The 142133-nt window shown below is 34.3% G+C and overlaps 9 protein-coding genes across 14 annotated transcripts; 6 read left to right on the plus strand and 3 right to left on the minus strand.

Annotated features, from left to right (window-relative positions):
* The first annotated feature begins 14892 nt into the window (after nt 1–14892).
* On the plus strand, nt 14893–22908 carry LOC117922150 (arogenate dehydrogenase 2, chloroplastic-like). Its single transcript, XM_034840184.1, has 2 exons — nt 14893–16142; nt 22177–22908. Exon 1 carries the CDS (start codon nt 14959–14961, stop codon nt 16117–16119), a length of 1161 nt encoding a protein of 386 aa, XP_034696075.1. The 5' UTR covers nt 14893–14958; the 3' UTR covers nt 16120–16142; nt 22177–22908.
* On the minus strand, nt 18786–22392 carry LOC117922151 (protein SRG1-like). 2 transcript variants are annotated; one of them, XM_034840185.1, is made up of 4 exons: nt 22121–22392; nt 21468–21715; nt 20419–20743; nt 18786–19262 (listed from the first exon to the last, which is right to left on the minus strand). In XM_034840185.1, exons 1-4 carry the CDS (start codon nt 22367–22369, stop codon nt 19026–19028), a joined length of 1059 nt encoding a protein of 352 aa, XP_034696076.1. In that variant the 5' UTR covers nt 22370–22392; the 3' UTR covers nt 18786–19025. The 2 variants fall into 2 exon arrangements, with proteins under 2 accessions (XP_034696076.1, XP_034696077.1); XM_034840186.1 differs by having other exon boundaries at nt 19171–19287.
* A 6308-nt stretch (nt 22909–29216) lies between the features above and the next one.
* On the plus strand, nt 29217–31647 carry LOC117922367 (calcineurin subunit B-like). 2 transcript variants are annotated; one of them, XM_034840500.1, is made up of 6 exons: nt 29217–29394; nt 29686–29764; nt 29855–29979; nt 30083–30179; nt 31217–31326; nt 31458–31647. In XM_034840500.1, exons 2-6 carry the CDS (start codon nt 29695–29697, stop codon nt 31509–31511), a joined length of 456 nt encoding a protein of 151 aa, XP_034696391.1. In that variant the 5' UTR covers nt 29217–29394; nt 29686–29694; the 3' UTR covers nt 31512–31647. The 2 variants fall into 2 exon arrangements, with proteins under 2 accessions (XP_034696391.1, XP_034696390.1); XM_034840499.1 differs by having other exon boundaries at nt 29217–29365; nt 31458–31638.
* Nucleotides 31648–39210: 7563 nt separating this feature from the next.
* Nucleotides 39211–45135, minus strand: LOC117922240 (DEAD-box ATP-dependent RNA helicase 35). The gene is made up of 4 exons (XM_034840295.1): nt 45093–45135; nt 43635–43648; nt 42658–43584; nt 39211–40530 (listed from the first exon to the last, which is right to left on the minus strand). Exons 3-4 carry the CDS (start codon nt 43554–43556, stop codon nt 39666–39668), a joined length of 1764 nt encoding a protein of 587 aa, XP_034696186.1. The 5' UTR covers nt 43557–43584; nt 43635–43648; nt 45093–45135; the 3' UTR covers nt 39211–39665.
* A 1294-nt stretch (nt 45136–46429) lies between these two features.
* LOC117921629 (triphosphate tunnel metalloenzyme 3-like) lies at nt 46430–47712 on the plus strand. The gene is made up of 2 exons (XM_034839577.1): nt 46430–47305; nt 47422–47712. The coding sequence occupies exon 1, from the start codon at nt 46568–46570 to the stop codon at nt 47168–47170; it is 603 nt and encodes a 200-aa protein (XP_034695468.1). The 5' UTR covers nt 46430–46567; the 3' UTR covers nt 47171–47305; nt 47422–47712.
* Nucleotides 47713–56218: 8506 nt separating this feature from the next.
* Nucleotides 56219–60267, minus strand: LOC117921687 (phosphopantothenoylcysteine decarboxylase subunit VHS3-like). The gene is made up of 3 exons (XM_034839641.1): nt 59889–60267; nt 57545–57603; nt 56219–56678 (listed from the first exon to the last, which is right to left on the minus strand). The coding sequence occupies exons 1-3, from the start codon at nt 60015–60017 to the stop codon at nt 56348–56350; spliced, it is 519 nt and encodes a 172-aa protein (XP_034695532.1). The 5' UTR covers nt 60018–60267; the 3' UTR covers nt 56219–56347.
* Nucleotides 60268–66868: 6601 nt separating this feature from the next.
* LOC117921952 (WD repeat-containing protein 55-like) lies at nt 66869–112185 on the plus strand. Of its 4 annotated transcripts, none has more exons than XM_034839895.1 (15): nt 66869–67266; nt 67357–67389; nt 67487–67554; nt 67702–67789; nt 67958–68030; nt 76165–76271; nt 80339–80381; nt 80516–80572; nt 83442–83518; nt 83687–83735; nt 83827–83873; nt 83989–84062; nt 84189–84244; nt 111133–111235; nt 111937–112185. In XM_034839895.1, exons 1-15 carry the CDS (start codon nt 67172–67174, stop codon nt 112005–112007), a joined length of 1041 nt encoding a protein of 346 aa, XP_034695786.1. In that variant the 5' UTR covers nt 66869–67171; the 3' UTR covers nt 112008–112185. The 4 variants fall into 4 exon arrangements, 3 of the variants coding, with proteins under 3 accessions (XP_034695786.1, XP_034695787.1, XP_034695785.1); XM_034839894.1 differs by lacking the exons at nt 111133–111235; nt 111937–112185 and adding exons at nt 85204–85306; nt 85497–85847 and having other exon boundaries at nt 66877–67266; XR_004652419.1 differs by lacking the exons at nt 111133–111235; nt 111937–112185 and adding an exon at nt 85204–85285 and having other exon boundaries at nt 84189–84314.
* Nucleotides 112186–114520: 2335 nt separating this feature from the next.
* On the plus strand, nt 114521–116860 carry LOC117921768 (putative disease resistance protein RGA4). The gene has a single exon (XM_034839727.1). The coding sequence runs from the start codon at nt 114521–114523 to the stop codon at nt 116858–116860; it is 2340 nt and encodes a 779-aa protein (XP_034695618.1).
* Nucleotides 116861–117022: 162 nt separating this feature from the next.
* LOC117921953 lies at nt 117023–118489 on the plus strand. Its single transcript, XM_034839897.1, has 2 exons — nt 117023–117355; nt 118248–118489. Exons 1-2 carry the CDS (start codon nt 117082–117084, stop codon nt 118328–118330), a joined length of 357 nt encoding a protein of 118 aa, XP_034695788.1. The 5' UTR covers nt 117023–117081; the 3' UTR covers nt 118331–118489.
* The last annotated feature ends 23644 nt before the right edge of the window (nt 118490–142133 follow it).

Consider the following 142133-nt stretch of genomic DNA (forward strand, 5'->3'; position numbering starts at 1 on the left):
AAAGTGACAGTAGGATTTTTTTAAAAATCAATTACAAGAATGCATGGTCTGATGGCTACCCATGCATTGCACAATCCCCAAAGCGTTGCATCTTTATGGAGTGAAATTCCCCTTGAACGTCATCATCAAAAGCCCATTCTTTCTCCTCCCATTCACCTCGTGCCTCCGACCCATGTGCCTCTCCGATCTCAGCCACTACACTGCTGCCACTGCACCACTTCGTGCTCTCTCTCTCGAACACTCTCTGTCTGGATTCAAGATCAGTCACAGCCTTCTTTTTCCCATCCTCAATTCTGTCCGCTAGGAAACCGGATTGCCACCATCAAATAGTTGGTTCCTTGCAACCGCTAAAGCTTGTCGGCATCACCAAGAGACCAACCAATTGGTTTGTAGGAGTAATCAATCTGTTTCCATATAATCTGACCCCAAACTCCAATCCCATGCACGTGGCTTCAATCTTTACCGCTAGCAATAATCCATTAATCTAAATTAAAACCCAGGGCTCCGACAGTTTCCTTTCTTTATGGCAGCCAGATTTGGATTAGATCTCGACTCTCCTTCGAGATTTAAGCAATTTATCAATGTATCTTTAGGCCGCTGTGGACCTCTATGCTCCCAGAAAAAAAGTCTATTCTCCCTGTCCTCCAGAATATCTCCCCTCCTGTGGATCTCACTACCTCCAGAAAATAATCTCTCTTCAATTTATATGGCCGCCTTCTCTTCTGGAATCTTCTTCTTTTCCTTTTGGAGATGTAGGTAAATATGGGAAGCATGGGTCGCTTGGAGATTCCCAAGGATACAGCTGCATGTTGTTTTGGTAAGTGTTTACATCAGTTGACTTTTCTTTCTAAAAAACAAAAAAATCCTCACAGCCCACTATATGCGTATTGTGCACTAATGATGGACTGCATGTCCACTTCTCCTGATGCATGGATTGTGTTCTCTCATGCGGAGTGCGTGTTGTGTCCAACTCTCTCAAGGATGCAGCCGTTTTGCTTATGGCAGCATGTGGATGAAGAATTAATGTGCAAATTGGAGGTGGACCAATCATGGAGGTTCAGGAATCGGGATGCCAATGTTGCTGTCAGCTTTCCTTTCCCATCTTCAATGCGCGCTGAAAATGTATCACAAATGGTGCGGCTGGTTGGTGGTCCTCTTCCCAATGGTGCAATTGCACCTTTATCCTAATCAGAATCTGTGACCGCTCCTCTCCAAAATCTGGTGCATCTCCATTCAAAAATCTGGTGCATCCCTCTTCAAAAATCTGGTGTATCTCCATTCAAAATCTGGTCATCTTTCCTCTCAACAATCTCGTGTATCCTTTCAAAAATCTGATCATCTTTCTCTTCCAAAAAAAGTCTAGCCCGCAGAACTCCTCCTCAGTTTCTCAATAATCTGCTAAAAATTCTTCCTTCCATACCTGCTCCCACCTTGCACCCGTAGGGATCCTTCAATATGTGGACTGTCCATATCTTTCACATGCGTGCTACCCACTTACCATCCTTGCATTGTGATATCTTCCTTCCTTTTTTTTTTTTTTTTACAGGATTCTTTCCAAGTCTCTTTATTTGGCCGTGATCTTCTGTCCTTGATGGCTCTAAGTCTCATGCAAAAATTAAAAATAAAATTGAAATAAGAAATGGGAGTTATGATCAAAATGGAATATAATGAAATAAAATAAAATGTCAAATCACATAGCCACAAAATCCAAGATATCAATTTATGGGATTAAAGAATGAATAAATAAGTAGGTAAATAAACAAATAAATTGATAAAAGTATAAAAATAAATATTAGACGTATGCAATTAGGAAAAATCAAGAAATTAAATTAATGCAATAGATTATAATAATTTAAATGTCAAACTCAAACCATTAAAAATCAGAAAATTCATTCATGCAATAAAAAGTCAAGCCAACACTCATCTTATCCCGAAAAATAAGTAACCGAAATCAAGATCATGCCTAAGAGAACTATGCCAAAAGAAGTGTCTAAGTGACCTATTCTGAAAGATTGTCTAAGTAACCTAGGGTGAATGTGTGTAAGCTAGAAAACATCTCGGTGGATCTAAGCGGGTCAAAGTGAATCTCGGGAGGCCTAGGGTGGTACCTAATGGGCCAAGTGCACCTAAAAGCTATCCTAAAAAAATGAAAAGCTTAAGTCTACATCAAGGCTGCCAAGGGTCACAATAAGGGGTCAGATAAATCTCTCAACTAAAGTCTCCGAGGTGACTCAGAAAAAGGTAAGTTGTACGAGTAGTAATGGGCCACCAAGGAGTTACTGTGGAGCACTGAAAACAAATTTAAAGACATGTGCTAAAGGGACAAAATTGAGGGTCTACAAATATGCCCCTCTTCGGTGTAGATCACGAGTGTAGAGAATGTGAGTAGAAATACGAGTAATGAGCAGAATGAAGTGAACTATACCGAAGAATTAAAGAAGGACCAGAGATTTTGTCCTAGCACATGAAGAGGTAAGATCAAAAGATGGGGTCTCAACGACATGGATGGGACAACTCTATGTGGGGGGAAATGACAATAAAGAGAGAAGGCATGTGACGAGTAGCACAAAGATGGAAAGAGGTGAAAAGGATGATTCAAAGTCATGGACGAGATGAATAACTCTAGATCATGGACAAGATGAACGACACTGGGTCAAAAATAGGACAAAAGACTCTGGGTCATGAGCTCAGGGCTCTAATCGGAAAGAATGACTCTAGGTCAGGATGGAAAATGACTCTGAGTCGAGAGCTCTGTGCTCTAACTAGAAAGAATGACTCTGGGTCAAAATGGAAAATGACTCTGGGTCGAGAGCTCTGTGCTCTAACTAGAAAGAATGACTCTGGGTCAAAATGGAAAATGACTCTGGGTCGAGAGCTCTAGGCTCTAAATAGGAAAGAATGACTCTGGGTCAAGACGGAAAATGACTCTGGGTCGAGAGATCTAAGCTCTAAATAGGAAAGAATGACTCTGGGCCATAATGGGAAAAAGTGACTCTGGGTCGAGAGCTCTGGGCTCTAAATAGGAAAGAACGACTCTGGGTCAAAATGGAAAATGACTCTGGGTCGAGAACTCTAGGTTCTAAAAAGAATGACTCTGGGTCAAAATGGAAAATGACTCTGGGTCGAGAGCTCTAGGCTCTAAATAGGAAAGAATGACTCTGGGTCAAGATGGAAAATGACTCTGGGTCGAGAGCTCTAGGCTCTAAATAGATAGCCGATCAGGATACTTTCCGACTCAAGGTGTCGGGTCGAGGCCACTCACAAGTGGCTAGAATGATGAAAACAAAACATCTCAGGGATGTGAATGATGTAAATGACTCCGGGTCGTGAGCTCAGGGCTCGGGGTGCTATGAATGACTCTGGGTCAAGATGAAAAATGACTCTGGGTCGATGAATAGCTCAGGGCTATGAGCTCCGGGCTCTATGACTGATCGGCTAGAAGGAGAATGCGATACGCAAACTCCAGGTCAAACCACTCATGGGCGACCAAATGATGAAAGCTCAGCTAAGAGCTGGAAAGACTCCGGGTCTATAGGAAATGATAGCTCAAGGCTAGCGGGCTCAGGGCCTAAAGGAAAAAGGATAGCTCAGGGCTATAAGACTTAGGGTCTAGAAGGAATGGATAGCTCATGGCTACGAGGCTCAGGGCCTAGAAGGGAATAATAGAGAAGACCAACTCGAAAATAGACATGAAATAAATTGGCTCAAAGCCATATACTCAAAATGTCAAGGGTCGGACTACTGAAACCAAGAAGGGAAATATGCCCCAGTATCCAGGGCGCTCACACTGCTGAAACGACTAGTAAACCAATCATCTGCTAGAATCAATGGCTCAAGAACCAATACATCATGACAAACCTCTGAAAAGTCAAAACTGAAAGAGGCCTCTGTGTCTGAAAAACTGCTCTGTCGACGAATCTCAAAAGGTAAATCTCAAAGCGTGTATATCGTGGCTCATCTAAAAGCAAATCTCAAAGTGCACAAAAATGGTGCTCATCTGGATAACCCAATCGACAAGATAACAATGATGATCGAAAACAAATCCATCTCATGAACTTCTAGCTAAAGGATCCACCCATGCTCCTCAGGTGAAATCTGATGTGATCCATCTCTATCTCAACAAATCCATATAGGGGGTCCTGATACAGTCAATCATCGAAAGCTCTGAGCTAATACTCAATCTGAAACCAAACTGGCTACTGTCCCAATCTCAAGGATACCCAAAGAAAATGGGGAAAAATGCCCCAGTATAAGATCCGATATCAAAGTCATGAGGTAAACAACCGCCACTAATCATACATCCTCATACCACTGCGTGAACAAAATCTCATCAAGGAGAGGGGAATATGCCCCAGTATGGATATCTGATGTCGAAGTCGTGAGGCAAACAACTAACAATGATCATCCATTTATGCACCGCTGTCTAAACACAATCTCATCATGGAAAGGGCAATATGCCCCAGTATGAATATCTGACATACAATAAAGAATCTGTCAAAATCAATCAAACATCTTTATGACCATAAATGAAGATAGTCATAACGCCCAATAACAGATAAGAACCTCAGAGGAAGGGGGATATATGCCCCAGTGTGGATATCTAATACACAACCAAAGGATGAATCCAACATCATCAATCAACTATCCTCAACTCAACAATAATCTGCTAAGAAGTCAGAATGAAGTATCGACCAATGCCTCAAGGGAGACACTCTAAATCTAATATCAAATGAATAGCAAAAATGATGAGGAGTGTGGTAATCTCAAGAGTAGAAACATGTCTATAATGAATCCCTGACTGAATCTTATAGGAATCTGGTAACCTCAAAATGGGGAAATATGCCCCAGTATGCCAGATCTATACACTACACTGAAAACTGCCTCCAACTCAGTAATAATCCACTAGTCTATCTCAGAAGTACTCCACGAATGGAACCACTAGGGGCTCAATGATGCTCCACTAGAACTGATATAGCCTCAACATCCCTCACTAGGGATCTCTGATCGACGAAAATACCCAGACTCAAAGAAAGTGCTCCACTAAGGGCTCATCTCAACCAAATGAAAGGGGAATATGCCCTAGTATGGATATCTGATGTGCAGTAGAATGGGAAGCCAAACAACGTCAAATATCATCCATAAAAATGAAGCAATCGTCTACATCCAACACTAGATCACCTCCAAGCATCAAAGAAGGATCTCCTAGAAGAAGAAATAGAATGATGTCTGTCTATCAACCAAATCCCAAACACCAGCCTAAGTAGAGGCTGTCAAAGATAGCATCTGATCTCATGACCTCAGGGTGGTCTTAAGACACGGGACGTAACGTAGGTCAGGGTGATAGGGTAAAAGAAATGAAGGGAAACTAGGCTCAAATACCCAATGATCAAACCCATACCCTCGTGTATAAGATGTAATGCATAGAAAAATCTCATGAGCCATGAACCTAAAGGTAACCAAAGGAAATGTCGATGGCAAAATGAGAGAAAAATGAGTAGTCAAACCATCAATGAAATATGTGAATGATGTGAAAAATGTATCAAATCAGTAATGGGTATCAACATGTAGGGAATTGATAAAAGGTGGAACAAAGATCTGGAAAGAGGTAATGGGATACAAAAGAAAGCAATGAGAAAGTGGAACGAGTGATGATCAACCCATGTTAGTACAATAAAGGAAAGTCATATCACCAATGATGGAATGGTGGGTAAGACAATGATCCGGAGACCCTAGTAGAAAGGTCACTCATCTCTCATACCTAATATATGTCAATCATGATCCAAGCAGCATAGGATCTCATAGAACTCTCACATGAACCCTCGACACTCCAAATGCGTAACAAGAGTGGCTCAAGAGTGAAAAACTCACAAAAACTCACAATGACAAATATACCCAATAAATGAACCTCAAAAGGTGACATAAACGCCCAATGGAGCAAGATACCATACACAAACATATCATTGCGCTTTTTTTTCCTCTTTTTTTTTTTTTTTTTTTTTTTTTTTGCGCATGCTCTGATCATCAATAAATCAAACTCCAATGGGAAATATATAAGAAATGAACAAACTCTCTCAAATCACTGATGAATACATGAACCCTATCCCATGAGATAACCTCTCAAACCAAAATCTCCGAATCAATGTCAAATGATGGAATGAATAGAGTGATATGACTGCCCTCTTTGCACTAAGACGTGAAGAATCATCAATCCAAGGAAGAGAATAGATAAGATGAAACAAATAATGATAGAGACAAGAAAGCGAATGAATATGTGGTGATAATAAAATAAAACAAATAGGGTGATAAGAGGATGGTAACAAAATGAGAAGATAGACCTATAAGTCTAAAGCTCATGAGACTTTCCTAGCAAAGCATGCATATACATCAAAGGGTCCCAACCCGGGTGTAGAAATGGTAATCAAGGCTATAAGAAAGAAATAAGGCTATAACATACCACGTGAGGCTCAATGGGCTAGCAATGGTTTAATATATCAATAAAGGTGATAAGGTGTAAGGCTAACTGAAATGATGGCCACCCATCCTGCGACCATGGTCTCAAATGCAATACTTCTTCAACTAATCCACATTGGTGGGGTTTGAGAACTGGTCTCTATCCAGATACGTCAATCATATTTCCTCTCTGGGGTAAACTCTCTAATGACAAGTGGTGTACTCCAAGTAAGTCCATAGGGTCTCCTGGAATAGATGAATCTCCATGACCATAACCGGGCTAATATCGTCCTCAAACATATCATCAACATAAGCGGGATGCCCCAACATAAATAAACTAAAACTCTTCTGAACTCTTAACAATGAAGATCTCAAGCATATCAAGAGAGTGAACTATCTCGGGTTAATCTGTGCCAAGCATCCAACTATCATCCAATACGTCTATCTCATGCTCGTCATGAAGAAAATCATGTCAATCAAATCTCCCATCTGAGAAAAACTAACGTCCTCTATAAGAACTCTCACCTGATAAACTTTGACTCATAATCCACTAAACTCATCATATGTACGAAGTCACCCTCAACAATGTCACTGGCTAACTGGGTGGTGGGGTGGGTGGTAATGAATCATACGACATCTCATCCTGAACTGGATGTTATCTATCTCACTGTCCATCAATCATCTAGCTCAAACCTGCTAATGCATCCTGAATAGAGTCATGGTGACTGTAAGTCAATCAACTGTATCATGCTGAGGATCCATACCTGACTGCTTTGAAACCTTGATCAATTTATCCCCAACTCTGATCTAAGAAGTCGAATTTAAACTGAAGTGAATAACCCTTCTATAAGGTACCAAGGCATGAAAAGATAAATGACATGAAGGAAACTCAGAAGAGGTGGAAACACACTAACCACAATGTAGAAAAGGTGGCCCAACCGAAACTCAAACATGCACCAATCTCTGAGCACACCAAAAGGAGACCATGGAAGGAATAACTAATCCCAATCGTGACCAAGGCAGCCCTGAAGGTCCACAGATGCACCCACGTGTAGGAATGAAATCTTAATTGGGTCTAGGTTAACTTACAAGGTTGAGGTGGCTTTATAGGATAAAATGGGTGGGTTAAAGGATCCCTAGCAGAAGCGATCGTACCCTCCGGCGGTACGCAACCCTCTACACGCCTCCAAGGAGACGGGGTGCTTCCATGCAAGGTGGTCATCACCTCCACACATGCACTTCCTCGCGTTCCCAGGGGGTTTCTTAATGGTAAAGGCTCTCCCATCTCTCAACACTCAAGGATAATCTACAGTGCACAATGAAGGATGTGGGTGCATCCGAAAAACCTAAGATCTAAAGTGAGATAGTAAACAAAGACAAACAATCATACGAACATGCAAGAGAAAGGGTTGTCATGCAACAAGCAGTCATGCGAAGCAAATAAATATCAAACAATCAAAGTCCTATCTAGCATATGTGAGAGTGAATCATGCTAAAGTGAGCAAAACAATCAAGTGATCACATCAAACAGTCATGCGAAGCAAATAAACATCTAACAAACAAAGTCCTATCCAACATATGTGAAAGTGAATCATGCTGAAGTGAGCAAAACAATCAAGTGATCATCCAAGGCAATCAAACATGTTAAGATAGCAAACCAAATAAACAAGCAAATCGAATCACCTTGCCTAAAAAAGAGGTACCCGCTAATCGACCAATTAAACGCCACATTTTCCTTAAATAGTGTTCAAGCTTGATCCTCAAAATCCCCAGTGGAGTCGCCAATTTGTGGACCCGCATTTTTCACGTGCGCCCCCACTCGATCGGCGAGACTCGCTTTTTATTTGTGAAAAATAATTTTTGGAAAAGTCGGAGTCGCCACTTATTTTATTTTTATTTTAAAGGGAAAATAAAACAAGAAAGAAAAACCCTAAAATGTGACTCCATAATTTTTGGAAAAGCATGTCTTTGGAAAACCCGAGTCTAGGTCCGGGGATCAGGTTACCTATTGGGAAGGTACCTTTAAAAGGTAGCACCCCTTTAAGCCCTATAAAGGTCTCTACTAACTAAGTTAAGGGGAATGTGGCAATTAATCGGCTAATTATGGATACCTAAGTAGGCTAGGTGGTTCCAAAAGAATAGCATGCCAAACAAGATCAAATTACAATAAAGGAAGGTTAGGATACGTACCTGGACCACTTCTCAAGCACTATTATAAAACATCAGAGTTAGTATAGAATTATAGCACACAACATGTATTTAATCATAGTAAATCTAGCATACATCTAAGCACCTAAGGATTATCAAACATATGCATATTTCACAGTGACATGATTGTTTACAAAATTTAGAAAGTAGGTGATAGGAGACGTACCTGGATAACATAGATAACTTACAATGCGCTTCCATAAGACATGAGGGGTTAGATAATAAATAATAAAATATAGAAGTCCTAGCATGTTCTTTATCTAATTAGCATAGCAGAAATTATCAAAGTATATGAAAACACTAATTATCACACTCATTTTGTATACAATTCCTAAAAAAAGATAGACATAATTTCAACAAGTGACAAAAGTGGCAACAAAAATAATTTATGAAAAGATTTTCTTATGTAGGGGTTTCACCAATTCCCCAATCGATATACACGAATTTAGCTTAGAATCATCCCATTTATTTGAGACCACAAGCTTTGATTCGTGTTTTATTCAAAACTATAATTTTATTTGAAAGATGTGAACCGATCAAAACATGGTTGCACATAATTTTAAAAAATGAGATTTTGATTCTAAGAACTCTAAATGAATTTTTGAAATAGATTATTAAGGGGATCTTTTGACTCTAAGAAACTCTAAATGAATTTTTGAAATGGATTTTTAAGGAAAATGAGATTTTGAGAATATTGTTATGTTTTAAAGATAAAAGAAGTCAATTTGAAAACAATAAAATGTATGAATCAAAATACAAAGAAAAAAGAACAACATCACAAAGTAGGATTTTTGACAACCGATAAAATTGAAGGTGAGAATGGAGACCAATCTTCACTATTTTCCGATAGCCTCCGAAAAGTAAATTTTACCAGAGACTACCAAAGCAATAAATTATTCAAACTTAGGTCAAATAAGCTAACGAGGTACTCACCAAGATTTAATAACTAATTTTCAAGAAACACGTCAATTAAGAGTAACAATCAAAATGTATTTCCAATCATAGAATTAATTTTATTAAAGAACTAATATTATAGAAAATGCCTAAACTGAATAGGTGAATGAATTAAACATAAGGCAAATCTAAAAAAATCAAATCCTTAACACATATGATCAATTATTTAACGAACTAAAATTTTATAAAAACACTTGCACCTAAAATCATTTAAAAACTAACCAAAACAAATTTTAAAACTATATGTCTAACCTATAGAATCAATCTTATTAATAAGTAAATAAATGAATAACAAGTAATTAAATGAGTAGAAAATACATAAATAAACAAATAAATAAAACTCAAATGCTTTCAATCTAATGCAATGAATCAAAATTAAATTAAATAGAGATCAAATCATTTTTTTTTCCTAATATAATGAATCAAAGCTAAAACTATATGAAATCAATTTTACTTTTTTTTTTTTTTTTTTTTAATTTAAAATGATACATCAAAACTAAATTTAAACGCAGTTCTAACCTTTAAGTAATAAATCTAAATTAAAATTATTAAACTTAAAACACGAAAATAATAACATCTAATTGACTAAATTAATTGACTAAAACTCTAAAATATTCAAACTAAATATTAACGGATCAAAATTAAAATTAATAAACTTAAAACACAAAAACGATAACACGTGATTAACTAAATTAACTAACTAAAATTATAATAAGGTACACAATTGAATATTAATGGATTAAAATCAAATTTATCGAATTCGGAAATACACAAACACCAATATGAGGTTCACTAAATTAATTATCTAAACATTCCTAAACAAATTTATTTTTTTTATTCACATTAACATTAAAAATAAAAATAAAAACATAAAAATAAAGTCTAAAGCACGTAGATGAATATATCGTCATGGAAATAATTAAATTAAACAAAACTAAAATTCTAAAGCCACTACCAAATTAAGATTCACACGTCAAAAATTAAACAAAGAGTTCTAGCTTACCTTTAGCTTACCTTTTCCAATAATGCATGGGCCGTTTTCCACCAAAAGTGACAGTAGGATTTTTTTAAAAATCAATTACAAGAATGCATGGTCTGATGGCTACCCATGCATTGCACAATCCCCAAAGCGTTGCATCTTTATGGAGTGAAATTCCCCTTGAACGTCATCATCAAAAGCCCATTCTTTCTCCTCCCATTCACCTCGTGCCTCCGACCCATGTGCCTCTCCGATCTCAGCCACTACACTGCTGCCACTGCACCACTTCGTGCTCTCTCTCTCGAACACTCTCTGTCTGGATTCAAGATCAGTCACAGCCTTCTTTTTCCCATCCTCAATTCTGTCCGCTAGGAAACCGGATTGCCACCATCAAATAGTTGGTTCCTTGCAACCGCTAAAGCTTGTCGGCATCACCAAGAGACCAACCAATTGGTTTGTAGGAGTAATCAATCTGTTTCCATATAATCTGACCCCAAACTCCAATCCCATGCACGTGGCTTCAATCTTTACCGCTAGCAATAATCCATTAATCTAAATTAAAACCCAGGGCTCCGACAGTTTCCTTTCTTTATGGCAGCCAGATTTGGATTAGATCTCGACTCTCCTTCGAGATTTAAGCAATTTATCAATGTATCTTTAGGCCGCTGTGGACCTCTATGCTCCCAGAAAAAAAGTCTATTCTCCCTGTCCTCCAGAATATCTCCCCTCCTGTGGATCTCACTACCTCCAGAAAATAATCTCTCTTCAATTTATATGGCCGCCTTCTCTTCTGGAATCTTCTTCTTTTCCTTTTGGAGATGTAGGTAAATATGGGAAGCATGGGTCGCTTGGAGATTCCCAAGGATACAGCTGCATGTTGTTTTGGTAAGTGTTTACATCAGTTGACTTTTCTTTCTAAAAAACAAAAAAATCCTCACAGCCCACTATATGCGTATTGTGCACTAATGATGGACTGCATGTCCACTTCTCCTGATGCATGGATTGTGTTCTCTCATGCGGAGTGCGTGTTGTGTCCAACTCTCTCAAGGATGCAGCCGTTTTGCTTATGGCAGCATGTGGATGAAGAATTAATGTGCAAATTGGAGGTGGACCAATCATGGAGGTTCAGGAATCGGGATGCCAATGTTGCTGTCAGCTTTCCTTTCCCATCTTCAATGCGCGCTGAAAATGTATCACAAATGGTGCGGCTGGTTGGTGGTCCTCTTCCCAATGGTGCAATTGCACCTTTATCCTAATCAGAATCTGTGACCGCTCCTCTCCAAAATCTGGTGCATCTCCATTCAAAAATCTGGTGCATCCCTCTTCAAAAATCTGGTGTATCTCCATTCAAAATCTGGTCATCTTTCCTCTCAACAATCTCGTGTATCCTTTCAAAAATCTGATCATCTTTCTCTTCCAAAAAAAGTCTAGCCCGCAGAACTCCTCCTCAGTTCCTCAATAATCTGCTAAAAATTCTTCCTTCCATACCTGCTCCCACCTTGCACCCGTAGGGATCCTTCAATATGTGGACTGTCCATATCTTTCACATGCGTGCTACCCACTTACCATCCTTGCATTGTGATATCTTCCTTCCTTTTTTTTTTTTTTTACAGGATTCTTTCCAAGTCTCTTTATTTGGCCGTGATCTTCTGTCCTTGATGGCTCTAAGTCTCATGCAAAAATTAAAAATAAAATTGAAATAAGAAATGGGAGTTATGATCAAAATGGAATATAATGAAATAAAATAAAATGTCAAATCACATAGCCACAAAATCCAAGATATCAATTTATGGGATTAAAGAATGAATAAATAAGTAGGTAAATAAACAAATAAATTGATAAAAGTATAAAAATAAATATTAGACGTATGCAATTAGGAAAAATCAAGAAATTAAATTAATGCAATAGATTATAATAATTTAAATGTCAAACTCAAACCATTAAAAATCAGAAAATTCATTCATGCAATAAAAAGTCAAGCCAACACTCATCTTATCCCGAAAAATAAGTAACCGAAATCAAGATCATGCCTAAGAGAACTATGCCAAAAGAAGTGTCTAAGTGACCTATTCTGAAAGATTGTCTAAGTAACCTAGGGTGAATGTGTGTAAGCTAGAAAACATCTCGGTGGATCTAAGCGGGTCAAAGTGAATCTCGGGAGGCCTAGGGTGGTACCTAATGGGCCAAGTGCACCTAAAAGCTATCCTAAAAAAATGAAAAGCTTAAGTCTACATCAAGGCTGCCAAGGGTCACAATAAGGGGTCAGATAAATCTCTCAACTAAAGTCTCCGAGGTGACTCAGAAAAAGGTAAGTTGTACGAGTAGTAATGGGCCACCAAGGAGTTACTGTGGAGCACTGAAAACAAATTTAAAGACATGTGCTAAAGGGACAAAATTGAGGGTCTACAGATAGGATACGAACTTTTTATGAAAGGGTACGAACTTTTTAAGAGAGAGTATGAACTTTCTAACATATGGTACAAATTTTCTAAGAGAGGGTACGAACTTTCTAAGAGAGGGTACGAACTTTCTAAGAGATGGTACGAACTTTTTAAGAAAGGGTACGAACTTTCTAAGATAAGGTACAAACTTTCTAAGACAAGGTACAAACTTTCTAAGATAGGGTACGAACTTTCTAAGAGATGGTACGAACTTTCTAAGAGAGAGTACGAACTTTCTAAGAGAGGGTATGAACTTTATAAGATAGGGTACGAACTTTTTAAGAAGAGAGGGTACGAACTCTCTAAGAGAGGGTACGAACTCTCTAAGAGAGGGTACGAACTCTCTAAGAGAGAGTACGAACTTTCTAATAGAGGGTACGAACTTTGTAAGATAGGGTGCGAACTTTGTAAAACAGGGTACGAACTTTGTAAGACGGGGTAATAACATGGTACGAACTTTCTAAAAGAGTGTATGAACTTTCTAAGAGAGTGTACGAACATTGTAAGAAATTGTACGAACTTTCTAAGAGATTGTACGAACTTTGTAAGAGATGGTACGAACTTTCTAAGAGATTGTACGAACTTTCTAAGAGAGGGTATGAACTTTCTAAGAGATGGTACGAACTTTGTAAGAGATGGTACGAATTTCTAAGAGATGGTACAAACTTTATAAGAGAGTGTACGAAATTTGAAAATATAATATTTTACAATTACGTAGTGTTTTAATTTTTTAATTTTCTTGAAAATAGTTTTCATCATTTCTATGCTTGATTAGTATCAATAAACAATATTATTTGTATTTTTAAGTGGAAAAAATCGAAAAAAATCGAAAAAATCGAAAAAATCGAAAAAATCGAAAATTTTAGGATATGGAGAATATGATTAGTATGAAGAATGTGAGGATTTCTCATAATCTTCATACCTTTTCTCACATTTTTCGTATCCTCTCTAATTTTTTAGTGTTTTAATTTTCTAATTTTTTTGAGGATAATTTACATTATTTCCAATTTTAAAATTTTAAAAATCTTTTTTTTTTTTGTAACAATTCTATCAATAATAACTCAAAATAATATTATTAAACCATGTTATTGTTATTTCAAGTTAAAAAGTAAATATGAAATTTTAAAAATATAAATAATTTATGGTACAAAAAATATGAGAACGGTACGAAAAATGTGATAAATACATGTTTGGTACTTTCATCACATTTTTCATATTGATTTTTAGTTTTAAAATTTTTGAAATTACAAATGTATTTTCGAAAATACTATCATTAGTAACTCAAAAGAGTATTAGTAATTTATTTCATTCTAATTTAACTTTAAAAACCTTAAATTCAAAAAATGTAAAATTTGGAAAGTACGGAAAAAAAATTAGTACAATCTAATTACCTAAGTTTTACATATGATTATCAAAACGTTGAATTTTAATGAAAATACTCATTTTATATTAAAATATTACCATATTTATTTTTATGTTGAATTTAAATGTTTAATAATTTGTTAAAAATAAAATAATGTAATTATGATATATGATGATTTTTTTTTTTTGTTAATAAATATGTTTTCAAATTTTATATCATTTTTATTTTTATTTTTTTTAATTCTATTTTTATCTCATATTTATTTTATTTAAACCAAAAATTGTTGAGAAGGGAGGAAGAAAGAAGGCCACCGATTCTTCCTGCTTAAGTAGAATTTGGTAGGTATCAAAGAGGTACCCTAAAATTTTCCTTAATATTAACATGTGACTTTTAGTTTTTTGTCTTTTTCTGTTGTTTTTTTTTTTTTTTTCTGGTGGGGTATGAAACCGAATGAAATCTGTACGTATACGCTTGATTAGGTTTTATAGACCATTCCCTTTCATTCTCCCGCACACAGAGTATTCATTGTTTCTTCTCTCTATTCTGCTGTGCTCTCTCCCAAAATGCTTTCATTCTCTTCCTCCAAATCTTTCACAACCGCGAAAGGTTTTCCTAATCTACACTCTCTCTCCAATCCCTTTTCTGATTCCATTTCTCTCCGTTTGAACCCACCAACTATTCTCAATCTCGGCTCGAAATCCCTTCAAATCACAGCCATTGACGCCGCTCAGCCCTACGACTACGAAACCCAACTCCGAACCCAGTTCAACAAGTCCAACAACCTCAAAATTGCCATCATTGGCTTTGGCAACTTCGGCCAATTCCTGGCTAAAACCTTTGTCAAACAAGGCCATACCGTCCTCGCCCACTCCCGCTCAAACTACGTTGACATCGCACGAAAACTCGGCGTTTCGTTCTTCCAAGATCCGCACGACCTCTGCGAAGAACACCCAGAAGTTGTATTGCTATGCAGTTCCATACTTTCAACCAAGTCGGTACTGAAATCGCTCCCGTTTCAGAGATTGCGTCGGAACACGCTGTTTGTGGACGTTTTGTCGGTAAAAGAATTTCCCAGAAATCTTTTTCTCGAAACTTTGCCTGCTGAGTTTGATATTCTTTGTACACACCCTATGTTTGGCCCGGAGAGTGGTAAAAAAGGGTGGGCAGGGCTTCCATTTGTGTATGATAAGGTAAGAATTGGGAACGATGAATTTAGGATGGCTAGGTGTTCTAAATTCTTGGATATTTTCGCCAGAGAGGGGTGTAGAATGGTGGAAATGACTTGTGCTGAGCATGATAAATATGCAGCCGGGTCTCAATTTATAACCCATACGATGGGGAGGGTTTTGGAGAGGTTTGGATTGGAGTCGACGGAGATTAATACAAAGGGATATGAGACGTTGTTGAATTTAGTGGAGAATACAGCAGGAGATAGTTTCGATCTGTACTATGGTTTGTTTGTGTATAACAATAATGCAATGGAGCAGCTTGAGAGGTTGGATATGGCATTTGAGTCGATCAAAAAAGAGATTTTTGGGTATATGCATCGCCTTTATAGGAAGCAGTTGTTTGAGGATGAAGGAGGATTGGGAGTTTCCAAGGACAAAAAGGTAGGGCAAAAGCTGCTTTATGGTGGTTCTGCTCTGGAGCTTCCTTCAGATACTCTGCCTCCCAATGGTGCTGCTCGGGAACCCCCTTCAGAGACTGTTAAACAAACGCCTTAAATGGACAGCATTTGTGCTATGTGGTATGTGTGTGCTTAAAATTCATTAATTACTAGTTTTCTTTTTATTCCTTCCCCTTTTTTCTTGCCTCTTTGGATCTTATGGATGTGGGAGACAGATGTATTTGAATTTAATAAGAAGTGAAATTTATTTATAACAATTTAATTCTCAGAGAATTCTTTTTTTTTTTTTTCTATCAATGGATAAGAGTATAGGTTTTCTTTTGGTTTGCCTGCAGAACATGAGTTTGAGGACTACTATGCATATTAAGTTCCTGTTGAGTTAGTTTGGCGCTACTACATTTAGGTCAAAGTTTAGATCTTTTATATTGCGGCAATTGAAACATTTTTCTTAATTGTATTGGGTGTTAGAGGTTTTAATTGTTCTCTTAATTAGCAAATAGTTTTGGAAATAGACTCCTGCTATGTGCAGTTCAGAATGTTTTTCTTTGGTCCAAATCTTGTGATGCATGATGTGAACATTTAGTATTTTGTTCCTAGATAGAGAGACAATAATAAAGAATCATAGAGATGAAAATAGATAAAAGGAAAACAAAGAAAAATTGAGAAGTTGGAGAAGGGAGAATTGATGCAAGTTTAGCTAATCCCTTATCTTCCAATTGTAAAAAATTTTGTCCTGTCCTAAATTAACTTTTGAGTAGATTCTTCTATGAGAATATTTTGAATGTGTACCTGCAACATGAATTAAAATTTTTCTTATTGAGGCATTGTAACAGGCTTGGATTTGACTCCATACTTGTTTCTGGTAAGAAAAAAAAAAAATTGTTTCTGGATTACTGGTTTATTGGAGCAATTTTGTTTTTGCTCTTTCCATGAAATTCCTTGTTTCTGACTCTGGCTTACCTATGAAATTTGAAACTGCTTCTTCAAGTAGATATGTTAGGTGGGCAGCTTTAGTTGTCAAGATGAGAGAGTTGGGTTTTTTAGGCTATTGATAAACTTTGTGGTCATTTAAGGAAGGATACTCTTGGTGTTGGGGTTGAATATGCTCATTTTTTGGTGGGATGTGTCAACCTTCACTAAAGTGATGAAACATGTTCACTCGGAAGTGAATTGAGTGAAGGGGGGGTGGTTTCCTGGGACATTTTAGACCCTGTGAAAAGGATGAAGGCTTTAAGAAGCAATTTTGGATCTTGTCTATTTCTCAACTTTCCTATGGCATTTGCATCTTGACGCTTTTGTTTTGGATTCACATGGATTCATTGGCTGCCTGACTGATATATCTACCTTAATGGAAGTAGTTTTTCTAGTTTTGGTAGGGAAATGCTTTGAGAATGGCACTGTTATCATCCAGCTGGATCCTTTGAGAATAATGATATGAAGAAATGGTGCTGCAAGCTTTATCTTAAACTAATACAAGGTTAAATCTGTCTTTTACCCAAACATCACTACAAATTGGAGGCCAGTGGATTCTCCATTTCACAAGTTAGAAATATACCTTTCTTTTTTCATAAGCAAATGAGGCAAATATTATAAGGAAAGCACCAGAAAAAAGGGAAAAATGTATAGGATGTATACAAAGAATACCAAAACTGGCAAACAAAAGGGAAAAGGGTAAACAAAAAACAACCCACCTCTCCTTACTTCAAGTTCAGTCAGTCTACAAAGCTTGTCATTGAAGAAGCATGATCATCAGCCATATACAATCTAGCCCTATTCATGAAGTTATATATATATCCTATGTCAAAGGTTTATCCAATTTGCATATGTTTCTTATATCTCCATATTTAAACTAAGTGTTGGACTTATTTTCTTGCACACTGTTGATAGAGTAAATTTTGGATTCTTATGTGGGAAATGTTTAAACTCCATAATTGAACTTAAGACCATATGCATGATATCTGGAAGAAGTAGAAGGATCATGATTTATGACTATAATGAAGATAAATCCCAGGATACTTATAGACTAATTTTGAGTTCGAATTCGGTAAATTTACAAGGTCTGGTATGATAGTTTGGATATTTATTGAAAATGTATCAAGATGAAATTATTTCTACTTTGTTAAAGTTTGCCAAGTTTCTTGGTAGACCATGGAGTAGAGAGAAAAGGAGAGGAGAAAAAAGAATAGGAAACCTTCCTATTTGAGAATATCATTGAAAGTATAATAAGAAAATTAAATCTCATTAATTAGCTTCTTTACCAAGAAAGATTGAGTCTTGTAGAATTTCGTCACCCATAGGTTCATTTTACATTGATTAAGAAATGGGATCCAAGTCTGTTGCCAAGACTCGACAAGAACGCCCCCATGGTTTATGTTGCAATGCACATGCTAGGAACACCTTATTTAAAAGAACTTATATTAGAAATTCAATTTTGTAAAGAATACCCTGATTGATAATTAAAAATGAAAAAAAAATAAAAAATAAAAAATAAAGAAAACAACTGCTTTTTACTTGTTCTCTGGTTAGACTCCTAGACTCACTTCAATTCTTTCTTTTTTGTTAAATTTATCCATTCTTCTTTTCTCCCTCTTGTCTGTTTTCATTTCCTTTCAATTCTTATCTCTTTTCATATAAACCATGAACATAATGGCAAATTTGTTGCATGGATGAATGGAAATTAGTTTTCCATTAAGCTTTGGCTGGTTCATTTCACAGTAGTTTTTCTAGACTGTATTTTCTCTTGTATTTAAGATACTGGAAATATGAAGCACCTCAAGAAATTGTATTTTCCCTTCTTATGATTAAATTTCATGTGTTTCATGTCCATACATGATACTCCTCTTGCATGCACACACTTAGGTATCGAATATCCATACATTACCTAAGACTACTTATTTTAATTACAAAGAGTATGTACATGCAGCAAAGGATCCATAGCATCCACAAACTACAATATTAAGACAAACTTCTTTCTTGCAAACCACAGTAGACAAGGATTGTATTTTAAGGTTTTGCTACATGAAGGGCTCTCTGCCCTTTCTGGTAGTATTTCCAGTGTATATCAGCATAATCTTTCACCTTCTTGAATAACCTTGGTCTTTCCTCATCAATTAAGCCTTCTTCTGGTCCAATCAATTTTCCGGATTCAGGTGTATAGAAGACTGCCACAGAAATCCTCTCCCTTTCTGAGCTAGCCAATACCCGGTGCACTGGACTCTTGAATATTCCATTACTCATTATCTGCTTGTGTCAAAGAGAACCAAATCTACAATTTAACCATATATTATTTCCTCTTATGTTAATCTTGTATTATGCAAACCACATTAGGGTTATCTATGAAATTATTTAACTAATTAATTATTAAAACAACATTTCTTATGTATGAATATTTTTTCTTATTGTTAGTATTTTTTTAATGAGTTCAAGCATGACCTTTTTCTCTATTGAAAACTATGATGCCACTAGGTAAGCTATAAACTGTGTTATTGTTTCCGTGGAACATCATTTGGAGCCCTTGTGTTCCTACTAAGGTGGGTTTCTTTGCTTGGGAAGATTCGTGGGGGAAGGTCCTAACCCTATATCAACTCAAAAGGAGGGGGTGGAACATAGCTAACAGATGTTTCCTTTTTTGTGATGAAGAGGAGACAATTAATCACATTTTTATCCATTGTTCCAAGGCGAGGGTTTTGTGGGAGCTTGTTTTTGCTCTATTTGGTGTGATGTGGGTCCTTCCACTTTCAGCTAGAGATACTCTTCTAGGTTGGCATGGTTCTTTTGTGGGCAAGAAGCGTAGAAAGGCTTGGATGGCAGTTCCTCTTTGTTTATTTTGGTCGGTTTGAAAGAAAAGAAACAAGATAGCTTTTGATAATGAGGTTATTTCGATTCAAAGGATGAAATATTCGTTTGTTTGTAATATTTGGTCTTGGTTTAAGTCTTGTTTAGATGTAGGACCTTTACCTTTAATCAACTTTTTTGATTGGTTGGGTTCTAGGTGAGGGCTGGTGAGTTTTTGCTTCTCTTTGTTCTTGCCCTTTGGCATCTCTTATATACTCCCCATATGCTTTGGGTTGCCTTTTAGGTGCCTTTTTATCTTAATATATTTTTTCTGTGTTTATCTATCAAAAATAAATAAATAAATAAACTGTGTTATTGTTATTTATGGCATAGGCAGACTTGGGGTATTCTGCAAGGGCCTACTGGAATGGTGTTTAATGAGTCTCAGTTAGGAAAAGAAAAATGAATGGCATCAAATATTGTTGTATTATGAACACTATGATCTTTTGATTAAGTTGAACTTTTGACAGAATAGGTCATCAAGTAAATAGAAATTTCTAGAGGCTTGCTTTGTAAGTGACTATGCCAACTATGTCAGATAAAAGATTAAGAGTCTGTGTACCTCCATTTGATCACCCATAAGGACTAGGAGAGCATTAGAAATTGTAGGAATTGTAAGCCAGCAATCATCTTTGAGGATTTGAAGACCATCTACTTCATTTTGCAAGAGAATTGTGTATCCTGAACCATCTGCATGGGGTTTTAAGCCCAGGACAATATCAGGCCTCGGACATCGTGAGTAGTAATTAAACCTTGCTTGCAGTGCTCCTCGTTCACCAAATTGATTCAAGAGGCAGTTTTCTTCTAAATTCAACGACTTTGCCATGGCCTTGGAAATCATCTCTGTCACCATCTTCATCTTGATGGTGTAGTTCTCTAATACATCTCTGCATAAATATAAATTCGAAGTGCCTCTTGCATATAATAGTCAATGAAATTGCTGAGAACTTGAATATGAAATGGAACTCACATAAGAGGTCTGATGTTAATTTACATTTTCTTGTTTAAGTTGTCAGCTTACTGTATCAAATTGATCACTGCAATTATTGTTCTTGGTGTTGATGCATATGCTGTTGGTTTTCTTTTATTATTGCTAAAAGCCTAAAACTGTCCGATTATGATGCCTAATAGTGTAATTATATGCTGTAACTAAAAATGCTATCTTGATACAACTATCAGAAAAGTATGCTAAAATCATTTATAGAATTTGAGAATCTTGGTGAATAATAAATATGTGAGCTGTTATAATAATTAATATAATTATATAATAAGGTCAAAATGACAAAAGTTTTTCTACTTGGATTGTGTTTGGTCTAATTCCTATTAATTTGGCTTGATTATTTGTAACTGCATATTTGTACTAAACCTAAAAGAAATTCTAGTTTTTGGGCCAAGGTTCTTGAGATTCCTGCATTAAGACATAGAGAACCATAGGATCTCCAAGGCTCTACTCTTGTAGTTGGTTTTAGGTGTTTTGTTTGCTTGAGGACTGCCCAACTAGTGGCTGGACAAATGGGATTCTACTGAACCAAAGTGAAATCCAAAATTGGAGATGGAGAGAAGGGACCAGTGGGAAAAGGAGTTTTTTGTTGAGGGAGTTTGTGGAAATACCTGAAAGAATTTGGGCTTTCTGGCCAAAATTTATATTTCCTTAGATCTTCTGGGTATACATCGAGAAACACACGATCAGACCAGTCAAGGTATTGTCCTTCTTCAGGGGTGGGATCAGCTCCATACCCTTCAAATTCTTCAACTCCTTTAGAAATCTTCTTCTTCTCTTCTATTGGCTGTTCAAAGAACTCCTTTGTGACTTGACGAATCTCATCTAGAAAGGAAGTTGAGATCCCATGACCTGTTGCCTGGAAATCCAAGACGAGCCCTTAAGTATACGCTAGCAGAGTTTCAAATGTATAAGATGAAGTAGGTAGACAACTTGAATCACACAGTTATTATGAAGTTTAAGATCCTATAAAGGCCAATTTCATTTGCTAATCAATAACTGGATTAAGCTTTAAGATTGCAGTTTCCAGCTACTCCTATGCAGATCATCTGGTGGTAAGGATATATAGTTGGTATATTTCGTATGCAAGTGCTTAAATCTGATTCTTGAACTTCAAAGGTACGAGTATATTCTTTTTAATGCCATAAGGCCTGAGCTTCCTAAATCTGCTTTCATCTGAAAGCAGTGAAACTATTTGGAGCAGATAAACCATTGGCTGTCTAGAAGACTAAACTAATTATTTTTAGAACTTTCAACTTTAAACCTGAAAGCAGCCCCATGAGGAAAGCGCTGATTTAAGCTTCTGTAATTCTTTTTCAGTAGTCTCTGGTGCTGAAGATGAGAAAAGACTTAGATCGATGATGGGAATGGGAGATAACGAAGAAGAAACATCTTCGCTATCATCACCATCCCTGCAAATATACGGCTGCGGTGGATCCTCCCCTTTGAGGACCATTTCCTGGACACGCTTGGCCAGCAATACGTCCAGGGGAAGAACAGAAACTCCAGCCATATTCTCAGCTCTCTCCTGGGAATGAAGCAACAGGAATTTGTGAGGGCTTGTTAGTGTTATTTACTGGTTTAGGTGAAGATAATAAGCACATGAAAGCAGCCTTGTCATTGTCATTCTCTAGTTGGATGGAACACTTCGTGGGCCTTCATGTTTGAATTCTTGCTGGTCTAGGGGTAGTGCTGATGGAGATATGAGAAAGACATAATGGGACTCTTGATGCTGTTATAATTAAAGGTAGAAAACTTCATGGGCCATACTTTGTGATTGATTATAATCTGAGTGCTGCCTAGTCACATTGGTCTTGAGTGGTTCTGGACTTGACTCAAACAGCCTAACTTGCAGTAGTTACCAGGAATAGTGGGTTTGGGTGCCTACTTTTAAGCCTTCTAAGATCTGATCTGAAATTTGTTTGAATAACCACTAATTGTGTTTTAGCAGATTACGTATCTGGGCATTAGACATTGGCTGATCCTTAAGATCATTTTTACTGATACGAACAAAAACTGCTAAGTGGGAAAATGTGTGACTCAATTGAATGATGTGACTTGGGTGGTAGATATTTTCTAGGCGTCCAATGGTAAGGCAGTGAGGGAAAGGGTGATGTTGTTAAGAGCTCTGAGCTATGACAAGTGGGCCATTGGCATCCTGACTTCTTTGCCTTCGGATTGTACCATTTAATTGGCTCATAGTCTGACTGCAAGAAGGAATAGGCCATTGGTACTACTTTTCCAGCTGTGGCTTGAATCAATTTGCTTTTTGTTTGGATAACAAAAAGTACTTAAGAAAAAAAATTGAATTATTTTCTTTGGTTTATTGCGAAAAGTAATTAAAAATATATAATTAAAATTAGTTTTAAAAGAAATCCATATTTTTAAATTATTTATTCTTGGACAAAAGAGGGAATCAGATCAATAAGTTAAAAAAAAAATGGAAAATAATAAAATCTTTGATATAATAAGTCAAAGTGTGCTCCATTATTATGCTTCACTGTCTTTTTCTTCCCACACTTAACCTTTTCTAAGCTTTAAGCTTTTTAACACCTTGACTTTGACACTTATTTATTTGTTTCACTCTTTCGTACTTTCATATTTATTGATTTTAATTATTTTTTTTAATATATAAATATAAAATTATAATATATAATAAATTATAACAAATTTAATATAAACATAAATATATAGTGCATAAAAATAAAAATATTATCTCACACACAAAACACTTGATAATTTAGATTATTAATTATATTAACACATTTGATAATTTAGGGTTTAGATTTAAAAACTATATTGTATTATTTAGAGGTTAAGTCTATAAGATTTTTTATATTAATGATAATAAAATATTTATTTATTTTATCACGTATAAATAAAATAAAAATATTTGTATCATATTATTTTTAGTTTTCAAATTTTCATATAAAAATCACAATTAATGGTCGTGCCTTTAGCTTTTTACTTATGATTCTAACTGGATCGTAGTTCTAGCTTTTTACTTAATTAAAATTTTAATTCTTTTATTTATACAAAATAAAAATATATATTTTTTTTCATAAAAATTTTGTATTTAATATTTTATATTAATTTTCTCTTAATTTTATTAAGAATAGCCCTTGGTTAGTTTTCATTTCTTAACTAACTAATACTAGTTTTCATATTACTTAGAGAATTCACTCATATAGGGCTTGTTTATAAAAAGGATATTTAATGATTTAAATATTGAGTTCTTGGTCTTCAGAAGAAGCCCCTTGCATAAAAATTAGTGGAGTATGTTATCTCCGCTAACATTTCTAGTTTTATTGGGTGTCTAATGGTAGAAGTAGCAAGTATGAAAGCATGCCCAACATGAACAATGGAGCATCTATTTCAACCACTTGAATATATTGATCATTTTACTTAGAAATTTTGATTAAGATAAATGATAAATACTTAGTACTAGTGCTTGCATTTGACCACAACATATGCATATTTGAAGCTCGCTAACAACCATCTTTTGGTGTCGATCGTCCATTTTTTATTGTCTAGTCGTGCATGTACGAGGACCATTAACTTCTGATGTCAAAATGAAATAGATACACTTTTGTTCCATCATATATGGGTGGGGATTATTGACTTTAACTAATATCGGAAGGAATCAGGCATATCATTCGTAAATTCTAGTACATCCTTAAAAAAAATGGATATATTCTAAAGAAAATTCGGTACATTCTATAGGAAAAAGGTACATTGTATTATATAAATGAGTCATTTAACATTAATTGATGACAATCATCCATGTTCTTTATCCCATCATACATGATTGAGGACTACTAACCTCAATTGATGTCAAAAGGAATTCAGTACATTCTTCATAAACAAGTACATCATGCATAGCTTAAAGATGTACTAGAATTTATGAATGATATGCCTAACTCCATCTTAAATTAATTGAGATTTGTAACCTTCTATCATGCATGATAGGTACATATTTCTCCCTTTTACGGAAAAATTATACAATCACGACTTATTTAAGAAAAATGAATTTTTTAAGAACCCAAAGATTCTTATTTTGTAATAAGAATAGAATAGAAAAAACAATCCCTATCATATGCACTCCAATAGTAAATTCCCTACAATTCCAAAAATACCCTCAATTTTGTAATTGTCTTGCCATCGGAGCGAGTATAACTAAATCATTTGGCTTATTTTGGACACGAGCTTGCACTTTCATAGGTCTCTCTATGCATGTGAGGCCTTCCCACATCTCATTTTGCATCCTAGAACCTTGGGTGCATCCCTTGGAAAAATAGGTATATCGTGTTGAGAAAATAAGAATATCCACTTAAAAATATGTTGCACTACATTGTATAGGTGACTCATTTGACCTATTTTGGACATGAGCCTTCATTTTTATAGGTCTCAAGTTGTTTTTGAAGCCTTCTGACTCCCATTCCAAACCCTAAAACCTTGGGTACATCCCTTAACAAAAATGGGGGCATCATGTTGAAAAATAAGAACATCAAATAAATAAATACATCATATTTGCAATGTATAAGTAACTCATTTGACCTATTTTGAACACAAGAAAATAAGTACATTATAAAACATTGAGTACACCCTTTAGAAACATAGGTACATCCCACTGAAACCAAATAATAATGAAATTGATCTTAAAACTAAACTAATTTTTTAATTATTTAATTTGATCAAATTTATCTAATATAAATTAGTACATGTATCCATAATTGTAAAATATTCCTTTTATTAACTCTACGAAGAAAGAAAAAAGAATTGAACAAAAATTCTCAATTATATTATAATAATCTCTTTGAACTGTTCCAAAATAATTATTTCTTCATATTTTTAAATTTAGATAATTCATTAAATAATATATTGTCATAAAATATTATGAAGAATGTACCTAATTCCTTCTAACATCAATTGAGGTTCGTAACCCTCAACCATGCATGATAAGGTAGATTATCATCAGTTAATATAAAATGACTCATGTATATAATGTTCATATAATGTACCTCTTATTTCGTAGAATGTACCAGATTTTCTTTAAGATATACCGACTTTCCTTAAGTGTGTACTAGAATTTATGAACAATATACCTAATTTAATTCAATATCAATTAAGGTTAGTAACCCTTAGCCATGCATGATGGAGTAAGGAATACCGTTATCAATTTATGAAAAATAACACTTCTACCTACCATCCATACAAAATGCTTCTTTTTTAATATGATGTATTAGATTTTCTTTTTAGGATGTAACTCTTTTCCTTAAGAATGTATTAGAAATTATAAATGATGTATCTATTTCATGCCGACATGAGTTGAGGCTAGTAACCTAAGATGTGTGTGACCAGGAATCCAATAACGAATGATTGACATCAAAAAAGGGTTGTCAGCTATATATATATACATACATGCACGTAGTGATGAAATGGAAGCATCGAAAATAAGTATTTGTCACTTGTTTTATTCAAAATTTCCAAGTAAAATGATAAATGTATTCAAGTGGTTGAAATAGTATTTTATTAGAGGTAGCATAAGCTCCTCATTCTAAAAACTTTGAACTCAGCATTTGACCAAGTAATAGATATCTTTTTTTACAAACAACCCGGGGGACGGGGGGGAGTGAATTTTTCACGTAATATGTAACCTAATATCAGTTAGAAACTAAGAAGTAAAATATCCTGATTGAAAAGAATAAATTACAACAAAGTAAAAATTTAATAAAATTCAATATTTAAAAAATATTTTATTTTCTAATAAATTAAAAGAAAATTAACATAAAATATTAAATTCAATTTTTAATGTATTTATCAATAAAAATATAAAATTTTAATCGCAACAAAAAACTAAAATCATGATTATTATTTATGATTTTATTATATGCGATGAGATTTACAAAACAAATAAATATTTTACTTAGCATTAGTATAAAAAAAATTTGTGTCCTAAACCTCTAAATAATAAGACATAATTTTCAAATCTAAACCCTAAATTATCAAATGTATTATTATAATTAATATTTGAAATTATTAAATGTTTATTTATGGGATGAGATTTTATTTCTTAGATGCTTTATATATATATATATATATATATATATATATATATATATATATATTGAAATGTGATAACTAAATTTGTTTGTTTATTTATTTATTTATGGTAACTTGATTTTTTAAATAAATTAATTTTTTTTAAAATAATATTATTTAAATAATTCTCCTTGTTGGGGAGAATAGTAGCTACATTTTTTGGGGCCTTAATAATGAGGCATTAAGAATGAGTTACTTATTATGATAATATCTAGGATGTCATTTGTCTTTTCTATTGTGAGGTGAAGAGCTTTCTTGCTTCGTCATAAACCAACATGTATATGATGAGAGACTTCCATACGACAATGGCCTTTTTATTCTTTCCAACCTCCATATCCATCCTCCATAGAAAGGGTCGTCATGAGGTTTTTATAAGGCAAAAGGGAATGGTAGATGCAATCATGCAACAACCACTTCAAAAATCTTGGTTAATTTGACTCCCATTTCCCATCAAATATAATTGACCATCTTGGATTTAAAATTTTATCAAATATTTTTTCTATTTTTCTTATTTATTTTTTCATTCATCTTTCATTTAATTCAAAATAAAAAAATTAATAAAATCTTAAGCTCACAACCACTAAATGTAATTAACAATTATAGATACGAAAAAGAGTGAGAATAATTTTTTAAAAAGCAATAAAAATATATTTTTTAATATTAAAATTTAATTTTTGTTTAATAAAAATCATGCTTAGTAAATTTTTAAATATTTTAAAATTTATTTAAAATGATTATTGATAATCACTTTGATAATTATTTGATGGGTGATTCTTTTAAAAATTATTATGTTTATTTAATAACAAATTTTTTTAGTTTATATCTAAATAGTAAATAATTTAAGATTTTTAAAGTAATATAAAGTATTTGTTGGTTATAGCATTGAGAGAAACAAAATAAAGAGTGATTTAGAATGAATATCATCCATCCAACCACTTAAAGGACTCATAATTTTTTCATTTTTATATTTATTACAATCAATGAAATAGGCTCTACATTTCAACCAAAAGTTCTTTTTTTCTTAATTCATAAATAAATATAAACTTAGAGTATAATAGGAAGTGATAGGAAGTATTTTTAAATTACGTTTGACGATAATTTTATAAAGTATTTTTAGTCATTCTAACACTTGAAATTTTTTATCTTTTAAATATTAAAAACTTAAAAACATTTTCTAAAATCAATGTCAAACATACTTCTAGTTTAAAAAGTGTTTTTGAAAAAAATAATAATAAAATAAGTGTTTAGCAAAATTTTAAAAATCTGAAAAAATCATTTATTCATGTTGCAAAATTACTTGTAGTATTTTATGGAAAAACACTTGCAAAAACAATATTGTAATTCGTTGAACTCATATTTATGAAGGAGAGGGTATGAAGGAGTTCATTCTGTATGGAAGAAGGAAACCGAGGAAACCCATTCTCAACCCAAGCAAATAAAAAGTGAAAAAATAAATTCAATCTTCATGTGTTATATGGCTTGTTTCATTTTAAACGACTCTAAACGAAATGCTCTTCCACTTTTATAAACCATATACATTGTTCAACTGAATTCATTCTCGTTTTGGCTCCATGTTTATGAAATTTCAATATTAGAGTACGTTTAACAATTATTCTAAAAAGTATTTTTATTCTTTTTAATACTTGAAATATAAAAAATTTTCAAATATTAAAAATATTAGAGATACTTTTTAAAACCATTATCAAACGCATCTTAATGAATGATTTTTCTAAAAATATTTTTAAAAAACCAATTTCACTAAAAACACTTTGAATATTAATAATTTCAATGACTTATCCTCTTTATTATTTATTTTTCATTATTTATTACTCCCTTGCATTCAAACCTCATAAAAACCATCTTTACAATCCCAAATTGTAAACTGCTATGCCTACGTTTCTCAAATATTTCAAAACACTTTTTCTTTAAAAATGACATAAATAAGTAAATTTAATACATTCCCAATGCTCTATTTCATTGCTTTACAAAATATAAAATCATAAGAATAATTTGAATATTTTTTGAAACAAAAAATTGCTTTAGAATGTAAAGACGTTGTTCTTCATTTATATTCTTTATTAAAAATAAATAATTAATTAATCTTAATTTCAGTCAATTCCATCATCAGATCATGATCATCCATGGGGATCAAAGGTAGATAGAGGAGGATGATAGAGCTGCGGAGTACAGAATCATGAATTTCTGATAGATATAAAAAATTCCTCGTCACCTTGAAAAACACCAAAAGCAATGTCGTTTTTAGTTGCGTCGTTGCTGACTATGTAGAGGTTTTATGCTGTGTGTGTCCTCATCCTAAAGACCTTACCCTTCTTAATTCTTGCTCTTATCCTTCTCTTTCCCGACTATTCTCCTCAGAATCTTCAGATCTGCTCTGATTCACTCTCAGGTTTTTACTCTCTTCTTCAATATGTACTGGTATTTTATCAACCTCATCAACTGTGAGTCTTTATTTTCCGTTTGTTTGCTGAGAAAATGTGGGATGGATTTGGGTTTTTCGTCGCTTGTAGTTTGATGAATATGGGTTTTTATTTTTAAAGGGATAAAAAAAACGTGAAACATGATATTTTATTTTCTTTTCCTCTGTTTTCTCAGCAGCCAAACGGGGGTGCTTCGTCTTCTGTCAACTTTTTGTGATGAGATTTTGTGTGGGATTTAGGTATTTGATTAATGGGTATTGGTCATGTTTTGGAATTTGTTGTTTTTCAGTGATTCTCCATGGGGAGTGCATCATCGATGTTAACTCAATATGACATTGAAGAAGTCCAAGAACACTGCAACAAGCTATGTGGGTTTACTTTATCTATGTCTTATTTTGTGGGTTTCTTGTATTTTGTTGTTTATTTCTGAATTAAATGTGCATTTGTGTGAAATTCAGTTTCCCAGCAAGAGATAGTGTCATTGTATCAGAGATTTTGCCAATTGGATCGCAACGCTAAGGGTTTCATCTCTGCTGATGAGTTCTTATCAGTGCCAGAGTTTGCTATGAACCCACTTTCTCAGGTAATCTGTTTGGATTGTTTGAGGGCTTGAATGAGAGATTTTTGATAGGTTAATTGAATTAAGTTTGATTTTTTTTATGGTTTGGTTTCTGGGTTTTTTGCAGAGGCTGCTTAAGATGGTTGATGGTTTGAACTTTAAGGACTTTGTCGCATTCTTGTCAACATTTAGTGCTAAAGCAAGTTTACAACAGAAAATAGAACGTAAGATTTATTAACCTTGGATACTATATTTTAGAATTTAGTGGCATTGTTTAGGTTCATAAGATATTGAACAATGTATTGATTATTATTCAGTTGAAAGATTAACTGTTGTGTGGAATTGAGGTGGATATTTGTTGCATAAACCATAAAAGTTTTGCTTTGTTCAATCGAAAGGGTAATCAAGGGAGGTTGCAGGGTTGATGTAAATACTTGTGTCATAGACTGTAATATTGTGCCAAGTGTATTATGATTTAGATGTTGCAAAATAGGCGGATAAGATTCATGTATATTAGGGGTTTGTGAGGGTGTTTTTCAATGCAGAGATTTATTCAAATGGGTTTGGGCAATGTCATGTATGTTGTCTTTTATTTGGTTCAGAGCATAGTTTATTTTTTTTTTTTTTTTAAAAAAAAAAAAAGTCAAAATCTGAGACTTATTTGGCACCAGGAATTATTTGGACCTTGGTTTGTTAATTTGGAAAGCTACTTGAAAGATTTAGGAACTTGAACTTAGCTTTCGAAGAATTTCAGTGGGACAAAATTAGTACATGTTAGAAATATAGTTTGTTATCTGTAAGCATTTCATGAGTTAATGGGGCGTTGTTTGCTATAGTTGAAATTCATGAATTTGTGAAACGTTGTATAGTAGGCGATTAAATTGGGCAGATACATTTACACAATAAAAAAGTTCAAGTATGATTCAGAACCTGTTCAAAATTTCTGAGACTTTAGGTGGGAGGGTTGAGGAATACCTTGGTGGATCAAACAAAAGTATAAAAATTAACTGAACCAGTACCTATCAAACAAGGTAGCTATCAACAATTGTGATTATCCAGTAATGATGATAGCTTTTAGGTCACACGATAGATGCTATTCAAATAACTTATTTTTTTCTTTCTCCAATTTTCCTGTCGTCTTTTGTATGCTCTACCCCTTTTGGCATCTTATGTATTACATGGCCATGAATACCCTTGCAAAATTAATATCAAGTGAAATTGCTTGGTTTTATATTAACACTACTGATCGTCTCTGTTACAGTTATCTTCAAAGTTTATGATTCAGATTGTAATGGGAAGGTGACTTTCAACGACATAATAGAAGTGCTGAAGGATTTGACCGGCTCATTCATGTCTGATAAACAAAGAGAGGTATTACCACTGTTCCCCTCATATTCTGTTTTCCTTCATTAATAATACACAGTTCTCTCCACAAATATGCCCGAATTTATTTGCTCTAGAAGTTTGAATCACTCCCTTACCAAGAAAGAACTAATGGCTAGGTGTACCATTTATCACAATCAGTAATGGAGCAAGTTTATTGGGCAGAAACATAAATCCAGGTTTTATTTTTATCTTTTTAAAGAACTTGCAATGAAAAGAGGAGATTAAAATGAAATGAAGAGAAACCAATGTTTTGAAAGGCTAAAAGAAGTCTTGAGGCGTTTTACCTAAATGAGGTGAAATGTAAGCCTTAAAGCAGAACAAGACAAAACTTCAACTTAAAAATAAAAATAATACTACAAGTACCAATAATAATAAAGAAAATAAAAAAAAAAAAAACTCAATATCATAAAAATATTAATGAAATCACATGAATAATGTTCAAATTAATTGCATGTCATCATCAATAGTTCCTAATTTAATTCCTTTTTCACTCTTCTAAGATCCAACTCGATCTCATGGCTTCGTCAAATAATCAATGCTATCATCACCATCATTCATATGATCCTCCAATGAATTAATAATAATATCCAATTGCTCAGTTGTCCTCTATATCAGTGTTAATATCCTCCTATTCTTCTTCATCATACATATAATGGGATAATGATTATATATACAGTGGCTAATAATTCCTTTATTTCTTCTTCTCAATCTTTTATTCTCCTTTCAATTTTAAGGGTTAATTGGTACCCAACCAAGCTCAACCATTAAATTTGGACATCTTACATTGCTCTTGAAATAGTTGAAGATCCAAGTTGTCCTTTCTACTGTGAGAGCTTTGTCAATAACCTAGATAAACACTAAGCTCCAAAATGGACAACTTATTCTTAATATTAGACCTCAATCGATCCAGAAAACAAAAGAGTCTTATGTTTCCCAATACTAATCAAATTTGGTGCAAAGTGGGAGAGCTTAGTAAGCTTCACCTCATATTGGATCATTGCCCTATCACTAAGGACCAGTTACATAAACTCAGTCTCCTTTTGCCACTGGACACTCAGGAAAGAACTTCTTATAGAAAGCAACCTTAAACAGCTTCTAAAAAATAAGCGCTAGATTTCCATCAGCCTTTTTAGTATCCTCTGACAATGTTTTGTCTCATCCACTAGGATGAAGGTGGCACAACTAACCATCTATGCTCAGAAAAACTTAATGCTTAAAAGCACCTTTCCATTGGTAAAATTCAAGACTTAGCACAAAAGGATCTTATTCCCCTTTGAAGGAAAGGGTGATTAGCTTCTTGAACTACTCAAAGGAATTGTCATAAGATGACAATAAAATTCCTTTAGTCTAAGTCCCAACAGCTCGGGCCTCAACAACTCAAGTTTAATGTGCCACTCAAGGATCAAAGGGGGCATATTGACTCCTATAGTCCTAGAAGATGGAACATTGTAAGGTACGTCCTCCTGCTTAACCTGACCACCATGATAAGAAATGGTTCACCTTGGTGCCATGATAACCTAGTCATTACATGGCACAAATATTAGTAATGGAAGGAAACAAAAGGGTTAAAATAGAAAGGACTTATTGCTAAAATGGAGAAAAAGGTTACATAAATCAAAACTAGTGTCACACTTAACTAACCCAATACCTAAATAGGATGGAAAGTCTGCATGATCATATTCTATAGCTTTGTTATCATTTGTGATGATTTGTGTAGATATTGTTTACATTTTTAATAACTCTTCAACATATACAAGATAACTCACCCTATGTTAAGAATTTCTCCTCTCAGACAACAAGGGATATCATGTGTAGTGCCCTGATTTAGGTCCTTAATTGATATTTAATTATTTTGTTCCTAGGAGCAAAATAGTCCTTTTATGATTAAGCATGTGAGCTTTAGTTGTTAGGTAACTATTGGACCAATTAAATGGGTTTTGGAGTTTGTAGATATTCGGGCTAATAGGCCCAAGACTTGAGTGGAATTTAAGTCGAGGGTAGGATTCTCTTTCTATCTAGATATAAACTCTATATCTCGTGTATGAGAAGTCATTTCTATAATGACAAAGAGAGAAAAAGAATAGGGTTGAGGAACAAAGGTGAAATATAAGGTTTTCTAATTTATATTTCTTGCATCTTTTAGATCTCAAGTAATTAAAAAAGATGGAAAATTCAAACCCTAAATTAAAATTTTAGGATCTTGAAACTTGGATTCAAATTTGGAGAGACATAGGAAGACTTTAACGACGATTATTGGATAGTTATAAAGTGCCACAATTGAAACAAAGATTTTAAATACTGTAATTTGTGAGACAAAGTTTATATGTTGTGCTTATGGTTGTGGAAGTAAAAAGAGTATATATAAATTTATGGAATTAGAAGTCTTTGAGACTGTATATCTCCAAGGACAAGAATTCAAGAGTAAGAGTTACAAACAAAAGTTGCTTACTTTAGTGGTTAAGGTATTTGGGGTTAAGTTAGGTTCAAACCTGACTTGGATAGGAGAAAAACGTCTTTTTTTTGTTCCATGGTATGAACCCTTGTGTACCAGCCGATTCTCACAGTATGCCTTGATGAAGAAGAATTTGTGAAGAAAAATAACAAAAAAAAAAAAAAAAGTGATGGAGACGATTGGTAGGACTACTTAAAGGACATGGGAGTAAGATTTATACATAATCTTGATCAGCTTGGTGGTTACTTTGTTTGAGTTTTGCTTATGCCTAAGTGATGGAGCCCATTCCCAGATTGTGCCTTGAGAAAGAAGAAAATAATAATAAAGAAAATGATGGAGACCACATGCTAGGACTGATTAAAGGATAGAGGTACAGATTTTGTTGAATCATAATATCCATTGTAGGCCCAAATACTAATACTTAAGCATTTAGGAAATTGATTATGGTATCAAAATTGTGATAAACTGAAGGTCCCAAGTTCAAGTCCTCCTCTTTCAATTTATCTAACTATATGATCACAAAAATGTGATTTGTTTCTAATGTAGTTTGTGCCTCCCACGACGGTATGAGGCCACTAATGCAATACGTGCCTTGCATGACAGGATGAGGCTGCATGTGAGGGGCTGTTGTACATGATACACATTCTGTGCTCAAATCCTAATAGTTTAAGATTTTAGAAAATTGGTTGTCTAACATAGTTTATACATAATTTTTTATCGATTTAGTAGTTACTGTTTAAGGTTTTGCTTAGACTTGGGACAAAAGAAGAATGTAAATTTTAATGACAACTATACTTATAATGGATAGAAAATGTGTTTGAGTTGGATGTGCATTGTTCAAAATTAATATATCGAATAATATTAGGAATAGAATAATGTTAGAAATGCAAGTCCATATGCCACTAGAAATGATATCAAAAGTCAATCCTCAACTAGTTTGACATCTAGGAACTACATGGCCACAACGAGGATATCATGTCTATATGAGAGAAGAAGAGAGAGAGAGAGAGAGAGAGAGAGAGAGAAGAATGCGAATCCCACATCTCTTGGGGGCTGAGTTCTTGACACTTATAAGGGGAACTCATAGAATGTGTTTCATGACATATGTTCTACCCTATCTTTATTTTTTATTTTTTATTCTTATAGGTAACATATTTTCTAGCCTATCTATAATATTTATGATATATATGGATATCATTGGATACCCAATTCCATTTATATCACTAATAGTAAGGTTAAAGTTCACATTACTAATAGTTGATATCTGTTTGATGTATATGCTGGTAAAAGATATCCTACCTTGATTTTATAGATAAGTGACTATTCCTTACAGATTTGTTCTATGTTTTTTGTAGCAATCTTGAGCCATGTACTGCAAGAAGCTGGTTACACTAGGAATCTTCCTTTTTTGGAGGACTTCGTTAAGTACTTTACCTTCCATTTTATTTGTTTATCTATTTCATGTCATGCAAAAAAATGAGAAAAACATTTCATTTTTAAATTCAAACTCAAAACTTAACCCCCAAGCCAAACCCTTATGCTTTGTTCAGATTTTTGAAATACAGTGAGAATTCATTTCTCTTGTTGGATTTTGATGGAAAATAGGAAGGCCAAAAAAAAAAAAAATTAGAAACGTTTGGCATTTGAAACTCCCCTTTTCTGTTTGAGAAAGTGAGGGAAGTTGTGGTAAGAGGGGAGAATATTTTTTTTGGGATCTTTCTTTCCCTTCCCTTTTCCCATTTGTTACCCATTCCTTGCAATTTCTGAGACCCAAACATGCCTTCGTCCATTGTGGTGGACATTCAATTCCATTCTATTTAGCACCCTAAACATAATAGTTAAGCACCTTTGTATTTCTGCTTTTATTTCAGGTTCTTGCAGTTCCAGTATCAAGATGGATGTAGAAATCCCAGTCGACTAAGCTAATTCCATGACATGTCCCTACTGGATTCAATATGAAACCGAGAGTGAACACTTTGGCAGCCTTTTTTAGATCAATTATATACAGAAAATGAAGACATACACTTGTATAAATTTCAATTCTCTGTTTTCCAGTCAACAATAAAGTACAGGAACCTGTTTATTCCAATAAAATCGTAGTGATTCACCATCTACATTTTCTTTTTAAGTTGTTTCGTAAGTGTATTTAGCTGTCCACATTTTTTTCTTGAAATTGGTTGTTGAGAACTTGTCATCCATTGCATTGTCTCAATACCGGTTTATCTGGCCTTAGAATATGATGTCAGGCCTGCTGCATCATATCAGCTTTTGTTGGTAGATCACAACTGCCTAATTGTCGTGTCTGCTGATGGAAATTGTATTCTATTGTAGAAAATCACATGGTAACATGGGTAGATGAGTAGTCGTCGAGTTTTCTTCGAACCTGATGGTTTATTGGTAATTTGGTCTCAAGATTAGGATCCTTTTAGTCGTCTCAAATTCAGCATATAACCAAACCTCTGCCTGGATACGGCCAACATGAATTAAGGCTTTTTCTGCTGGGTGCTCATCACTTCCCCTAATGATACGTTATAAATTTTTTATAACATCAGCTTTTATATGGATCATATATTGCTATCAATAGTAAAGAGACAAAGTTGGAATAAAGACATTTTCTTTGCAGGTTCTTGCCACTTTCCCTTCAACTCCCTCTCCCTCTTCTCTCTCTTAAAAGAAAAGCAAAGCAGAGATGTTTCACTTGTCCTTGAGTCTTTGGACTCTGCAACTCTGTGAGGAAAGCAACCATCATTTTCTTTTTACTATCATGCTCTGCAACCAACTTCCCAGCTTTAGACTTTATCTTCTCCAAACCCTTCTTTGATAAGCTTTCAGCACAGGGTTCATTCCTGGGCCAAAACCTAAGCTAGTTCAAATTTCTTTTCATTTTCTGGTAAGTCTTTTGACGGTTCTTGGTTGCATAATATGATCAGTGGGGTACTGTGCTTGCTTGTTTGGTGTTTCCTGACTAGGGTTCTTTTGTTTATCTCGGTTCCTTCATATATGACAGACTGGTAGAAGTTTGGGGCTTATATTAGAGGCCTAGAGCTGAAATTTTTTCATATGCTGCAGGCCTGCAAAGAAATTGTATGTGGAAAGAAAATAGAAATTCCCTTAAGTTTAGACGTACTTTGCCAAGAAACAAGCTTTCAAGAAAATAAAACCAGCCATATGGCTAATGTTTACTCTGGGCTAGTGGTTGAAATTTTGGAGGATATGATAAATGAATATGATAATTTTTGCAATAATTTTGGGATGTTGGTTTCAAATGAGAAAGAAACCTCAACAGATTTAAGGGTCCTTAGTTCAAAGCTGGATGCTGGAAAGCAACCCCTGGGTCATTCAGAAGTACAGGCATGGAGTAAATACCACAAGGGCATGGTAGTGTTTCAAGCTGGTGAAGTTGAACAGCTCAACAAGAGATTGCAGATTCTCGAAGAAGACGCTGCAGTCATAAAGCAATCCTCTTTTAGCAGTGTAGAAGAAAGAAAAAATTGATCAGGGAGATACATCAGCTGTTTCAGATCATACACCATTTCCTTTGCCTTCAAAGTCAGGGAACAGGTGAGAAAACCCATGCTGGAGCTCTGATAATCAACCCTCACAAGGTAATTCTATTCACTCCTGCCTTTCATGCTTCTTGCTTATATCTAGTAATATAAGTCTCTTAAGTCTTTCTTCTCTCTTCCAATTACCTCCCATTGGTCGCATCTCGTCAAAAAATTGATGATATCTTCTACAACACCCAATATAGATTTTCTAAATAGACTCCTAATTGTTTAGATTCTAACAACAAATTGCCTCCTGGGTGGTGGTGGGTTCTGGTGGCTATCTGGAAAGCCATATTTTCTATTGGAAGCACCCATGTATATGTATGTTTGTTTGCAAAGAATCTGGATATTTGGACCAGCTTCCAGGAAACTACTTCCACTGACCACTACCATGAATGCTCTGAAGCTGCTTTTTCTTTTCTCTTTATTGTTGCAGATAGCCATTGCAGCACAGTGCCCTAGGAATGTTTACTTCTCCTTTTCCTCCCTTAATTTTGATAGATTTTAACACAAAGGCAGTATTATTCTAATAGTGAAAAGGGATATGACAACCAAGAGAATAACAGTTGTCCAATCTAATGTTTGTTTTTAAAAACTGTTTTTTAAGTTAAGAAACAAGAAAATGATTTTTTTAGTATTTTCTAAAAATAAGAGTGTTTAGCAAATTGTTTTTAAAAACAGTTTTTAAAAAATAAAAAACAAAAAACTTGTTTCAATAAATTGTTTTTAAAAATAATTTTTCTATTTTGATCTTGTAAAAGTATTATAAATTCAATTTATATAATATTAATTAAATTTATTTCAAGCTTATTAAAATGAAAATAATTTTATAATTACAAATAAATTAAAAAAATAAATAGATTTTAGTATAATTTATAATAAAATTGTAAATTATATCTTTTATAAAAAAATATATTATTTTAGTATGTGTTAGAAACATAAGGATATTAATTGCTTCAAAAAATTTTGTTAAAAATAAATTATAATAATTTAAAAATAATAATCATTAATAATATTTTATTTAAAATAAATAACAAATAAAGTTTTTTTTTTTTAATATGCAAATGAGCCAAATTGTTCATTATATGTACACGTTTATTATGAACATAACATTTTAAATGTTCTAATTTATCTACAATTAATTTGATCAATTTTTGAATCTAATTATTCTTAAAATTAAAGCTTCATTCAAAAATTTAAATTATTAATATATCTCACTTAATTTATAATCTATTTATTTAATGAGAAAATTCTAAAAATATAGGTGTGTATTATTTCTTGTGGCTAGGCATATTCTTGTGGTGGATTTTCATTTTCCGGTATTATATGCTTATTTCTCCTATGCTTTTTACTAGCCTTGATGGCTTTGTAATGAATTGTGATGCACTGGTGTGTAAACAGGATGGAAGAATGGGGACTGGTCTATCACAAGTTCTAATCCAAGATTCAAATCCAGCTCTTGTGACCAGAGGCCTTAGAGCTAATATGCTAGCATTCCAGGGAACTGCAGAAAGTGAGGAAGCATTCATTCCCAGATAGATTATTTCTTCAATTGAGATGAGATGCGACAAAGTCACACTCTCTCTATTGTATTTTTTTTTATATTATTATTATTTCAAGAAGCCTCTATAAGTTTCAATTCAATTACAGAAATATTATTGGGAGCTATTTTTCATACAAGACACCAATTTTACATGGAAACAATCTGCAATGGCAAAGGCAAAAAAATGGGACCAATTCAGATAAAATTTTCCAGTCTTGTTAAATATTCTCCACCTAAATGCTGGGTCACAGTAAGTATTAACTACTTTTAACCTAGACCTGGGGCTTCAAAGCAAACAGAACAATGATAGATCTTAATGGACTATGTCATAAAATATCTTCTGAAACAGAGTTGAAGGGTTCAATCAATAATTTGTTACACAAGGATGAAGATTCTGGCTCCATGATTCACCTTCTAAACTTTTAGCCAATACTTAGCTGAAACCAGCATTCAATTTGGCAGTCAGATGAAGAGGAAAACATTTAACAAAATCCCCACCTTGAAAAACACTAAATCCTTGCCATAAGTTGAAGAACAAAGTTCACCTCAGAAAAGAAATACATTATAAGCTCAAAGGATAATTTGACATATTTCAATCCCTCGAAAGTTACAAGCATATAGGCTATGCCATTATAGGTGAATCTAGTATACATTCATCCATCACATTGAGTAAACAATTGGAGGGTAACTGCTTTTTGCAAATTTATGAAACCTACAGAACATGAAGGAAGCAGTGACCAGATTGATGAACATGCAAAAATTCACATGTCTTGAGTAGAACTCATATTTCCCCTCTGTAGCCCCCAGAACCAAAATAATCCCTCCTAGAACTGGCAATTGCCATGCTTTTCTGATGTTCTAACTTGGGGCAATCACGGATACGATGACCAAGTCCACCACAATAAGCACAACCCTTGACTCCACTTGCATCGGTAATTGCATCCACATCTTCCATTGGATCATTGAGTTCAGCCAAAACAGGAGGAATCCGTTGTTTTGCTTCTTGTAATAGATGTTTCAAATCAAGAAGTGTCGTCTCACTTTGGTTCTTGTTTATAAATGTTGTAGCTATTCCTGTCTTGCCACATCTTCCTGTTCGCCCAATCCTGTGAACATAATTTTCTATTTCTGCTGGCATGTCATAATTAATAACATGTTTAATATCAGGAAAATCCAAACCCTTTGAGGCAACATCAGTTGCAACCAGGACATCTTTCTTGCCAGCTTTGAAGGATGAAATGGCGTATTCTCTCTCTTCTTGATCCTTGCCCCCATGAATGGCCACTGCTTCAACTCCTTTTAGAAGGAGATATTCATGAATATCATCGACATCCGCCTTGTTCTCACAGAATATTAAAACAGGAGGTGGGGTTTTCTGTAGGCATTCAAGAAGGTAAACAATCTTTGCCTCTTGCTTCACATACTCGACTTCTTGGATCACATCAAGATTTGCTGCTCCAGCCCTTCCAACATTAACAGTTACAGGCTTTACCAAAGCACTTCTAGCAAAATTCTGAATCTTAGTGGGCATGGTGGCAGAAAACAGAAGTGTTTGGCGTTGAGCTTTGAAGTGGTCAAACACCTCCCTTATGTCATCTTCAAATCCCAAATCCACCAATCTATCCGCTTCATCTAGAGTTAAATATTGCAGGGAAAAGAAAATTTAAGAATCATAGTCTATAATTGTCAAGCTTTCCCAGCCATTTATTGGTTTATAAACCAAAATGGAAGTCAATAATCCCACAAACACTCGTATGAAACTATAAGATGCATTCTTGTGACAGTAAAATTCTAGAAATATTCCAATTAAATAAAAACAAATAAATAAAGGAAAGCAAATATAGATAATAAACAAGTGACCATGCAAGAATCACTTATACATACATGTCACTACATACAATTTTAGAATTAAAATATCTATTCCATTGTCAAGGCTAAAATACCTAATTCAATTTTTCTTGTTCTATACCCTAGGTTTTGTTAAAGTACATATTTAATATAAAAGGTGTGTCAAAACAAAATAAAAAATAAATTGACGAAGAAGACAACCTGAATAGTTTCTTGAGGAAGAAAGCTTCAAACAAAAGCACACTCTTTAGTTAGTAATACACAAGGTTGTGATATATTATTGGGAAATGACTTAGTCAATTTCTACATATGTTCAAGCTAAGCCTTAGATTAAGCTTTATACGCCTTGTAAGCTTTATTGTGAATATATCAAGCATATACTCGTGCAAGTACACCTTCAAATTTTCACAAATGTGGTGATGATAAAGAAAAAATTCGGAAAGAAATTCAAAAACCAATTCTCAAATTAGAAAAGTTTGAAGAAATAGAAGAAATTTGAAAGGAAATTTTGGAGAAAATCCTATAGAACTTTGGGATAAGGATAAAACCTATGCTGATATAGATTTTCTTTTTTTTTTTCTTTTTTTTTATAGGTAAAGAAAAGTCCTATAAAAAGTAAAGAAGAGACACCGAAAACAGTGCCCTCAGAGTATACAGGAAGTAAACAAGTGAAGCCTAAAGGCTCAAAACAGAGGGGGAGGGACAGAAGCAAAAAACATCACCTGGTTATAGAATTAATTGATCCTCAGACTATTCAACTACTAAGCCTAAAGAATAACCAATAGAATATAAAGAAAGACCCATTAACATATATGGATCCTGGTTATATTCTCAATAGAATAAGCTAGACCAGTATCAGATTCTCAAATATCCACTAACTACTGAATCTGCAATGAAGAAGATTGAGGACAACAACACCCTGGTTTTCAATGTTGACATCTGTGCTGACAAGAAAAAGATCAAAGATGCAGTGAAGAAGATGTATTACAAATCCAGATCTAGCAATAGATTTGTGAGACTAAGAGTTCATGGATAGCAATATCTCAGAGAAATTGGACTGTCACTCAGGTATCAAGATTTATTCCTATGACCTTTACAGGAATAGTTAGTGAATGGTATCAAGGTTAACTCAAAGCGAGAAAAATACTATTATAAGTGGAAATCCAAATAGTGAACCAGCTGAGGATTCTACTTATATAGATATTCTCAATACAGTCGAAAATGCTGTCAGAAGAGAATTTCTTGGAGAACCTGGAATATCAATAGACAAAGAGAATTAGAAAAAGAAAAAAATACAAATATGAGGAAATTACAAAATCTCAAAATATGCAATTTGTGTTATTTCAAAGAATATGTTTGTGAATTTCAGAAATATTTTTATAAAGTATATAGTAGCACAGATAGAAGTAACCCATTGTTACTAGATATGTTTTTGGGAAAAATTTCTAATCCATGGGGATTAAGAATGATACCAGGATATCCAGAGTATATTCGAGGATCTGCTGATACACTTGTATCCAGAATACAATATGCAAGAAAATGCATAAATCAATGGTGTCAAGAGGCACAAGAAATGAGAAAAATGAATAAATCTATAAAGAAATGATTATGTTGCCCTAAAATAGCCACACCAAGCAAGTTAGGATGTGGAATGAATAAAACCTATAGGGTCAGAAAATCTCAACCTAAAAGGTTCAGAAAATACAGATCTAAAAGAAGATTTGTAAGAAGATCAAGTACAGGATCCAGTTCAAACTTTAGAACTAGTCAGTCAAGTGTAAATAAGAAAGACTTGCATACCTGCACATGCTAGTTGTGCAAGGAAAAGGGACATTATGCCAATAATTGTCAAAATTGTAGAACTAGAAGATTGGAGGCTGTTTTTATCTGTGTGATGTTATTGAAAATAGCAAAATGGTGCATACCTGCAATTGTCAAGGTTCAGTTTCTTCTTTGCAAGCATATCCTTCAACCTCCCTGGAGTAGCAACAATAATATGTACACCCTTCTTCACAACCTCCAACTGTGACCGCATATCAACTCCACCAATGCAAAGCAATGGCCTCAATTCTGGATAACCACACTCCCTCATTGGAACCAAAAACTGCTCCACAACTTCATATGTTTGTCTTGCAAGTTCCCTTGATGGGCAAATCACTAAGCCAAATGGCCCTTCCCCAGGAACTATAGGCATCGACACCTCCTCTTGCAAAGCCACCATGATTAGTGGTAACACAAAAACAAGTGTCTTGCCTGACCCTGTAAAGGCAATTCCAATCATATCCCTACCCGATAAAATCACAGGAAGGCCCTGTACTTGAATGGGTGTCGGCTGCACAATCCCCTTTGCTTTCAAGTTCTTCAAAATTGGTTCCGGAAATCTCATATCCTTGAAATTCTTTATAGGTGGGGGAATCTCGTCACCATCCACAATGATGTGCCATTGCTTCCGAATTGATTCACATTCCTTTCTTGACATCCTTCGAATAGGCAGAGGAGGCTTCCATCCTGTCAAAAGTGGCTCTGTATAAGTAATTCCCTTTGCCAATTCACGGACTGACATCAGAGTTTTTCTGTCTGAAAGATGCTCAATCATCTCCTTCTCTTGCTGCACAATCTGCTCAGCGGGACTGATCTCAGGAAGATCACGCTTAAGCTGTGATGCCTTTACAAGCAAGCTAGGTTTTGCCTCGGCCAGTTTGGATTTCTCAGCTTCATCTTCAAGAGCAGAAGATTTTCCCTTGCGCTGAAGGATTCTCTGCGCTTCCATCGCCCTACGCTTTTTCACAGGAATGTACTCGACATAATCATCGTCTTCCTCCATGTTGAAAGATTCTATAGCACCAAAAAATTTAAAGGAATCAAAATAACTATAGGGATTAATTATTTACACCGAATAAATTGCAGTTTTAATGCCTAAGCTACAAGATAATAAGATCAGGGAATCAAGACAAGAAAATGAAAAATCCAGTGAGCACAGGAAATCAAGGTAAATGCGGATCAGTAAAGCATCAATTCAATGATAAACTTGATTAGCAAATAATTTAAGATGTGCAAAAAGACTAGAATAGTAAAAATCAGGAAACCTTTATTCTATTAAGAGGAACCTCAGAAAAGAAAACAGATTTAAGGGGCATAAGAAAAAGCAAAATATCAGAACTTGATTCAAGCAAGCAGGAATAATAGATTATTGAATAACATTTTACAAAACAATTTCCACACATTAAAGAGGTGCAACCAAAGAGCAGAAATCTTTGAAAATTTTCAACTTAAGACCAAAAATTGCAAATGAAAGGAAATATCTGACCTACCCATATGAAAGATTTCTTTTTCGTTGCTCACTTAAGCTAATGAAAATGAGGAACTCAAAAGATTGAAGCCAATTTTTTTAATCAAGATAAGTATTAAGTAATTTCTCTGAAATCTACAGAAAACTCTACCTCCAGGTATGAAAATTATCTGAAAAATCGAATTTTAACAAAAACAAAAACACATTCCATGTTGAGAACCCCAAGGCATGATAGAAAAGATTTTAATACTCTCACCAAAATCCTAGGAGACCAAACACTCAACACATTAATCATATATTCAAGGGCAAGGAAGAGAAACATAAACTTTTAAATTTTCGTTAACCATTACATCAAGGACCACAGTTGTCAGAACTCTCCTCCTGATCATTACATATGGCACGAAAAATCCCAAATTCTCCCAGGTTTGTTGGCATTTCATCTCCTATTGCCAAATAGGCCTAACTTTTGGCATGGGAGTTTTTGGGCTTGTTAGGGTATTTTTTGTATCAACAAGGATTCTATTTCTATCCATGAAAACAGATTCTGATTTTCATCAAATTACAGCACTTATGAAGTAAGGTAGCCTCCGATTTAATTGACATTAAGCATAATATTAGTAACTTATCTAATCAAAAATGATATCAGTAACTTAGTTTGGAGTAAACTCCACAAGGTTCATAACAACAACACCTCATTTTGCATCAAAGTCTTTGCTGGGATTTTCATCAAGTAGCTAGTCTGTTAAGTTCATAAAACAACAACATGGTTTTTCATCCAGAAAAAAAAAAAAAAAAAAATCTGGGATTTTCAGGAAACAGCTTCTATACATCGTTCAACACCAAAACTAACGGCATAAACTATCGAGCATCTACTCATTTGGTGCAAATTTACGACAATCAACACGATTTTTCATCATATTTTTTCTGGGTTTTTCATCAGATAGCTTCCGCGAACAATCTAACAAAATCAACAGTTTTGATTATGAAGAAAACACAATAAAATCAAGCGAACACCATTCCAAGAACAAAAGAAAAGGGAGAATCAAACAAAGGGATTCAAATTGAACATACCTTTAACTTGCAAATCAAACTCAGAACCCTGAAATTATCCTGAATCGAACTAAAAGGAAGCCTTTCTCAACGAAATCTGCAATAATCTTCTAGGGTTAGGGTTTGAAAGGCAAAATAGTAAGGAACGAGGAGAGAGAATGGCTAGGTACAAGTGAAATGAAAGAGCAACCTCGATTTAAGGCGGCGCGAATTCTCTTTCAGCAACTTTCCTGGTTCTACTACCACCTCTCATGCGTCCCAAGTAGCTCCTCACCCCTTTAACCAATTAATCATATCTTTAATGATTAAGACTAAATATAAATCTAATTAATATAAATAAATAAATTTAAAATTTTCGAATGATGGAAGAGAATATACCATGAAAAATTATTAAGCAAGGTATAAAATAGAAAATGATATATATAATATATATATATATAAATAAGATGGAAAATTTTCAGATAATGTAAAATTAATAAGTAAAGGTATTAAGTAGGTTTTATAAAATATTTTATTTTTTCTATAATTTTATTTAATTTAATAAAGTAAAGGTTAATTTCACTCATTTTGATTAAATATATTAAGTTTTGTGAGGTTTAAATTAAATATATTTAATCATTGTTAACTTAAAATTTCAGTAAATAACTCATTCATTTTAAGCGAAAATGAAAACTAAAGAAATTAACAAATAAATAGAATAAGAAAGGGTATATGATGAAATTTCAAATTGAGGATGATTAAATATATTCAATCCAAACTTAAAAGAGAAAAGTAAAATTAACTCTATAAGGTAAACCTTTTTTTTTTAATTTATAACATTATTTTTATTTATTTTTTTATGGTATTTGAAATGTAATTATTATTTATATTTTAAAAATCAAACTTAAATTTATATTTGTAGTTTTTTTTCCTTTTTTGGAATTTATAGGGAATAATGCATACACATTTTATTTTTTTTCTTGGGAAATTCGAGAAGGATATATATGCCCTTGGGTTTTACTGTTTAATGATATTAAAAAGTATTTTTACTATTTATAATACTTGAAAGATAAAAATTTTTATTTTTTAAAAATGTTTAAAACATTTCTTAAAATCATTATCGAACGAACTTTTGCTATTATCATGAAAAACATATTCATTAAAGTAAATAATTATTCTTACCTTACAAAAGTAATTTTTTAAAGATTTTTATTTTTATTAATGAATATTGAAAAATATTTTTAATAATTCTGTACAATAAAATTAGTTTTTTTTTTAAGTTTTAAATATGTAAATTTTTTATTTGAATAAACATCAATGATCTTAATTTTTTTTTCAGATGCCTTATCCGTCAGCCCATCACTGAGTAGGGAGAGATGAGTAACAATCATTCTTACTTTCCACCACTGCCACTCAAAAACAACGAGGATGCAACTTAAGCTCCGTTTGGTTGCTGGGAAAGATGTAGAAACTCTTCCCTCCCTTTTACTAATCTTTCTCGGCAGCCAAACCGCGCCATGGAAGTCGAGGTCAAGCTTCGCCTCCCTGACGCCGCCTCCCACCAGAAACTCTCCGACCTCCTCGCCCCATTCCATCTCAAAACCCTAATCCAAGAGAACATCTTCTTCGACGGAGCAGCCGCCGAGCTCTCCTCCAAATTTGCGGTCCTCCGCCTTCGGTTCTACGACCTCGATTCCCGCTGCGTTCTCTCCCTCAAATCCCAACCGCAAATCTCAAACGGCATCAGCCGCGCCGAAGAAGTCGAAGAAGAAATCGAACCTCTGATCGGGCGTGCCTGCGTGGCGGAGCCGTGGCGATTTAAATCGATGAATTCGAGGATAATCAAGAGGTTGAGAGATGAGTTTGAGGTAGGAGATGAGGGCTTGGTGTGCCTGGGAGGGTTCAGGAACGTTAGAGCGGTGTATGCGTGGAATGGATTGAATTTAGAGCTGGACGAAACTCATTTCGATTTCGGGACGAATTATGAGATTGAATGCGAGAGCTCGGAGCCAGAGAGAGCGAAGAAGTTGCTTGAAGGGTTCTTGGAGGAGAACGGGATTAGTTTCTCGAACGCGGAGGCTTCAAAATTTGCAGTTTTTCGATCCGGAAAGCTGCATTAGTGAGTCAATTTCTCGTTCTGAGTATTTGTTTACAAGATGATTGAATTTATGGATTGAAGCCTTTCTGCTGATGTTGAATGATAGTATGGGCATCCTATTGCAATTGATCAATACAATTCTTTAGCAAATTGCAGGGTATGTGATAATCATCATACTATATGCTGATTGAATATATGATTTGAAGTCTTTTTATATGCATAATCATAGATAATGGATTGTGATGGTAAATATGTTCTTATGGGATGTTCTAGATGCTTTGAGAGCACAGAAGCTGGAGTTGAAGCCAGAGAGACAATCTGTAACATTGATACAAGAGGTTTGACGAAGTTTATCAATTGCTTCAACTTTTGACACAGTTTTCTGAAGAAATATTTGTCATCATCTCTCTCACCACCAGTATACCATGGAGAGAGATGAATCATTCCCCAGATCCATTGTTGTGAATCCCAGCATATGGATCCATTGATGTGCTCTGAACCTAGGTTTATTCAATCCGACTTTCTTTTATGAATAAGTGATAAAGAGGAAAAAGAACATTGTAGTGATAGAAGTTCATCTGCATTTTGTTACATTATGTTTGGTTTCAGAAAATTTGAGGGAAAATATAAAGAGAAAAAAATAAAAGGGAAAAGTAAAAAAAAGAGGAAAAAAATGAAAGAAAATATAAAATAAATTTAAAATCAATAATTATTTTTATATAATATTTATTTTAATTATTTTATATAAAGATTAAATAATTTATAAATGCATAAACAATTTTAATTATATTTTATTCTTTTTATATTTTTTATATTAAAACCAAATATATAAAAAAAAAATTGAATATTTTTTCTCCTTTCTTTAACGCTTTTCGAACCAAACATAACTGTATCTGTCATGTACATTATCGATATATCAAATGATTGAATTCATTCCTATTAAATGTGTAATCTCATTTTGAATCTTCCAATTTAATAAAGTTTCCACTACTTTGCTTCCAATTTGTTAGTGTCGCTCAGATGCATGACTCCTAAGCTTCTGCATTCAACTAAAAAAAAAAAAAATTCTTTTAAATCCATTCTATAAAATTTTGAAACAAATTAATGTAATGAAGTAATAGAAAAATATGCTCTTTGCAAGTGAGAAGAAAAATAATTGTTTGTTAGAGCTTATGAAGATTATAGGTTATTAATATATATATATATATATAAAAGAAAACTTAGAAAAGAGTAAATTAATAAATTGAAATATTTTACATGTGTTTATTAATAAGGCCAAAATGAGCTATAATAATTTTAAAAAAATTGAAAATTTTAGTGAATGAAGTTTCACAACCCCTTTAATTGTAATTAGAGGAAACATTTTGTAGTTTACCTTCAATATATTTTTTCACTTTTAATTTTTTTTTTTTCCCCATTTTTATTTGAAATTTTGTTTCTAATGGGCTCATTTCCGAAAGCAAATTTTGAGCACTCCCCTTCTTGTTCTCTCTTTATGTTGTTTTTAAGATTCTTGGTAATTGTTGCAACTTTTTTCAACTTGAAGATGAACTTGGTGTATCCCTTCCTCTTACCGATCAACATAGACAAATGAATGAAAGGGTGGGCCAGATAGTCAAACCCTCTTCATGATCAAATTAGTCATGGTGTAAAGCAAGAAGTCAACAAATAAGAATGAATAGATTTGTGTCTAATTTGATGAGGGGATATGAAAGTAGTCATAACATTTCTCTAGTGAGTTCCATTTGTTCATATGTCGACCAGTACAAGAGATAACTATGCTACTAAGGTCTATCAAGACTCATCAAACTTCGAACTTTGTAACCTTTACTGTGATAAGTAGTGGGCCATGAGGGGTCTAGATTCATCAAAGCTCCTAAATGGAGAAAGTGAGTAAGAGTGCGTTTGATAGTGATTTTAGAAAACGTTTATAACCTTTATAACACTTGAATGAGACAAATTTTTAAGTGTTAAAAAGGTTAGAAACATTTCCTAAAATCACTCCAAATGGACTCTAAGAGTGTATTTGACAATATTTCAGTAAACGTTTTTAGCATTTTTAACACTTGAATGATAAAAAAATTTAAGTATTGGAAATATTATAAACGCTTTCTAGAATCACTATCAAACGGAATCTAAGTCATGCATCAAACCTCCATAAGTTAATTTGTGCGACCATGTGGACGTCTGTTCCCTTTTTTCAATGTAACTCCTAGAGTTCTTGCATTTGGTTGCTACTAGTCCACCATGGGTAGTGGTGATCATAGTGGGGGTGGTAGTTTTCTTAGGTGGTGATGGACGTTATTCTTCGTTATCCTGATTTTTACCTCTTTGGTTTCCCTTGTTGTCAATGAACTCTTCATTTTTCCTCCATTGATCACTTACTCCATGCATCTTTTCAGACTTCAACATGCATTAGTCTAAAGGCCACATTTTTTATGTATATACCAGGTGAGGTTGCTTATCACTTCTAATGTTAGTTTTTTTACAATCCTTCCTCCCCTTAGCTAATCTTTGCTAATTTCAAGACTTTTTTCTTTCATGCCAACTTCCCTTTATCAATTTAAGGATTTTAAAACTCGTGTCAACAAGACTACTCCTATTGTGGGCATGAATACTCCCATCCTTGACTTGCTAAAGCTAATGGGAATTCCTATGCCTCCCCTAAAGAAGAGGTTGATTGGGGGAGGGCTCAACTCAACATAAGAAGTTTAAGACGAGGTCATCTTCCATGCAATCACTATCAACGTTTGAGAAAGAAGTTGAAATCGGTGCAATCACAATCTAATTCAAAGAGATAAAAGTCATCTTCATTAAAATCGTTATCTAATCAAACTCCGATCAATATTTAAGCTTCTCCATGCATCGAGTATGACTGCTAAAAGGAGTCAATTACTGAGTCAATGGTGGTTGATGACTTCCCCTTAGGTCAATTCACCTTGTTAAGTCGTATTGAGGCCTTTATCTAATGTCCCTCCATTGAGGATGGAGAGATAGTTGCTAGATTCTAACATGTTAAAGATTCTTCTACTGCTACTCTATCAAAATCTTCCCTCCCTGGGAAAAAGCCCACACAATTCTAACCTACAAGTTTTGGTTGCCCCTCGAGCCAGTGATGAAATGTCAAATGGAGAGATTGATCTTATCTTTGACAATGAGAAGCATTTTCTCATGATCAAAGTGACCAAATTTGGGAATTAAGGTCATTGCTCCTGCTTGTCCCTCCGATGATTATGTCCTACTACCCTCCTTAGGTGAGTGGGCTTAACTCTTGTATGGCTTTAGAAAAGGGCCTTCTATTGGTGAAAGCTATCTCATTCTAATTTAACTTGTTAAAGACTCTTCTTTGTGATTGAGGATTGTTCATGTTATAAGTAAATCATGATAAGTCGATTGTAGCCCTAAAGCGGAACTCAAGCAGTTGCAATGACTCTTCTTTATGAATGAGGATTGTTCATGTTATAAGTAAATCATGATAAGTAGATCGTAGCCCTAAAACGGAACTCAAGCAGTTGCAATGACTCTTAATAAGGAATCATTGGCTTAAGCCCAATCTAATGAGTAGATCCTATTTATAAGGAAGGAGTTGGAGAGTAAGGATGCACTTCTTATGGAAATTAGAGAGGACAAGTTGGCTACTGATGAGGTCACCCTTTTCTCCACACAAAAGGATGTCCAAGCTTTCCAGATTAAGTCAGGAATCTGAAAGGTCAGGTTAACACCCTTGAGGCCAAACTTGCTAATGTTCAATCACTAATTGATGACTCGAATAGAAGCTTCGTTAGCATGATGCAAAGATAAGTGATTAGTTGCAGCTTTTAAAAAGAAATCTCAAGAGATGAATGACCATGGTTTGACTATAAAATCCTTTACAGTTGATGTAGTTGTAGCTCATTCTGAAACTTCCAAGATCAAGGCAGAATTAACTATGGCGTTCATAGAGAAGGTGTTCTTTGCCTTTGAATCAAGAAGGTAGTTGGGTTGTCAAGAAGCTAGGTTTGGGAATGAGGTTGAAGAAGTGGAGGGTTAAAAGGTTAAGAAGGGAGCAGACAAGGGTGACAAGGAAGGAGATAAGGAAGAGAGTGGTAGTCAGGTGGTGAAGGAAGAGTGATTGTTTCAACTGGTGGGAATGTTTCCTTTAGGCCACTGAGGGTTGTTTAAAGGGAGTCTTCCCAAAGAGATGCTCAACCTAGTAGATTATGGTCCCTTAGGTGAATGTCCTTGAGAGATTTGGGTCACTAGGGGTTGTTTAAAGGGTGTCATCCTAGGAAAATGCTCGAACTAGTTAATTGTGGTCTCTTAGGCAAATACCCTTCATAGATTATGGCCACTAGGGGCCATTTGAAAGGAGTTATCCTTGAGATACTCGACCTGGTCAACTATGGTCTGTTGGGTGCATGCCCTTGATGTATTTGAGACTATAACAATCGACTAGGTTAAGCTTGAGAAACGAAGACTATAACAATCCATACCCTTAGTAGAACTTGGAAAGAATCTAAAGCTTCCTCTAGATTTTTAGTGATTTTCTTAGAAATTTCCACATTCCCTATGAAGTGGTAAGGCTCATGGAACTATTAAAACCAAATAGAGGAGCATACTCACTTTTGCATGATCATACAAAGCCTTAGAGACTACCAATTATATGTTAAGCTAAATAAGTGTGAATTTTGGTCAAACTACATCACATCCTTAGGACATATCGTCTCTAGAGAAAGAATATCTATAGACCTAGCTAAAGTGAAAGTAGTTATGACGTGGAACAAATTAGTCACCATGATGGAGAGTCATAGCTTCCTTGGATTGGCAAGATATTAGTGAATATTAATTGAGGGATTCTCCTCTATAACATTACCATTGATTTTCCTAATGAGGAAGGGAGTTAAATTCTTATGGACTAATGAATGTGAATAGAGTTTTGAGGAGCTAAAAAATCGTTTAGTGTTGGTGCCAATATTAATGGTGCCAAGGGGATCCGAAGGATATGTCATCTATAGTAATGCATCTCACAAAGGATTGGGGTGTGTTCTTATACAAAATGGAAAAGTGATAACTTATGCATCTCACCAATTGAAACACCATGAGAAAATCTCATTCATGACTTAGAGTTAACAGTAGTAGTGTTTGCCTTAGAATTTTGTGAAAAGTGCAAAATCTTTATAAATCACAAAAGTTTAAAATATTTGTTTACAAAGGAGCTCAACATAAGGCAAAGGCGATGATCGGAGCTCATTAAGGACTATGGCATAGCAATTCAATACCATCCTGGGAAGGTTAATGTCATAGCAAATGCTTTGAGTTGAAAGTCAGAAAGGATGGTAGCAACAATGTTGCTTGATTGAAGTCAGCACATGGAAGTTTTAAATTAAGAATTGGAGCAACTCCATATCCAAAACAATAGTAAGGTGCTAGCCAATTTGGTAGCGCAACCAATGCTAATGGTTCTTGTATTAAAGCATCCCAACATAGTGATCCCCAAATTACTAACCTTGGTTAAGGTACCTCATCATGTTGGGGACATTGGCTTTAGTATGGATGACAAGAGCATCTTTTGTTATAGATCACACCTTTGTTTGCCCAACGTAGAGGATTTGAGAAAATAACTTCTCAAGGAGGCTCACTGCTCTTGATACATTGTACAACCAAGAGGAACAAAGATGTATCATGACTTTTTTTTTTTTTTTATGAATAAAGATATATCATGACTTGAAAGAGCACTTTTGGTCGATAGGAATGAAAAGTGATATAACCAATGTTTTATATGCTAACAAGTCAAAGACCGAGCACCAAAAATCACCAGGATAATTATAACCACTCCTAGAATAGAAATGGGAGAATGTCATCATGGATTTCATTATAAGGTTACCAAAGTCACTAGTAGGTCATAAGTAATATGGACTATAGTGAATAGACTCACTGAATCAACTTATTTCCTAGCTATCAAACTAACCTACAAACTTGAGCATCTGGCGACATTATATATCAAAGAGATCATAAGATTGCATGGAGTGTCATTATCCATCATATTTAATCAAGATCTAAGATTCACTCCATGATTTGGGGTCAATTTGTAGAAGGATTTGGGGACAATTAGATTTTAGTTCAACATTACACTCTTAGGCCAATGGATTGTTAAAGAGAGTTATTCGCATACTAAAGGTTATGCTAAGAGCCCACATATTAGATTTTGAGGCAATTGGGAAAAACACCTACTTTAGTGAAGTTTGCCTTTACTAATAGCTAATAGACAAGCATAGGCTTGTCTCTTTATGAGCATTATATGGCAAAAAGTGTAGATCCTCAAGATGGGATGATTTTGGAGAAAGATGACTTATAAGCTTGGAAATGGTATAGTTAATGATAGATAAGGTATCTTTATTTCAAGAGCATCTTCGAATAACTTAGAACAAATAGAAAAGTTATGTTGATGCCTATCGTAGAGATTTAGAGTTTGAAGTAAAAGACCATGTGTTCTTAAGAGTCTCACAACAAATTGGAATTTTAAGTTCAGCCAAAAAGGCAAGTTGAGTCTAAGGTATGTAGGACCATTTGAAGTTTAAGAGGAAGACAAACTAGCTCCTTATCTAGTTGCCTTACTACCAAGTCTCTCATGCATTAATAATGTATTCCATGCATCTTCATTAAGGTATTACAGATCAAATCCATTATACATGTCCTAGACACAATAGAAGTAGAATTAAGTGAGGAGTTGTCTTATGAGGAACAACTTGCCCAAATTTTAGATCACTTGGAGAAAGTATTACAAAACAAGGTCGTGCCATTTGTAAAAGTATTTGTGGCACAATCATCTTATTGAAGTGGCTGCTTGGGAATTAGAGATGAGATGAGGGAGTATGTAGAACTATAGGAAATTCTGAGAAAAGAATTTGTTGAATGGGGGTAGATTGTAATGACCTTAGTTTTCTTTTATAAATAATACTTTTGAAGTTTTCCTTTTATAGGATAGTATCTCCACATTTGTCTTTAGACTAGAGAGGAGACACGATCTTGCATGGATGGCACCTACAAGGGCAAGTTGTCACAACGATTCTTAAAATGTGTTTGACAATGCTTTTGGAAAGCACTTTTAATATAAAGAACTTTTTAGAAAAAAAATATATGTTTGATAAAATTTAGAATGTAATTTTAAATAATTAAAAAAAATCACTTATAATGCTCTCAAGAGAAGTAATTGATAAGCGATTCTTTCAAAAACATTTTTAGAAAAAACACTTTTATTGAAAACACTTTGAATAAAAACTATGTCAACACACTCTTAATCTATTCCCCTATTACTAAGAACTTCCGCTTAGTATAGTGAAAGTGATTCTAGCAAAAACGTTTTTACCTATATCACTTTCATTAATAATACTTAGATCAAATTTTTTGTTGTGTTTTTAGTAATATATTACATAACAAAAAAAAAAGAGGGCAGTTTTGAAAGAAACACCAATCAAGCACCGGTGCAAGCATCAATTCAAGTTATTCTCCACTCTCCCAAGACACTATTTCACCAATCGAGTCACAGGTATCTAACATATTCATACCTAACGATTTTCCACAAAGTGGTGACGAAACGTATAACTTGTACAAATCTTTCCATTTTCCAATTCGATCCAATCCATTCGTTCGTAGAGCTATTTACTCGATCGCAGACATTTCTGGAACACCTCTAACAGAGGGACAAATAGTCAATTTTGAAAGAACTTATTGTCAACCTCTTTCAGATATGAATCTATCTGATTCAGAAGGGAAGAACTTGCATCAGTATCTCAATTTCAATTCAAACATGGGTTTGATTCACACTCCATGTTCTGAGAAATATTTACCATCCGAAAAGAGGAAAAAACGGAGTCTTTGTATAAAGAAATGCGTTGAGAAAGGGCAGATGTATAGAACCATTTCCGAAGGAACTGGAGTTACATCTCTTTTCCATTTCCATTCAAGAGTTCTTATGTGTTTCCACGCCCCTTTGAGACCCCGAAAAATAGAGTTTTTCAAGTGATTTTTAAAATGTTGCCAAAGACTTGGAGTGCGTTTAGCAATAATTCTAGGAAGTGTTTCTACCATATCTAATACTTGAAAATTTTTATTAGAAAGATTTGCTTCCAAACATTAGAAAGCGCTTCCAACTCTTGTAGCATCACTCCTATATAGGCTATTAGTCAAGCATATGGGATCTCTCTACTAATATTACACTAACAGTCCATGTAGAATTGAAACTAATACCTATTGGCACTGCTTAAATCCTTCTTTTCCATGAATAGTATGGAATTATGATAGAAACATACACAGCTATGGCACTTAAATATGAAATAAAGCTATACAGCATGTTTACAGGGCTTCAAAATTGGTATATCATAGCAGTTGAATGAAGATTCATCCTAATGTTTCTCAACAACAATCCGGGATTTTGAGGGTGCAGAAAAGAAAGTGTTTTACCTGGAAAAACAAAACAAAACGAAGTACATGCAAATACACTAATCATATCTCATTACAAGAATTTGTTTTGACAAATTGTTCACAAACATTGAGGCTTCACATGATTCTCAGGAACTGGAAGGAAAAAAGAAGGAAAGACAGAAATGAAAGTAAAAAATGTAAGTATGAACCCAATAACTTTTCCTTCATTCTTTCAACATTTGCTCTCTCGAACAAAAAATCAAGTGTTTTAAAGTGTTCAAACTTTCTTCAAATTTTCATCATACTTTTTGTTGTCTTCCAATATTTCATAATAATCAAACAGCAAAAACAAATACTCCTATTACAACATTTCCTAGATCAAAACAACCTAAACCAAATTGACTTTTGACAAAAGAGAAGAACTAAACCCAATCTTGCTTCCTATCAAGCAAGCATTTGCCCATTTCCAGGAGTCATATTTTGGAAACCACTTGGGCTGTGTTGTGTATAAATACTGTCATGCTAATGCTTAGGGCCTGTTTCTTGCAGCAATATGCTTTACCTATCTTGGTAATTTGACACACCTTCACATGTGAAAATCTTACTGCACGTCCCGTGAGGGGTTCAAATGAGGGTGTCTCTTTAAATTAAAAGGCCTATGATTTAAATATGAGAGCAAAAAATATAAATGAAGAAATGGTTTAAACAAATATTTAATAAAAGTTCATCATTCACTGACAAGGGAAATTTTTTCCCTATAAAAATCGAAAGGATAAAAAGGGAACAAGATCAATTAGTCTCACTTCTTTTTTTTAGAAGGTGGTTGGGCTTGCTTTTCCTCCTCATCCCCATCTTCTTCGTCATCATCCTCATCTTCGTCATCATCATCTTCGTCGTCATCATCATCATCTTCATCTTCATCATCACTTCCTCCATCACCATTGGCCTCAACATCATCGTCCTCATCATCATCGTCGTCGTCGTCGTCGTCATCATCATCATCATCATCATCCTCGTCATCATCATCATCTTCATCATCATCGTCATCTTCATCATCATCATCATCTTCATTGGCATCCTTGTTCTCAGTCTCCGGCCTTTTCATTTTCTTAAGGTCGGCTATCGGAAACCTGCAAAAGTGCAATGGTACCACATAATCAAGGATTAAAGTTTCGACATTTATCACTGAGATTTCAATGTGAATGGAAACAATTTCAAGGCCAAATTTTGGCATCAGTTTTTATCTTTCCATGCATCCGATTTTTTTATCAACTTATCACCATTTTTAGCAAACTGATAAATTGGCTATTTTCCTAACATCTAGACAATTTTTTTGAGCAAAAAAATTTATATGAGCAAGGGTGCTCAAATCTGAGTCTATTGTGTGGAATCATGAACTTTGCAACCAAGCCAAGTTTGCCTATGTTATAATATATAAAATTAATATAGATAACCTTTATTTGTGATATATCCATAAAATTATGTCTATCAAAAAATATATCCATAAAATTATTAAATTCCATTTAATTGATTAGTGCAAATATAAAACTGTAATTAGATATAAGACACACATAAACTTGTAAATAAAATTATCAATATTTTGTACAAAAAATAATCATACATATATCATCATTTCCTTTATATCCTCGTGTGTAATCATCATTTTAGTGTACATATATATGGTACAATTTGTAATATTTGACAATAACATGCACAACTTGAATATATCCATTTTTCAATAAATAAAAAAATTAATGTGTATTACTGTTTGTTTTATCAAATATTTCTATAAGTTTTGATCAATTTTCTTTCCATCAATATTTCTTTCCCGGATTTCCATCTAACATATCTGTAAAATCCAACCACCAATATTTCCACATTTTCCAATATTTTGATCCTTGCACATAATTAATTAAGATTTGTTTTTCCCATGAATGAAGAAAGCTTCCAAATAATGCATGAAAATAAATAAATAAATAAATTAAATCTTCCCAACCTCTCATCTGCCACGGGCGCTTTTGGTAACAAATCAATATCATTTGGTAATGATCCAATCTGGAAAAAATCAAAACGTAATGGCAGAAAATATTAAAAAACACAACCAAAATATATACTGATAAGCAAACACATTACCCAAGCACTTCAGGAAAAGCTAGGATTAATTTATCATTTATGGCAGAGAAACAAAGAAGGAAGCAAACTATACTGCCAAAGGAAGGAAACATACATTTTAGGTTGCATACGAAAACTAATTGGCAGATCCCAAATTAATATCTATGAATTCAGAAATGAGAAATTGCTGGACATCAATCAAATTATTCGAAAACAAAAACTGAATATAAACCGGAAAAAAAACAACCCAAATATGCTGTCTGCTGGGGAGTTCTCACTCAAACTTTTTAATTACTACATGCAAAAGCAAGCCAAAACCCATTAGCAAGGGAGTGTCCACCAGGTTGCTTTTACAAACATTAAGCTGCCAAGTTCTATTTTTGGGAATTAGCTTTGAAAAAGGTTGTTTAGTTTGAAAGCTTGAAAGCAGAAAACGTAAAAATAATGGAACCAAAAATGCAAAGAAACAAAAAAAGGATTGTGCATTCAAGAAACCATTTCCGGGAATTTCTCTTAAAATTGTTGTTTTTCCAGGTTTTAAGATTCAAATCTTCTTTAAGACAAATGAAACGACTTCTAAAGAATTTTAGCTGTTTGCATTTTCCAAAACAGAATAATGCATTTTCTCAAACAAAAGATGTTGTTCTGAAACCTCAAAGTAGTTGCCATATAAGCAATAACTCAAACAACAGATAGCAGAGGTCATGCCCTGTACTGTCCCAGAAATCCAGAGAACGCCCTTGAGTCATTCACAAAAATGTTTGGTTCAGTGCTTCAAAATGTAAGGCCCTGTTTGAAAAATATTTTTGAAAACAGTTTTCTAACTAAAAAAACACTATTAACAAACTTTTAAGAGAACAAATTTTTAAGAATTTGTTCTAAAAACAAGTAGTTTTTTAAAACATATTTTGGGTATTTTCAATTATTCTTTATATAGAGTTCCGAACGACAATTGAAAATGTGAAAAACGCTTCAAAAGCCTTTGTATTGTATAAAAATGGATAGTACTTTCACGAAGAATGAACAAAGAAAACCATTTTTCATATTAGAGATCCCAAACAGAATTTGGTTCATGAAAATGATTGAAAACTATTTCTAAGAATAGTTTTCAATAAACTGTTTTTTGAGAACTATTATCAAAAACATTCCCAAACAAGCCCAAACTTTCCTAACAATCTTTTGACTGCCAAGGGAAATAATAACATATTTGACTCATGTTTCATATTGTTCTGTTTTCCAAAAATGGAAAACTTGCCTCAACTAAGCCATTTAGGGCAGTGGACAGAGTTGATGGATGGTTGTTGGTTTGTCAAAGTTGTATTTTCTTCGACTTTCCCACATTTTCTCAGGATCCAAACTGATAGGTAAAAAGTCTGAAATAACAAAAATGCGGGAGAAAAACACATCAAATGGAAACAATAGGATAACAGAACAGTCAATTCAACAAACTCAAACTTTAAGCATCCAAAACCTAACTTCTTCATTCCATAAGCCAGACTCAGAAGAATCTCCATAATCTTAGCCTATAAGAAAAACTAGTACAATGCTAAATGAGATAAACCACAACCTTGTTCATGTTGAATTGTGTAACCTGAATCAGTATTGTGGCGCTTCGTTCATGGATATTTTTTTTATGTGATGATTGATAAATTTGCCCCTATTATATATTTAACCCTTTTATGTTTAGGGTTTAGGTTTTTAGAGAGTGCGGCCGCAATTGAAAGGTGTTTTTCGAGAGCTTTACCATCGCAACTCTTCTCATTCTTTTTATTAGTGAATTGTTGAGTGTTGATACACTCCATGGATGTAAGGATCACGATGATTATCAAACCATGTTAAAAATCTTGTCTTCGTTCTTTATTTTCTGCTGGTGTGTTCGTGGTTTGGTTACCAGTTCATTCCCAAAAGCAACTCTTATCCTCTGTTTGGTTGAAAAAAAACCAAAGCTGGAAATGAAAATAAGAAATTTCACCAAACTGAGCCAAACACAAACTAATCAAGGTAGGGTTTTTATTACGACTGTAATTCTTTCTTCTTTTGTTTATTTCCCTCGATTTTCCCATGAGCCAAACGGAGGGCAACTCTCAAAGAGCAGCAATACCAAAATACTCTTATATTCAAAGAACCGCCCATGAACAAAAACATTCCCACAATCCAATAACAGCACAGAAGAAACTCCAAATCACAAGAAAGAAATACATAGAAAAAGATTAAGGGTGAGTACTTACCAACAAGAGAAGCCAAACAACAGATTTGTGAGCGACCAAGGTAGTCTCCACCACCACTGCTTCCACCAAAGAGCACAAAACCCTATCCAAATCAACAGACTTAGAAAAACACAGACTTTCCACCTCCATTGCACCAAGATGAGTATAAAAAGAAAAATGGTACTGAAAATTCAAGAAAGGTCAATGACCCAGAAAGAAAAAGTGGAGAGAGAGGGGAAGTGTTCCACACTAAAAACACCTTCTGGGCTATTGGGGATTTGGGTTTTTGCAAGCAATGAGAATTGAAATCAGGGTTTAGAGGGTGGGCAGGGACAGAGCATTAGGGCTTTGAGCTTTAGACACGAGTAATGTACAATTCCAAATTGTACGGTGAGTTAGGTTGTGTAATAATAATTGTGCCGTCAGCGACTCTATTGACTATTGCTCGGCTTTGCAGAGATTTGACATCTGTCTTATTAAAGGGTGGAATAGTAATTTTGAAGGCATTGATGCGTTTTGTACTTTGTACCCTTAGGAACTTGATTGGCTACGTCCGAATCCAAACTGACCTATTGGGTTTAAGTAGATGTTAGCCAACTTCCTATTAATATTTTTATAATATATATTACATAATAATATTCATTTATTTATTTTTAAATTAAATTGTAATAGAACAATCTTTATATGCATTTATTTTTTATTAAAATATTATCTCGTTTATTATTTACTTATTTATAGAAAAAAGTTATAAAAAATATTATAAATAAGGCTCAATCAAACCTAATCTTACCAAATGGTTAATGCATATATATGATATTCTATTTCAATCAAACTCGGACTAATCTCGTCCCTATTTTATGATATACTACTTGAATCAAACTCGAACTCATCTCATGCCTAGAAAAATAAGATTAGGTTAAATTTTGACTAAGCTTTTCAAATTTAACTCGAGCTTTTTTCATGCTTGGAAAAAAAAAATTGAGTTAAACTTGAATTAAGTATTTTAAGTCGAAAATCTCATTAGATTAGACTTTGCTTAAAGTGTTTCATTGGTTTGGATCAATTCCACCCTGGTATGCTTTTCATCCTTTGGTAGTATCTATCAATAAAAACTTAGCAATTATTATAAATAAAAACTTATTTATTTTCATTATAAAAATACTTATATAATAAGTCTTATTATAGGGAGTGTTTATTATAGGGAGTGTTTGATAAAACTTAATACTTAATAATTTAAATTGACTTGAAGTTAAATTATTGACTAAAACCTCATTACTTGTTTTTATTTGAATGTTTAATAAAGTTAATTTAAAATTTATTTTAAATCGTTAAATTGTCATAATTAGAGCCTATTTGATAAAGTTTTTAAAAATTGTTTTCTGTTTTTAAAAACAGGAAACATATTTTAAAAACTCACAACACCGCTTGGTTATTGTTCACTATTTCCATTTCTTAAAAACAAAGTGATATAGAGAACAATTTTTAGAGAACAAATAAAAAATGTTTTCACAATTTTTTTTAAAAGCAATAATAACACACATACTCTATTATTTCTCTTCTACATATAATCATTATTTTTCTTTATTTTTCTTTTTTTTCATTAAACAAATTAACAAATTAGACAAAACTTAATGTGTTGGATCTACTAACAAGTCCATTCATTTTTAAAAATAATTTAAAATGTAAATAATAAACTCATTAATACCAAAAATTTATGAATAAAAATTGGTTTAAAACAACTCTATTGTTTCTTTTCTATATAAAATTATAATTTTTCAATTTTTTTTACTAAGCAAATGAACTCCAAATTAAATAAAAGTTAATGTATTTGATTCATTGACAAATCTAATAAATTTTAAAAATAATTTAAAATTCAAATAATAATCTTATTAATACCATAAATTTGTAGACAGAAATTGGTTTATAATGACTATTATTTCTTTTTTGCATATAATTAAACTTTTATAATTTTTTTCCACTACAAAAATGAGCTTCAAATCAAGTGACACTTTTTATTAAATTTATTAATAAGTTTAATAATTTTTTAAAATAATTTGGATCTCAAAAATAAATCTAATCATTGAAAAAAAATAAGAGAGAAAAATCAATATACCATGAGTCATGACTTTACTATTTATCCTATACACACAACTATTTAAAAAAAAAATCACTAGATAAATAGATTATAAATTAAGTAAAACATGATTAATACTTTAAATTTTTAATAAATTCTTTAATTTTTACGAATAATTTGCAATAAAAAACCAATCCAATTAATTATAGATTAAATTAAAATATTCTAGAATATTATGTTTAAAATTAAGTACTAAATATGTGCATATGCCATAAAAAACTTGACTAAAAAGTAAAACTTTATTATTATTCATTTTAAATAAAAGATATTGACAATTAGTATTATTTATTTTTAACAAAAAAAAAATATACAAAGATGTTAATATCTTTATGTTTCTAACATATAATAAAATAATATATTTTCTACTAAAAATATAATTTATGGTTTTATTATAATATTACTATTTATATTTTACTAAAAACTATTTATTTTTTAATTTATTTGAAATTATAAAATTATTTTTATTTTCAATAAGATTTCAATTTTTAAAAACAAGCATACAAAATCATGGTCAAACAAGAAATTTTAAAAAATTAATTAAAGTACTTATTTGACTTGTATTAAAAATGAATATTAAAATTATTTTTTATCTTATAGTAATTTTTGTTTCACTAGAATAAAAAAATTATTTATCTTTAAATCATACATAATTGTATATTAATTTTTACTTTTTGATAAGACTTAACTTGAATTTGATTTCATATTATTATAAATTAAGTTTATAAACTTTTTATAAGATAAAAGTAAAACATTGGTTTTTAAAACAATATAAATTCTTTCATCCAAACAAGTTTTTTGTTTTTTGTTTCATTTTTTAAGACATCTTGCCAAACACCCTTGTTTTTTAAAAAAATTTAAAAACTTTTTTTTGTTCTCTATTTTAAAAATAATTTTTAAAAAAAAATTTTAAAAAACATCATCAAACCGGCCCTTACTCTCTTTAATTTTAACTAATATAATATATATATATATATATATATATATATATATATATATATATATATATATATATATATATATATATATCTAATAGTTATTTTCATTAATTTTAAGTAATAAATGTATTTGTTGCTCATACGTGTTTAAAGTATTATAGATATATAAGATAACTACAAAATATTTACTAAAAAAACATAAGTCATATATGTGGAGTTATATAGTTTTAAAATATACTATTACTCAATGAAGACAAATGAAGTAAAAAAAATAAAATTGAAGTTAAGAATAAGTTAACTATTTAACTTAATACTTAGTTAATTTATTAAGTTATTTTATCAAATATATTTAATTTACTTAATGACTTTAATTATTTTATTAAATCATAATAAGTTATTAAGTTAATTTACCAAACACCCTTTAAGATTTGAAACGTGTTTGAAAGTGTTTCTACTTGAATTACTTTTAATGGAAGTGTTTTCTCTAAAAGTGTTTTTAGGAGAATTATATATCTATTGTTTCTTTAGGAAACATTACAAATGATTTTTCAACATTACAAAATACTTTTCAAAAATTTAAAAGTGTTTCCTAATTTTTGTTAAATACTTGATTTTTCGTCAAAAAACTATTAAACGAAGAGTGTATTTGACAATGATTTTATAAAGTGTTTCTAACGTTTCGAATTTTAAAGTATGTTTGATAGTGTTTCTACTTAAAATATTTTTAGTGAAAGTGTTTTTTTCAAAAGTGTTTTTAAGATAATTACTTATTAAGTATTTCTCAAAAAAAAAAAAAAACGATATAAGTGATTTTTTAATAGTACAAGTGATTTTTTAGGTTTTAAAAAGTGTTTTCTAAATTTTATTAAACGCCTTTTTTTTTTCAAAAATATTTTTTAAACTAAAAGTGCTTCCTGGATCATTGCCAAACAAACACTTCAATTGCATTTGTGAGTGTTTCTACTAAAAGTATTTTTAGAAGAATCATCTATGAAATATTTTTTCATAAAACGCTAAAATAATTTTTCAATGTTATAAGTAATTTTTCAAAATTTTAAAAGTGTTTTTAAAATTTTATCAAATATTTTATATTTTTTTCAAAAATGCTTTTTAAGCTAAAAATATTTTCTAAAATTACTAACAAACATTAGCAAAATTTGTTTTGAATACAAACACTATTATTGAAATAGTATAATCATATGTATTCTATGTGCACTTGTAATATTTATTTAAAGCAATTAATTATAACAATTCATTTGGTTTATGAAAAGTACGAAGGAAAATGGAAGGAAAAAAAATAGAAAGAAAAAGTGAAAAAAAAAAAAAAGATTTAAAGTTGATAAATTATTTTTTATATATTACTTTATACTTTTTTTTAACATATTTAAATCTTTTATATAAAAATTAAATAATTTTAAAAAATACAAATCAATTTTTTTTTCTATAATATAAGCAAACATGAAAAACAATCATTCTCTTTAATATTTTTTATCCTTCCTTAATAGGAACCAAACATAACCTTATGTTCACTAATTAAAATACATAAAAAAAAATTAAAAATTGAATCTAAAAATTAAATTGTTCCAACTACTATATTATTTGCAAAATGCACAGGACATGAGAGTTTTGACTTTTGAAAGATCAAATTTGAAGACAAATTTTATGTTTTATAAAGAAGGCATTGAAGCAAGGAATTTGTATTTTTTTTTTATTTTTTTTATTAAGCCATTGGAAGAAGAACCTTAAATGACTCCGAGCGTTAAGGTTTTGCTTCCTATTTTTCGTAATGTAATTATAATTTTTGTAACTAAAGTTTTTATGTCAAATAATATTTCATTATTCAATGATTAATAAGTTTTTTATTTTAGATCTTCTTTATTTTTAATTTTTACTTTTACATATGAGTTTGTTATTAGTCAAATTGACATAACTTAGTTATATTTCTTATTAATTCATTTTTATCTAAGAAGTTTTTTTTTTTTTATCTTAAACCATGTTTTTGTTTTAAAATGTAATTTTCTGTCTTAAAACATTGTTTACAATAAAGAAAATCTAAAAGGGGATATGAAAAATGTAAGTGAGGTACGAATATTAAAAAAAATGAAAAAATATAAAAGAGTACGAAGAATGTAACAAATGATATGAATAATGTGAGAGAATATATAAAAAAATATAAGAAAAGATACAAAGCATATAACAAAAGATATGAAGAATATAATAAAAGACAAAAAAAATGAGAAAATGTGAGAAGAGTACGAAAAATATGAGGTGTTTGAACTCTTAGGGTATGTTTGATTATTGGAAAGTATTAAAGAAATAAAAAAATATTAAAAAAATGATTTTATTATATTTGGTTTCAAGATGAAAAATATGAAAAAATAAATAAATATAATTAAAATTAGTTAAAAATTTATATGTTTTTAAATTATTTTATCTTTATATAGAAGAAGAAAAATAAATTAAATAAGTTTGAAATAACATATAAAATAATTTAATGACTTTAAATCTATTTTTATTTCCTTATACTTTTTCTCTCTATTTTGTTCCCTTACATTTTCGCTCTTAATTTTTAGGAACCAAACATGGCTTATATTATTTGTACATTTTCACACTTTTTATTTTTATTTTATTTTATTTATATATATCCTTTGGTATTCTTTACACATCTTCTTACATTTTTTGTACCATTTTTACCTTTTTTTATTTTATTATATATATATATATATTTCTTATTTGAATTATCATATTATTTGACATTTTGCTTTGAATAATTATAAGCATCTATGAATTTCTATACAAAAGATTGGTATCACCATGAGAGCAGACAATCTTTCAAGTTGAATTATTTTGTGGTGATGCTTTAGATTCAATTATCATACTTATGATTATATAGATTCAATTATCATACTTATGATTATATATTATGCAATTTATATTTATAGTGCGTTTGATACCGATTTTAGAAAATGTCTTTAGACTTTCTAACACTTGAATGATAACAAATTTCAAGTATTATAAAAGCTATAAACGCTTCTTAAAATCATTATTGAATGGGATCTTAGTCATTTAATGTAAAATTTTTATCATCATTTCTTAAAAACAATTATAGGCCAAATTAACCTAAAACTAAATGAATTAAACTAAACTAGATGAAACCAATATTAAGTATATTTGATTTTAGTTAACAAATAAATTAGGTCTAATTAATTTCAATTTATTAAGATCGATTCATTTGATTCCGATCTTGGAATATTTAAAAACCTGCTAAAACTAAACCGTGTCAATCTCTAATTTATGCTAACCTTAAGCCGACGTTAAATTTAAGCCTATTCCAAGATCAAATATTTACATCCTTACTCAATATCGAGTCATGTCAAGACAAGTCAAAACTCGATTCAGGCTAATTTTAAGAAATGTAATCTCCCAAATGGAGAATAACTTTTATTGAAGCATCACGACGATTCTCATTTATTTGTGATAAACTTATATGTTAATTTAACATAATAGCATATTAAAAATATTAACATATTTTCTAAAAAAGTTAAAGAAAAGAATAATATTTTTATTTTACTTTATTTTATTTGTGTAGATATTAATAATTATTTATGGAATCGTTGAAAGAAAGACTAAAAATACATTTTAATAATTATTATTAATTAGTAAAATATAAATAATTTTAATTCAAATTATATTTTAATTATTTATATTCAACAATTTTTGGTTAATTCTAAATCTCACCCAATTTTGGTAAGACCAAGATGACATCATTCTAAAATATAACATTTAAATAAGAATTAAATTTTAAAATAATATTAATTCAAAAAAAATAAAAATAAAAATCCAAACGAGCCGTACAATTTAATGCTATTGCAATTCCGTGATTCGAAGGGGGCTGGCTCATAAGTCATAACACAAGATTTCCATTTAAAACCCCCTTAAAACCCTAGCTACAGAGTCCACCGGCAGCGCCTGCGTCGAAACCTGCCCAATACCTCCAGGTCGGGTTAAAGGCTCGCTGGATCAGAGTCTAAACCATCTGGCAAGTTGGTTTTCTGTGGGACGTAACGGTGGAGAGTCTAGAGCTGGTGAAGCGCTTTGTTCTCTGCCCTGGGTGTCTTTAGGGGAGGAGAAACTCAGTTTCGAACTGGTCGCCGGAAGTAAACCCTCTGCGGGTCGGTTGGCCGAGACCAAGAGAGAACGCTCAGACCGGTTATCTGAATTGGAATATATCTCCAATGGAGATTAATTTGGGAAAACTTCCATTCGATATTGATTTCCATCCTTCCAACACGCTCGTTGCTGCAGGTCTGATTAATGGAGACCTGCACTTGTAAGTTGTGATGTCGATAATCATTTTGCTCTTTGTTAGAAAAAAAAAAAAAGGAATGGTCTATTATCATATTGATCTCTTTTGTTACAGGTATCGTTATGGTGCCAATTCCTTACCACAAAGGTACATATGATAAAACCCGTTATTTGAAAGTTTATTGTCCAGCATGTTGGGTGAAATATTAAAAATTTTATTTTGTTTTTGTTTTCGATCATATTAGGCTATTGGAGGTTCACGCCCATGGCGACGAATCTTGTAGAGCTGTTCGTTTTATCAACGAGGGACATGGTAATATATCACATGGTTCATTTGTTTTGTTTTATTTTAATTTTTTTTTTTCGTTTTTATTGCTCTTTACAGTCTTGGCGCCATGTGAATTTATGTTGGATATCTTGCCTCTTAGTTGATTCTCATGGTTAATATGTGCGTGTTTAGCAATTGTGACCGGTTCTCCAGACCTCTCAATTCTTGCCACAGATGTGGAAACTGGATCAGCTATTGCTCGGCTTGAACATTCTCATGGGTGGGTTTTGATGCGGAATCATGTTACTTCCATGTGCCATTGAATGATTATATGCAAGCCTTAGTGCTATTATATGTTATGTAGCTCTGTAATTGAAGTTTTAGTCGTTCAGTTGTGTTGGCTATTGTCATTACTTGAAAATTGATGTGGTATAATATTCTCTTGCAGGGCTGCCATTAACCGATTGATCAACTTGACTGAAACAACCATTGCCTCAGGAGATGATGAAGGATGTATTAAGGTGCCTTCTCACTCTCTTTTTTTTTTTTGGTTTTTGTTTCTGTTACATTATTTCAATTGTCATGCTTTTTGGTGGTTAACATATTTAGTGTGCAAAAAGATATAGAAAGTGTCTGAATTTAATTTTTCTTTCCCATTGAGAATGTTTTCTCACAACATCATGGTGGTGGAGTTTCCACAAAACTTCAGAAGAGAATTGAGGAGCCTGGAAATTTTTGAGAGAAGTGAGGAGGTGGTCTCGGGTAAGGACTGTCTCAGTTTGGATCTACCAGGGGAGGAGGTCCATTCAGATTGTCTTTATGCAAGTTGGCTTCCTTTAGTAGTTTTGTGGGAATGGCATGGGGGTGATTTGAGAAGTGGAAATTCTCCTTTTAGATTTGAGAATTTGTGGCTTAAAGTAGAAGGGTTCAAAGGCTTAGTGAGGAATTGGTGGATGGGTTATAACTTTAGAGGCTCTCATAGTCATATCCTGGTAGTGAAGTTAAAGGCCCTCAGACAGGACCTAAAAAAATTGGAACAAAGAGGTTTTCAGAAATGTCACCACTAGAAAAGGGGTGGCGTTAAAGCAAATCAGATTTGGGGACTCCAAAGAGAAGGAAACGGCTCTATCTGTTGATGGGTTAGAAGCTAGAAGGGTAGCTGTGGATGTATGTAGCAAAGTTTTTATAGGCGAAAGTGTAAGACGAAGCGTTTAGTGCTTATGAGGCGAGGCATAAGCCTCAAGGCGTTGAGGTGTAAGCCTTTTAGGACTTTAATTTTCATAATTAATAAATATTTTAATTAATTTTAAATCTATAAAATAAAATTAAATCAATAATAAGTTTCATAATAAATTCATTTTTCATAAAAAACCATATTAATAATTCTATAATGTAAATTAAAAAATAATAATAATTGCAGTACATAATTTATTTTATTTGAAAAAAATAATTAAATCGTAAAATTGAATATAGAAAAAAAATATACTATAAAATAGGACAAGAAAATAATATTAATTAATAAAGTAAGTGACCTGTATTTCTATTTTTATTATAATATTTTTATAAATTTGATGATGATTTCATGGAATGGAAAAACTTTCTTTCAATAAATTTAATTATAAAAAAGGGAAAAAATGGAAATTCAACCATTGGAAATAGTAAATAGGAAATAATGCTTTAGAATTTTAGATGCATTAAAAGGGCATATGGTAGGGGGCTAATGTTGGTTTGGCTTTTTCCACACAAATAAAAAAAAGGAAGAAGACATAAAACAAAGAAACGAGAGAGATGAAGAGGTGGAGAAATAGAACTAGAGAGAAAATGAGATATATGAGCGGAGAAGCTAGAGAAATGTGAGAAAAGCAAAGACAAAATCTACAACCCAAGAAACACAAAAGTGGCGACCCCGATGAGAGAAAAAGCAAACTGAAACAATGAGATTCTTCTCGTCTCTCTCAATCTATTTCTATTTGATTTTTATTTTTTTGGGCACTTCAGCAACTCCGTTGAGGCTTGCACCTCACCCAGAAGGTGTGAAAAGCGCACTTGAGGCGCTTCTCAACCACACATTAACCCCTAAGGCATGTGCATTTTAGGGTTGACACTTTTTTTCTTACGCCTCAATGCGTTTGGCAACCACCTCGCCCTGAAGTGCGCCTTGACGAGTGCTCGAAGAACGCCTTTAAAAACTTTGGTATGTAGCAGGTAGGTTGTATTGGAAGAGACGATGTGAAGATGGAAATCAAGGATAAAAATATTAGCTTCTTCCATTAAATGGCCAATGAATAGAGACAAAGACATTTCTTAGCTAAACTAAGGGTAAATGGTGTTTGGTTTTCTAAAGAGGATGACATAAATAAATGAGAGGGTGACTAGAGAGCTTTTCAAAGTCTCATTTTCGAAGTAAGGGATTAGAGATCTGGTATTAGTGGAATGAGTTTTGAAGCATCGGGGAATGAGGGAACTATGAGTATGGGGACTTTATTCACTAAGAGGAAGTTTAGGTTGCTTTATGGCCAATGAACATAGGCAAAGAAATTTCTTAGCCAAAATAGGGTAAATGGTGTTTGGTTTTCTAAAGAGGCTGACATAAATAAAGGAGAGGGTGACTAGAGAGCTTTTCAAAGTCTCCTGTTTGAGGTAAGGGATTAGAGATTTGGTATCAGTAGATTGATCTTTGAAGCATCAAGGAATGAGGAAACTACAAGTATGGAGGCTTTATTCACTAAGGAGGAAGTTTAGGTCACTTTATTAGATTCATGAGGGGATAAAGCCCTAGGGTCAAATGACTTCACCATGACATTTTGACAGTTTTGCTTGGGAGATGATTGAGTTTTTTAGGGAGCCTTTTTATTTATTTTTTATTTTTTTATAATAGATTCTTCAAAAAAAGTCTAGATGTCACTTTCTTAGTTTTGATCTTGAAGAAATGTGGAGTAGACGACTTAAAAGATTTCAAACCAATTGGCTTAGTTAGGGGGGCTAAATAAGCTATTGGTGAAACCTATGGCTGACAAATTGAAAAAGGTGAGGGGAAAAGTGGTATCATACTACCAACACTCCTTGATGGAGTGTAGACAAATCCTAAATGCAGTTCTCATAGGCAATGAGGCCATAGATTAAAAGTGGTGTTATTTGCAAAACGACATTGAAGAGGCAGATGATCATGTCAATTGGGTTTTTTTTTTTATGGTGGTCTTAGAGAAAATGAGTTTGAGACAAAAGTGGATTAGATGGATCAAATGGTGCATTTGTTCAACAAAATTTTCAATTTTAGTTATCAAGACCTTGTTTAGATTCTTTCAAAGTTCTAGGGGTTCGAACAGTGGGACCCTTTTTCTCCTTATTTATTCATACTAATCGTGGAAGTGCTTAGTTGGATTCTGTGGAAGGCTAGGCAGGGGGTCTTCATCTATGGACTGGTTGGATATCTTGGTGTATTTCCACAACAACTTTTTCGGTGTTAATCAATGGTACCCCAGAGGGTTTCTTCAATAGTTCAAGGGGTTTGCGTTAGGGAGATCCTCTTTCTCCTTATCTTTTTGTGATTGGGATGGAGGCCTTTAGTAGGCTTATTCATAGGGTTGTGAGAAGGGGTTTCCTTTCAGGATGCAGGATAAAAGGTAGAAGAGGTGACGGGGCGTTGGTTTCTCATTTGCTGTTCGCTGATGATACTCTAGTTTTCTGTGATTCATCCCAAGATCAGATGGCTTATTTAAGCTGGCTGTTGATGTGGTTTGAAGCCTTATCAGGTTTGAGAATCAATTTGGATAAGAGCGAAATCTTGCCGGTTGGGAGAGTAGAGAATTTGGAGTTGTTGGCTCTTAAGGTTGGTTGTAAAGTGGGTAGGCTGCCAACTTCTTACTTAGGGATCCCTTTGGGGGCAAATCATAAGTCCGTAGCCGTTTGGGATGGAGTGGAAGAAAGGTTCCGGAAAAGGCTTGCCAAGTGGAAAAGGCAATTCATCTCTAAAGGCGGGAGAATGACCCTTATTCGGAGTACCTTGTCAAGTATGCCTATATATTTGATGTCGTTACTTCGAATTCCTAGAGCGGTTAGTTTAAGATTGGAAAAAATTCAAAGGGATTTTTTATGGGGAGGAGGAGCTTTGGAGAAAAAGCCTTATCTAGTAAATTGGGATACCGTGTGTTTGGATAAGAGTAAGGGTGGTTTGGGAGTTAGACGTTTGTCTACTCTCAATAGGGCCCTTCTTTGTAAATGGAATTGGCGCTTTGCGAATGAAAGGGATAAACTATGGGGGCGTGTCATTAGTAGGAAGTTCGGGGAGGAAGAAGGGGGATGGTACTCTAAAGAGGTCAGGGAGGGCTTTGGAGTTGGTTTTTGGAAGGATATAAGGAAGGAAGGTGCTCTTTTGCAAAACAAGGTGGGCTTCTCTGTGGGGAATGGTAGAAGGGTGAAATTTTGGAAAGATAATTGGTGTGGGAACTCCACTCTCTGTAATTCATTCCCTTCTTTGTATGCCTTTGCATCTTATAAAGAGGCTTGGATAGAGGAGATGTGGGATCATTCTGGAGGTGAAGGGGTTTGGAGTCCCAGATTCTCTAGGCCCTTTAATGACTGGGAGGTGGAAGAGGTGGAGAGATTACTTGTAATAATTCGGGGGAGGAGGCTTAATCCTCTTGCGGAAGATTGTTTGTTGTGGAAAGAGACAAAGGATGAGATTTTCTCAGTTAAATCTCTTTATAGCATTTTAGATTCAAGAAGAGGTGTTCAATTCCCTATCAACATTATATGGAATCCTTGTGTGCCTACTAAAGTGGATTTCTTTGCTTGGAAAGCTTTTTGGGGTAAGGTGTTAACTTTGGATCAACTCAAAAAGAGGGGTTGGTGTTTAGCCAACAGATGCTTTCTTTGCTGTGAGGAAGAAGAATCTATTGATCATATTCTTATTCAATGCTCCAAGGCTAGAGTGTTATGGGAATTATTATTTGCTCTTTTTGGTGTTTCTTGGGTCTTGCCTTATTCGGTTAGAGATACCCTTAGTGGGTGGAGTGGCTTTAATATGGGCAAGAAGCGCAGAAAGGTGTGGAAGGAAAGAAATGGGATTGCCTTTGACAATGAGGAGCTATCGATGAATAGGTTGAAAATTTCTTTTGTTTGTAATCTTTGGGTGTGGTCTAAACCAGTTGTAAATGAAGGTCCTCTCTCTTTACTCGGTTTTTTTGATTGGCTAGGTGCTAGGTGAGGACTGGTATTGTATTTCTGCTTCTTTTTGTGCCCTAGGGCGTCTCTTGTATACTCCCTGTATGCTTTTGGGCCTGTTTTTGGGGCTCCTTGCTAATATATGCTTCTTTGTGTGTTTGCCAATAAAAAAAAAGACAGGGGGTCTTCATCTTGAGCTTCACGGTGGGAGGTAGAGGAAGTGAGGGATTTGAAAGGATCCATCTCTTGTTTGTTGAAGATACTTGAATCTTCTGTGACACTGGTCAAGAATTTTTGGAGTATTTGAGTTTGTCTTTTATGCGGTTTGAGGTAGTATCCAGATTCAAAAATAATTTGGAGAAAAGTGAGTTTATTTCAGTTGGAGCAGTTGAAAATGTGGAGGCTTTTACTTCTACATTGGGATGTAGGGTAGGGCATTTTCCTACTACATATGTAGGTTGCCTTTGGGAGCTACTTTCAAAGTAGTGAGGGTGTGAGTAAGGTGGAAGAATGGTTCCAATAAAACCACTTGGTGTCAAGCTTACCAATCTACTGCATGTCACTGTTTGTCATCTCAAAAGAGTTGAGTCTAAGATTTGAGTGGATTCAATGGAACTTCCTCTAGGGTGGGGTCGCATTAGTGAAAAAGCTTCATCTATTTCAACAAAAAGAATAGAGGCCATGGTGTTAATGTCCTCTCTACTCTAAACAAGGCGCTTCTTGGTAAGTAGAGCTAGAGATACACATTTGAGGGGGAATCCCTATGAAAAAGTGTTAGCATAAGAGCTTTAGGAAGGAGAAGGGGGATGGTGTTCAAAGGTTGTGATGGATGGTTATGAGATGGGCGTGTGGAAGGCTATTAGAGATTTGTGAGAGTCCTTCATGAGCAGATCTCATTTCATACTAAGCAAGGGAAGAAAGGTCAAATTTTGAAAAGATAGATGGTGTGGTGATTAAGCATTGGAAGAGTCTTTCTCAACTTATTTCTTTATATCTAGTGATAAAGACTCATGGGTGGTAAATAGGAGAGGAAGGTTGATGGAGTCCCTACTTGTCTAGACAATTTCATGATTAGGAGACCGAAAAGTGACAACATTTTTATAGAATTTGCATGAGTGCCCAATGAGTGGAGAGGAAGTTGAGAAAATGGGGTGGAAGGAGTCTTAAGAGTGGTAAGTTCTCAGTTAAATCCTTCTACCACACATTAGCCTAAGAAAATAGCGGGTCTTTCTCTTCAAGCACAGTTTGGAATTCATGGGTACTTGTGAAGGTGGGAGTCCTTGCATGGGTGACAACATGAGCTTGGATTTTAATGATTGATCAACTTAAAGGGAGGGGATGGACAATGCCGAATTGATGCCATTTGTGCAAACTTGAGGAAGAATTTATTGATCATTTGCTTCTTTATAGCCCTAAAGAAGTATTTTATGACAACTTGTTTTCTTTTTGTTTGGTGTAGTTTGAGTAATGCACTCTACAGTAACATGAAATTTATTGAGTTAGAATAAATCTTTGGTGGGAAAGAAATAAAAAAACTTGTTGCTTGGAGGGTCACCTCTTTGTGTTTGTTCAAACACCGTGGAAGGAAAGAAACAAGAGGTCTTTTGAAGATTTAGAACAATTAGAATAAAAAATTAAATCTTCTTTTATGAGTATTTTTTTGAAATGGCTCAAAGTATACATAGATGACCATTCTTTGTTTATGATAAGCTTTGTTGATTGACTTAGCTCAAATTAGGAGTTAAGAGCTTGTTTTTTGTTTTCTCTTCTCCTCAAGTGTGCCTTTTTGGGCGTCAATTGTATTTTTTTGTGCCATTTCCTTAGGTGCCATTATATGTGTGTGTATGTATACTTAAAAACTTTTCTTTTATATTTTAAATGAAAATTGAAAATTTTAATTACTAAATATTAATATTTTAAAAGGCTTTTAAAAGCTTATGCCTTGAGGTGTGACTCTTTGAATTAGCCTTGAGGCTATAACATCAGTTTGGGTAATTGAGGCTCAAGCCTCATCCTATTCTAGTTTACATCCTTGAGGCTTAAGGTTCTAGCCTCATCCTATTCTAGTTTACATCCTCGAGGCTTAAGCCTCAAATATTCAAAAGGTTTTAATGGGTTCGAGGTTATTCTATACTTTTAGTGTATATTTTATAAGAGGCTTAAGCCTCAATATAATTGAATGAGTTTTAATGAGCTCTATGATTTTGTAGATTTTTGGTATAGGTTTTATAAGTTTTCTCATGGATCTAGGCTTAGGTTAAACCTTTTATAAAATGGCTTAGTTAAGTTAGAATTAACCTTTTAAATGTAGGGGTAAAAGGGAGATTAAGAGGAAGAAATAGGATAATTGGTGGTTGCTTTAGTAGCTAAGCTCATATATAATTATTGTCTTATTATTATTGATTGAGAAGGAAAAATATCACTTCAATTGATGGATGAAAAAGAATGGGTAGACAGCTATGCACTGATGGGGAGGATAGTGCAGGAGGATCCTACAAGTGATAATGATGGTAGTGTGGAAGACCATTGAATGAAGTTGTGGGAAAATTGAATTTTAGAAGAGAGAAAGAGGAACTCAATTAGAAACTATTCAAAATGATGAACAATTACTTTTGTTATTATAAATTTTAAAGTTTTCTTATTATTTAATTTTTATGTGATTATATTAGGTTTTTTTTTCTTTTTTTTGTTTTGTTTTGTTTTGTTTTTTTTTGAGAATTTATCATTATTTATTTATTTGTTTAAGTTGAAGCTTGTACCTCATTCCACCTCGAGGCTTATGCCTCCCCTTATTTGGGTAAAACACCTCAGGACTATTTTTAACCTTTTAAAACATTACTAAATATGCTAACAAATGTGCTAAATATGTAGTATTCAACATTTCATTGTGTAATATTAAACAATCCACAAGATGGGTTTCGAGAAAAAGGAAACTCTATTAAGCTTTTAGATGAAAAAATAAAATTTCATCTAGTCAACAAGGGAAAAAAAATCAAGATTGTTTGCTAGAGGGCTATGATATAAGTTCTATTTTATTTTATTTTTTTAAGTTACATGTTTTGCATGGACAAAACCTGTTGCACTCATCTTGTGGCTGGCATTTCAATGAAATCATAGATATACTCTGCAAATATCCACAGCTTTTTGGAACCAATACCGCAACTTGTGATTAATCATAGTAATAACACAACCAATACTTATTATGTAACTTTGCTAATTCAAAAATAAAGGATGGTATTCTTACTGCTTTATATCTGAAGATGCCTCCTTTCATGGAATTAAAGTGAAATAGAAGTATACTGCTTTTATCCTATAGTTTTTAAAGTTTATGAGTTGCATCGTTACTACTAGCTTGTAATGTGTGCTTATGTAGTTCCTGTTAGCATTGGTAATCACTAGATTCATCTATGGTTTTTAGAGAATAATTTGTTCTGTTCTGAATGAAGACAAGAAAGTTCAGTATATGTTTTTCTCACTTTTTCCTAAATGCAGGTATGGGATACCCGACAACAATCTTGCTGCAACTCCTTCGACTCTCATGAAGAATATATTTCAGATATGACTTTTGCATCTGATTCCATGAAACTTTTGGGAGTGAGGTAGTCAATACTGGACTCTTATTAACATTTCTTCCCAGTGAGTTCATGATCTGGAATTGTGATGGAAACAATCCATAATTTAAGCCTTATTACAACTTCTAACCACTAATTCTGAATATATTCAAAATGTATCAATACTTATTTTAAAAAAATGTGGAAAAATTATAATTGTACATATTTTATCTTACCTGGGCTTAGAAGATTCATTTTACCATTACATTACTGCAGACATTTTGGATAAATGTAGCAAAATAGGGGTTACTCCCAAAAATGGTGAGCAGCACTCTTGAAACTTACAAAATGCGAAATGATTGAGCTGTTTGTACTAGCCCTGGGATTCCTGACTGATTCTGTTAACACCTAAAATGTTTAAACAAAAAAACCTTCATCTTATATGATTCATTTAGGATGTATCATCAACTTGTTCATGAGTTCAAGTCAAGGAACTATTTGGATTGTAGAGACAAAACGGCTTGCTAGTTTATGTGGTTGGTTATGAGGAGTTTTCATTGGAGCCCTTGTTTTATGAGGAGTTCATATGTTTCGGAGTTGGATATGGGGTTTTTTTGTGTGTGTTACAAGAAAGGGGGTGGGGGGGATTGGTTTTTTCTTGGTTAAGTTATTTTACAACATGCTAAGTCTAGGTTTTTCTTGCTTGTTCCTAGTTAAGGAGATATGGATTCCAAGGTCTCCTTGGAAAGTTAGTTTCTTTGTTTGAGAGGTAGCTTAGGGTGGAAATTCTTTTGATTGATTAGCTTCAAAAGATAGGGCAGGCTCTTAGTTGGTGTTGGTTGTGCAAGGTCGGGAAGGAGCTGGCAAACCACATTCTTAGCATTGTGGGAGGGCTAGACAACATGGTAAATTGTGTATGCTTGTTTCTGAAAGAGCCCCTGCTTGGCTAGTGTGGAGTTTGGAGTTAAGAGATGAATGAGCGTTGCAGCCGGCCCATTTATGCTTGTTTATTGTATTTGAAAAAAAGATGAATTCTAGAGTTGTTTATGTCTTAAAATATGGTACATGGAGATTAAAATTTTCTTTCTTAAGTTTTTATCTGCTTGATGTTGAGCTCTATAGGGTCTAACATGTCTCTCTTGTAGATCTTACTAATATCTTGGGTAAGTGTTAGTTTAGCATAATCTTTTCCTTTGGGTCCAGTTGTTTCTCTACTGCCTAAACACATTACTCACTGATACAGCTAAAGGTCTTAAAACGCCCATCCACAGTAATAAATCATTGGTATCAACTCTTCCCTTTGCCATAAGCCAAGAAAAAGTTTTGGCCTTACGTTGATCTTTTGATATACAAATGAAGTTGGTTGGAGGAGAAGTAAATGGCTGCTGAGATTTGGTGAAACTTGGGAAAAGTAACATGTTTTGGAGGTCAATGATCAAAGTTTGATGGCAAGGAAAGATGGTGATTCATAGAGAGGAGGAGTGCAGTAATTTTGAGAGACCATCAAATTCCTAGTCAAATGCATAATGAAGAGAAAAAAAGTTGAAACTCCAAGATGAAGATGGGGAAGAGTGATTTAGGACATGAGGGGCAGGGGAAATTCTAGACCATACCAACACATAGAAACTAGGGGTTTGGACACACACGGATTGATTTCTGCACTAAAGATGAAAGCAAGTTCTTGTAGCATCTACAATCAAAATTTGAATACGCATTGGGTTATCGCCTGCCATCGACAAGTATATGAGCACCTAATTTGCGTGTTTGCAGCCTAAACATTAGACTGAACCCTGTAAATACTTTTTAACCCTGTGGCTGAGTGCTTCACTTTCCTTAGAAAATCTCTTTGACTGCTTTCCTTGCTTTCCCGAAAGGGCTTTATTTATCTAAGTAATCTAAACAATCCCCAGTCTTGCTTCACCTTTTGCTCTACGGACCTTACCATAACCAATTAAATAAGCTCTCTACCCTTTTCTATCTCCAGATTACGAGAGTCCCAAATCAATTTTCTATCCAGGAGGCCACTTTAACAAGAAGGAATTTTAAATACTAATAGGAAATAGGTTCACACTGATGTGGAACAGAAAAGCAGAAGAAAAATGACAGGACTCTAGGAATCACCCCAGAAACCTCAGGCTTACACCTAGGTTCAGTTTATATCACACAAACAAGAAAATATTGAAAGCTAGAAAGTTTTGTGTTTTCATTCATCGATTCTTTTAGAAAATATATTGATGAGTTTTATGTACTACAACAAAGCTGAGAAATCAGTAATTTGAACTGATAAACAAAAATTAAAAGACTCTTGAAAATGAGAACACTCCACTTTGACTAGATTCATTAGAAGGAAAAAAGAACTTACCATGTACTTGGGTGAATATCCTCAAATTTGGCTCTGGAAAAGAAGATAGTGTCATTTGCAAGCTGAAATTTAGAACTCTCATACACCCTCTACCTATGATATACTTGGGTGCACCAAACACCCCTCTCCAACTTTAAGTGTTAGTTTGCTTAGTACCTCAACCACAATAGTGAAAATAAAAAGTGAAAGCAGGTCTAATACTATTACACAACCCCTTCTCCTAGAATCGTGTTTTGGGTAAGCTCGGGAACTCAAACCTGAGACCTCTCAAATGTGGGTGAGCATCTACCAGTTGAGCTGCCAATGGGGGCTGTCTTTTGGCACATTCATTGACTAGGGTTGCATAACTAATTGAGAACAAATAATTCCTAGTGTCTGTTCTCCATTCATTGACTACTCTTATTGGCAATTCACTATTACTATTGTAAAATTCACAAAAGTCAACAGCTTCTCTGACAATGGACTAAATTCCTGAAGGAAACCTTGTGAAAAACCATCAAGGCTAGGTGCTTTATTCTTTTCCATAGAAAAAAACAGCCTGTCATATTTCTTCATCAGAGAATGGTTTCTCCAGCTATCTAGAATTTACCCGGAATATATATATATATTTTTTAATTTTTTTTTTTTTTATTATTTTTTTTTGTGGGGGGGGGGTTGGTGGGGGTGGGTGGTGTAATGTTCCAGCTACTCAATCCTGCACAACTATCCAATTGGCTTATTATGAAGACGACCAAAGTAACTCATATTTCCTTAGTAAAACTAAAATAATTGTCTACTATTGGCCCATCTACTCTCCAAAGATGTCAGCTACTTTTTGCTCCTTCTGCCATGGGCAATTTTGTGAAAATTTTCTTGAGTTAAAGTCGCCTTTTTTTACCCATTCAGCTCTAGTTCATTTGTCTCAACACACCTCATCCTTTAATAATGTTTCATCCACCCAATTTTTCCAAAAAATACTTTTAAGTTACAGTCACCTTTCCTTATTTAATTCTAGCTTATTTGTCTCCAAAACGCTTCCTCCTTTAACAACTCTCAGTCTCTCTCTCTCTCTCTCTCATTTCAAAATCTTCAGAAGTCATTTTGTTCGAAAATTTGAACTTAGTTTTCACATGTTGTGATTTTATGAACTTACGGTCTTCTTATTCATTGAGACTCTCCACACTCACTTGCAAAATTTTTGATCCAAAATGAAGGAGCTACATATTCTTGAAATAAAATGGAACCAGATCACAAGTAGGATAAAAAACTGAGCTGGCAAGAGCCTCTTGAAGGCTATGAAGGAAAAGGGCTTCCTGAATACTAGAGAAAAAGAATCTATTCATTTTTTTCTCAATTGTTATGCCATATCTTTTACTGTACATAGTATACGTATATCTACATATATATACATACATATGGATACGTGTATGTGTGTTCTAATAAAAGAATTGTGCATAACATATATGCTTCAATGGCTGAGCTTCAAGTAAGAAGAGCGAGTTCCCCCCCACACCCCCACCCCCCCTCCCCTCCCCCCCTCTTCCTTGGTTAGCCTTTAGTCACCTATTGCATACTTTGTGTGTACTTTGGTGTGCCTCCTCTTAGGTGCTTCTAATATATTTTCTTTCTTCCCTATCAAAAAACATATATGATTTTGATGGCTTGTATGTTCTTAGTTTGAGTAGGTTGGGAGATGGCCATTCTTCTTTGTTTGAATTATTTATTGATGACCTCTTGATGTATATCTCTAAAATTTTCTCTTTTCTTTGTTAAGTGGAGATGGGACTCTATCTGTTTGCAATCTTCGAAGAAATAAGGTATAAATATATTTACTTTAAATCTTGGGATTTTGACAGAATTTAGGATAATTTAGCTCATTTGAATGCTTTAGTATTTACCATAATTTTTCCAACTCTTCCTTTACAATCCATTTGCTATATGTTAATGGCAGGTCCAAGTTCAGTCTGAGTTTTCAGAAGATGAGCTACTGTCTGTTGTTATAATGAAGGTAGGCTTTATTTTTGACTTCTAAGCATTGGGTTCTTCTAACGACCCTGGTTGTATCAAAGAATATGTTTGTGTTATATTTTTTTGTCTGGCAACATATGTTGCATGTGAATTCTTTTTTACCAACCAAAAAAATCATATATGTTGCACTTGCTAAAACTTCTCATCAGTAGTTATTTACAATCATCTATGTAATAATTTTGTTAAAATACTTCTTCGGTTTTTTTTCTCTCTTTCTTTCCTTTTCTTTTTTGTGTTGGTGGTAGGGGTTGGGAAAGGAAAGGAAATGAATATTATGACCAATCAAGGTTGACAAAAGAGACAAAAGAAAAGAAAATAAAGTTATACTTGCATTAGATTCCCACTAAAATATTGCATCCATCTCGGTATTCTTTTTGGCCAAGAAAATCTCCTTTGAGGAATTCATTAGAGGATGGTTCTTTATAATAAATTAGTTCTCCAATCTCTCTTAAGCAAACTAGAGTCACCCTTAGCATGAGATAGAAGTGATTAAAACCGAGTAAGTCACCTTAGAAGATTTGTTCTTCTGAAAGATTGGCTCCAAGCTTTCTTGGTCATCTTTTTGACCATTGTAATATAAAGGAGATCAGCATGAACCTGCTAGGCTGGAAAAAGCGACCCTAAGTAGTTCCATATGGATCCCTATAGAAAACTCACACTTTAATACCCATCTGACCTGAATGATCCAATTGTAAGCAGTAGATAGAGTTCTCCCAAAGCATTCGTTCCAAGTCTTTCCCAGTCATCTTGCTGACATCCCTATTTGAAGAGAAGGAGCTCACAGCATGACATGACATCCATTTGCCAGCTACAGCAGAAAGGACAGAATTGGATAGCACCATTGTTATTCCAGCACCAGCCTCAAACTTCCAACTTAGATTACAGTGAGAGGAGCTGTCCTTATTAATCTTAAGAATTCAAAGGTGCAAACTTGGCTATTTGGCCTAAGAAAGGAACATTGCCAACTTAATCCTTGCTCTTGTTTTAGGTGATGTGGCATGAAGGGACACTCAGATTTTCAAGGAAAGTTTAACATCGGTGGCAGAGATTTTGGATAGTAATTTTTTTCGTATCTTCCTAAAAGTTGCGCAGATGGTTTAAACATTAAAGGCAACTCCTTTCATTGTTATCAGCTGAGTTAAGGCAGGGAGGTGAAGCTCTTGCAGATACCTCACTAAATTAGTGAGCTTGTAGACTGGTCTGTTAGGCTAAGGGAAGATACGAGAATGATATACAGATCAATTAACAAGGAAGTGGATTTTTTTGTTGAAAAGGGGAGCCTAGCCTTTAGGGATCATCCTTATCCTCCCTGAAGGTGAGGAGGTGCATTTCATGTGCAGCCCTTTTTTGGTTTTTGTTTCTTTTTTCTTTTTTCTTACATTGATTCACATCTTTTGTGTAGCATTTCTCTTTCTTGGTATTCAATAAATTTCTTTTCTTATTAGAAAAAAGAGGGAACTGAACGACCTCTAATTTTTTTTCCCTTTTTGAAGTGAGCCAAGATAATTTCAATAGAAAAACCTTAGTCTATGTTTGGATCTTAAGAAGTGTAAGGGAAAGTAGAGTAAAATCTTATTGAGCTCAAACATATTTTTTTTATTTTCTTTAACTTTTTCTATCATGTTTTCCATTATACTTCATTTTGCTTTCGATTTTCATGAGAACCAAACAAAAGAATTTGAGATTCTTTCCTGTTTTCCTCAATGTTTTCATAACAAGTTGGTCATTGAATTAGAAAAATTACCGACTCTTGGTTCAATGGTTGGACTGGTGGTTGAACCAGTGACATTATAAATATATAATTTATATATTATTAAAAAAATTAAAATATAGAAATTAAAAATTTTAAACACATGTCATGTCATTAATATTGATAGATTAAATTATAATAAGGATAACAAGAAGATTTATTAAAATTCTAATATTTTTAATTTTATTAAATATATTTAACTTACAATTATTTTTATAAAATAAGATTTTATTATTTAAAGTTATTTAGATTTTAATTGCTATATGTTTTATTATTTTTAAAATTATCACATGTTTTATCTTATTATTTATTATTCTATAATATTGATAAATAAAAAAATATATTTATTTTTAATTTTTCGAAATATATTATATATATATATTTTAAATCCTTTTCTATGAAAAGTAGTGAAGATAGTTTAGTTGTGAAGTTTTTTTTTTCTAAAGATCAAGGTTGACTATGTTGTGCATATTCCCTTTGTTTGCATATTGTTTTTAGCCCTTTAAATGGCCCCTTTGAATCCCACATCGAAAAGGCTGTGACCCAAAGGTCCCAAGCTACCCTATAAAAATGCCATTCAAAGTGCATCAGTCCCAAGCCATTCTATAAAAGATGCCATTCATAAGTGCATCAATCAACCTGGTCAAAGGATTGTGTAAGGGCTTTACATTGGGCCTGATATTTAATGGGCTTTTGGAAGAATAGAAGTTAAAACCATTGGACATTAGGCTTTGAAAAAAAAGGGTAAAAAACAATAGGCATTGTCCTTTGAAATGGCTGTTCTTCTGTTCTGAACTGGCTGAGCGGCTCACCAGTTTAGTGGTTGGGCTGCCGGTCTGACTGGTTCACTGTCAGTTCAACTATACTCTGGCTCAATTAAGTGAATCAAACCAGATCAAGGTCCAGTTGACGGTCTGACAGGTTGAACTGGTCAGTCTGGTCCAGTTTTCAAAACATTGGTTTTTCCCTTTTTACTTCCCTTCATAGTTTCATAGATCCCAATGGAGCCAGAAGGGAAGAGGGATATCAGTTATTATATGTGTTAATTTGTGTGTTTATTATTTTCCAATCTGCTTGGCTGATGATCTTTTATGGTCAGAATGGTCGAAAAGTTATTTGTGGAACACAGAGTGGAGCTCTATTACTGTATTCATGGGGCCATTTCAAGGATTGCAGGTATTCTGCATCAAACATTTTCGATAATTGATTAGTAGTAGAAGGTGTGTCTATCCTTGGTAGGGAAGATATTTTCTGTCAGTAAGGCATATCATTTGTTTTCTTTTTCATAAACCATTAATTTTTTTCTCTGGGTTATGGGCCTGAATATCTTTGTTGGATTTCCAGTGATCGCTTTATTGATCTCTCTCCAAACTCTGTTGATGCTTTATTGAAGGTTAGTGTATTTTGTTATTATTGTTAATATCAGCTGGCTTCCAAATCATTGAATATGCTCCAACGAAAAAGTTCAATGCTTTTTGTATCAGCTTGATGAAGATAGGGTCATTACTGGATCTGAGAATGGACTCATCAGGTGAGAAGTGCTGGAAAGGGGGAGGTTCTCCACATTTTTCACTTTTTCTGATCACAAGTTTCATTTTTCTTGCTTTTCTACTTTAATTGTTGATTTCCTCTCAATTCATGTTTAGCCTGGTAGGCATATTACCGAACAGAATAATCCAGCCAATTGCAGAGCATTCAGAATATCCTGTTGAGCGCCTTGGTATGTTTTGGCTTCTTTTCTTTTGAGTAAGCATCTATGCTTGTGAGAGTTGTGTTTACACTCATCTGAGGTGTTTAGATGATTAGTAGAATTTTCTCTAACTTATAAATTTGTTTGCTCTTGTAGCTTTTTCTTTTGATAGAAAGTATCTTGGCAGTATATCACATGACCAGATGTTGAAGGTACATAACTCTCTGTAATAAATCCATGCAACATTGTCTGTCTGATAGAGAATGCTTGGTAAAACTGCAGGTAGATAATTTGTAGAGTAGATATTGGATTGTATTGTATAAAATGGCCATGGAGATTCTTGAAAATTTTTAAAACTATTTAATCTGGCAGTTTCTTGATTGAAAAAACTTCTTTTAGAGAATCAGGTAGGTTCTACTATTAATCCTCTTCATTAGATGGTTTGCCATTAAAACTATTTTTATCAGGTAGGTTCTTGAGAATGTCTGGGCATCTTGGTGAGATGGTTTGTGTCATCAAGTGATGAACCTCAATTTGTAGCACTCATGACATAGAGATATCCTATTCTATTCTTCGTATCAATCAAAGGTTAGATTCAGGCTGTTGGACTGTGGCTTTAGGTGGTTCAGGGTTGGGGTCAAGCTAGATGCAAGTCTTGAGCCTTAGGGCTCAGTTTGGATGATGGAAAAGGAAAAACAAATGTTAGAAGGAATTCATCACTTGTTTGACCCTGTGGACTGTGGAAACCATAATGGAAAATAAAATGTAATGAAAATTATTTAAAAATTTATTATTAAATTCTTCACTCTTCATATAGGAGAGGAAAAGAAATAAATTCAGGAAGACATGTGAGAAAAAAGTTATTTAAGTTTTAAACCTATTTTTTAATTTTCATCCACCTATTCTTTCCTCCCAATTTTTCCCTCCAGTTTTCTTCCCTTTGTATTTTCTTCAAAATTTTCTAAGATCCAAATGGGGCCTTAATGTTCTAGTCTATGTATAGAAAGCATAAGTCCAAGAGAATTTGCTTTTCAGTTAAACCACGTATTTCTTTCTAATTTTTTATTTGTTTTTCTTTTTAGTGTTCAAATTTTTATGTGTTATATCATGATCAGATATTGCATTTGATCTTCATTCATTAATCTCAACTACCTACATCTTTTCCATGTAGCTATGGGATTTGGATGATCTATTGCAAGGTTCTGGAAGTACTCTTAGGAGTCAAGAAGCCATGGCAGACAGTGATAGCGATGAAATGGATGTGGATGCTAAAGGTATGTCCTGCAGAACTGAATGCCAATTTTGTGGTATCTTCCATATTTATTTGCTTCACATGCCTAGTACAGTTCTCTAAGCAATAAGATGCATGGATTCATCAAACTCCTTGGGCTGTGTCCCAAGCATGAGATGGTCATTTGGGTCTGTGTTGTATTTGATTTTAACATTCCTTCTTAATCTTTGCAGAGACCAAAAGAAAAACAGCGAGTAATGGACAAGCTCTTAACAGCTCTAGTAGCTTTTTTGCCGACTTGTAGCGAAATGATGGAACCAATCCTTTTACAACTTGGTGGTAACTGGTACTGAACATTTCTGAGAGAAAGTCCTCATTCACAATTTCAGAGGCATACCTTGATCCTGTATGTTGGAAGAATGCTTTGGTTACTAGGAATAATTATTGTCGTGGGTGAAGTGTGTTTTTTATACATGTTAAGAGGAACCAAGAGGATTACAAAGTTTCAAAGTTCTGGTTTATTTGTGGGGGTATTTATTATTAACAATTTATTTATTTTTATTCATATTTCCATTTTTATCAAATATTGAAATGTAAACAAATAATCATTCTAATCTTATATTCCTAGATGCATATAAACACAAGGATTGAAATAATTGAATTCATTCATATTTAAGAAGAAATAGGAATGGTAACAAAATATACATTTTCATTCTTTATTCTCAAGTATCAAACATGGGCTTAGGGATAAAAATGGAAATAGGTTGAGAATGAAAGTGAAAATCATCGATCTAGAAAGAAATGAATCTAAATGCTAGTAAGTGTGAAGGAAATTACCAAATTTATTCATATTTAAGAAAAGATAGAAATGATAACAAAATATTCATTTTTATTCTTTTTTCTCACATAGCAAACATGACCTTAGGGTGTGTTTGCCATATGGGAATAGGATGAGAATGAAGGTGAATAATTATCGATATAGAAAGAGATGAATTTTAATGCTAATAAGTGTGAAGGAAATTAATTTCTTACTCTCATTCTCTATTCCAATGTCCCAAGCATGCACTTAAAAATTTTGGATTCATGGTCAATTTTTGTTCTTATTTAAGATTTGGTTATGTAAAAATGACATGAGAGTTACTAAATTTACAAAATGCTATTTCAAGTTATATCTATAAAATTAATTTATTTTCGAATAATGAAATGGATGATTTTGGCATGATTTTTTCTTTTGCATTTTCTAAAAAGGAGATAAAAAAATAATAAAGTTTGAAATATATAAGAAACTCTACCTAATATGGAAAGATTTAATTATAAATAATTTTTAAATGACACTCTTGTCATAATGAAATTAGAAAGTAATAACTATTTTCATTTGAGAGAGAGAATGATTAATTCTCTTTTCTATGTTTTTAAAAACAATTTTTAAAAAAACAACAAATAGTACTATACAATTTTTTAAATAGATTTTTGTTTTTAAAAACAAAAACCATTTTTAACTCAAAAGACAAAGCAGGTTTTGAGTATTTATTTTTTAACTTTATATCAAATACCACTTTAATAAACAAACATTCTTATTCATTTTCATCCTAGTATCCATATATTTGGTCACCAACTCTCCCTTTTGGTCTTTATTTTTTATTTTTTTTATTGCACTAAGAAAAAATTAAAAAGGAATAGGAAAACCGGTTAAGAGCCTGAGACCATTTTGAACTATTGGATGATAGTGTGGCAATGAATAATCAGAGGGTGAGAAAAGAATAAGGGGCAAGATTGCACTACAAGACAAGCACCTAATAGCTTTTGCTTTGGTCATCTTTGAATTTGCTTTATTCATCATCAATAATCCCACCATATTCATCTCTACCAATTATGGCTGACGTACTCCTTTCAATTATCTTGGAGCAGTTGGCTTCGGTGGCTCGACAGCAGATTGAACAAGAAGTAAGACTGGTGGTGGGTGTTAAGAAAGAAGTTCAATACCTCACAAAGGTGCTCCAGACCATTAGAGCCGTTGTTGCAGACGCAGAGAAACGACAAGTGACGGATGAGCGTGTAAAAGTTTGGTTGGAGAGGCTCAAGGACATGGCCTACCAAATGGAGGACGTGGTGGATGAGTGGAGCACTGCTGTTCTCAAATTACAGATTGAGAGAGTTGAAAATGCTGCCATGCCTAAGAAAAAGGTAAGCTTCTGCTGCATTATTCCCTCTCCTTTTCTCTGTTTCAAGCAAGTTGCTTCCCGCCATGACATCGCCCATAAGATTAAGGACATAAAGGAACAACTAGATGACATTGAAAGTGAGAGAACTAGGTTTAATTTTGTCTCTAGTTGGAGTGAGGAACGACCACGCCGACTTATAACTACCTCTGCAATTGATATTTCAGAGGTGTACGGTCGGGATATGGATAAAAAGGCCATATTAAATCATCTATTGGGTAGGAGTTGTCAAGAGAAATCTGTTGGCCTCAACATCATCTCCATAGTTGGGACTGGAGGCATGGGCAAAACAACCCTTGCTCAACTAGCCTACAACCACCGAGAGGTGGAGACCCATTTTGATAAAAGAATATGGGTCTGTGTCTCTGATCCTTTTGACCCAATCAGAGTTTGTAGGGCTATTGTTGAGGCCCTCCAAGACAAGTCTTGTAATCTCCATGATTTGGAAGCTTTACAGCAAAAAATTCAAACATGTATTGGCGGAAAGAAGTTCCTTCTTGTGCTAGATGACGTGTGGACCGAAAACCATCAATTGTGGGAACAACTGAAGAGCACTCTCTCCTGCGGAGCTGTAGGGAGTAGAATTCTAGTGACCACACGTAAAGAGAGTGTTGTTGAGATGATGAGAACTACATACATGCACTCTTTAGGGAAATTGTCTGAGGACAAATCTCGGGCATTATTCTATCAAATAGCTTTTTATGGAAAGAATAGGGAGAAAATGGAAGACTTCCAAGAAATTGGTGAGAAAATAGCAGACAAATGCAAGGGCTTGCCACTAGCTATAAAAACTTTAGGGAATCTCATGCGTTCAAAACATAATAGGGAAGAATGGGAGAATGTTTTGTGTAGTGAAGTATGGAAGCTGGATGTGTTTGGAAGAGATATTTCCCCTGCTTTGTTGTTGAGTTATCATGATCTGCCCCCTGAAATTAAATGCTGCTTCTCATTTTGTGCTGTTTTTCCAAAAGACTCGTTTATTGAGAGAGATGAGCTGATCAAGTTGTGGATGGCACAAAGCTATCTCAAATCTGATGGGAGTAAAGAGATGGAGATGGTTGGGAGAACGTACTTTGAATATTTAGCTGCTCGGTCTTTCTTCCAAGATTTTGAAAAAGATGATGATGGTAATATAATAGTTTGTAAGATGCATGATATAGTGCATGATTTTGCTAAATTTTTGACTCAGAATGAATGCTTTATTGTGGAGTTTGACAACCAACAGATGCAGAGCATTGACTTCTTCGAAAAGATTCGTCATACCACCTTAGTTGTCCAAGAGAGTGCCCCTAATTTCGCCTCCACTTATAACATGAAGAATCTTCACACCCTCTTGGCTAAGGAAGCATTCCATTCAAGAGTTCTTGAAGCCTTAGGGCATTTGACATGTCTTAGGGCATTGGATTTGAGCAGGAATCAGTTGATTGAGGAACTTCCTAAGGAGGTAGGAAAATTGATACATTTAAGATACCTTAATCTATCATTATGTTATAGTTTGAGAGAGTTGCCTGAAACAATTTGTGATTTATATAATTTGCAAACCTTAAATATTAAAAATTGTTCCAATCTTCAGAAACTACCATAGGCAATGGGTAAACTAATTAATTTGAGGCATCTTGAAAATTCTCTTATTCGGTATCTAAAGGGCTTGCCAAAAGGAATTGGAAGATTAAGCTCTCTTCAGACATTGGATGTTTTCATCGTGAGTAGTCATGGCAATGATGAATGCCAAATAGAAGACCTGAGAAACTTGAACAACCTAAGAAGACGTCTTTCCATTCAACGGTTGAATAAAGTGAAAGATGCAGGGGAGGCAGAAAAAACAGAATTGAAGAATAAGGTACACCTCCAACATTTGGAATTGGAATTTGGTATGGAGGAGGGGACCAAGGGTGTGGCTGAAGCTTTACAACCCCATCCAAACTTGAAATCTCTATATATAGACGGTTATGGTGATAGAAAGTGGCCCAATTGGATGATGGGTTCATCATTAGCTCAACTGAAAATACTTTACCTCGACTGTTGCTTAAGATGTCCATGTTTGCCTCCTTTGGGGCAACTGCCTGTCCTTGAGAAGCTGGAGATATTGACAATGCCTAGTGTGAAATACATAGGTAGTGAGTTTTTGGGATCATCATCAACAATATTCCCAAAGCTGAAGGAATTGGATATTTGTGAATTGTTTGAATTGAAGCAATGGGAAATAAAAGAAAACGAAGAGAGGTCAATAATGCCATGTCTCAATGACTTGAGTATGATAGTCTGCTCAAAGCTGGAGGGACTGCCGAACCACGTGCTCCAGAGGACACCATTGCAAAAATTGGACATCGCATGTTCTACTATTCCGGAACGACGCTATCGAAAGGATATTAGAGAGGATCGGCACAAAATATCTCATATCCCAGAAGTCGTATATTCACGGGACTGAATGGTCATCACGCTTCACCTCATGTCGCTTTTGTTACAGGTAATTTGAATTTATCTTAGTTTTCATTTCCATTGCATCCATAATCGCACACATTAATCTATTTCATGAATATTCTTTTTCTGAAGCTTTCCATTTTGCATAACATTATTATCTTGTATCCATAGGTCCATTTTGGCACATCTACATTGTTACTAAAGTGTTTATGCTATAATATCTACACCTTGCAAAATAAGAGAAATAAAAATGAAAACCTTTTGTACAAAAAAACTTGAAACCTTTTCTATTCTAAAAGTGTTTTGTTACATGATCAAATACCTTAAAAAATCTCCAACAACCGTGTAGAAGAGATTTTATGTGATCTTTAGACTCTATATGTACTATATAATGTTATATATTATCAAATTCCATTTTAGGGTACACTTTTCTTGGGCATGGGCCCAGTGTTCCCTCTTTTCTGGTGGAGCTGGGGGTTTTCGGCTTAGAGTAGACTTTTGTTGGGCCATGGGCCTAGTGTTTCCCCTTTTCTGGTGGTATGGGCGCAATGATTGATCAAGTTTCAGGCCCATGGGTATATATATAAATTGTAAAAATAATATTTCAAATATATTAATGAATGAGAAATGAAAAACATGATCTAAATGTTAACTAATTAATATTTTAATAGCCTAACCTATTAGATTATTTGCACAAAATATTGCAAAGAAAATTTCAAAACTTATCAATAAAAACCATCTTGATTCTTGTCTCAAAATTATATCCAAAGGCATCATTTATTATTATTATTATTTGTCATTTTTACTTGCAAGCTTTGATCTTTATTTCTGTCTTAACTTTCCTTTTCTCTTTTCCATCTTAATTTTATTGTTTTTCGTTTCAGAAAAGCAAGTTCAAATAAAGAGGAGAAAATTCCTAACACCTATGTATTGTGAAGTTGTCTATGAATCAATTTCAAATTGGTGATTTGTAAATTCTTTTTCTCTTTTTCTTTTCCCCTTTTATTGGTTTGCCTATATATGTAAGAATGTGTAAACTTCAACGTTATTGTTTGGATTTATTTCCTACAACATAAATGGTTTACGAATGATGGGAACTTGCATGCATGCATGCATGATGTTTCTTCTGATTTGTTGTAAGGACATATCTATTGTTAACCTAATGGATGAAGTGGGATGTTCTTGAAATTTCAATGCAAAGGTTTCAAATGCTTGGTTGTGATTCGAACAAAATATTCTCTTTGAGAGGGCTCTGTCTAATAAATGTGAGGCATTATCAACTAACTTAAGGTCCATTTGACAATGTTTTATGAAACTTATTTTTTAAAACTGTTTTTTATTCTTTAACTTAAAAACAATTTTTAAAAACAAGTTTTGGAAAACATGATCAAATGGATCCATGTTTTCCTTTCGTTTTTAAAAACTGGTGAAAACAACTCTTATTTGTTCTCTAAAAATTGTTATCTATTTCACTTTGTTTTTAAAAATTGTTTTAAGAGAATAACGATAAAACAATGTTAGAATATTTTAAAAATAGTTTTTTCTTTTTTAAAAACAAAAAATTGTTTTTAAATCAAACGACCAAATAGGTTCTTAGTGTTTGTTTGGATACACTTTTTAGTTTTATAAAATGCTTTTTGTTTTTTATTTATAAAATTAGAAAATAGTAGTTTCTTTATATAAGATATAAGAACTCTGGTAATTTAAAAATAATTTAATAAATTGAAATGTTAAAGAAAATTTACTATCTCAAAATTTAAAATTTTTTAAAATGAATTTAAAAAATATAAAGTAAATTTATACATAAGGATGTTTTTGGTAAAAATGCAAAGATGCATTAAACCTTATGAAAATTTTTTTTTATGGAGTTAATTAATTAATTAGAACCTAATACAACTAAATAATCAATTAAGACTCAAGTGAACTAGTTTAGGTGACCAAAGTACAATTTAGGATTAAGCCACTTAAACCTAACAAAAAACCCTATAAATGCACCTTAAGGGATAGGGTTTTAGACTTCTTTCTATCATCTTCCAAAGAGCCTTCAAAGAGAAAAACCCTACTTAGCTTCGAAAGAGAAAAGTTCACCATATTCTCATGCTTATACCCTTGAAAGAGAACGAATGGAAGAATATCGGGTAAACAACTTCTACAATGGTCTTTGATATCTTCATTGGATTAGAAACGATTCAAAAACATTCAAATTGAATGTATGATTACTATATTCTCTATATCTAATTATTATAATGGTTTTTTGATGTTACATATTCTATTACATTAGATTTAGAGAAGCCTAGATAGATAACATACACCCTATATGATCTAGGGCTAATGAACGGAGTGATATGAAGTTCTTCGCAATTACAAATTCTACAAAATCTTATTAAAATCGTTGATGAAATAGAATATGAAGGCCAAAATTAATTAAGATGATTAAAGTGACACCACAAATTGCAATATAATCCTGTTGAAATGATGGGTGAAATAGAAGCCAAAATTAATTGAGAAGATTAAAACCTTGTTTAATAACTGTTTTAGATAACATTTTTCTGTTTTAAAAATACTCTATGTTCAAAACAAGCCATCCAAACAGCCCTTGGAGAAACAAAATAACACACGTTGGAAATTAGCTGCCAAACAGAGTTTAGGGAGAAATTCATGAATCACCTTTCTTCTCAATTCTCATAAACCAGAGACAAGAATTGAGAAATGAATGATGGACAGACAGAAATGAAAGAGGTAAAAGTTGCAGCTTATGTCCTCATTTGTAGCTGCAATCATGTAGTTGAGTTCATAGAAAAATGGCCCAACCACCAAGTTGACTTCAAGAGGATGAGTCTTTTTCCTTTTTCTCAAAGTGTTTATAATATGAGTATTAGTTTATTTCATTTGTTTCTCAATTTCAATTTCAATTTTTCTAAATTTTATTCTTAGAAGATTCGTATGGTTATTGTGTTTGCTGATAATTGTTTTGTTTTATTTTTCAATTTTAGTTTCATGTTTGTCTTTCTTCTTGGTGTGTGGCAATGACAATCTTGAAGATGATGGTTCCCTGGGTCATGTTTGTAGCTCCTTTCTTTTGCTTCTATCTTTTTTTCTATTTTCTTTTTCTCAACTCAGGAACCAAACATGACTTAAATATTCACCTTCAGCTTTGTTTTTACCCTCATTGCTTGGGGAGGTTGGAGTCCTCATTGTTTGTTTTAGTTCGGGTTTGTTATGCATCATCCGATTCCATTAGATGGTTGACAATCAATTATTTGTTAATATAATATTAATAACATCCATTGACAATAACAGTGACGCTGATACTATTCATATTAATATTAATATTTGATTGGCAGGAAAATGGATGACAACCACCCAACAACCAGGCATTGCTTTCTTTGTCAACTCATACCAGATCATCCTTAGCAGGTGAGTACATAAATAAATACATAAGCAAAAGTGGGTGCAAATAAATTAATTTTCATAGAAAAAATGGTTTGGTGAAAAGCAACGTATTATATGAATAAATTCTTGGAGCACACTTAATGTAAACATCTATTCCCCTATTTGTTTAGTTGTATGCTTATTACTTGTAACCTATTTGAAATATCATGAAATTTTGGCGAAATATCATCGATTTTTCGATTATCCATGCTCTCCGACACGACATTCATGACCAATTATCAGTCGGCAGAATTAGGAACATCGGTGATGATCGATTGTCAACAGAATTATCACTAATTTATTTGGAATATCAGCGATATTTCTGTATTTATCGGACTTTTTTTCCAATTTTTCGGAAAATAGGCCAAATAGCTTCGATTGCTCCCTAAGTACCATTGGGCTAACATGTCATTTGTAACCATATGCTCAATTTAAATATGTTAAAGTTCATTAAAAAAAAATTCTAATTATTTTATTTTAAATTTTATTTAATTGATTAATAAAAATATAAAACCAATATTATAATTTTTTTAACAAGTCTTTTTTATATCATTTATATAATAATTAAATATAAAAATATAAATATTAATATCATATATGCATCATCATTTATTTTACATTATTGAATGTATTTAAATAAAATAAATTATAATTTTAATATTAAATATATCATCATTTATCTCATTAATCCTATTTAAAAAAAAAACTATCATTTCAAATTTTAAATTTTTTTATATTTATCCTTTTAATTTTGAGTGTCTTTATTTTAAAATATTAAAAATATAAATTTATTAAAAAAAACACTAAAATATAAAAAAGTTAATAATGAAATTCTAATTTTTTATAAATTAAAATTAATTTGATAAGATAAATAATAAATTATATATTAAGACCAATTTATCTTTACTTATAAATGTTCTTTTTTTAATCATACTTATATCAATTACACTTATAAAATAATTTTAACATATGTATTTTTACTTATTTTATCATTATTTAGAGTTTTTTCAAATATTTTTATGAATTTTGAATAATTTTCACCTAAAATTTTTTTATCAAAATATCTATTGATATTTTTCCGTTATTTTTGATATAATCGTAAAATCTAAGTATCGATATATTTGTATTTACGAATTTTTAAAACCTTGTTTGTAACAAAATCAGTTTTTCAAATTCTAATTCATTAGTCTACTTTCCTTATTTTAATTTTAGGCATAAAAATGGTCAAACTATCATTTTTATTTTTATTTTATTCTCATTTTTTTAAAGTTAAATTGGGTTAAAATAATTATTTAATTAATATTGAAAGAAAATTTTGTAACCTTGGTATATGAAATTTCTCGGAAAACAATGAATAAATAGTGCATGAATTAATCTCAAATTAAATTCTTTGTTAATAACTTTTAGAATGTCCCTTTAGATTAATTATTTATTAAGAGCAAACAATCTCATGTACTTGTATAGAGAGATAAAATTGATTATATTAATAAATACAAGATATACTATGAAAAAATTACCTAATAACCTACTAATAATAGAAAATCATGACTAGCCTCTTAAATATTGAATAATTCATTAATTACTAGAAAAGATATAATAATCCACTAATTATGACAAAACAACACAATTTTACTTCATTTTTAATACCTTCTCCATAGGTCTTTGTACCCTCAGCCCATGGTGGAGCCACGTTATGCTCAGAGGGGATGAATGCCATTAGAAAATTTAAAAATAAATAAATAAATTATTGTAAGTATGGAATTTGATACTAGATTGTTGCTATGTTGTGTTGGAGTTTTGGCCCTTCGTCACTCGTCTTTCTCTAGCTCCACAACTACTATCGACACTTACGCTACTTTTTCACATCCTTAATGCAACACTCCATATGCTCTTTGGTTGAAACCCTTGTTGAAGTTTCATGATCTGTAAAACCCCTAATACAGAAAGGAGCATGCCATATTTGGAGAAGATGCAATGAGTACAATAATATTTTTCCGTTTTTTAATTGGATGCTGATTTCATGGCCTTAAATTTGGATAGCTAGTTGGAAAGTTATGATCTGTACCTCGAGTTCAATGGGGCTTGAATGGGGTAAAAAACAAGAAGAAAATGCTGCCATGAATGTAGAACGTGTGATCAAAATATAAAAACTTGGAGAAATTCAGTACAAGGAGTGTGAAAATCGAACGGAACATGGCTAATTGTTAGTTTTTGTGAGATTCAAATATACCAAGAAGACCTCTTAAGCTTGAGGCAATTGCATCATTAGGATTCTTTAGCCCATCCATACGGAATAGCATATCATTAATCAATCTTCTCCATAAACCCAACAAAATCATTAATGGAGAATATCTGTTAAAAAGGATATTCACAGATGAAAGTCTTTAGTTTATTTTGACAGTAAACAAGCTTTAAAACCCTTTTCTAATTCCTTTCCATCTAAGTTCTTCCCTATGAACTTGATCTTGTTTACTCTTGGTTCATCTGGGCCCCATATAGAATAATTCACACGTTAAAGAAAGAGAAAAAGAAAATAAAAATGTTCAAAACTTTAATAAAAATATCAATCAGTGAAACATGTAATTTCAAATGGAAATACCAAGGGCAACTCAATGTAGTAAGAAACTAGAGGATATAGAAAACACACTTGTTTGTTGAAGGTAAACTCTAAATAACACCAAATAAATAAATAAAATCTGACATGTTAAACAGAAATGATGAACAAGAGGTAACATTTTAAAAGGAAACATCATCAGCCACATGAAATTGTTTTCACTATGTCTGGACCAATACAAAATGCAGCCTTTCATGGTAGTCTATTCCAGGAGGAGCCATGGCTGAGTCATAACTAAAGATATAGAACTAGCATCCATCGAGATTACATTGACATATGCAATGATGCCAATCCTCAAAATGTCCACAGGTTTTCAAACAGTCGCCAGTTACATTACATGGACACTGGTTTGTGCAAACCCGTGAGCATCTAAGTGTCACATCAGTTTAATTCTCAGACTTTAGGACACAGGGACACTACTAAATATCTTACTTTTCAATTCCTCCCAATATATTTCATAGGCCAAACAGAAGGTTTTTCATTTTTTCATAGGTAAACTTTTGCATTGGGACTCAAATCTGAAACCTCCCACAAACCCTTCACCATTTGAGTCAAGCCTCTAGGCAGGCCAAACTGCAGTAATGACTAAGATAGAATGTCAGTTACAAGTCTAAGCTTATGATTAGATAGGGGTTTGTTCTTCTGCTCCATTGACATACTTGTCAGTTACATATTCATATCCAATGCAAGTTCTCACATATTTCAAAGTGTTTATGTAACATAAATGACCACAAATTGCATTGTTGATACCTAAGGGAAATGTCAGGTCTATTAACCTCACCATGCAAGATATTTACCTGGTCAACATTTAATGCCAGGTGTTGAGTTATTATCAAAAGGACATGGCATCTTACGAACTTTATAGTTAAATAATTTGTGATGAGATATAATCAAATTAGAAAAATAAGAACCAAACAAGCAACTTGAAGGCAAAAAAAAAAAAACCAAGAAAATTGCCAAAACCATAACAGATCTGCCCTTGATCCTGAGACCTTAGCTTGGGGCCATATTAGCATAGTTCCAAGAGATATTATAAAGTATTCAAGCATTGGCATGTTTTAGACAATAAAACAGCTACTCCTATGCTAGAGGTGGTTTGGCAACAATCTGTCATACTTCATCATAACTCCTGTCCACAGATGTTAGCATATAATCTATACAACGATTTTGTGCTAAATACGCTGGATTTGGTTACAAAGACTATAACAAAGTTACCAATTTTTGAAGTGGACTGTTTGTTAAAACCTTGTGAGATACAATAAAACAAATGATATGATACAAAAATGTGATAATTTTTTTTATGGAAATCTATACATGTCATATCTTATAAGTATATCTTCGGACACATATATCAGATACATGATACACAAATATGTGATACTATGATACAATGATTGATATATGTATATATATAGAACTATTTTCATAGTTTTTAAGAGAAAATCAAATTTTAAAAAAAAAAATTCTTAAAAGGTTTATTATATTAATTATTTAGAATGAACTTTAAGGTTAGAGATTGATCATAAAATAAATGGTGAGGGAGAGGGAGAGGGAGAAAGAGAGAGTGAGGAAGGGAGAGAGAGAGTGAGAGGGAGGGAAAGGTAAAATAATTCTACATAAGAAAGATTCATATTTGTTGTCAAAGGCACACAAGAAATGTTGAAGGTTAAATAAATTTATTCTTGAATGAATATTAGAGAATTGTCATTTGACTTATTAGAATATTGACAATAAAAATGATGATGATTGATGATAAAAAACTTTCGATTAACATATTTTGCCTTTTGCATTTACTTTTTTCAATGAGAGAAATGATCAGAAATATGTTAACTTGGAACATGGAGCTGACACACAACACATAAATACATATGCCTAGCTACAATTTGGAACCAGAACTCAAAAAATAAAAATTGATGCCACTATAAGAACAAGGGAAAAGGCTAAAACCAGCATTGATTTGATGTAAACGAAGAAATCATAGCCAACAATTTTACAAATATTGTGCATACAAGCAAAGTTGACATAAGACTTTACTGGGTTGAAAATTATTCCTCTCCCCTCCCCTGGTAGATGAATCAGTTTTATTAGGTTATTTTCCTTGGAAAATAGTTTGATACAATTTCTAGTGTGTCATCTTAAGGCTAATGGTTCATCAAAAAAAGAAGTCTGTATAAGATTTTATAACATGATATAGTATAGTGCAGCAACAAAAATAAAGTCGTGATATCAATCAACTTGGAAGAGAATGAAATAATTTTGACGTAAGACAAATAACAGATCATTTTGAACCATCCAGAACCAAGAATTTTCAGATACCAACAAGTCCAAGATATATGGCATCAAACCCACCTGAAAGACAAACCTCTCATCCATACCCTGAACAGAAAGGAGACCTTTCATCCGATATATATCTTCACTACGTTCCAACAACAATGTACCCAACCATATGTTAGCCTGAAAAACAAATAAGGAACCAACTCATCAGTCCAATATTATCAGTATGTTATGTCCTGAGATAAGTAAAATCTGAATTGGAAAAAATGCTCCTCGAAGGAGCTTCCATAGAAAAGGAATAAAGGATTTCTCATCATTCATAAACTGACATAGATCAGGTCAAGGATATAAAAAATTTGGACCATAATTTTAGATGCAGTTATGAAGAAACTTGCATATAAACTGCCTGCAAAAACACTAAAACCAACCTTCTCAAGGTCCAAGCTCCCTTCACAAACTATGCTGACTGAAGAAACACCTGGGTCATGAGTGTGATCATGGGAATGGTGATCATTGTGCTCTGCATGTCAATGTTGAAAACATCAATATTTTATTATTACTCATTTCTGTCATTAGAAGTATAAGAGCCACAGAGATTTGTTGAATTAAGAACCCAACAATAGACCAGATATTCAGAATTCTATTTGTTCTTCCTTGTGGGAGTAGCCAAGGTGTGAGAGCAGAATGTGGAGGAAGATTGTTGGAACCCTAAGTTCACAAGACATTCACAATTAGGAGTTGGGTGAGGTGGAGACTTTTTTTAAGAGATACAAGCGTAAACGACATTAGGGATATAGAGGATAATATGATCTGGGAAATTCAAAGTGTGTCAAATTCACAATTAAATATCTATGTTCCTCCTTCTCAAAGGGAGTAACGGAGGCTTTCCCCTCCTGCAGTATTTGGAATCCACAGGTCCCATTATGTAGCGAAGAATATTGACATTAGATCAACTTAGAAAGAAGGGTTGGAGGATGCTGAATAGATGCTACCTAGGTAAAGGGGAAGAAAAAAATGAATTATCACATCCTTCTTCATTGTTTTAAAGTAGTTATACTAAAACAGTTAAAGTCTTTGTATGGGGCCTTACAACTGGTTTCTCTTGTTTCTTTCCCTTCAAAGATTATTTGGAATTCTTGTGTGCAACCCAAATTAAGTTTCTTTGCTTGGGAGGCTTCGTGGGGAAGAGTTCTAACTTTGGACCATTTGCAAAAGACGGGTTGGGCTTTGGCTAATAGATGCTTTCTGTGTCAAACGTTTGAGGAGTCGATTGATCACCTCCTTCTTCATTGTGAAAAAATAAGGGAAGTGTGGATGTTGCTCCTTTCTTTATTTGGAGTATCTTGGGTGTTTTGGTAAAGGAAACCCTTTTAGGATGGACGGACTCTTTTGTGGGTAAGAAGAGGAAGGAGGTGTGGCAAGTGGGACTGTTATGCTTGTTGGGTCATTTGGAAGGCAAGGAATAAAATTGCTTTTGAAGATAGCGTGTTGTCCATCTAAAGGTTGAAAGCTTCTTTTGTGTATTTACTTTGGTCGAAAATCAAATTGTGGATAAAAGATGGTCCTTCGACCTTAATAGGTTTTGTAGATTGGGTGGGTTTGCGATGAGGGAGAAGGTTTTTTGTTTTTCCTTGTTGTTTTGGGTTCAATTGTAAGGGGGTGAGTATCTCTATACTGTAATTCTGTGGGTCACTATTTTAGCGCCTCTTTGCAATACAATTTTTTTGCTTATTGATCAAAAAAAGAAAAAAAAAAACAGTTAACATATGCTCTTTTTGGAGTGCAGTGTGTGATGATGTTCTCAGTTAGAGATGCCCTTTTATGTTGACATGGATCCTTTGTTGGGAAGAGGAAGAACACTTGGAAAGCAACTTCTATGTATTATTTTGGGCAATATGAAATGAGAAAAATAGGAGAGCATTTGAAAAATAAAAAATACGAATCAAGCAATCATTTATATCTAATTTTTGGAGTCGGTTAAAGCATACATATACAATTGCTCATTATCAATGGTAAACTTCATTTATTAATTGAGCTCTAAGCAAGGTGAGAGTGTTGTTTTTTGCGTAACCCTTTGTTGTGTTTGGCATTTTGGCAACTCGTATGCACGATGTATGCTTTCATGCGCCCTTTTGTTAGAAGCTATTAATATAATTGATCTTTTCCTATCAAAGAAATAAAAGAGAAGAAGACCACTGTTGATATTTATCAGTTAAAAGATGAGTTTCTCCTCTTAGAAGCAGTCTATTTATTGCTTTCATTGCCTACATGACATTATTGGAACATCAAATTTTTTATGGATATGCCTCTCTCATTGACTTAGTATTTAAAAATTGAAGACAGTTTTTTGTATCAAGACCAGCTAGGGGAAAGTGGATATTCTTTCCCTGCCATCCAAAAGCCAAAATGGATAATAGCATGTGTTTGCCAGCATTAAGCAACCACTCTCCATAGTTAAATGTGTTTCATGAAACTCACAGACCATATCATCATGTGGACTTTTAAGTGGACTTTTCTCTTATCACACCTCTTCAAATAGATTTCATTTTTATGACTGATGTTAGCTGATTCAATTTTCAAGCATAATTAGATAGGTACAATCTTATTCTAAATTTTAGAAAATTCCTCACAGGAAAAAAATTAAATTATTTCAAATAGTTAGGATTTTTTTTTTTTTTTGAAAAACCTTAATGCAATAACTTGATTCATTCATTGAGATCGTCTCATTCTAGTTTAAAAAACAACAAATTTCAGTATCAACATCCATGCCCATCTAGTATGCATATAAACAAAACAGAGCAAGCTTTATAAGAGCAAAAATAGAAATAGGAGAGAATCCAAAAAATTCTAACAGGCAAGAAATCAGAAACTACCTGTGTCATGGACTATCTAATCTTTGCCAATAGATAACAGGAAGCCATCATTCACACACATTAAAAGCAGTAAGAAAACTAAATATAAATCACTATTGCTACAAAAAAACATGGTTGAAATCAAGAAGGCAACATTGGGTGGCATGCAAGAACAAACATCTTTTGCCTGGATAGTGAAAAAATATTTAGAGTTCCCTGTCCGTGGTCATGTTCATGATGATGATGATCATGGTGATCATGGTCATGATCATGATCGTGGCTGTGAGTGGCATGATCTTCCTTCACACCTTTTGAATTGACAACACTCTCAATCCTGGCAAGGTTCCTCCAGATGTTAGCTTACAACCCCAAGTCACAAAAAATGCTCAAAAGGCTAGAAAGAGAGTAAAGAAGTCTTCATGAAACCAAACAGTAAAGTACTCCATCTGTCAAGAGCATAGAACCATTTCTTCTTTGTTGTTTCATTGTCCCTTTTTCATGGGTAAATCCTAATGCCAAAGGTAAATACATGAGGCCATAAGTAGACCAAAAAAAAAAAAAAAAAAAAAAGATAAACAAAACAAAACATAAGAGAGGAACTCTCCAACCTTTTTTTCTTTTTGCTTTTTTTGATAGGCACTCTCCGATCTTTACTCTCATTCTTTTTCAGGAACTTTCTTTGCCACCAAGCAAGAACATTTTTACTAAGTCATGTTACACTCATATGGTCTGCTTCAATTGGCCACGGTAAGGATTTTACCCCAAGCTGCCTCTCACTCAAAAAAATTAATTTGGAAGGAACAGCTGCCAACCAAACCTCAATAACATATTCCTGAAAAGCATATTAACAGAATCTTCTATCCATATTGAGCTTCCAACTGATAGTATCTTTTCTGGCTCTGCCCACCAATATCTCATATAGCAGACTCATAAACTCAACCAACTCCTCTAGCTACCAGCCCTTAAAGCTCCAAATGATAACAAGGGACTAGTGATCGCCAGTCCAGCCCTCACCAAATAATCACACATCATGTGTCCTCATTCGGCACAATACTAAACAAGTCCTGAAAAATATACATCAAGGTAGTATCCCCACATGAAAAATTACAACAGTATCTGGCTCTTTTCCCATCAACTATTCAGAACTGAGTGAAACTGAGAATATCCATCTACCTGCTCCTAATTCCCAGCCATCTAGAGGATATATCAACTAAAACATTATTTCTATTCAAAAAGTTAGGAAATAAAATAAAATAAAATAAAATCCTATGTTCCAAGGGAACTTAATAAGGCCAGGGAACTATGACATGCAGAGAGAATTATGAACGTAATAAGAATCCAGATCAGGAGTTCTTTCAAGCATCAACAAGCTACTAAAGCTCTATAGAGGACAGAAAACAGAAACCAAATAATAAACAGGGTAGATCCTTTGTTTAGCCAAAATGGGATACCACCAAAAAATATCCAAAATTGTTATGACATCCTGCCAAATTCTCCAAAGAAGCACCACCTAGGAGGCACAAGTGAGCCCATTGGATATAATCGTCCAAGAGAGGCATGTTTTTGTTCCTTTCAAGCTCCCACATCTGCTCGACAGCTTTTACCTTCATATTGAAACTGATTTACCAATACCAAGCTGGAGATTGGCACAAACTGTTATGAGGAACAAAGTAACTAGAGTCTGCATCCATTTGCCAAAATACATTGTAGATGAAAATGGCGTTAACCAACTTCACTTCTCACCATAATGACAAATGTTAGATGACAAGCATCCCCTTTGCCTTGCAAAAGGTTTTTTTTTTTTTGATAAGTAAAATATAGAATATATTAAAAAGTGCTAGCACAACGGCAGGGCAACGTACACATGGAGTATACCATACAGGCCATAAGGCTAGAAAGAGAGAGGGGGGAAAATACCTACCCCCTAAAACAACCCAAAGCTTAAAAACACTGCTCAAACCATAAAAGACCCCAAAAGCTTAACAAAAATCCGCATAAACCTCCAGTATCCCAATCCCTGCAGAATTTAGGAATTAGGATAATTTAGCTCATTTGAATACTTTAGTGTTTTCCATAATCTTTCCAACTCTTCCTTTACAATCCATTTGCTATATGTTAATGGTAGGTCCAAGTTTAGTCTGAGTTTTCAGAAGATGAGCTACTGTCTGTTGTTATAATGAAGGTAGGCTTTATTTTTAACTTTTAAGCATTGGGTTCTTCTGACTCCTCTGGTTGTATCAAATGATATGTTTGTGTTATATTTGTTTTTCTGGCAACATACATTGCATGTGAATTCTTATTTTCCAACTAAAAAAATCATATATGTTGCACTTGCTAAATGTTCTTATCAGTAGTTATTTACAATCATCTATGTAATAATTTTGTTAAAATATTTCTTCAATTTTTTTCTATCTCTTTCTCTCTTTCTTTCCTTTTTCTTTTTTGTGTTGGTGGTAAGGGTTGAGAGAGTAAAGGAAATGAATATTATTATTGAGCAAGGTTGACAGAAGAGAAAAAAAAAGAAAGGATACTAAAGTTCTACTTGCATCACATTTGCCACTAAAATATTGCATCCATATTGGTATTCTTTTTGGCCAAGAAAATCTCCTTTGATGAATTATGGTTCTTGATGATAAATTAGTTCTTCAACCTCTCTTAAGCAAACTAGAGTCACCATTAGCATGAGATAAAAGTCATTAAAACTCAGTGAGTCACCTTAGAAGATTTGCTCTTATGAAGGATTGGCTTCAAGCTTTTTTGGTCATCTTTTTAACCGTTGTAATATAAAGGAGATCAGTATTAACCTGCTAAGCTGGAAAAAGCAAGCCCAAGTAGTTCCATATGGATCCCTACGGCAAACTCAAACTTTTAAGACCCATCTGACCTGAATTATCCAATTGTAAGTTGTAGATAGAGTTCTCCCAAAGCTTTAGTTCCAAGTCTTTCTCAGTCATCTTGTTGACCCCCCTATTTGAAGAGAAGAAGCTCAGCATGACATGGCATCCATTTACCAGCTACAGCAGAAAGGATAGAGCTGGATGGCACCATCGTTATTCCAACACTAGCTTTCAACTTCCAAATTCAGAGCTGGATGGCATTTTGTTGGCCATCCTCTTTTTTCTTAGGCCATCCTCTTTACCAACCATCCATAATAATCTTAAGAATTCAAAGGTGCAAACTTGGCTATTTGGCCAAAGAAAGGAACATCGCAAAATTTATCCTTGCTCTTGGTTTAGGTGATGTGGCATGAAGGGACACTCAGATTTTCAAGGAAAATTTAACATCGGTGGTAGAGATTTTGAATTGAAATTTTTTTCCTTATCTTCATAAATGTGGTGCAGATGGTTGAGACATTAAAAACAACTCCTTTCATTCTCATCAGTTGAGTTAAGACAGGAAGGTGAAGCTTTTGCGGATATCTTACTAAATGAGTTAGCTTGTAGACTAATCTGTTAGGCCAGGGGAAGATATGAGAATGATATACAGATCAGTAAGGAAGTGGATTTTTTGTTGAAAAGGAGAGCCTAGTCTTTAGTGATCATCCTTATCCTCCTTAAAGGTAAGGGGTTTGGTTTTGGTCTTTGTTTTGTGTTTCAATTCTTTTAATTTCTTGGTTTTAGGAGGTGCATTTCATATGCAGCCCTTTTTTGTTTCATTTCTTTTTTTCTTTTTTCTTAAATTGATTCTCATTTTTTTTATTGCATTACTTTTTCATGGTTTTCAATAATTTTTTTTCTTATTAGAAAAAAGAGGGAACCTAACAACCTCTATTTTTTTCCTTTTTTTTTTTGAAGTGAGCTAATATAATTTCAATAGAAAAACCTTAATTTGTGTTTAATATTAAGAAATGTAAGGGAAAGTAGAGTAAAATCTTATTGAGCTCAAACATATTTTTTATTTTCCTTAACTTTTTCTATTATGTTTTTCATTATACTTTGCTGCATTTGGAGAGATGGAGTAAGGAGGCGGGATGCTCGCGCTTAGGAAGTTCAACAAAAGGAGTGTGGGTGAGGGTGTGGGTCTCCCGCTTCACTATTTGAGTGGGGAGGTGTTTAAAAAAATTGGTGACTACTGTGAAGGTTTCGTTGTAGATGAAAAAACAAAAAGGTTTTCTCAAGTCCAATGGGCCAGAATGAATTTTGGTGAAGACAGGGGGGGGGGGGGGGGGGGGGGGGGAAGATTTTCTGAGGATGATGCATTTGGTGGTGAATTCTTATTGTTATGCAGTCCAGTTGTGGTGGGATGTGCCGCCGAGGGTTTCTACAGTGGTGTCGATGAATAAATTGAAAGGGAGTGAGAGGGAAAAGGTTAGGGAAGAGGAGGAAGTGGGTTCATGCGTAGAGCAATGATGGTATGGGGAAGGATATTTGGTGTGCAACAGAGGGTGATGGGGCATGTTCAATTAGAAAGACCAGGGGTGAAAAGAAAGGTGATGGAGACGGGACAGCAAAAATCGTTGATGGTTGTTTAAGCTTTGAGAAGGGGATTGGAGAGAAGAGATGTGTAAGGGTGGGCTTAAGAGAGAATAGGGGGTTAATTGCGTTTAATGAATGTAGGCCCATTTGTTTGGATGCTCAAGCCCAAGAAAATGTAAGCCTATTATTTGAAGGCCTTGCAAACCTTTTAAGTTTTGGGTTGGGTTGTGCTTTAAGGGAAGATGAAAAGTACGGGCCCAAGTCATTTTGGGAGATAGGGTAGTCCAATAAGGCAACGGAGCAGATTTTGGATCCAAATAGGGTTTTCTTGGGTGAGCCTTTAAAAATGGTAGGGCATTGGGATTTCGAATGCTTTCTAAGGGATGGATTGCAGAAGAAGATTTGGTCGGGGGAAAGGGTTTTAAAGAGGTAGAAGGGGTTCTAGGTAGGTTTTCTCCAGCTGACGCGTGCCTTATGGAGGAAGCTTCTAGGTACTCCATCTTTTCGCCTCCTTTTGTTTGCGTTTGGGAGGGACGAGACTTTTTTTCTTCTCCTTTCTCTAGAATGGAAGGGGCTTTGATCGAGGTAGAGGAGGGCCATGATCCTGTTTGTCAATCTGTTGAGGGTGTTGTTGGTGGAAGAAAGGGATTTTGAGAAGGGCGGTGGCAAGTCTTTCCCGATAAGGGATGAGAGGGATATGAGAGTTAAGGAATAGGAAATGGAGGGATGGGAGGGCTGAGGAAGAGGGAGGGGATGTGGATTCTTGGAGATATAATTGCTTGGCAAAATTTTTTCATTGTTTTGGAATGCCTACTAAGGGATTTGAAGGAGAAATTTTGAAGCTTCTTAATAAAATGAAGAAAAAAAGAGAACGATTTGAGAGGATAAGCGGAAAAAAGAGGAAATGATGGAGATCCTCCATATTTGACCGAGAGTTAAAGAAACTTGAATGTTCGGTAAATTACAGTGGGTCAAGAAGGGATCGGGGTCAATCGGAGTGTGTTAGATGAAACTTCAAATCCATTCGTGGAATGTAAGAGGGGCAAATGATAGAGACAAGAGAAAATTGATAAAAGATGTTATTAAAACTTAGAAGGTGGATTTAGTGTGCCTTTAGGAAACAAAAATTTAGAAGATGACTAGTGGGATTATGAGAAGTCTCGGGATAAGAAGATGTTTGGAGTGGGGGGCTGTGAATTCAAGGGGTGAGTGGGGAGGGGGGTGGTGGTTTCTAGGATAACAGGGTGTTACAGATGGTGGAGATGAAAGTAGGCAAATTTTTAGTCTCTTGTCTCTTCAAGAATTGTGAAGACGATTTTTGTTGGATTTTCATAGGAGTGTATGGACCCACTCTGAAGGTGGATAAAGAAGATTTTTTGAGTGAGCTGGGGGCCATTAGAGCTTTGTGGAGTGAGCTTTGGTGCATAGTAGGAGATTTTAACATGACAAGATTCCCCTTTGAGTGTAGTAGAGGAGGTTGTCTGTCCTCGGCAATAAGGAGATTCTAAGAGGTGATTGAGGACTTAGAGCAAAGGGACTTGCCTATTCGGGGGGGTTGTTCACTTAGAGTGGAGGATTTAATAATCGGTTAAAGATGGGAAGAGGAGCCACACCATTTAGATTTGAAAACATATGGCTGAAGAAGGAGGGCTTTAAGGAGGCGTTGAGAAAGTGGTGGGAGAGGGGAGGGGGATTCAAGTTAGCAAGTCAGCCAACTTCATTTTGGCAGAAAAGTTGAAGGTCTTGAAATCGATTATGAGAAGTTGGAATAAAGAGGTTTTTGGTAAGGTTGAAACTAAGAAATAGAGTGCTTGGAATATGGTGGATTTTTGGGATAAGGAAGAGATTGCTCGCTCACTATCCATGGAAGAAGGGGAAGCTAGGAATGAGGCAAGAAACATTTATAAAAAATGGGTCCTTTTAGAAGAAGCGCCGTGGAGGCAGACATCTAGAGAAATTTGGTTGAAGGAGGGGGATAAAAATACAAGGTTCTTTCATCAGATGGCTAATGCTCATAGAAGAAGGAATCAACTGACTAGAGTAAAAGTCAATAGGAGGTGGTTCATTGAGGAAAGTGAAATTAAAGAGGAAGTGAGCAGAGCTTTCCAAGGTCTGTTGTTAGATTCTGGTGGATGGAAATCAAATATAGATGGTTTGATTTTTGAGAGGTTGGAAGAACTGGACGTGGGAGGGTTGGAGAAGCCTTTCTCTGAAGAGGAGGTCTTTGGTGGGTTGTCAAGTTTCTACGGGGAGAAAACGCCAGGCCTTGATAGTTTCTCAATGGCTTTTTGGCAGTATTCTTGGGACTTTGTAAAGGTGGAGGTGATGAACTTCTTTAGACAGTTCCATGAGTTTGGGAGCTTTGTAAGGAGTCTGAATGCAACTTTTCTAGTGTTGATTCCTAAGAAAGGGGGGGTTGAAGACTTGAAGGACTTTAGGCCAATTAGCTTGGTAGGAAGGTTGTACAAGTGGTTAACCAAAGTGTTGGCTAACAGATTGAAAAGGGTGTTAGCTAAGGTGATCTCAACGTCTCAAAATGCGTTTGTGGAGGGGCGGCGGATTATGGATGCAGTGTTGATTGCTGATGAAACAATAAACTCAATTTTGAAAAGCAATAAAGGGGCGATTCTCTACAAATTGGACATTGAGAAAGCCTATGATCATGTGGATTGGTCTTTTTCTTTTAGCGGTGTTGGAGAAGATGGGGTTTGGGGAAAAGTGGCATAGATGGATAAAGTGGTGTTTATCCACTACTAGATTCTCTGTCTTGGTGAATGGAATCCCTATTGAATTTTTTCAGAGCTCAAGAGGTTTAAGGCAAGAAGATCCCCTTTTGCCTTACTTGTTCGTAATTGTGATGGAGGCCTTCAATTGTTTGCTGAAGAGAACAATTTCTAGGAGCTTTTTATTGCCTTGTTCGGTTTGAGGAAGAAGGAGAGATAGGGTCCAGGTCTCTCACTTGTTGTTTGCTGACGATACTTTGATTTTTTATGAGGCGAAGGAGGAGCAGTTAACGTGTTTGTGTTGGCCATTAATGTGGTTTGAGGCAATTTCCGGGTTAAGAGTGAATTTGGAAAAAAAGTGAGCTGATACTGGTTGGTAGAGTTGAGAATGTGGAAGAGCTGGCTGAAGAGTTCGGTTATAAGGTAGAAAGATTGTCTTTCACTTACTTAGGAATGTCGTTGGGTGCTTCTTTTAAATTTGCTATTGCTTGGGATGGAATAGAGGAAAGATTCTGCAAGAGATTGGCTATGTGGAAACATCAATATATTTCTAAGGGGGGATGATTACCTTAATTTGAAGTATTTTGTCTAATCTGCCAATCTATTTCATGTCTATTTTTCAGCTGCCTAGAGTGGTTAGAATGAGACTGGAGCAGATTCAAAGGGATTTTTTGTGGGATAGTGGGGCTCTCGAGCAAAAACCTCACTTAGTAAGGTGACCTATTGTTTGTTTAGAAAAAAGAAAAGGAAGCTTGGGGGTTAAGAGTCTTGGAACTTTCAATAGGGCTCTCATTGGAAAGTGGGTTTGGCACTTTGCACTTGAAAGAAAGGCCCTTTGGAACCAAGTGATTGGAAGGAAATATGGGGAGGAAAGAGGAGGGTGGAGCTCTTGTGAGGCTAGAGAGGCCTATGGAGTTGGGTTGTGGAAAGCAATAAACAAGTTGAGACATCTAGTGACCCCTTCTTTTGACTTTATGGTGGGTGATGGAAAGAAGGTGAGGTTTTGGAAAGGCAAGTGGTGTGGAACCACCTCTTTGTGTGAGTCTTTCCCTTGTTTATTTGCTCTAGCAACTTCCAAAGAGGCTTGAATAAATGAAGTTTGGGCAGCTGTTGGGGAAATGAGGAGAAGTTGGAGCCCTTGTTTCACTAGACCTTTCAATGATTGGGAGATGGAAGAGGTGGAAAAGTTGTTTTGTTGCTTGGATGAGAAGAAAGTTAATGTGGGTGAGGAGGATAGGGTGAGGTGGATGGAATCGAAGGATGGCATGTTTTTGATAAAGTCTTTGTATAGGGCCTTGCAACCGGTTTGTCTTGTTTCTTTCCCTTCGAAGATTATATGGAACTCTTGTGTACAACCTAAATTAAGTTTATTTACTTAGGAGGCTTTGTGGAGAAGAGTTTTAACCTTGGACTGTTTGTAAAAGAGGGGTTGGGCTTTGGCTAATAGATGCTTTTTGTGCCAAAGGTTTGAGGAGTTGATTGATCACCTCATTCTTCATTGTGAAAAAATGAGGGAAGTATAGATGTTGCTCATTTTTTTATTTGGAGTGTCTTGAGTGTTTCCTTATTCAGTAAAGGAAACCCTTTTTGTGTGGAGAGACTCTTTTGTGGGTAAAAAGAAGAAGGTGGTATGGCAAGTGAGACCGTTATGCTTGTTTTGTGTTATTTGGAATGCAAGGAATAAAATTGCCTTTGAAGATAGTGTGTTATCCATCCAAAGGTTGAAAGCTTCTTTTATGTATTTACTTTGGTCGGAGACCAAATTGTGGATAAAAGGTGGTCCTTCGACCTTAATAGATTTTATAGATTGGGTGGGGTCGTGATGAGGGAGAAGGTTTTTTTGTTTTTCTTTGTTGTTTTGGGTCCATTTGTAAGAAGGTGAGTGTCTTTGTACTGTATTTCTATGGGTCGCTATTTTAGCGCCTCTTTGTAATACATATCTTTTGCTTATTGATCAAAAAAAAATATATATATATATACTTCACTTTGCTTTCCATTTTCACCGCAACCAAACAAAAGAATTTGAGATTCTTTCCTATTTTTCTCAATATTTTGAGAGTTAGACCAGTTGTTAAACCAGAAAAGTTACCGGTTCACAGTTCAATGGTCAGATCGGTGGTTAAACCATAATTGAATTGATGATGTTATAAATATATAATTTATAAATCCTCTTCATTAGATGGTTTGCTGTTAAAACTATTTTAATTAAGTAGTTTCTTGAGAATGTCCTGGCATCTTGGTGAGATGGTTTGCGTTGTCAAGTGATGAACCTCAATTTGTAGCACTCATGACCTAGAAATACCCTATTCTATTCTTTGTATCAATCAAAGGTTAGATTCAGGCTGTTGGACTGTGGCTTTAGGTGGTTTAGGGTTGGGGTTGGGCTAGATGTAGGTCTTGAGCCTTCAGGCTCAGCTTGGATGATGGAAAAGGAAAAAAAAAATGTTAGAAAGAATTCATATTATCTTGTTTGATTACCCTATGGACTGTGGAAACCATAATGGAAAATAAAATATAATGAAAATTATTTAAAAATTTATTATTAAATTCTTCACTCTTCATATAGGAGAGGAAAAAAAATAAATTCAGGAAGACGTGAGAAAAAAGTTGTTAAGTTTTAAACTTATTTTTTAATTTTCCTCCACCTATTTTTTCCTCCCAATTTTTTCCTCCTGTTTTCTTCCCTTTGTATTTTCTTCAAATTTTCTAAGATCCAAATGGGGCCTTAATGTTCTAGTCTCTGTATAGAAAGCGTAAGTCCAAGAGAATTTGCTTTTCATTTAAACCATGTATTTCTTTCTAATTTTTATTTTATTTTGCTTTTTAATGTTCAAATTTTTTATATATCTTATATCATGATCAGATATTGCATTTGACCTTCATTGATTAATCTCAACTACCCACATCTTTTCCATGTAGCTATGGGATTTGGATGATCTATTGCAAGGTTCTGGAAGTACTCTAAGGAGTCGAGAAGCCATGGCAGACAGTGATAGCGATGAAATGGATGTGGATGCTAAAGGTATGTCCTGCAGAACTGAATGCCAATAATGTGGTATCTTCCATATTTATTTGCTTTACATGCCTAGGATAGGATGAAGAGAATTGAAATAGAATAAGATCACATGTTAACATTTAAGCATGCATTTAATAGCAAAAAATGAACCGGTTACCTTGGTTTATGCCATGGGAAGCCATTTCTTCCTCCTCTAATATCCAATAAGCTGCTCCAGGTGCGTGATGGTACGAGAATTAGGGATCAATGAGCTCTTCCCTTGCCTCCCAAAAATTCAATCCAAGTGCAAGTGTGTGTGCGTGCAGTGCTCTCCAAGAGAAGAAAAGAGAGTTGTCTCCAAATGCACATATATCTCAATATATATATATATATATATATATATATATATATGTAAATAAATTCATATATATATATATATATTACACATTGCACACTTTATTTGGACCACTTGACTTAATGGGCCAGTCAAGTGAATTAGGGTGAGTCCATAAAAAAAATCAAGCAACAATATGTGTCCAGTCCCATTATGGACCACAATGCAAAAAATTAAATTAACACTGATTTATGATATTATCAAATTGATTATGTAAGTCCACACATAAAAATTCCAACATAGGATGCATAGATTCATCAACTCCTTGGGCTGTGTGACAGACATTTGGGTCTGTGTTGTATTTGATTTTAACATTCCTTCTTAATCTTTGCAGAGACCAAAAGAAAAACAGTGAGTAATGGACAAGCTCGTAACAGCTCTAGTAGCATTTTTGCCGATTTGTAGTGAGATGATGGAACCACTCCTTTTACAACTCGGTGGTAACTGAACATTTCTGAGAGAAAGTCCTCATTCACAATTGCAAAGGCATACCTCAATCCTGTATGTTGGAAGAATGCTTTGGTTACTAGGAATAAATATTGTCGTGGGTGAAGTGTGCTTTCAAAGTTTTGGTTTATTTATTGCCTTCCTTGCATTCAAGAGTCTGAATTTTTTTATGAAACAAGTGTTGTTGTTATCCATATTATCAACGAATGAAATGTAGAAATTGATTCCATTCGTATGATTATTTGTTGAAGTAAAAAAAACAAATGGATTTGGTTAAGAAAACCTAATCAGGAATGATGCTAGAAGCCTTCATGTGGTATAATTTTCCACCAAATATGTGTAGTTTTCTTGTACATTCCTTGGTGGTCATATGACAAATATAACATTACTTTTTTTTTTTCCTTCTGTTATTATAATTTATTTCCAATGTTGTCACATGTTAAAGTAAAATAGACATCATATTTTCATAAATTAAGATAATCCCACAATATAAGGCATATGAAACTCTAGTTTCCATGCTTTGAGGCCATATTCGGTATGGGAGGATGAAGAGTGGAAATGAGCATCTTATTTCTTTTCTCATCTATTCATATGTTTTGATAACTTAAATATCAATGAGAATGAAATAAAAAATGATTTCAAATGAAATCTCATTTATAAGTAAGATTAAATTGATTTTCATAAGGAGGTTTCTTGTATAGCTTGGTATAGGAAGTGATATATAATATGTTAAAATATTATTTTACCCTATATTTCCATTAGGTTTTTATGACTTTTTGTGATTCATTTTTATTTATTAGGTAAATATTTTTTTTAATCTTATTATTTAACTAAAGAAAACATTGAAACGATGTTATTTTGAAATACTTTATTATGTGTTAGAGTATTATTGTCAATTTATTTATTTTTATTCATATTTTCGCTTTTATTAAACATTGAAATGTAAGCAAATATTGATTTCAATCTTATATTCTTAAGTGGATCCAAATACAATAATTGAAATCACATAAGTCATTTATATTTAATAAGAAATAGAAATGGTAACAAAATATTTATTTTTATTTCTCATTTTCAAGTATCAAACATGAGCTTAGGGATAAAAATGGAAATAGGATGAGAATGATGGTGAATAATTATTGATCTAGAAAGAAATGAATCTAAATGCTAGTAAGTGTGAAGAAAACCATTGAATTCATTCATATTTAAGAAAAATTAGGAATGATAACAAAATATTTATTTCCATTCCCCATTCACACGTACTAAATATGGGCTTAGTGTGTGTTTGCTATGTGAGAATAAAAATAAAAATAAGATGATAATGAAGGTGAATGATTGTGGGTATAGAAAGAGATGAATTTAAATGCTAATAAGTGTGAAAGGAAATTAATTTCCCACTCCCATTCTTTATTCCAATGTCCCAAACCCTTAAGAATTTTGGATTCATAGTCAATTTTTGTTCTTATTTAGGATTTGGTTACAAGTTACTAAATTTACAAAATACTATTTCAAGTTATATCTATAAAACTAATTTATTTATGAATAATTAAATGGATGAATTTGACATGTTTTTTTCTTCTGAATTTTCTAAAAAGGAGATAAAAAAATAATAAAATTGGGATATATAAGAAACTCTACCTAATATGGAAAGATTTAATTATAAATAATTTTTAAATAACACTCTTAGAGATAATGAAATTAGAAATACTAAAGGCAATAGCTATTTTAATTTAAGAGTTAGAATAATTCATTCTCTTTTTTACTTTTTTTTTTAAACAATTTTTTAAAGAACAACAAACAAAACTATAAAGTTTTTCAAATAGATTTTTGTTTTTAAAAACAAAAACCGTTTTTAGACAAAGCTAGTTTTAAGTATTTAATTTTTAACTTTATATCAAATACCACTTCAATAATAAAAAATAATATTTAAATTTGTCTAAAAACCTTCTTATTCATTTTCATCTTAGTATTTATACATTTGGTCACCAACTCTCCCTTTTGGTCTTCGTTTTTTATTTTTTTTATTGCGCTAAAAATAATTAGAAAGGAATAGGAAAACCGGTTAAGAGCCTTGAGACTATTTTGGACTATTGGATAATAGTGTGGCAATGAATAATTTAAGGGTGAGAAAAGAATAAAGGGCAAGATTGCACTACAAGACAAGCACCTAATAGCTTTTGCTTTGTTCTTTCCTTCATTTTCTTCAATACTCCATGGATTGTGCTTTTCTTGGCTAGAATTAAACAATTTTCATACAAACTTCTTTTCTTGAGACTATTTTAATGCATATTTTTAAAAATAGAAAATAATGGGTTTGTGTGAAGGCACCTTATACCTTATGTTGTTGAGTGGTTAAGCTTCTCTATGTGCAACTCTATAAAAATGGCCTACGTAGACCATTGGCTTCTTTTTATTCATCCTGGAATTTGCTTTACTCATCATCAATAATCTCACCATATTCATCTCTACTAATTATGGCTGAAACACTCCTTTCAATTGTCTTGGAGCAGTTGGCTTCGGTGGCTCGACAGCGGATTGAACAAGAAGTAAGACTGATGGTGGGTGTTAAGAAAGAAGTTCCACACCTCACAGAGGTGCTCCAGACCATTAGAGCCGTTGTTGCAGACGCGGAGAAACGACAAGTGACGGAAGAGCGTGTAAAAGTTTGGTTGGAGAGGCTCAAGGACATGGCCTACCAAATGGAGGACGTGGTGGATGAGTGGAGCACTGCTATTCTCAAATTACAGATTGAGAGAGTTGAAAATGCTGCCATGCCTAAGAAAAAGGTAAGCTCCTGCTGCATTATTCCCTCTCCTTTAATTTGTTTCAAGCAAGTTGCTTCCCGTCGTCACATCGCTCTTAAGATTAAGGACATAAAGGAACGACTAGATGATATGGAAAGGGAGAGAATTACATTTAATTTTGTCTCTAGTTGGAGTGAGGAACGACCACAGCGACTTATAACTACCTCTGCAATTGATATTTCAGAGGTGTACGGTCGGGATATGGATAAAAACACCATATTATACCATCTGTTGGGTAACAAGTGTCAAGAGAAATCTGGCCTCTACATAGTCTCCATAGTTGGGACTGGAGGCATGGGCAAAACAACCCTTGCTCAACTAGCCTACAACCACCCAGAGGTGAAGGCCCATTTTGATGAAAGAATATGGGTCTGTGTCTCTGATCCTTTTGACCCAATCAGAGTTTGTAGGGCTATTGTTGAGGCCCTCCAAAAAGAGTCTTGTAATCTCCATGATTTGGAAGCTTTACAGCAAAAAATTCAAACTTGTATTGCTGGAAAGAAGTTCCTTCTTGTGCTAGATGACGTGTGGACCGAAAACCATCAATCGTGGGAACAACTGAAGAACACTCTCACCAGCGGAGCTGTAGGGAGTAGAATTCTAGTGACCACACGTAAAGAGAGTGTTGTTAAGATGATGGGAACTACATACATGCATTCCTTAGGGGAATTGTCCAGGGAGCAATCTAGGGCATTATTCCATCAAATAGCTTTCTTTGAAAAGCGTAGTTGGGAGAAAGAGGAAGAATTAAAAGAAATTGGTGAGAATATAGCAGACAAATGCAAGGGCTTGCCCCTCGCTATAAAAACTTTAGGGAACCTCTTGCGCTTAAAAAATAGCGAGGAAGAATGGAAGAACGTATTGAATAGTGAAGTATGGCAGCTGGATGAGTTTGAGAGAGATATTTCCCCTGCTTTGTTGTTGAGTTATTATGATCTGCCCCCTGCAATTCAACGCTGCTTCTCATTTTGTGCTGTTTTTCCAAAAGACTCAGATATTGAGAGAGATGAGCTGATCAAGTTGTGGATGGCACAAAGCTATCTCAAATCTGATGGGAGTAAAGAGATGGAGATGGTTGGGAGAACGTACTTTGAATATTTAGCTGCTCGGTCTTTCTTCCAAGATTTTGAAAAAGATGATGATGGTAATATAATAGGTTGTAAGATACATGATATAGTGCATGATTTTGCTCAATTTTTGACTCAGAATGAATGCTTTGTTGTGGAGGTTGACAACCAAAAAAAGGGGAATATGGACTTATTCTTCCAAAAGATTCATCATGCCACCTTAGTTGTTCGAGAAAGTACCCCTAATTTCGCCTCCACTTGTAACATGAAGAATCTTCACACCCTCTTGGCTAAGGAAGCATTCAATATTTCAAGTGTTCTTGAAGCCTTACCAAATTTGTTAAGGCATTTGACATGTCTCAGGGCATTGGATTTGAGCAGCAATCCGTTGATTGAGGAACTTCCTAAGGAGGTAGGAAAATTGATACATTTAAGATACCTTAACCTATCAAAGTGTTATAGTTTGAGAGAGTTGCCTGAAACAATTTGTGATTTATATAATTTGCAAACCTTAAATATTCAAGAATGTCACATTCTTCAGAAACTACCACAGGCAATGGGTAAAATAATTAATTTGAGGCATCTTGAAAATGATCGTGCTGATGATTTGAAGGGCTTGCCAAAAGGAATTGGAAGATTAAGCTCTCTTCAGACACTGGATGTTTTCATTGTGAGTAGTCATGGCAATGATGAATGCCAAATAAGAGACCTGAGAAACTTGAACAATCTAAGAGGAGGTCTTTCCATTGAAGGGTTGGATGAAGTGAAAGATGATGGGGAGGCAGAAAAAGCAGAATTGAAGAATAGGGTACACCTCCAACGTTTGGAATTGAAATTTGGTAGAGAGGAGGGGACAAAGGGTGTGGTTGAAACTCTACAACCCCATCCAAACTTGAAATCTCTACTTATATACAATTATGGTGATAGAGAGTGGCCCAATTAGATGATGGGTTCATCATTAGCTCAACTGAAAATACTTCACCTCGCCTCTTGCGTAAGATGTCCATGTTTGCCTCCTTTGGGGCAACTGCCTATCCTTGAGAAGCTATGGATATGGCGTATGCCTGGTGTGGAATACATACGTAGTGAGTTTTTGGGATCATCATCAACAGTATTCCCAAAGCTGAAGGAATTGTATATTTATCATTTGGTTGAATTGAAGCAATGGGAAATAAAAGAAAAAGAAGAGAGGTCAATAATGCCATGTCTCAATCACTTGATTATGAGAGGCTGCCCAAAGCTGGAGGGACTGCCGGATCACGTGCTCCAGAGGACACCATTGCAGAAATTGTACATCATAAATTCTCCTTTTTTGGAACGACGCTATCAAAAGGATATTGGAGAGGATCGGCACAAAATATCTCATATCCCACAAGTCGAATTATGTTCATGGGACTGAATGGTCATCACGCTTCACCTCATGTCGCTCTTGTTACAGGTAATTAGAATTTATCTTAGTTTTCATTTCCATTGCATCCATAATCGCACACATTAATCTATTTCATGAATATTCATTTTCTGTAGCTTTCCATTTTGCATAACATTATTATCTTGTATCCATAGGTCCATTTTAGCACATGTACACTGTTACTAAAGTGTTTATCCTATAATATCTACACCTTACAAAATTTAAAAATAAAATAAGAGAAATAAAAATGAAAACCTTTTGTACAAAAATACTTCATCTAAACTTGAAACCTTTTCTATTCTAAAAGTGTTTTGTTACATGATCAAATACCTTGAAAAAGCTCCAACAACCGTGTAGAAGAGATTTTAGGTGATCTTTAGACTCTATATGTACTATATAATGTTATATATTATCAAATTCCATTTTAGGGTACACTTTTCTTGGGCATGGGCCTAGTGTTCCCTCTTTTTTAGTGGAGCTGGGGGTTTTCGGCTTAGAGTAGACTTTTGTTGGGCCATGGGCCTAGTGTTTCCCCTTTTCTGGTGGTATGGGCGCAATGATTGATCAGGTTTCAGGCCCATGGGTATATATATAAATTGTAAAAATAATATTTCAAATACATTAATGAATGAGAAATGAAACAAATGAAAAACATGATCTAAATGTTAACTAATTAATATTTTAATAGCCTAACCTATTAGATTATTTGCTCAAAATATTGCAAAGAAAATTTCAGAACTTATCAATAAAAACCATCTTGACTCTTGTCTCAAAATTATATCCAAAAGCATCATTTTTACTTACAAGCTTTGATCTTTATTTATGTTTTGACTTATTTTATTTGCTTTTTTATCTTTTTTCCATCTTAATTTTATTGGTTATGGGATGTGAAGGAGATTAACACTATTGTTTTTCGTTTCAGAGAAGCAAGTTCAAATAAAGAGGAGAAAATTCCCAATACCTATGTATTGTGAAGTTGTCTATGAATCAATTTCAAATTGGTGATTTGTAAATTCTTTTTCTCTTTTTCTTTTCCCCTTTTATTGGTTTGCCTATATATATACGAATGTGTAAACTTCAACTTTATTGTTTGGATTTATTTCCTACAACATAAATGGTTTGCGAATGATGGGAACTTGCATGCATGCATGCATGATGTTTCTTTTGATTTGTTTTAAGGACATATCTATTGTTAACCTAATGGATGAAGTGGGATGTTCTTGAAATTTCAATGCAAAGGTTTCAAATGCTTGGTTGTGATTCGAACAAAATTTTCTCTTAGAGGGGGCTTTGTCTAATAAATGTGAGGCATTATCAACTAACTTAAGGTCTATTTGACCATGTTTTATGAAACTTATTTTTTAAAACTGTTTTTTATTCTGTAACTTAAAAACAATTTTTAAAAACAAGTTTCGGAAAACATGATCAAATGGATCCATGTTTTCCTTTCATTTTTAAAAACTGGTGAAAACAACTCTTATTTGTTCTCTAAAAATTGTTATCTATTTCACTTTGTTTTTAAAAATTGTTTTAAGAGAATAACGATAAAACAGTGTTAGAATAGTTTAAAAATAGTTTTTTCTTTTTTAAAAACAAAAAATTGTTTTTAAATCAAACGACCAAATAGGCTCTTAGTGTTTGTTTGGATACACTTTTTAGTTTTATAAAATGCTTTTTGTTTTTTATTTATAAAATTAGAAAATAGTAGTTTCTTTTTATAAGATATAAGAACTCTGATAATTTAAAAATAATTTAATAAATTGAAATGTTAAAGAAATTACTATCTCAAAATTTAAAATTTTTTAAAACGAATTTAAAAAATATAAAGTAAATATATACATAAGAATGTTTTTGGTAAAAATGCAAAGATGCATTAAACCTTATGAAAATTTTTTTTTATGGAGTTAATTAATTAATTAGAACCTAATACAACTAAATAATCAATTAAGACTCAAGTGAACTAGTTTAGGTGACCCAAGTCCAACTTAGGATTAAGTCATTTAAACCTAACAAAAAACCCTATAAATACACCTTTGAGGGATAAGGTTTTAGCCTTCTTTCTATCATCTTCCAAAGAGCCTTCAGAGAGAAAAACCCTACTTGTCTTCGAAAGAGAAAAGTTCACCATTTTCCCATGCTCATACCCTTGAAAGAGAGCGAATGGAAGAATACCAGGTAAACAACTTCTACAGATATCTTCATCGGATTAGAAACGATTCAGAAACATTCAAATTGAATGTATGATTACTATATTTTCTATATCTAATTATTATAATGGTTTTTTGATGTTACATATTCTGTTGCATTAGATTTAGAGAAGCCTAGGTAGATAAGATACACCCTATATGATCTAGGGCTAGGGAACGAAGTGATCTGAAGTTCTTCGCAATTACAAATTCTACAAAACCCTATTAAAATCATTGATGAAATAGAATTTGAAGGCCAAAATTAATTAAGATGATTAAAGTGACACCACAAATTGCAGTATAATCCTATTGAAATGATGGGTGAAATAGAAGCCAAAATTAATTGAGAAGATTAAGAACTTGTTTAATAACTGTTTTAGACAACATTTTTCTGTTTTAAAAATACTCTATGTTCAAAACAAGCCATCCAACAGCCCTTGGAGAAACAAAATAACACACGCTGGAAATTAGCTGCCAAACAGAGTTTAGGGAGAAATTCTTGAATCACCTCTTTTCTCAATTCTCATAAACCAGAGACAATAAGGATGAGAGCCAACTCCCATTTTTATTGTTTATGGAGGGCTCTGTAAATTTCAGGCTTCTCCATTGAAGAGTAAGAGACGTTGAGGAAGACAACGGTTGGCGACGAACGACGGCGAGTTGGGCGATGCCGAATTATCCATGGCGGTGAAGGGCGGCGTCTCCAATGATTAGTGGCGAGAACAGCTTCCGGGATGGCGGTGATGAGCCAGTAACCAGCCATAGCGGTGGGTTTGGTTGTGGCAGGAGATTTCTTCACCCAAAGGTCAGTGTTGATCTCTTCAAAATCATAGCAAGAAACTGGAGCCAGTGTTGGATTACTACATAGCATAGAGACAAAATTAAGAAAATAGAGAAAGAGGTCTTCAATGATTAAGAGTATGGATTAACCAAGCAAGCATTGTCAATTTCAACTATTTTTAGGGGAAATCGAAGAGTATATGATGCCAAATAATTAACAGAAAATAAATAAATTAGTAATTACCGAAATGTGTGGACTATTCAGAGGTCTTTTTTTAGGGCAGGACAGACGTAGATGCACAAAGTCTGCAGCTGCGTCATCCGGAGCAAGCTGTCCGGCAGGGCCTCTAGCTTGGGGCATTTCTCCAGTGTCAATGAACGGAGACATGGCATTATTGCAACATGGTATTCTTCTTTTACTTTCCACTTTTTCCATGCCTCCATAAAAGCAAACGTCAGTTTCTTCAACCTTGGGAATGCAATTGTTGTTGTTGTTGTTCCCAAAAATTCATGACCCACATACTTGAAGGAAACCATTCCCCAAATGTCAAGACCCTCCAGCTGAGGTAGTTTTCCCAAGGAAGACAAATGGGTGCACTTTATACTACCTTCCAGCTTAAGTGTTGTCAATTGGGATAGTGATGTTGTCAACCAATTGGGGAATTTGATGTCATTGTAATGGTATATGCCTAAAGATTTCAGGTCTTGATGGGGTTGTAGGGCTTCAGCCACGATCTTCATCCCCTCTGCTACTTCTTCCTTATCTATATAGAAATTCAAATATGGAGGTGCTTCTTTTTCTTTAATTCTGCTTTCTCTGCCGCCCTTGCATCCCTCACATTACCCAATCCACTTATTGCAAGATGCCCACAAAGATTGTTCAAGTTTTGCAGGTCTCCCACTTTGAGTGAATTATCATCATCGTCATCACCCACAATAGCAATCTCTGCCAATGTTCGAAGTGAACTTAATCTGCCAATTCCTTTGGGCAACACCCTTATAAGAGTGCTGTCTGTTTCAAGATGTCTCAAGTTTATCAGTTTTCCCATCCCTTGAGGCAGATTCTCAAGACGCCAACACTTATTAAGTGTCAAGGTTTGCAAATTACATAAATTGCACATAGCTTTTGGCAATTCTTTCAACCAAGCATTATCCAACAAGTTAAGATACTTGAGATGTATCAGCTGTGCTATCTCCCTGGGAAGTTCTTCAATTGAGTTGTTGGCCAATTCTAATGTTCTAAGAGATTGCAAACATTGGAATATATTAGGTATGATGTAGGACAACCCTAGGATGGTTGCCTACACTCAAGGGTAGGTGGGCTAGGGTTTTATTTTTAGGGTGTAAGGAGAGGAACAAGGAATAAACTTTATGGTAGAGAAAATTATAAGATAAGAAATAGAGAGAAAGAAGAAACAATGAAGAAAAGATGGAAAACCTTAGAGTCTCACTAAGGCCTTCTAGGAGTCTCACCTAGAAGAAAATCAATGGAGTCTCACCATTGAGGGTTGCAACCTTGCAATGAAAGAAAGTATAATATTATTCATCAAAATTCATTCCTTTGATTTACATTGATTAGCCTATTTATAGGCTTCTCTAAGAAATCCAAAGTCTACTAGGACTCTAATAACCTATTCTACTAGGACTCTAATAACCTATCATGACTCAAATTCTAATTATATTATAACTCAACTAGCTAATCCTAATTAGACTCCAACAAATATTAGTCATAATTTAATTCCAAGTAATAATAATCCTACTTTAATTACAATTAATACAAATTCCCTTTCTTGATATATATCTTGAAGATTCATCCTCATCAATTCCCCCTGACTTGAAAAAAACTCGACCTCGAGTTTTAGTGATTTTCCACGATCAATTGAAATTCCGAGCAATGCCTTCCACCCTTTCTTTCTTCGTCGTCTCTTTCCCATGGTAAGACAAGATCTCACGATCTCTTGAACTTGTTCAATTTCATGCAAGACAAATATTGGACTTCGAAAAACTTTTTGATGTTGTACAACAAGTTGATAATTCTCGAAATACTTATGTGTCTTCAACAAACTTGTGGGAAGTTGTTTCCCACACTCTTCTTGTAAATTGTTTTGTGGAAGAATAAGATTCTTGAATTCCCTATATTCAAAAGAAATTTCAGCAGATTCTTCATGTTTGCCACCACTCACGATAATGTTTGGCCTTGGGAAGTCAAACATCGATTCTTCTGAAACTTCTTCAACTTCTTTGAGCTCTTCTATTGGTTGATCTAAGATTAGTTTCATCACCTCTTGCTTTCTAGATTCATCATTGATGATTTCTTCCTCCTTTCTAGTAACTTCGACTTGCTTTTTAATAAGAATATTTGATGGCTCTTCTAGTTTCAAGGGTGCTACTTTTTCCTCTGGTTGCTTATGTGGTGGAATTTCCTTCATTGGACGAAGGATCTTCTTTCGCCCATTGCGCACAAGTGTGTAAGTGTTTTCATAGCCATCGTGTTGGACCCTTTCATCAAAAAGCCATGGTCTTCCAAGCATAATATGGGCAACTTTCATCGGCAAAACATCACACCATGCTGATAACTCAAAATTATTACTGAAATTAAACGTCACTAGACAACGAGAACTCACCAAAATAGATGTGTCATTTACCCATGCTATTTGATAGGGATTTGGATGATCTTCTGTCTTTAGATTAAGCTTTTCAACAAGCTCCTCTGAAGCTAGATTGGAACAACTACCTCCATCAATAATCAAAGTACATAGTCTCCCTTGACAAGCAACACGAGTTTGGAAGATGCTAGTACGTCGCCAATCCTCCTCTTCATTTAGCCTTGGTATGTTCACCAATGGCTGCATAAAAAAGTTGTAGCCTTCAACCATGTTTGCATATGTTGCTCCACTCCTCAATTACATATGCCTTCATGCCAAGAATTTTGGCTCTGATACCAAAATTGATGTAGGACAACCCTAGGATGGTTGCCTACACTCAAGGGTAGGTGGGCTAGGGTTTTATTTTTAGGGTGTAAGGAGAGGAACAAGGAATAAACTTTATGGTAGAGAAAATTATAAGATAAGAAATAGAGAGAAAGAAGAAACAATGAAGAAAAGATGGAAAACCTTAGAGTCTCACTAAGGCCTTCTAGGAGTCTCACCTAGAAGAAAATCAATGGAGTCTCACCATTGAGGGTTGCAACCTTGCAATGAAAGAAAGTATAATATTATTCATCAAAATTCATTCCTTTGATTTACATTGATTAGCCTATTTATAGGCTTCTCTAAGAAATCCAAAGTCTACTAGGACTCTAATAACCTATTCTACTAGGACTCTAATAACCTATCATGACTCAAATTCTAATTATATTATAACTCAACTAGCTAATCCTAATTAGACTCCAACAAATATTAGTCATAATTTAATTCCAAGTAATAATAATCCTACTTTAATTACAATTAATACAAATTCCCTTTCTTGATATATATCTTGAAGATTCATCCTCATCAAGGTAGCCCTTTACGAATGTGTAAGTTGCCTCGAGAAATAACTAAGATAGTCTGTAGATTCTCTATATTGAAAATAGAGACAGGAAAGGGGCTGTTATATGAAAATACTATACTTGAATGACGACCCATTTTATAGAATGATTCTAACCTCAGATCTTTTCCATTATCAACCTCCATGATAAAACATTCATTTTTTTGTCAAAAATTGGGCGAAGTCATGCACTATATCATGCATCTACACTCTATTATATTTCCATCATTGTCTTTTACAAAATCTTGGAAAAGAGAGCGCATTGCTAAGCTTTCAAAGTACTCACGACCTATGGTTTCCATCTCTTTACTTTTAGAGCTGAGGTAACTCTGGGCCATCCACAACTTGATCAAATTATCCCGCTTTATGACATGATTTTTGGAAACAGTGCACAGTACGAGAAACAACATTTCATTGCAGAAGACAAATCATAGTAACTCAGTAATAAAGCAGGGGAAAGATCTCTTTCGAACACTTCCAGTTGCCATACTTCATTATTCAAAACATTTACCCAGTCTTCTTTCCTCTCTTTTAAATGCAGGACTTCTTTAGGTAACTCTGGGCCATCCACAACTTGATCAAATTATCCCGCTTTATGACATGATCTTTTGGAAACAGTGCACAATACGAGAAACAACATTTCATTGCAGAAGACAAATCATAGTAACTCAGTAATAAAGCAGGGGAAAGATCTCTTTCGAACACTTCCAGTTGCCATACTTCATTATTCAAAACATTTACCCAGTCTTCTTTCCTCTCTTTTAAATGCAGGAGACTCCCCAAAGTTTTTGCAGCAAGAGGCAAGCGCTTGCACTTATCTGCTATTTTTTGACCAATTTCTTCTAATTCTTCAATACCTTTCTTAGTTCTACCAAAAAAAATGATCCTACTGAACAGTGACCAGCATTGCTTCTTAGACAATTCTTCGAGTGGGTGTGTGTAGGTAGTTCCTATCATTCTGGCCACTCCCATTTTATGGGTGGTCACCAAAATTCTGCTCTCTGGTGCTCAACACTTGAGACAATTCACCAGCTCCCAAATCTGGTAGTTTTCATTCCACACATCATCCGACACAAGGAGGAACTTCTTTCTTGCAATCGAGTTTTGAATTTCTTGTTTTACAATTTCAAGTTCATGGAGATGACTAGAAGTTTTTCTTTCAAGTGCTTCAAGTATTGCCCTTGAAATCCTCATTGCGTCAAAAGGGTCTGACACACATACCCATATCCTTTTGTCAAAATGGGAACACCTTAACATCATTGTAGGCTAGTTGGGCAAGCGTTGTCTTTCCAATACCTCCTAAACCTACGATTGAGATGATATGGAGATCCAATGTTTTTTACTACTGCCACACAACAATTTGCTTATTATGATATCCTTATCCTCGCCTCGACCTTGTACCTTTGATACATCAATAAAAGAGGTAGTTTTTGGTCTCTCAGGCTCTTCCATGCCTGAAATAAAATTAAAATTATACCTATCTTTCTCCTGGGCAATCACATCTAGTCTTCTATTGATTTCTCTATCTTAAGAGCGATGTCATGACATAGGTGGATACCACGAATAGGAAAACAAGGGAAAGGGATACAACTGCACACCTTCTTCTTGTGAGTGAGAGTATTGTCAACTCCCTGAATTTGGACTTTGAGAATTGATGAGCTCCATTCATCTAGCACGTTGTCCATGTCACATGCCAATCCTTTGAGATCTTCTAGCCAAATTTTTACAGCTTCATCCTTAACTTGTCTCTTCTCTGCATCCACAAGAACTGCTCGGATGTTCCTAAGTGTGTTGGTGAGCTTTTGGACGTCATTTTCAGCACCCACAACCAATCTCAACTCTTGTTGAATCTGCTGTTGGATTACTAAAGCCAACTGCTCCAAGACAATGGAAACAAGGGCATCAGCCATGTTGTGTGATGAATTGGGCAGAATTGAGAAATGAATGATGGACATAAAAGTTGCAGCTCATGTCCTCATTTGTAGTTGCAATCATGTAGTTGAGTTCATAGAAAAATGGCCCAACCACCAAGTTGACTTCAAGAGGACGAGTCTTTTTCCTTTTTCTCAATGTGTTTATAATATGAGCATTAGTTTATTTCATTTATTTCTCAATTTCAATTTCAATTTTTCTAAATTTTATTCTTAGAAGATTCATATGGTTATCGTGTTTGCTGATAATTGTTTTGTTTTATTTTTTAATTTTAGTTTCATTTTTTTCTTTCTTCTTGGTGTGTGGCAATGACAATCTTGAAGATAATATTTCCCTGGGTCATGTTTGTAGCTCCTTTCTTTTGCTTCTAGTTTTTTTTTCCATTTTCTCTTTCTCAACTCAGGAACCAAACATGACTTAAATATTCACCTTCAAATTTGTTTTTACCCTCATTGCTTAGGGAGGTTGGAGTCCTCATTGTTTGTTTTAGTTTAGGTCTGTTATGCATCATCCGATTCCATTAGATGGTTTACAATCATTTATTTGTTCATATAATATTAATAATATTGCTAATACCATTCATATTAATATTAATATTTGATTGGCAGGAAAATGGATGACAACAACCCAACAAACAGGGTTTGCTTTCTTTGCCAACTCAAACCAGATCATCCTTAGCAGGTGAGTACTTAAATAAATACATAAGCAAAATAATAAGTGGGTAACATCTATTCCCCTTAATACTCTTTTTTGTTTTTTTTCTTTTAATTAATATAAGCACACTTAATATAAACATCTATTCCCCTATTTGTTTAGTTGTATACCAATTTATTACTTGTAACAAAATTACTTTTTCAAATGCTAATTCATTAGTCCACTTTCCTTATTTAAATAATTTTAGGCATAAAGATGGCCAAACTATCATTTTTATTTTTTTTATTCATTTTTTTTAAAAGTTAAATTGGGTTAAAATAATTATTTAATTAATATTGAAAGAAAATTTTGTAACCTAGCATATGAAATTACTTGGACGATGATGAATAAATATTCCCTAAATTAATCTCTAATTAAATTCTTTGTTAATAACTTTTAGTATGTCCTTTAGATTCATTATTTATTAAGAGCAAACAATCTCATGTATGTATTAAAAAATTAAAATTGATTGTATTAATAAATATAAAATATAATATGAAAAAATCATCTAACAATATACTAAAAGGAAAATCATGCAACCATTCATCACCAAAAAATAAATATGCTTTTAGGAACTTTGTTTTTACCTTTTTAATTGTATTGTGCAGAAAATCGTAACTGGTCTCCTAACTATTAAATAATTCATTAATTTTGAGAAATGGTAAAATAATCCACTAATTATAAGAAAAGTACACTGTTTTACTTAATTGTTAAGACCTACTAAAAAAAAATTATTGTAAGTATGGGATTTGATTTTAGACTGCATTGTGTATAAAATCCATACCTACCACTATGTTGTGTTAGCATTTTGGCCCTCCATCACTCAAGTCTTGTCTCTAGCTCCACCACTACCGTCAATAAATTTTCTATAAAACAAATCCAATTATACTTGAAAAACCCTAGAATCCTATGGTGCATAATTTCCCAATTTTAAATCATCCAAAAAACCATGATAATCAATTAGGAGAGTTTCAAACCTTTTAAACATTCCAAAATGATTTTTTACTAAAAAAAAAACAATTTGAAAACAAAGTAAACGGAGTAAGAAAACCAAAAACACAGAGGACCGTTTGAACAATCATTTTAAATGATGCCCCTGATCTTTTAAACAGTCTCTCCCATTTGACATGTTTTGCCAAATTTTCAAATGCCTTTTTAGTACTTTTTCATGTAATTGTGATTCCGAAAGTTTTATCAACTTTAAATGCATAAAAGCTAAATTTGATGAAGTTCAAAGTTGTCTTGAGACAAATAAGATCAGAAGAAGTAATAGGAATCTAAACAGTAAGAAATGGAGCAAAATTATCCATTAAAAAAATTCATTAATAATCCCCCTTCAACAATTTTGTGATAAAATATAAACATTACAATGAAGCTCCCATGACTCTCAAATGCACTGCCAACCTACATGTTTAAGGTAAAGAAAAATGGAGCAGTTTGAAAGTGCAGTAATTGCTGCAGGAACCAAAAAGGAGCATGCCATATTTGGAGAAGATGCAGTGAGTACAATAAAATTTTCCCTTTTTTATTTGGATGCTGATTTCATGGCCTTAAATTTGAATAGCTAGTTGGAAAGTTAAGATCTGTACCTCGAGTTCAATGGGGCTTGAAGGGGCAAAAATCAAAAGGAAAATGCTGCCATGAACATATGGTCAAAATATAGAAACTAGGAGGAATTCAGTATAAGAAATGTGAAAATTGAATGAACCATAGCTGATTGTCAGTTTTTGTAGGACACAAATATACCAAGAAGAGGAAGTTGCATCATTAGGATTCTTTAGCCCATCCATTCCATTTGGCATCTAGCAAAGACTACACTCCCTGCTATTCTTGAGAATGAATTTTGATTCTAATTAGTAATCCAAATACAACAAAATGGATTTTCCATCTCATTCCATTCCATGCTCCCACCTTCCAAATACAACAAATTTGTTCTTCCTTGTGGGACCTTGAATTATATTGTCTTGTGATAAACGGGCAAGTAAAATAAAAAGCTTCGCTCAGCACTAGTTCATGGATATTATATCACAAATGAAGATTAAAATGCAATGGCATCAAAAGTGAAACTTGAGTTGGGAGTTTCATACCTTTTGCTTTAGCTGACAAGATGTTTGGTTTTAACATCAAATGGAAATTGACAAATCAAGCACTCTACAGGATTAGGAGCAATGAATTCATCTGTCTAATTTATTTCTTACATGAGCTATGAATAACTCCAATATATTATTTTGTTTACAAAGAAATATCCATGAACCAGCCAGAATATGAGCAGAAAATACAGTAAATCTATTTTCTCTCAGAGGTAACATATTTCTCAAAATTATAATGCTTCATTTGCAACCAAAATAATAAAAAAAACAGCTAACAGATGTCAAAAGTAATTGTTGATGTAAAATGAAATGACAAACGCAAGACCTGCACCAGCTGGAAATTACTAGTTTATAGTAGGTGTGTAACTTGTAATTGGATAAAGAAACATAGAAGTGGGACAGAACAAATTAGAGAGTAAGGTAATAAATTTTGGTTGTTGTGCCAAACTGTATAAAAGGCATAAGCCTAATGTGTATTTTTAAAAATATTACATATCTTCATCTCTGAGAAATACAGGAAGCATTTGTACAGGAAATGGAGAGAGCATCAAAACCAAGCAGAGAAATATCTTTACGAGGATGCACACATGTTGTTCCATTGAATACAATTTTTTATATATTAACTCATCATTTTGAGGTAGCATGATTGATTATTTTGAGGCATTTGGGTGTGTTCCCTACCTGTGAAAACTAATTCATATTTGTGTCTATCTTATGGTCAGATGAGTGATACTGCACAGTTATATTAAGCTAATGAAGCAAATCATTAGCTTCATTAGTAATTAGAAAGTGAAGTGTTCAAACTCCCAAGAAGAACAGTACCCAACTTTGAGGTAAGATCTCCACCAGAATTAAACACAATACCAAATGGCATGATTTTTAATCATCTCCTTCTACATACAGAACAGCGGAGCCATGTCACTCCCCTCACCCTCCATTTGCATGCATATGTCCTAACAAACATGTTTTTTTTTTTTTTAGGTATCCTAACAAACATGTATTAACTTTCATATATATTTGCCACATGATCTATGTACACATAAAAACATAGATCATTAGCAATCATTTGGTACAGATCCTTTTTGAGAGTGGATGTCAGGGTCAGGGGGAAATGGAAGTATTCCTCCAGCTGCTAATTAATGATTATGCAACATTCATGTTTCTATAAAAGAGTGGCTATTTTCTGAGGAGTTCGTCTTTTTAACCCTCTCGAGGTTGTGTGGGGATAAAGCCCCTGGGCTTTGGCAATATTGTTGGGACTTGGTGAAAAGTGAGGTGATGGGCTTCTCTGCAGAGTTATATAAGATAGGCACTTTTGAAAGAAACTTAAATGCCACTTTTATAGTGTTAATCCCAAAAAAAGGAGGTGCAAAGATTTAAAAGATTTCAAATCAATTAGTTTGGCAGGGGGCTATACAACTCTAGAAAAAGTCTTGGGTAATAAACTAAAAAGGTAGTGAGAAAAATGGTTTCAAATTTTCAACATGTGCTTGTAGGGGTAGACAAATTTTAAATGTGATCCTCATAGCAAATAAATACATTGACTCAAGGTTGAAAATCATAGAGAGTGGGGTAATGTGTAAGCTGGATATCAAAAAAGGCTTATGATCATAGAAATCATGGTTTCTGCAAGCAATCTTGGAAAAAACGGGATTTAATCCTTAGTGAACAAGATGGATCAAGTGGTGCATCTCCATGGCTCGCTTTTTTGCATTGATTAATGGAATCCTAATAGGATTTTTATAGAGTTCTAGTTTTTGAAACAAAGTAACCCTCTTTCCTCTTATGATTTCATTATGGCCATGGAGGCACTATTTTATATCTTGAATTAAGGCAAAGGAAAGGGGCTTTATAGCAAGGCTTTTAACTAGTGTCCCACCTATTATTTGTTTATGATACTCTTATTCTAGTACCAATAAGGAGTATATGGAGTACTTGAGCTAGGCATTCAAGTGGTTTGAGGCAAATTTTGGTTTAAAAATTAATTTGGAGAAACTTGAGTTGATGCCAATTAAGGGGTTACTAATATGGAGGACCTGGCTAGGGTTTTGGGTTGTAGAGCGGGTACTCTTCCGAAAAATTATTTGGGCCTTCCATTGGGAACTCTTTCAAATCTCCTCAAGTTTGGAATGAAGTGGAGGAAAGATTACAGAAACAACTCCCCATGTAGAAGAGATAGTACCTATTGAAAGGAAGAAGATAACTTTGGTAAAAAGCACCCTATCTAGCATACCAATTTACTACACTCCTTACTTTTCATACCAAGAAAGGCAATTCTAAGGCTGGGGTATATTCAAAGGGATTTCCTTTAACGGGGATGAGCACTTAAGAGAAAGCCACTTACAGTTGGTGTATTGATCAACATTCTGCATAGAAAAGAAGGATGAGGGCTTGAGTATTAGAAGCTTGTCCATTAAAAAGAAGATTCTTCTTAGTACATGGTGTTGGAGATTCACAATTGAAAATGAATCCCTTTGGATGCTGGTGATTACAAGAAAGCATGGGGAGCAAAAGAGGGGATGGTACAGTAAAAAGAGTGAAGGAATGGTATTAGGTGAGGTTATGGAAGACAATCAAAAGTGAGTGGGAGGTGTTTAACAGTAAGATTGTATTTAGGGTGAGAAATGATTGAAGGGTGAAATTTTAGAAGGATAGGTGGTGTGGTGACAAATCCTTAGGAGAGGCTTTTCCTGTATTATTTTCAATAGCCACTGCTAAAGATGCATGAGTAGCCAAGGTGTGAGAGCAGAATGTGGAGAAAGATTGTTGGAACCCCAAGTTCATAAGACATTCACAATAAGGAGTTGGGTGAGGTGGAGGCTTTTTTTTTTTTAGAAGTACAAGCGCAAATGACATTGGGGATATAGAGAATAATATGATCTAGGAAATTCACAATTAAATATCTATATTCTTCCTTATCAAAGGGAATAACAGAGGCATAAAGGTTTGCAAAAATATAACAGGAACAGGAAACCATCATTCACATGCATTAAAAGCAGTAAGAAAACTATTATAAATCATTATTGCTACAAAACAACACAACTGAAATCAAGAAGCCAAAACTGGATGACATGCAAGAACAAACATCTTTTGCCTGTATACTGAAAAAATATTTAGAGTTACCATGTTCGTGGTCATGTTCATGATAATGATGATGATGATGATGGTAATCATGGTCATGATCATGATTGTGGTCGTGAGTCGCATGATCTTCCTTTACATCTTCTAGATTGACGGCACTCTCAATCCTAGCAAGGTTCCAACAGATGTTTGCCTACAACCCCAAATCACAAAAAGATGCCTGAAAAGCCAGAAAGATAGCAAAGTCTTCATGAAGCCAAACAATGAAGTACTCCATCTGTCAAGAGCATAGAACTGTTTCTTCTTTGTTGTTTCATTGTCTCTTTTTCATGGGCAATAAATCCTAATGTAGAAGATAAATAAAGGAGGCCATAAGTAGACACAGAAAAGATAAACAAAACGAAAACAAGCACACAAACAAACAAACACTGACACCAGCAGAGGAACTAAAATAAAACAGTAAAATATGAGGTCAAGCTGCTTCTGCACAGAACAGGCCAAAAATAAAAACCTACAAGGGAACTCTCTGGGCTACTGATGAGGATGAGATCCATAGAAATAAGGATTTGACTATGCTATCCTTCTGCTTTGGTACTCGGTAGACTTCTCTGTCATGTTAACTCCTCAAAGCACTAAAACAAACATAAGAAAGAAACTCTCCAACCTTTTTTTTGGTTTTTCATTTTTTGATAGGCACTCTCCAATATTTACTCTCATTCTTTTTCAAGAACTTTCTTTGCCACCAACCAAGAACATTGTTACCAAGTCATGTTACACTCATATGGCCTGCTTCAATTGGCCATGGTAAGGGTTTTAACCCAAGCTGCCTCTCACTCAAAAAATATTAATTTGGAAGGAACAGCTGCCAACCAAACCCTAAATAACATATTCCTGAAAAGCATGCTAACAGAATCTTCTATCTATATTAAGCTTCCAGCTGATAGTATCTTTTCTGGCTCTACCTACCAATATCTCATATAGCAGACTCATAAACTCAACCAACTACTCTAGCTACCAGTCCTTAAAGCTCCAAATGATAACAAGGGACTAGTGATCGCCAGTCCAGCCCTCACCAAATAATCACACATCATGTGTTCTCATTCGGCACAATACTAAACAAGTCCTGAAAAATATACATCAAGGTAGTATCCCCACATGAAAAATTACAACAGTATCTTGCTCTTCTCCCATCAACTATTCAGAACTGATTGAAACTGATATCTATCTACCTTCTCCTAATGCCCAGCCATCAAGAGGATAGAATATCAACTAAAACATCACTTCTATTTAAAACGTTAGAAAACAAGATAAAATAGAATCTTATGTTCCAAGGGAACTTAATAAGGCCACGATACAGAGAGGAGGTCAGGAGTGACGCCGCAGCACGCGCTACCCCGCACGTAGAAGAGTTGGAAAGCGTGAGGCTCGAGGCGCTGCTGTTGCCTGCAGATGGGATTGATGGGCAGGAAAGTGGGGCAGGTGGAGATGGGACTGGTAAGCGGGTCCAAGTCGGGTATGGGGCCCGGTTTCTCTGGATCAGGAGGCTGGGCTTTACCCGTCAGGCCCATCTGCGGGTAGGTTGGGCTTGAAGTTTAAGTCCCCCTGAATTAGCCCATCTGCAGGCCAACATGGGGTGGCGAACGTTGGGGCCAGGCCTGGAGATGATCCGTTATCTTCTAAGGCCCAATGGGGGGATATAACTGTAACGAGCCCGTTAAAGGCTTAAAATTAAAAGGGGTGGTGATTGATGAGGTCGGGCTTGGGGATGGGTCATCCTATTCTAAGCCAAACTGGTCGGCCGACGATGTAGCGAGCCCAGGGAGTTCTGAGGGTAATGGACTGTTAGGGGGATGCCTTGGCCCGTCCCAGCCTGAGATCAATAGAGGTAGCTTGGAGAGACCTTGTCTCTGGGCTCGAGCTGCTTACGATAATAGAAGAAATTGTGAGGCTGAATTTCTCAAAATAAGGGAGAAGAAAGACGAGTGGAGGCAGCAAATGGCATCGTCCCATTCAGTGACTGATCGTGCTTTAATCGGAGAGAAATTGAGGTATGGGTCTGCTTTGATTCAATGGGGGGTTAGGGCCTCGAGGTACACTTCTTCTATTTCTCTTCCTTTTGATCGAACTCCGGAGGAGGAGTATTACGATCATTCTGGGGTATTATGTGAGGAAATCCAGAAGGATACCCCGCTGAGCATGTTTAAAACTGTCGAGAATGGTGGAGGATGTTGGGACTTGGTTGAAGTCAATATTGTTAATAATAAGGATAAGGAGTGGGAGAGAGGTTCAATCTTGACAGAGCCTCAAGAAGTCAGGGGTGAGAGGGAGAATGGATGGGAGGAATGTAATCTGGCCAAATTCAACCAGTTTTTGGGCTTCTCGACAAAAGGATTGGAGAAGGAAATTTTGAATTTTTTGGCCAAAATCAGAAAAAGAAGAAAGAGGATATACAGTAGAGGTGCTCTAGAGAAGACAAAATTTGAAAGGGAACTAAAAAGGCTTGAATGCTCAATCAACTATGAGAGAGGAAGTAAGCAGAGAAGTCCTCCATAGGGCAAAGGGTGCCAGCTCGCAGAAGTAAATGAAGCTTAAAATTTTATGCTGGAATGTGAGGGAAGCAAATGACAGATCTAAAAGGAAATTAATTAAAGCCTTTGTGAGAAATCAAAAAGTAGATTTACTTTGTATTCAGGAAACGAAAATTCAATTGATGTCTGAGGGGGTGGTGAGAAGCATAGGTGCGGGAAGATATTTAGATTGGAGGGCTTTGGATGCTTCTGGATCGGCAGGAGGTATTCTAATCTATTGGGACAAAAGGTTGCTAGAAATATTGGAATGAGAGGAGGGTCAATTCTCTATTTCCTGTCGTTTTAGGAATGTGGAAGATGGAGCTGTTTGGGTGTTCACGGGGGTGTATGGCCCGTTCACCAAAAATGAAAAGGATTGTCTGTGGGATGAGATTGGGGCAATCAGAGGATTATGGGAAGAACCCTGGTGTGTAAGGGGTGATTTCAACATTATCCTTTCTCAAAGAGAAAGGAATAGGCAAGGGAGAATTACTGCAGCGATGAGGAGATTTGCTCAGGTTATAGATGAGTTAGGCCTGGTTGATCTTCCTTGCAAGGGGGAGTGTATACTTGGAGCGGGGGGCCTAATAATCAGTCTTGGGCCAGGTTGGATAGATTTTTGGCTACTTCCAGTTGGTTAGATCAATTCAATAGTGTGATTCAAAAAAGGTTGTCTAGGCCTGTTTCGGACCACTTTCCTGTGTTGCTTGAGGGTGGTGCTATAAGAAGAGGTCCCTCCCCTTTCAGATTCGAAAACATATGGCTTAAAGTTGAAGGGTTTCAAGAACTAATTCATAGCCGGTGGCAGGGAATAGAGGTGAGAGGCAGTGCTAGCTATAGGTTGGCTACAAAAATGAAAGAGGTCAAACAAAATATTAAAGTGTGGAATAGGAAAGTGTTTGGGAGATTGGAAGACAATAAAGCTGCTGCTCTCCAACTAGTGGACCACTGGGACCTGGTGGAAAGTGAGAGAAGATTATCAGAGGAGGAAACAATTTCAAAAAAGGAAGCTAAGGAAAGTTATGCTAAGTGAGCTTCTTTGGAGGAAACCCATTTGAGGCAGCATTCAAGGGAATTATGGTTAAGGGAAGGGGACAGAAATACAGGCTATTTCCATCGCATGGCGGCTGCCCATTGTAGAATCAATCATATGGACAGAATTAAGATAAACGGGGTGTGGTTGACTAAAGAAAAGGATGTGAGAGAATGGGTAGTTAATGCTTTCAACACTTACTCATAGAAAATTTAGATTGGAAGGTGGATATAGAAATGCTGCAGTTAGAGCAAATTAGTCAGCAAAAGGCGGATAATTTGGAGCACCCTTTCTCTGAGGATGAAATCCATAGTGCCCTGATGGAGATGAATGGGGACAAAGCCCCAGGACCGAACGGTTTTACTATGGCATTTTGGCAAAGCTGGTTCTAGTTAAAGAGGAAGTCTTGGATTTGTTTAAGGAGTTCTATGAGCAAAGTGCCTTCATCAAGAGCATCAACAATATGTTTCTGGTATTGTTACCCAAGAAGGGAGGGGGGTTGTACAAATTATTGGCCAAGGTGTTGGCCAATAGACTCAAGAAAGTGATAGGGAAAGTGGTCTCCATAGATCAGAATACATTTGTAATGGGCATGCAAATCCTTGATGCCTCTTTAATTGCAAATGAGGTGATTGATGCATGGCAAAAAAAGGAAGAAAAAGGTCTTATCTGTAAGCTGGATATAGAGAAAGCCCACGACAGTTTAAATTGACAGTTTTTTATGAAAGTCATGAGAAAAATGGGGTTCGGATCAAAGTGGTTCGGTTGGATGTGGAGTTGCATATCCACAGCTAAGTTTTCGGTGTTGGTGAATGGAGTGACAGCTGGTTTCTTCCCAAGTTCTAAGGGGTTGAGGCAAGAAGATCCTCTTTCTCCTTACCTCTTTGTAATGGGAATGGAAGTGTTGAGCAATCTCATTAGAAGGGCTGTTGAAGGGGGATTTTTGTCAGGGTGTAGGATCCAAGGAGGAGGAAGACAGTCGGTGCATATATCCCATCTGTTATTTGCTGATGATACAATAGTTTTTTGTGAGGCTAGGAAAGAGCATCTAACACATCTGAGTTGGATTTTGTTTTGGTTTGAAGCCGCGTCAGGGTTAAGGATCAATTTGGATAAAAGTGAAATAATCCCAGTTGGCAAGGTGGAAGAGATGGAGGAGATGGCAGCGGAATTGGGCTGCAAGGTGGGTTCTATGCCTTCTGTGTATTTGGGGCTGCCCTTGGGGGCTCTTAATAAGAATACCTCCATGTGGGATGGGGTGGAAAAGAAGATGAGAAGAAGACTTGCGCTTTGGAAACGCCAATATATTTCCAAAGGCGGGAGACTCATTCTCATAAAGAGCACGATGGCTAGTATGCCATTGTATCAAATGTCTCTTTTCCGTATGCCCAAGTCTGTTGCGCGGAGGTTAGAAAAATTGCAAAGGGACTTTCTTTGGGGAGGAGGAAATTTGGAAAGGAAAGTGCACCTAGTTAATTAGGAGGTTGTTTTTACAGAGAAGGAAAAAGGGGGGCTTGGCTTAAGGAAGCTAGTTCCATTGAACAAAGCCTTGTTTGGTAAATGGATATGGAAGTTTGCTTGTGAAAAGGAAAATCTGTGGAAGCAAGTGCTTTTGGCGAAATATAGGCAAGAGGGTTTTGGTTGGAAGACCAAAAAGTTTAATGGGACGTTTGGAGTAGGGGTTTGGAAGGAGATTTTGAAGGAAAAAGATTGGTGCTGGGAAAATATGGCTTTTACTATGGGGAATGGTACCAAAATCATATTTTGGATTGATCTTTGGTGCGGTTGTACAGTGCTGTCCCAAAGGTTTCCTCACCTTTATGGGATGGCTGCTCATAGAAATGGCACGATAGAAGAAATGTGGGATCAGAATGTCGGCCAAGGAGGTTGGGATGTAAGGTTTGTGAGGGATTTCAATGATTGGGAGCTGGATATGGTAGGTAATTTGCTTCATATTTTGAGGGGCTACAAACCTACCTTAGAAGAAGATGCAGTTTATTGGAAAGGGAGAAGAAATGGGCAGTTTAAAGTCAAATAAAGCTTACAACTTGGTGGTTAATACCGTGGCTAACAACTTTTCGAAAAGTAACATTTGGGTGGATAAAGTTCCAACAAAAATTTTGTTTTTTGCTTGGGAGGCCACTTGGGGTAAGGTGCTTACGCTTGATGGGCTTCAAAAAAGAGGGTGGCAACTCTCAAACCGTTGTTTCTTGTGTGGCTGCAAAGAGGAAACTGTAAATCACATCCTCATACACTGTATAGTGGCAAAAGTCCTGTGGGATATGATCTTTGCTTTGTTTGGTGTTCAGTGGGTCTTTCCAGAAACTGTAAAGGAGCTCTTATTGAGTTAAAGGGGCCCTTTTGTATGGGCAAAAAGGAAAAAGATATGGAAGTCTATACCGTTGTACATTTTTTGGACTCTTTGGAAGGAAAAAAATAGACTAGCTTTTGGGGGGTGGGGGTGATAGCAATTCAGAAATTAAAAAATTCTTTTGTCTGTAATTTATGGTATTGGGCGAGATTGTATAGTGGAGAGAGTTTGCTGTCTCTTATAGGCTTCTTGGAGTGGATAGCCTCCAGATAAGGGCTGGTGGGGTTTTTTTTGCTTTCTTTTTGGTTGTGAGGCTTAGCTAGTTTGTATACTCCCTGTATATTTTGTGGCTTTTTGGCCTCTCTTCAATATATTCAGCGCTTATCTATCAAAATAAGGCCACGGAACAGAGTTCTTTCAAGCATCAACAAGCTACTAAAACTCTATAGAGGACAGAAAACAAAAACCAAATAATAAACAAGGTAGATCCCTTGTTTAGCCAAAATGGGATACCACCGAAAAATATCCAAAATTGTTATGACATTCTGCCAAATTCTCAAAAGAAGCTCTACCTTGGAGACACAAGTGAGCCCATTGGATATAGTTGTCCAAGAGATATGTGTTTTTGTTCCTTTCAAGCTCCCACCCCTGCCCAACAGCTTTTACCTTCTAGAGATCGGCACAAAACTATTATGAGGAACAGAGTAACTAGAGTCTGCATCCATCTACCAAATACATTGTAGATGAAAATGGCGTTAACCAACCTCACTTCTCACCATAATGCACAAATGTTAGATGACAAGCATCCCTTTTACCTTGCAGAAGGTTTGGTCAGCATCAACCATAAAATCAAAGTGACAAGATGATGCAATACCTTGAACCCAAATTTTTGGATTTCACAGTAAATTAATTACTTTGGGTTATGCTAATAATGAAGAATGTGCGTACTATGTAACTACGGGGCCATAAAGAAGGGGGTATTTCTACCTTGAATTATTCAACGTTATTACAGAAATTCTCTTAGATCAAGGCTAAGAAGAAATTAAATAAAACTCAAGAGGTACTTTGGCAAATTTGTAGGAATGTATAGAAAACCTAAAATGAGCTTAAGCAAAAATAGGGTCTTTAACCTCCTTAAAAACAATTGTTCTGTGGAGAGAGAGAGTGAGAGAGAGAGAGAGGGAGAAACAGATAAACAGATAGAGAGAACGCTTTCATAAATCTGTTCAAAAAAAGAGAACTCAATTTCCTTGAGCATTCCCAAAGAAATTTGAGACATGGTAAGTAAAATAATTCCTTTCTTCATAATCCAGAGATCTAAAGGTCTTGGGTGGATGAAAGCAACCATAGAAAAAAGTAGGAAACTCATATGTCTAAAACGTAAGAAAATAAGTTGTATTCAGTCCCTAGACATAGGCCTCAAATCATTTATTCAGTGTTAATCCATGTTAATAAGACACCAAAATCTTTAGATATATATGTGAGATGAAAATAACTTGATTTTGGACACATGGGACAAGAAATCAGATTCTTGGAATTGTAATTTGTTTGGTGATCTAGAATTTTGCCCAGTTCGATTGAATGGGATGATGACCTGATATCAAGGACGAATTTCAATAGATTGAACCAATGCCTCGATCAATCGACATGAAAAAAATCCACCATTACCAAAATGAGTACCTGAGATTAGAAATTGTGAAAGCATTTGTGAACTAAATTAATTACATCTAACTTTAAGGGAAGGGTCGCCCAAAGATAAAAGAAAAGTTTCAACTATAGTGAAGGGTAAGGGGTTATAGTATAGCTTGTTATTTTGGTAAGAACTTTTCTTTGAGAACCCTGTGAAGGAAATCATATAGTTTAGCCCATTTTATTACATATGGACTTTTAATAACGCTAAAAATGTACAACAAGCTACTTATTTGAGTATGCATTCTTGGTTTCTGAGAATATGTTTATTTGAACAAATAGTGTCAGAATCACTTGAATGTGTTGTGTGGATTACTTGTTTCAACTTAATGGGTGAGAGGAGAAAAGGGCAAGCTGCCGACCTTTACATCTCTTAATGGGGGTTACCATACATTGTGCCTAACCAATAGGTGGTAAATTATTGAACTAAGGCACCATGCCATGATCCGTTCAGGCACTATTTGTTATCAAACACTAAGCTAGCTACACTATTTGGCCCTAGCCAACAAGATGCTATTTTCTTGGCCTTTTACATTTGTTAGGACTTGATGAATTGTAGTTAAGACCTTTTTATGGGTATCTGTCTTAAAAACTCAAGAATTTGAGAAAACATGATTTTTGGAATTATATGAACTTTAAACTCACTGAGAATTTGTTAAATTGCCAAAATGCCTATGACATATGCTTTGAAAATCTATATCTGGCTAATAGGTTCTACTTCTACAAAAGGGCATGTCTTACTTTAGACACCATCTTTTTTTGATAGGTAATCAAAATCAATTTATAAAAAGTAACACCAGAGAAAGCGCTCCAAAGTACATAGGAAATATACTAAGAAACACCTCAAAGTAACACAAAAACATAAAGAAACATCAACAACAACCCCCTTAGCCCGAACCCATACACTCCACAAAATCTACAAAGGAATTGACCAACCCTCATTATCAAACATCCTATTATTTCTTTCCTTCCAAACAGTCCAAAAAAGGCTTAAAGGAGCAACCCACCACGTCTTCTTCTTTTTCTTTCCCACGAAAGAACCCTACCATCCTAACAACACCTCTCTAACCGATGAGAATAGCACTCATGCCACACCGAAAAGAGAGAACAAAAGATGTCATAAAACTCTTGTTCTAGCACAATGAAGGAGAATATGATCCACAGATTCTTCCTCTTTAAGGCAAAGAAAACATTTATTTTCCAAAGACCACCCTCTCCTTTGAATATGATCCAGATTTAGAACCTTCCTCCAAGTAGCTTCCCAAGCAAAAAAAACCACCCTCGATGGCACCCATGAGATCAAATCACCCTTGTTAGGAAAACGCTCTGTCTTCCTAGCTCCCATGCCCTGAATAAGGATTTGACAGAGAAAGTCCCATCCTTGGACTCAGTCCACATAATCTCATCCGCTTTGTCCTTGGACACCTTCCTCCCATGCAATCTCAAAAGGAAGCGCTCCAAGCTCTCCATCTCCCAGTCATCAAAATGCCTAAAAAAGCAAGGAGCCCAACACCCTCCCTCAGAAGAATGACTCCAAACCAACTCTACCCACACCTCCTTGGAAGAAGCTACAACAAATAAAGAAGGAAAAGAGATGCACAAAGGCTCATCACCATACCACTTGTCTTTCCAAAACCTCACCCTTCTACTATCTCCCACCAAAAAGGAAACTCTGCAGCTTACACATCCACTCCTTCTTAATGGCTTTTCATAACCCTACCCCGTATACTTCCCTCACTATTAGATTATTTTAGAGACACCATCTTGAATTGTTGTTTGCTCTACCCTATTGGATTATTGTTTGTAACATGGGTTGCGGGCCCACTCCTGAAATTATTTTGTAGTAAAGAGCAGTCAGGCAAGAAGTGATATGAAGAAGAGTTAGGGTTGGTCACTAAGCGGGCTTCTATGATAGGACTTGGGAGCTGCTCATAAAAAGGATTTGTGCTACCCACAATTTTGATTTTGGGATGTCTATATTAGTAATTGGATTCTAGAACTTTCAAAGGTGGACTTATGATATTAGTTGTTGATGTTAATTCTGAACTCTCAACTATCTTGTTTATCCATGAAATGAATAATAAATAGCATAAAATAAAAGGTGTGCCTTGGGTTCTGCCCAAAAATGCCTTGGGCATCAAGTGACACTTGCTTATAAGCACCTTGCTTGAGGCAACACAAAGCATTTCACACACACCTCCCTGTACCCTGGGCTTTTTTTGCTCTTGGACTTTCTTTTAACAACTACAGATTTCATGCATTACTAAAGGAGGAAATCAAATGGAAGCACAAAAGCGTATTAAGAAAAATGAAACACAAAGAAATGGAAAAAAAAAAATGAGGGGGGGGGGGGGGGGGGGGGGGGGGCGGTTAGGAGAACAAACCAAAGCTATCAATGTAAAACAACTAAGCATATCACCAATAGCATGTAAATAGACGCACAAATCAAAGATAAAATTTTTTATCAAAAGTGGCTAGAAATGAAAATACATTAAATCAACCGCAACCTAAGAAATAAGTTAGCTTATAGACAATGGAAATGTTTACGCCCTACAACAAAGGGAAGATAGAGAAATAACCTCTCCAAATCAAAGCCTCCTACTCCAAGTACATAATCCAAGTCAACTTTTCCAGACTCTGTCCGCTTGAGATAAGCCATGTGATTTATATTCTACTTTCAGCAAAAGTACCACACCACAGTTCAACACATCCAAAATGAAACAGTAAGAAAAATGAAATCCATCCAAACAAGATTCATGAGTATAATACTCGGAGAAATCCAACACATTCAGTTAGTCAAAATGCTACATATCTGTAAAGGAAAAGCATTGACAACTCTATCATATGCCTTAAGACTTCGGTGATATTTTCTGGCCTATCAAAAAAAAAAAAAACATATGCCTTAAGACTTTATGATG

The sequence above is a fragment of the Vitis riparia genome, chromosome 9 (genome assembly GCF_004353265.1).
Source record: "Vitis riparia cultivar Riparia Gloire de Montpellier isolate 1030 chromosome 9, EGFV_Vit.rip_1.0, whole genome shotgun sequence".
Classification (NCBI taxonomy): Eukaryota; Viridiplantae; Streptophyta; class Magnoliopsida; order Vitales; family Vitaceae; genus Vitis; species Vitis riparia.

Coding starts and splice junctions, on each gene's coding strand:
- LOC117922240 (XM_034840295.1), bottom strand. CDS start 43,556: ATGGAGGAAGACGATGATTATGTCGAGTACATTCCTGTGAAAAAGCGT. Junction 40,531..42,657: donor CTGAACCTTGACAATTGCAG/GTATGCACCATT, acceptor CTTTTCCCTGCA/ATATTTAACTCTAGATGAAG.
- LOC117922367 (XM_034840500.1), top strand. CDS start 29,695: ATGGGGAGTGCATCATCGATGTTAACTCAATATGACATTGAAGAAGTC. Junction 29,765..29,854: donor AGAACACTGCAACAAGCTAT/GTGGGTTTACTT, acceptor TGTGAAATTCAG/TTTCCCAGCAAGAGATAGTG. Junction 31,327..31,457: donor TGTCTGATAAACAAAGAGAG/GTATTACCACTG, acceptor ACTAATGGCTAG/GTGTACCATTTATCACAATC.
- LOC117921953 (XM_034839897.1), top strand. CDS start 117,082: ATGGGAAATAAAAGAAAAAGAAGAGAGGTCAATAATGCCATGTCTCAA. Junction 117,356..118,247: donor TCATGTCGCTCTTGTTACAG/GTAATTAGAATT, acceptor TTTTCGTTTCAG/AGAAGCAAGTTCAAATAAAG.
- LOC117921687 (XM_034839641.1), bottom strand. CDS start 60,017: ATGGAGGTGGAAAGTCTGTGTTTTTCTAAGTCTGTTGATTTGGATAGG. Junction 57,604..59,888: donor TTGTTTGGCTTCTCTTGTTG/GTAAGTACTCAC, acceptor GATTTTTTCCAG/ATTGGATCATTACCAAATGA. Junction 56,679..57,544: donor GCGCCCGTGGCAGATGAGAG/GTTGGGAAGATT, acceptor GCACTTTTGCAG/GTTTCCGATAGCCGACCTTA.
- LOC117921952 (XM_034839895.1), top strand. CDS start 67,172: ATGGAGATTAATTTGGGAAAACTTCCATTCGATATTGATTTCCATCCT. Junction 67,390..67,486: donor GCCAATTCCTTACCACAAAG/GTACATATGATA, acceptor CGATCATATTAG/GCTATTGGAGGTTCACGCCC. Junction 83,874..83,988: donor TCTGAGAATGGACTCATCAG/GTGAGAAGTGCT, acceptor ATTCATGTTTAG/CCTGGTAGGCATATTACCGA.
- LOC117921768 (XM_034839727.1), top strand. CDS start 114,521: ATGGCTGAAACACTCCTTTCAATTGTCTTGGAGCAGTTGGCTTCGGTG.
- LOC117922150 (XM_034840184.1), top strand. CDS start 14,959: ATGCTTTCATTCTCTTCCTCCAAATCTTTCACAACCGCGAAAGGTTTT.
- LOC117921629 (XM_034839577.1), top strand. CDS start 46,568: ATGGAAGTCGAGGTCAAGCTTCGCCTCCCTGACGCCGCCTCCCACCAG.
- LOC117922151 (XM_034840185.1), bottom strand. CDS start 22,369: ATGGCTGGAGTTTCTGTTCTTCCCCTGGACGTATTGCTGGCCAAGCGT. Junction 20,744..21,467: donor GAAAGCCCAAATTCTTTCAG/GTATTTCCACAA, acceptor ATATTTATGCAG/AGATGTATTAGAGAACTACA. Junction 19,263..20,418: donor TTATGGGTGATCAAATGGAG/GTACACAGACTC, acceptor TGACACAAGCAG/ATAATGAGTAATGGAATATT.